At 36.4% G+C, this 144,179-nt stretch overlaps 9 protein-coding genes and 4 pseudogenes across 11 annotated transcripts; 9 read left to right on the plus strand and 4 right to left on the minus strand.

The window, feature by feature from the left end:
* Nucleotides 1–8,743: 8,743 nt before the first annotated feature.
* Nucleotides 8,744–10,864, plus strand: LOC116122968 (UDP-glycosyltransferase 74E2-like). 2 transcript variants are annotated; one of them, XM_031408769.1, is made up of 2 exons: nucleotides 8,744–9,600; nucleotides 10,057–10,864. In XM_031408769.1, exons 1-2 carry the CDS (start codon nucleotides 8,923–8,925, stop codon nucleotides 10,801–10,803), a joined length of 1,425 nt encoding a protein of 474 aa, XP_031264629.1. In that variant the 5' UTR covers nucleotides 8,744–8,922; the 3' UTR covers nucleotides 10,804–10,864. The 2 variants fall into 2 exon arrangements, with proteins under 2 accessions (XP_031264629.1, XP_031264630.1); XM_031408770.1 differs by having other exon boundaries at nucleotides 10,081–10,863.
* A 22,565-nt stretch (nucleotides 10,865–33,429) lies between these two features.
* Nucleotides 33,430–35,113, plus strand: LOC116122978 (UDP-glycosyltransferase 74E2-like). The gene is made up of 2 exons (XM_031408779.1): nucleotides 33,430–34,101; nucleotides 34,344–35,113. The coding sequence occupies exons 1-2, from the start codon at nucleotides 33,454–33,456 to the stop codon at nucleotides 35,064–35,066; spliced, it is 1,371 nt and encodes a 456-aa protein (XP_031264639.1). The 5' UTR covers nucleotides 33,430–33,453; the 3' UTR covers nucleotides 35,067–35,113.
* A 2,580-nt stretch (nucleotides 35,114–37,693) lies between these two features.
* Nucleotides 37,694–46,821, plus strand: LOC116122979 (UDP-glycosyltransferase 74E2-like). Its single transcript, XM_031408780.1, has 4 exons — nucleotides 37,694–37,838; nucleotides 37,877–38,161; nucleotides 45,930–46,039; nucleotides 46,219–46,821. Exons 1-4 carry the CDS (start codon nucleotides 37,694–37,696, stop codon nucleotides 46,819–46,821), a joined length of 1,143 nt encoding a protein of 380 aa, XP_031264640.1.
* Nucleotides 46,822–51,855: 5,034 nt separating this feature from the next.
* On the plus strand, nucleotides 51,856–53,970 carry LOC116122964 (UDP-glycosyltransferase 74E2-like). Its single transcript, XM_031408767.1, has 2 exons — nucleotides 51,856–52,518; nucleotides 53,248–53,970. The coding sequence occupies exons 1-2, from the start codon at nucleotides 51,856–51,858 to the stop codon at nucleotides 53,968–53,970; spliced, it is 1,386 nt and encodes a 461-aa protein (XP_031264627.1).
* Nucleotides 53,971–54,446: 476 nt separating this feature from the next.
* On the plus strand, nucleotides 54,447–68,518 carry LOC116122936 (annotated as a pseudogene).
* Nucleotides 68,519–70,671: 2,153 nt separating this feature from the next.
* LOC116122965 lies at nucleotides 70,672–74,225 on the plus strand (annotated as a pseudogene).
* A 3,750-nt stretch (nucleotides 74,226–77,975) lies between these two features.
* LOC116122966 lies at nucleotides 77,976–86,730 on the plus strand (annotated as a pseudogene).
* Nucleotides 86,731–88,782: 2,052 nt separating this feature from the next.
* LOC116122935 (UDP-glycosyltransferase 74E2-like) lies at nucleotides 88,783–90,936 on the plus strand. Its single transcript, XM_031408737.1, has 2 exons — nucleotides 88,783–89,586; nucleotides 90,104–90,936. Exons 1-2 carry the CDS (start codon nucleotides 88,909–88,911, stop codon nucleotides 90,824–90,826), a joined length of 1,401 nt encoding a protein of 466 aa, XP_031264597.1. The 5' UTR covers nucleotides 88,783–88,908; the 3' UTR covers nucleotides 90,827–90,936.
* Nucleotides 90,937–91,536: 600 nt separating this feature from the next.
* Nucleotides 91,537–93,379, plus strand: LOC116122920 (annotated as a pseudogene).
* On the minus strand, nucleotides 92,173–100,345 carry LOC116122919 (mitochondrial proton/calcium exchanger protein). Of its 2 annotated transcripts, XR_004126974.1 has the most exons (15): nucleotides 99,685–100,277; nucleotides 99,264–99,576; nucleotides 98,202–98,348; nucleotides 98,020–98,108; nucleotides 97,792–97,884; nucleotides 97,375–97,501; nucleotides 96,390–96,454; nucleotides 96,121–96,295; nucleotides 95,737–95,931; nucleotides 95,553–95,600; nucleotides 95,250–95,396; nucleotides 94,968–95,050; nucleotides 94,423–94,538; nucleotides 93,848–94,124; nucleotides 92,173–92,310 (listed from the first exon to the last, which is right to left on the minus strand). XR_004126974.1 is itself a non-coding variant. In XM_031408722.1 (14 exons), the coding sequence occupies exons 1-14, from the start codon at nucleotides 100,275–100,277 to the stop codon at nucleotides 94,036–94,038; spliced, it is 2,280 nt and encodes a 759-aa protein (XP_031264582.1). In that variant the 5' UTR covers nucleotides 100,278–100,345; the 3' UTR covers nucleotides 93,430–94,035. The 2 variants fall into 2 exon arrangements, 1 of the variants encoding a protein (XP_031264582.1); XM_031408722.1 differs by lacking the exon at nucleotides 92,173–92,310 and having other exon boundaries at nucleotides 93,430–94,124; nucleotides 99,685–100,345.
* Nucleotides 100,346–105,734: 5,389 nt separating this feature from the next.
* Nucleotides 105,735–112,512, minus strand: LOC116122948 (integrin-linked protein kinase 1-like). The gene is made up of 12 exons (XM_031408751.1): nucleotides 111,897–112,512; nucleotides 111,355–111,429; nucleotides 111,140–111,244; nucleotides 110,205–110,290; nucleotides 109,976–110,096; nucleotides 108,993–109,072; nucleotides 108,755–108,817; nucleotides 108,536–108,639; nucleotides 107,653–107,738; nucleotides 107,031–107,155; nucleotides 106,652–106,783; nucleotides 105,735–106,140 (listed from the first exon to the last, which is right to left on the minus strand). The coding sequence occupies exons 1-12, from the start codon at nucleotides 112,314–112,316 to the stop codon at nucleotides 106,134–106,136; spliced, it is 1,404 nt and encodes a 467-aa protein (XP_031264611.1). The 5' UTR covers nucleotides 112,317–112,512; the 3' UTR covers nucleotides 105,735–106,133.
* Nucleotides 112,513–119,428: 6,916 nt separating this feature from the next.
* Nucleotides 119,429–120,490, minus strand: LOC116122952 (60S ribosomal protein L2, mitochondrial). The gene is made up of 2 exons (XM_031408756.1): nucleotides 120,311–120,490; nucleotides 119,429–120,208 (listed from the first exon to the last, which is right to left on the minus strand). Exons 1-2 carry the CDS (start codon nucleotides 120,393–120,395, stop codon nucleotides 119,706–119,708), a joined length of 588 nt encoding a protein of 195 aa, XP_031264616.1. The 5' UTR covers nucleotides 120,396–120,490; the 3' UTR covers nucleotides 119,429–119,705.
* Nucleotides 120,491–120,849: 359 nt separating this feature from the next.
* Nucleotides 120,850–125,354, minus strand: LOC116122939 (protein misato homolog 1). The gene is made up of 10 exons (XM_031408741.1): nucleotides 125,191–125,354; nucleotides 124,848–124,925; nucleotides 124,614–124,715; nucleotides 124,254–124,299; nucleotides 123,888–123,963; nucleotides 123,110–123,458; nucleotides 122,669–122,918; nucleotides 122,044–122,286; nucleotides 121,843–121,962; nucleotides 120,850–121,604 (listed from the first exon to the last, which is right to left on the minus strand). The coding sequence occupies exons 2-10, from the start codon at nucleotides 124,917–124,919 to the stop codon at nucleotides 121,156–121,158; spliced, it is 1,707 nt and encodes a 568-aa protein (XP_031264601.1). The 5' UTR covers nucleotides 124,920–124,925; nucleotides 125,191–125,354; the 3' UTR covers nucleotides 120,850–121,155.
* Nucleotides 125,355–144,179: the final 18,825 nt, after the last annotated feature.

Genomic DNA, 144,179 nt, shown 5'->3' on the forward strand with positions numbered 1-144,179 from the left:
GGAGCGAGTAGTTTATGCCCTGCTGATCACCTCCAGAAAGCTGCGACCCTACTTCCATGCCCACACAATCCATGTTCTGACCAACTGCCCTGTCAGGCAAGTTCTTCAAAAGCCAGAGGCTTCGGGTAAGTTGCTTAAATGGGCAATAGAACTGAGTCAGTTCGATCTACATTATAAACCAAAAACAACCATCAAATGGCAAGTTGTTGCCGATTTCATTTCAGAATTCTCATACTAGCCCGATCGAAGACCCGAGCAACTGACTAGTGAGGTCATCTAAGAGACCACTCAGAACCTGTCGACTTGGAGCCTTTATGTTGATTGTTCCTCAAACAAGAAAAAGGCTGGGGCAAGTCTCCTTCTCCTCAGTCCTGAAGGGATGCGTATTCATGGAATCCTCCGGTTCGGCTTCCAGGCTACTAACAATGAGGCTGAGTATGAAGCACTGCTTGCTGGTCTGTGACTAGCGAGAGAAATGGGATCTGACATGATTAGCATTCACAGCAACTCCCAGTTGGTCGTAAATCAGATCTTGGGAGAATACCTAGCCAAGGAAGAGAATATGATCAGCTACCTGAAGAAAGCAAAGGCCGCACTTGAACCTTTCAAGCACTTCACGATCACGCAAATCCCGAGAGATAATTACTTTATCGCGGATGCCTTGGCAAAGATAGCCTCGTCACTAGACTCGGATGTGTCGGACAATATTCCAATTCGATACATAGAAATCTCGAGCATTAGCTAACCTGAGCCAACAGTAGCCACAACCGAATCAGTCTCTTGGATGACCTCAATTATTCTGTATCTCCGAGATGGGACTCTGCCCAGTGACAAGATTGAGGCAAAAATCCTGTGCACCAAAACTGCTTGTTACACACTCGTCGGGGATCAGTTGTATAAGTAAGGGTTTAGCGCTTTTCTTCTCTAACGTGTAACCGATGAGGAAACATATTATATTATGAGGGAGATACATGAAGGGATCTGTAGTAATCACACTACCGCTCGATCCCTCGCCAATAAGATTGTCCACCAAGGATACTATTGGCCCTTGCTTCAGGAAGACACTTTCAACTTTGTAAAGAAGTGCGACAAGTGCCAACGGTTTGCGAACATCCCGCAAGCTCCTTCTCACCAACTAACTATAATGACCAGCCCCTAGCCATTCTCTATGTGGGGATTGACCTTATTGGGCCTATGCCCACTACGAAGGGGGGCTTCAAGTATGCCGTGGTCGCGGTAGATTATTTCACAAAATGGGCTGAAGCCGAGCCCTTGGCTGTGATCACTACCAAGAAGCTCAAGGACTTTGTCTCCAAGAGCATAGTATGTTGATATGGAATTCCTCATACTCTCATCTCTAATAACGGTAAGCAATTCGACAATAAGGAATTCAAGCTGTTTTGCTATGAGCTGGGGATCCACAAAAAGTTCACCTTAGTCGCTAGACCGCAAGCCAATGGACATGTTTAAGCTGTCAACAAAACCATCAAGCACACCTTGAAGGCCAAGCTTGGCGTTGCCAATGGTAATTGGGTCGATGACCTTCCTGAAGTTCTATGGGCATATAAAACGATTCCGAGAACCTCCACTTCGGAAACACCCTTCTCACTAGCATATGACTGCGAGGCAATGATCTTGGTAGAAGTGGGGATCGGTTTACTCTGGAGAGACTTGTTCAATGAAACAGACAACGAAGCGCTTCTACACGCAACCTAGACCTAGTCGAAGAGCATCGCGATAAGGCTCGGTTAAGAATAGTATCTTACTAGCAATGTGTAAAAAGGTTCTTCGACTCCAAGGTCAGAAGAAGAGACTTCTAGATCGGCGACCTGGTTCTCAAAGAAGTCATTCTCGGTACAACGGAACCAAGTTAGGGATGGGCACAAAGCTCGGCCTTGCAGGGACCTGCCCCGCCCTAGCCTGGCCCGAACGGGATGGATTTTCCCCAAATCATTTGGGCTTTAGGTCAGGATCGGGTCCAAGATTGGCCCTGGAATTCGGGGACGGGCCAGGGCCGGGATAGGTTTTGCCCTGGCCCGTATATTATATATATATATATATATTAATTTTAAAAATTGAAAATGAATCATATATACCTATAATAATTTTAATATTTGAAAATCAATTATACATTATATAATGACAAATTATAATTGTGTAAGTATTTTATGAAACTATATACAAATAGGTAATAAATAAAACTAGATTAAATATAATAAATCATTATAAATATTTGTTATATATATTAATTTTAAAAATTGAAAATGAATCATATATACCTATAATAATTTTAATATTTGAAAATCAATTATACATTATATAATGACAAATTATAATTGTGTAAGTATTTTATGAAACTATATACAAATAGGTAATAAATAAAACTAGATTATATGTAATATATATTATACATAATATGTTAATGCTATGAAACAAAAGTTATACATTCGACATTATATATTATACATTATATATGGTATACATTTGACATTATACATTATACATTATATATGGTATACATTTGACATTATAATATTATATACCTATAATAATTTTAATATTTGAAAGTCAATTATACATTATACAATGACATATTATAATTGTGTAAGTATTTTATGAAACTATATACAAATATGTAGTAAATAAAACTAGATTAAATATAATAAATCATTATAAATATTTGTAATATATATATATTATACATAATATGTTAATGCTATGAAATAAAAGTTATACATTCGACATTATATATTATACATTATCTATGGTATACATTTGACATGATCTATTATACATTATATGTGGTATACATTTGACATTATACATTATACATTGTCTATTAGTATGACGGTTTTTATATTTAATATGTACATTATAGATTTAATTTCTTTTTTGATGATATGGTCTTTACGTTGAATATGTATATTATATATTTAATTTTATTTTTGGTTGGTATATATAATTTGGAGAAAAGGATAATAAAACTAAGGATATAAAAATACAAAAAACCCCCAAACGGGGAATTCAGGGAATGGGGGCTTTTTTCAGGGATTCCCCGAACGAGCTTCGGGCCGGGATCGGGGAATCCCCTTGGGCTTTTGGGCTGGGGCTGGAGACAGGGGTCCTCGGCCCCGTCTCGGCCCGTACCCATCCCTAAACCAAGTGTGGGAGTATTAGGACCTAACTGGGAAGGTTCATACCACATCACCAAAGTGATACAACTAGGAATGTATCATCTCCAGAGGGCTTAACGGTTCCAAAGTACCGCGAGCTTGAAATGTCGAACATCTTCGTCCCTATTATCAGTAATTCTGGGCTTGCTCTCAGTTTTCCATCTCTTCTACTTGTAAAGTTTTCCTTGTAACCTTTATGAATAAGATCATTCTTCTTCACCTTGAATAAATGCCTTACATTATCTTGTTCGTTGTAATATTTTTACAAGTTTCTTGATGAGATGTAATATTAATTTTGTAAAGCAGTCGAAATTGTAAAAGTCTAAAGAAAACTCTTTTCATTTATGATTGACAAAAGTACAGTAGACAGCCAAAAAGAAAAGAGTCAAAAAAGCAGAAAAAGAAAACGATCACTGGCCTCCACCTCCAGGATCTTCGGGCACGACCTTGTCGTCCCTTGGTTGGTCGCTGGCTGTCAGGTCAATCGTTGGATCCTCAGGAACATATTACTCTGGTTGATCATCATTCGGATGGGGCTCTTGTTCCCCAGCCTCGTCGTCAGCTTGGGTCATGGAAGCAAGGATGTCTTGATAATCAGGTGGGAAGTCGAAGAGATCCATTCCCGGGTTCCTTGGTTGCAAGGTACAAATAGCCTGAATGGCCTAGTCAGCGGCTTTCCTTTCAAGCTCAAGGCTCTGCCGCTTTATCTAGTCAGTCAATGAAGTGACCCACCCTCGGGAAAGCTCGAGGTCCATTTCCAATGCTTGCTTCTGCTTCTCGGAGTTCTTCCAAAATCGAGCTCTTTCTTCCTCTGCCTTCGTGAGACACTCTAAGCTCGCCTTTAGCTCCTTCTCTGTCTTGCCATCCACTTTGGTGAGTTTGGCTACTGTTCTCTGGAACTGTTTGACCTTTTCACCTCTCCTTTCGAGCTCAGCCTTCTGGAAATCCACGGTGCTAAGGGCAGAGTTTTTCTTTGCCAGGTACTGATTCGCTTTGAGATTGAACAACTTTGCTTTTGCAGCCTACTCTTCGAGGTCCTTCTTCAGTTTGACATTCTCCTCTTCCAGGTCGTGGATCCCTCCGGCATAGTCTAGGTTGATCTTCTGTTGGGCCATGTGCAAAGTGAGCAGGGTCTGCAAAAGAAAGGGTATTTTTTCAGAAATTAACTCCCATTTTTTCAAAAATTATTAAGGCTAAGTTTGAAGTCCTCGATGAGGACGAATCACCCTACCTGGCTTTGTAGCTGAAGAGCAGTGGTCATGAAGTTCGTGGGCTGGGAAGCCATGAGCTCCTCAAAGGTCGAAGTCAGTTGGCACTCCAATGGGTGTACACCACCGACTGCAAGTTCTCTAGGAGTTGCCCATGGAATCCAACACTAGCGTACCTACCTCTGCAAGAATTGACAACTCATCGACCCGCTGCTTGCTCGCTCTCCTGCAGTAACCATAGTTTCCCCCTCTCTTCGGCCCGAGCTCTCGGGGATCATTGAGACGCCCGACACGTGCCTCGAGCGAAAAGCCTGATAAGGCTGTGAACTCCTGGGCTGCACCCCAGCGCCCTCTGACTCAGACTTCGATTCCTTGGCCTGTAGCTATTTTCTTTTCTTAGTTTTTTGGCCCGTGGTTTTCTGCTTGGGGGCCCAAGCAGCCGTAGACCAAGGAGCTTCCTCATGTCGCTCTGGCGGTGTTTTCCCTTCAGGGCCAATTTGTATCCCTCCTGTGGGGATATCACCAGGGATCGCTCCTCGATTGGCTTAGTCGGAGCAACCCAGGAAAACACAAACTTTCTCGGCACCTTGGGCGGCATGATCGCTGTGCACCATAGAAATATGTTAGGAAGACAGGTCATTGCAGGCAACAAAAAAGCATTCTAAGTATAAGGATTCTCATGGTCTGACTCTAAGGATGCTTCCGGATTAAAAAAGCTGTACTTCCTCAAGTTGGCAGTGGTCACAAAGAGTCTCGCATTGCGACAATGGTTGGGAAGACGGTCAAACACAACGATTTGATTGTAATCTATTAGATTTCCCAACCTGGTCGTCTTATTTCCTACGAAGAGACAAAAAGTTTCGTTAGACACAAAAACCGAAGGTGGAGCAGTTCGCAAATGGAAAGGAAAAACCTACTTGGCTCTCTAAACTGGTAGACGCCATCGTATTCAAAAAAGAAAAACTTAGTTTCATAAGCCCTGACATTGCTGGGGTAATCAAATATTCCTCCCTCGATCGTAGATCGCTTCGAGAGGTAGAAAAAATCTTTGTCTTTGCTCTTCTTCAGATAGTAAGAGCACGCGAACTCTAGTGCCATTAGCTCGCCAAGGCCGTTCTCGCCACATGCGATATACATAGCAATAGCTATCATATACGCATTGGGCGTTAATTGCATTAGTGCGACCTCGAAGTGGTTAAGGATCGACCTAATGAAAGGATGAAAAGGTATCAGCGCACCACACTTAAAGATCGTCTTCGAGATCGCTACCTTTCCCTCTGGGGGCAGATAAAAATTCACGCTAAGCGCGTATTGGTCACTGTCTTTTGTATCTCCTCTCGGGTGATCACTGACAAGGTCTCTGGCACCGAACCCACTTGGGCGGCTGGTGCATGCGAGCTCGTGCCCTCGGCTGCCCTGGTCGCTGAGGCGTCCATTGTTCCTAAGGTCTGAAAAAGGGGCGACATAAAAAAAATAAAAATAAAAATATAATAAAAGAAAGAAAAAAGGCTTAGTCCTCGTATGATGTTCCAAACGGTGAAGTGGAAGGACAAAGAAAACCCTAATGCATCCTTCCAAAACCCTAGAAAAACCCTCAAAAACCTTTTGGGGGTGAACCCCAACGATCTGTGCCCTGAACTTCTCATCTTTAAAAAAAACTAAACCCCTCCGCTCACCACTATCCTAGGATACGCACTGCAAAATCTCACCGAATGGCCCGTGCCAGCCATTACCAAGAAAGTCGAACATAACATCGAATAATGGAAGAAAGCGAGGGAAAAACTCTTTTTACCTCTTGGCGGTGTGGGAAGAGTTTTCTGTTGTAATGGACGGTGCACATCAACAGAAGAAGGCGGGATGACTTTTACTAGAGTTTCGTTTTTCTTTCTGAGAATGTGAGTTCTGTGGCCAATATGAAGCAAATTCGGGTTTTATAGGGGAAATGTAATGGTTGGTTTCCTGGGCAAGCGACGTTTGGGTGGGACACGTTTCTCGCCATTGATTACGACCACATGTTGATAATCTGTGAAAAGAGTAACCCCCATGCTTTGTAAACACCAATCGATGTTTCCCTCCATTGGAATAACCAAACGATGGCACACTTACCCTCCTCCACATTAAATGCGCCCCTATCCGTATTTAATGCCTTGAAGGAGAATGTTGTTTAAGCATGACTCGCATTAAATGCACATGGTTGGCACTTATCACGTAATGGACAAGCCTGTCAGAATAAAGGATATTTTATTGGTTAGGTGAACTGTTACGAGCAACGGATAACATTTGAAGAGGTTGTTCGAATTTACACTCTTTGTCGCATGTCAATTTCAAAGCAATGCAACTCCTCGCCTTTGATAAGAGATGTGATGAGACTTTTTCAGGTCGTGAGTTAGGGTCGAGACTCAGGGCTGTTGATATGACACTGATTACAATCTGAATCAAGTCGTTGAACTTGTCATAAAAAACCACATTACGTCGCTAATATAGTTCTCAAGGATCCATATAGCTTGATTGGTTCGATCAAGCATCATCCGAGACAAACCAGGTCGCGGTCTAATCATGAAGTTCTCAAGGTTCAATCCTTAAATCTTGAAAACTGGGGGGCTTCTGTTATGCCCAAAAACCAGGGCTGATGTAAGCATGCATCAGTAGAAACCAATCAGAATTTAAGGAGGTTTTCTGCCGTCTAGATGCAGCCACGTTCCGCAAGGACGAGAGGGGTAAGGCCATTGTCAATAAGGCAGGTGAACGCTAGGCCTATGAGTGGCTGGGAATTGTCCACCTGCTGAAGCCATACACGATTTAAGGATATCTCTCGTGTAGACAACCAATGGGAAGCGGGTTAGAAATTGTACCACACCTGCCCGCATGCAGAATCATGATTACTAGCTTGAATCTCCAACTACAAATAGAGGACTCTCCTCTATTTTACAGGATTGACTCATCCACCACTTAAAACATATACGCTCTCTTCCTCTCTCTCTACACTTATTTATCTTCTCTATTGTAATTCAGCTCGCCGAGTGCGACCTGATTGTAATCAATCATTAATATAACCACAGTGGATATAGGATTTGCCTTAGCGCATCCGAACCACTTTAAAAATTTCTACCCGCTCCATATCTCCTTTTTGCACTTTCATATCACTTGTGATTTCTAAGTCCGCTCAGCACTTCACACGTGCGAATAGTTAATGTCAAAATCAAGCATCAACACTCTTTATAGACCAAATCAAGTTTGTTTCATTTAGGAATCGGGAACATCATTATCAATAATAACCATTAATTTGTGAATCTAATCCAACTTAAATCTTGCCACAAATACCATGAGCTAAAACTAGTTCATAAATTTACGAATATAATCCATTATCAATAACCATTAATTGAGTTTAAAGATTAACTGCCAATTGATATAAGATACTATAAAGACTACGATCTTGATCATCTATTTTAATCAAAGAGGTTCAAATCAACATGGATATAATTTTTAAATCAAATAATACATATAACAACTAAGTCACAGACAATTTATGCTGCTCTAATCAGTCAAGAGTGGTTGCACTTAATTAATTAAAAAATTCCACTAGCAAAAATAATTAATTAAGAATAAGCTAAGATTGTAGAATCATTCTGACATAAATTTGTTAATTCACCTAAAAGTTTAAATTAATAACTGAGGGTTTAAAATTTTATATTCAAGTCTAGTAAATCCTTCACATGAAATTTGGATTTTTTACTTTTTTATCATATGAAATATAAACAAAGATTTCAACTTGTAATATGTTTGGAGGCTTTCCTTTGCATAGAAGTTCTTGTTTTTGTTGCACAGTTTTTGTTTTACAGGATTTTTGTTGGCTGCATGTGACCTGCTGCTTTTTGTTTTGCTGCTCTTTTTTTTTTTTTTTTTTTTGGGTGGGGGTAATCGGAGTGTCTAAATAAGCTTACGTACATCTCAACTAATCTCCGAGATTCATTGAATACTCTACAAGCCTAACGGATCAAGTAAGTCACTATGTTGTTGTGATAAATAACCCTATAATTTAAACCTAAGAACTCAAGGAAGAGAGTAAACCTCATTACTGTCAGACCAACCCCTTTGAGTTTTTTGTTAGTCTTTTTGCTTTGTGGATAGCTTGTTGTTTTAGGTAGGATTGTTTTTCCAAGCAGCTTTTTTTGTCTTTTTGGTGTTGAGTTCGCTAGAGTCTCTCCTTCTTAGTGTACATTCTTTATTCTTTATAAAATATATTCTGATATCATATTAAATTATTATCTCAATTAAGAGCTTAATAGGCGGCTACGTTGACCAGATTTTCATTCAACATTCGGTATTCTCTTATCTTCTAGAAGCACGTGAAGCCTCCTTTGGAATTTTGCTTTGATCAATTACCATCATGAAGGGCAAGCAAACCACCTTTCAACACATCATTTTGGCATTACCTCTTCTTTGTTTTTTTAGTTCATAAGAACAAATCTTATCGCTTTTGTGCTGTAGTGGACCAAGCAAGAAGAAAGAGAGATCATCAAAGAGGAAAGAAAACAAAATTAATGGAGATTTCAGAGCAAAACGTGAAGAGTAAAGCTCATATTTTGTGTTATAGTTTTGCTGTTCAAGGTCACTTGAACCCTATTCTTCAATTTTGCAAACGTTTGGCCTCAAAAGGCCTCAAGGTGACTCTAGTCTCCACCATTTCAGCCAGCAGTAAGCTCATCAAAACTCAATCCTGCAGCCCCGTCGATGTTGAACTCCTCGATGTCGACCTCAGGGACATTCCTAAAACTTCCAAAGAGTGTGAAAGAGATGAAACTCAAGATTATTTCGAGCATTACAAGACTGTTGTTGCACCGAGTCTCGCTGCGTTCATCGAGAATCAAATGAGTTCTAACTACCCGCCTAAATTTCTCGTTTATGACTCGATTATACCGTGGGCACTAGACATCACGAAGAGATTCGGTATCGATGGAGCTCCATTTTTCACTCAATCTTGGTCTTGTAATACCATGTATTATCAGTTTTATCGAGAGAAAAGCAAAGTTAATGCTTTTGAAGATCAAGCTATGGTGTTGCTGCCTTCTTTGCCACCGCTCAAGATCAATGAGCTACCATCGTTTCTTAATGGAAGTGGCACTTACCCGTCTTTGATAGACCTGTGCCTCAATCAATTCTCCAATATTGAAGAAGTAAACTGGCTATTCTTTAGTAGTTTTGATAAGCTGGAAGAGGAGGTAAATATGGGATCAGTGTTCGTATATGAATCTTTCATTTTTATTTTCACAAAATAGAGCATTTATAAGAGCTAAGAGAGAATATTTCTCTTATAAAATTCATTTTTTTTCTTTTATCTTCTCCCTCCACTTTCACAAAACAAAAACTTCATTTTCAAATCAAGATTATATCACAAAATTGCATATGTAAATCAACCCTACCATATCAGAGACAAGTTCTTCGAGACGAATAAAATAAGTGTTAATTTGAAAGAATTTTATAAGTTATGCAAATATTATAATTCTATATTTTTCTCTTCTTTTTATATTTTTTATTAGAGGCTGTATTTGTCCCACATCACTAATTCAGTATCTTGTTATGGTGTATATATGTGATTGAGCTCTTTTTGCCCTGGAGCTCGTTTATATATCATAAAGTTTGAATTCTCCCTAACCCCATTTATCATTTTTAAATAGTTTGGATTGGCTAACTTTCTACAGCCAATCACCTGGATGGCAACTCAACTTCCAGTCAAGGCAATCGGACCAACCATACCATCAAAATACTTAGACAATCGGTTGAAGAACGACAAAGATTATGGCCTCAACCTCTTCAAACCAAACACCGAAACCTACCTGAAATGGCTTGACTCAAAGCAACCAGCCTCAGTCATTTACGTTTCATTCGGAAGCCTGGCAGCCCTTGAAAAAAGCCAAATGGAAGAAATCGCATGGGGACTAAAGAACAGCAACATCTTCTTCCTGTGGGTAGTCAGGGAATCCGAATCTGATAAGCTTCCGAAAAATTTCTCGGAGGAAACATCCGAGAAGGGTTTGGTGGTGAGCTGGTGCTCTCAGCTAGAAGTTCTAGCTCACGAGTCAGTGGGGTGTTTCATGACACATTGCGGGTGGAACTCGACGCTTGAGGCGGTAAGCGTGGGGGTGCCGATGGTGGCAATGCCGCAATGGACGGATCAGCCAACGAACGCCAAGTTTATTGAGGATGTGTGGGGGGTTGGGATGAGGGCGAGGGAGAATGGAGAAGGGATTGTGAAAAGAGAGGAGATTGCGGTTTGCATAAGGGAAGTCATGGAAGGAGAAAGAGGGAAGGAGATTAAGAGGAATTCAAAGAAATGGAAGGATTTGGCGAAAGAGGCAGTTGATGAAGGTGGAAGTACTGATAAGAACATACAAGAGTTTGTTGCAAAACTTTTATATATGTAGTGAGATTTTATTTCTCAAGGTGTGTGAAATCTATACTAGCATGGGTACTGACTTACCATTATGAATTGGTACCGCAAACCAATTAAAATTTGACATATGTCTTTTAAATTTTATTATTATTATCATTGTGATTGTTGTTGTTGTTGTTATTATTATTATTTTGATAACTATGTGTCCCCTCCATTAATCCCCATCCTTGGGATTCATTGCACACTCTACAAACCGAATGAGTCAAGTATGTAAGACACAAATGTGAATTGACATATGTCTTTTAAATTTTATTATTATTATTATTTTGATAACTACGGTACTGTCCTCTCAACCAATCTCTGCCGGGGTATATTAAACACTCTACAAACTCAATGGATCAGGTAAGACACAAATGTAGTAAGTAGCGACTTTGTGGGACTCGACACAAGGTCATACAGGAGTAATCCACCGAGATGGCTAAAGTCTTGCCGTCTTACCAGAAGACTAGTGGTTAAATTTATTTAACTAAATTTAGTTAGAAAAAAGGTTGAAGGTATGTAAGTTTTTTTATTATTTTCCATTAAAATTAATAACAAATCACTATTAAATATATGTTAATTGAACAATTTGTAGTTTGGATCCTCCTATTAAAGAGTTAAAAAAATTGTACCCTATGGCTCGTTTGGATCCGGTTTAAATTTTTTAACAAGGGTAATATTTGTTTAATTTAGTTGATTACCGTGGTTGGCATTTTTGTAAAAAAAAATTATGGGAAAAAAAGATGACAAACAGTGCTCAAAGGGGGGTAAATTGCTGGGAATATTTGTACCTCATGGGGGGCTGTTATTAAAACGTTACCGAGTAATCATAATTTCTGTCTAATCTTGCCCCTAAACAGTATATTATGTAGACGAAAATATCCTTGGCTTGGTTAATAATTACAAAACACCCAATTTGTAAAATGACAAAAACACCCCTACCACCACAGTGCCAGATTCCGGCAACCACAGTCGAAATCTGGTCTGAATCTACTGTTACGACTCAGCGTGTCAAATATGGCTGTTTATTCACCGATCTAGCCTTTTTCGGCCGTCATTAATGGTCAATGACGACTAACTTTTTGGCTGTATCTGATGGCCAGATCTAGCCTTTTCCGGCCAGATCCACCATAGATCTGGCCGTTGTGACAGGTTCCAGCCACCACTGACGGTGGTTGCCAGAATCTGACAACTATGGGTGGGTGAGGTTGTTTTGGTTAATTTTTAAACTTTTCTTTTCTAGGGGTGTTTAATTAAGTTAATAAACTTAAGGAGTCTAAAAGTAATTAAAAAAATAGAATAGTATTTCCCAAAATAATTAAACAAAAAAGTAATAATTAAACAAATAAGTATTTTGGGAATAGGATAAAGAATAAGGTTTCAAATAATAAAACAAACAAGCCCTTAATTATTTATATCTAATAATCATCTAAAGGGCATTTTAGTAAAAGGTATTTTAGGACATCTGTTATTACTATCAACCAAACACATTAATTATTAATACATCACAATTGAACCAAGCATAATAATAATTTAAACCCGGTAATCTACAAGGTAATATTTCTTTTCGGTAATCTTATTACTAAGATAAAAAAACATTATATGATCCAAACGCCCCCTATCTGATAATATCTTATAAGAATTTATTATAATAGCATGATAATTAATTATAGCATCGTAATAAGAGTAAATGACATGTTCCCACTCAAGGTTTATTGAAATGGCAAGTTCCCCTGGTTTCATTTATTCCAGATTCCCACCCTTAATTAAACACCGTTAGTGACTACTCAACTAAGGGTGGGAATCTAGAAAACTGACTTGGGCCTTTTATCGAGCAGTAGCGGGCGCAACTTTGAGCTTCAATTTCTGGCAAACGGGAAGTCAGAAACGGCCAAAGAACATATTCACACAAACTAAAACACAAGGAGATTCTATTGGTGTAGTTCAATGATGACGGTTGCTCTCTGATTGAACAGAAAATGATCAAGAAGATACCCAAAAGTGCAACGTGGCAAGTGTGGGAGTGGCCAGAAAAGTGAGTGATGATGGCAAGTGAGGGTATGGGTTTTGTAGAGGAGGTTCTGGGGAGTCCAACAGTGGTCTTAGAAATTATTTTGGAGTTTGGCATAGGTCAAAAAATGCCAAAAAAACTAGCGGCTTGGGCGATGCTAATGTGAGTCGGTTCTTGCTAACATGAGCCCACTTAGCCAAAGGAGCACAGGGCACATTAGTGTGCTAACTTGAGCCTCACTATATTTGAAAGTTAAAATTTAAGGGTGGAAATCTGAAATTTATGAAACCAAGGGTAGGAACTACCATTTCACTAAACCTTGGGTGGGAACATGTAGTTCACTCTCGTAATAACAATTTGAATGGTATTTTTAAAAATTTGAAAATGAGAGCTAACTAATATGTTTGTAATCGTCAATTATAAGGCTTTAGGTCTTATGGATTTGGTGCTGACTAACATTATAAGTACTAGTGTGACTTTTGGACCATGCTATATAATGGGGGCAATGGTCCCTCAATCAATAATTTATTCTTTATCTTATTAATGTATGATTGTCATGTGACATGCTTTTAAGTAATGTCAAGTCCATAACCCAATCTCACAACCTTCTCTCATAACCCCCGACGTGGCAGCTCGTCATTAGTCAGCTCGCAAAATGGGTCCTGTCTACTTGTATGGGTCTTGCCTATCCATTTGTGAGCTAACCAATGACGAGTTGTCACGTCAGAGGTTGTGAGATTAGGTTGCGGACCTAACATTATTACATGCTTTTTTGGGGTATTACATCATTTCTTTCATTAGTTCTTAAGAGAAATTACATTGATAACCTTAGATTACTAATCAACTGTTAAGATTAATTATTTTAGAATTAGGATAATTATGTTATGTCTTTTATTATTATCTTTTATAATTATGTTAAGTCTTTTATAATTATGATATAATATCTTATTAGATTTGAATTAGGCAATTAGAGTCCTTTTGGGAGTCATTTGGAGTCAAGTGTGAGGCTATGTAATAGCCTAAATCTAGATTGTGGTTATCAATGACAAATTTTATCAATTAATCTCTCTATCTCTTGTTCTTGGAGGTCTCTGTTCCTAATATAAACAGATCATATCCCAAACCCTATCATTGGTGCTCTCGTTCCCTAGTTATGGCTAAAGGCACTCGCTTGCGTCTTTTAGATGAGCAGCTTGCTAAAATTACGGCCCTACAATCTACCTAGGCAGAGACTTTCACTTCTTTAATAGAGAAATTGGAAGTTTTGGCAAGTGGTTTTCAAGATGCAGATTTCAGCTCTAAACAACAAGTTCGATCAAACCTGCCAGCAAAACCAACATTTTGGTGAATCATCTTCAGATTTGACTGGGCGACGTGGATCGACTTTCGAGAGTTTTTTTTCCCAAGTCTTTCTGTTTAGAAGTCCCTTGTTTTTTATGGCACAAATCCCCGTGGCTGGAGGTTTAAAGCCAAGCAATTCTTTGATTACCATAATATCCTTATCGAGCAACAATTGAAGATCTCTTCCTTCCACATGAATGGGCCAGCTCTCTCCATGTATCATTGGATGCATTCCAATAGGCAGATTTGTTCCTAACATTCTTTCTTACAAGATTTAGATATTCGTTTTGGGCCTTCAAAATTTGTGGATTACCAAGGGCAGTTGGCGAAAGTTACTCAAGCAGGTTCTGTAGTCGCTTATCAAACAGAATTTGAGGAACTCTCTAATCAAGTTTTTGGCCTTTCAGGTACGTCGCTTCTAAGTTGCTTTGTATTAGGGCTCAAACCAGAAATTCAAACGGAGGTGCAATCCTTCTGGCCTCACACCCTCAACCATGCCATGAGTCTTGCTCGCTTTCAGGAGGACAAGCTGTAAGATCTACAACTATACTTGCAATTTGCCTGCCCCCAATCTTGCGATCCTATAAATCAACTCCTAATGTTCCTTCAGCACATCAAGCCCTTTTGTCGACTCCAAACCAATCAGATTCCTTGCCTGTTAAGTGACTCACGGCAGCACAGATGCAAGAACAGCGCAACAAAGGTTTGTGCTATAATTGCGATGAGCGCTTTCAACCTGAGCATCGCTATAGGGCCAAGTTCTTTCTCTTGCTCATGTAGGAGGAGGATGATGAGCACAAGGATGAACCGGGATAACTGCTATTGATGGTGTTGTACCTTGCAACCTTGAGGACAAGGTTGAGCCGAAGGGGAAGGCAATGTAAGGATTATTTTAGAATTAGGATAATTATGTTAAGTCTTTTATTATTATCTTTTATAATTATGTTAAGCCTTTTATAATTATCTTTTATAATTATGCTATTATCTTATTAAGATAGAATTATGATTATCTTATTATTCTTTTATAATTATGATAAAATATCTTATTAGATCTGAATTAGGCAATTAGAGTCCTTTTGGGAGTCATTTGGAGTCAAGTGTAAGGCTATCTAATAGCCTAAATCTAGATTGTGGTTATCAATGAAGAATTTTGTCAATTAATCTCTCTATCTCTTGTTCTTGGAGGTCTTTGTTCCTCATATAAACAGATTCTATTCCAAACCCTATCATCAACTCTCCAAAGACTTCACAAAAAAGACAATGACACCCCCAAAACTCTAATGCTTTTACATCTTTCAACGGTGTTCAAAGTATATGGGAGTTCCATGATAGTGAAAGTTGGGGGGTGTGATGTGAATGTAATTCCTACAAAAGTAAGCTTATAAAAAGCTAGCTCTATGAGTTTGGGCTCAAGACTAGTGAAGAAAATAGAGGTTGGAGCTATCTTTCAACAGTGTTTATTGAAGATGTATGTGTTGCAGGTTGGAGCTAGGGTCAGAGAGGAAATTAAGCTCTGTGAAGTCATGAAGCTGTTGAATGTATTCAGCAAATTAGGAAAAACAAAAGCTCCATGTGACTTTCTGTATAGGTTGAGGCATTCCGAGAAATAAAGTTGGGATTTCTCGCACCCTAAAGGGGAATCATATCGCTAGGCCAAATGACCTCAATAAAATATGTTATGCTGTCATAATTATTTGATCAAATCTGGCTATATGGACTATATACAAGAAACTACTTCTTTAACTTTCAGAAATAATTATCTTATCTTCCACCTGTGCTTCAGCATAGGGTGCTTTTTATCAATGACCAACATCCGGTGTAACTATTAGTCAATGAATATATTTATATATCAAAATCATGCTCCTTATAATTCACCAAGATATATATTCGATAGGGGTAGGCAGGTCTAGGTGCCCATCCAAATTCAAAGGAGCCGGAAACGGTTGGTTCCATGGATTTGGAATTGGAACCAGAATCGGCTGGTTCTGGTTCTGGTTCTGGTTTTGGTTCCTAGAAGCTAGGAATTGGAACCTAAAACATAAGTTCCGGTGCCTGGTACCCAGGTTAATTTTAATTACCCCCGTATTTTAAAAAAATGACAAATAAACCCTCTAAAAATGACAAATATACCCCAATAATTTACAAAAATGATAATTCAATCACGATCCTACTTGGGTGCTCGGATCTCGATTCTAGTTCTGGTTCTCGGTTCCTGTAAGGGTGGAATTGGAACTGATCGGTTCCTGATTCTAGAACCTACCCTATGAGGGTCGATTCCAGGTAGGAACCGAAACCAAAACCCAAGGTGCCCATTGGTTTCGGTTCTGGCTGGTTCTTTTGCACACCCCTAATATTGGATATCACTTAATGTCCATTATGTCACACATTAAAACGTTGTTATGTCTTGATTAATGTAGAAAAATCAAACACGTCTTCATTCTGGGTCCTTTTCTCTTCTTTCACTTTCCTCTTTGTTCTCTTAAAAAGGTTAACACAACATGAATAAATTAATTGAGCTTTTGAATTAGCTCTAGAGTCTTATTTGCTTGGTTTAAAATTAGGTAGTTGAATTCTTACTTTTCGGAAAATATAAATTAAGATTGCTGATAACTAAGTGTGGAACATCTGTCAAAACTTGAGGTAAACAATATTGGTTTTTCTTCCTTTGTACATAAGCAATGATGTTAGAATTTTATATTTTACCATAGGATCAATTGTTCTACCCCAGATAGGCCTTCAATATTGCGATTAAATTAACTTAATATCACTGCTTGATGAAACATATATGCACATATATTATGAGCTGATGTAACTAAAGATGTGGTGACTGGTAAGATTTTTCCTCTTCTACCTTGTTTTCATCTCAATAGAACTAATTAATATTATCTCTTCATTTGCTTTTCTAATGAAAACTTGAACGAAAATGAAAGATCTTTTTGTCCTTTTTAATCAAAATAAGATTCTTGTATCACATAACAATCGTATATAAAGTAAGCATTATAATCTACTCATTTATCTTCTCTAAATAAAATTTTCAAATAACATGTTTTATTTATTTATGTTTTAAAAAATGAAACGGAATTTTTGAAGTGGGAAATTCACAAAAGAAATAATTTCAAAAAAAAATTTGCACCAAGAGACTAAAAAAAATTACCTTCTAGTGGATTTTTCACATCAAAAGACCTTATTCGGATTCTAAAAGATTCAGTTGATTTTTTTTATCTAAAAATTTAAATATTAATATTAATAGTTTTTTATACATTTGTTTACATAAGCAATGAGGACAAGACGTTTGTTTCTTACCGGAGGGAACTCTAGTGGTTATTACTATTCAGTTGTTGCCAAGACAACCAACCGTCAATTTGTTTTTTGTTTCTTCACTGTAGTCACTTAATATTGCGACTCATGAATATATTATTTGGACTGTGGATAAAACCAATTTGGTTTTTTTTTTTTTTTTTTGGAATTAGAATTTGGGGCAATGTCATTATGATTATATTATATACTATCTCCTTAATTATGTGCTTGTGTGTTGTGGTAACGCTAAGTGGTGCTTTTGCTTAATTATCTTATCTTATTTTCCACTAGTGCTTTTGCACAGTGGTGCTTTTTACCAATGACTAGGGGTGGGCAGATACCGAGATCCGCCCAAATCCTATGGAACTGAATCGGTTGGTTCCGATTCCTAAAAGCTTGAAATTAGAACCTGAAACAGGTTCTAGTTTCGGGTACCCGAGAAAATTATATTATCCCCTACTATTAACAAAAATGATAAATACACCCCCAAAAAATTATAAAAATTATAGTTCACTCTCAGTTCCTACCTAGGTACTCGGGTTTTAGTTCTGGTTCTGGTACCGTTCCTGCAGTGATGGAACCAAAGCCGAAACTAAAGCCGCACAATACCGGTTCTGATTTTCTAGAATCGGAACCGACCCTATGATGGTCGATTCCGAATAGGAACCGGAACTAGAACCTCGAGTACCGGCCAGTTCTGGTTCTACCCTGTATTTTTTTGCCCACCCCTATGAATGACCAACATGCAATGCAATTACCAGTCAATGAATATATTTATATATCAAAATCATGCTCCTTATAATTTACCAAGATATATATTGGATAGGGATGGGCAAGTCCGGGTACCCACCCAAATTCAAAGGAACCAGAAAATGAATCAGAACCGATCGATTCTGGTTTCTAGAAGCCAGGAACTAGCACTTGAAACATAGGTTATGATTCCGGTTTCGAGTACCTAGGTTAATTTTAATTACCCCCAAATTTTAAAAATAATGACAAATAAACCCTCTAAAAATTATAGTACACCCTAATAGTTTACAAAAATTACAATTCAATCCTGATTTCTAGCCGAGTACTTGCATCTCGGTTCTGGTTCCTGGTTTCTACAATTTAAGGGCTATATTATGGTTACATATTAGAATATGAAGGTATACTTGAAGACGATGAAGTAAGTCTAGCTTAAGGGAGAATATTAGTATTATAACTACGTAGGACTTCATTGTGAATTCATAGAAGTTAGTCTGGGATATTTTTGTAAAAGCTCAGCTCATGTTTGGGTTATACAAGATATGTAAAACATAGTGTTTTGGTAATGCTCTAAATATAAAGAGCATCACCTAACTACTTCTAACTACTTTCTGTTAATAAGAAAATTTTTCAAATCAACTTTTCGTTACATTCTCTCTTTCTTTCGTCTTCTTCTAAATTGTTCTATTTGATTCTTCTCAAAGTTCTTCATGGTATCAGAGCTTTAGACACACGTCAAAAAGCTGATCCTAAGGATAACTCTTGAATCTATTACAGCGTGAAAATGGACTCTGAACAAGTCACTACTGGTAATGCGCAAAGTCTGACAGTTCAGCCATCTCTACCAACAATCAGTGTAAAGCTACTTGAGAGAAACTACAATTTCTGGAAATCTCAAATTCTACCGGCACTAACAGCTCATGATCTAGATGGATTTATTGCAGGTACTAATCCTTGTCCTCCTATGTTTCTATTGGAAAGTTTAGACGATGATGAGAAGCTGATGAAAAAACCAAATCCTAAGTATTTTACATGGAAGAAAACAGATCAATTTCTTGTGAGCTGGTTACTTTCATCAATTTCAGAATTGATGTTTAGGCATGTCTCTAAATGCACTAATGCATATGAAATATGGAATACACTAGAGCTTCACTTTAAGTCTTTTTCGAAGGCTAGAATCTTGCATCTTAGGAATATGTTGAATACAACTAAGAAAGAGTCTCAAAGTATCAATGAGTGTATCCTAAGAATGAAAGAATTAGGTGATGAACTCAATGCTAGTGGTGTACATATTGCTGATGAGGAACTGTTGATGTATATTTTGGATGGCTTGGGAGCTGACTATGATACGGTGGTAGCCAATCTTACATCGAATATTAGTCGAACCTCATTCCAAGAAGCTCCGTTTTTGCTACATAAACACGAAATGAGGCTGGAAAAATAGAACAGCGCCTTGATGAACTTTCATGAATCCATGTCTTCTGCATTAATGGCTGCCAAAATCAATAATGCAGAGATAATTACTGCTCAGAATGTGTCTGGAATGCCAGTACAATAATCCACTAATGTAGTGAATCCATTGACGTCTAGTTATCAAAATGCTGGTGGTGTAACTCATCCAACTCAACAGACTCAAAATGTGCTCTTTGGAGCTTCAGGAACTCCTCATTATGGAGGAGGACCTATGTATATGGGACAACCAGGAGCTTTAAGGACTGATCTTAATCGTCCTCCTTATACTAAATACTCACAATCTTATGTTGGTAATTTTGTACCTTTTAATAAAGGAAGAGGAAGAGGTCGAGGCTATCCAAAGCCAAGACTGATGTGTCAAGTTTGCAAAAAAACAGGTCATTCAGCCTTTCACTGTTATCATAGGTTCGACTATGACCAATTATAATGTTCCTGGACAACCTTCAATAAACTTCAATATTTCTGGACAGCCTCCATCATATAATACATCGAAATCAATGCAGAATGCATATTCAGTGACACCTCATACTAATGCATATCCTGTGAATGAGTTTCCTCAAGCTCTGGTCGATGGAATGAATGCATCAACTCAGTACTCTCATGATCACATTGGGAACCTTCATGATTACTCAGCCTATGGAACACCACCAATGCATCAGTTACCTAATCGGTGTCCCTCTGGCTTCTCTTCAGACAATCAAGGACCAGTCCAGTATCAGCAGAACTCTTCCACTGCTCCTCCTCATACTAATATTCATACATCAGCATATCCATCTGGTCACATGTTAGCTACTCCTCAGATTGTCAAAGACCAGGCTTGGTGTATGGATTCAGACGCCTCCAATCACATGATTTCTGATACGAATAATATGGCAGTAAAATCAGGATATCCAGGCAACTGTAAAGTCCAAGTTGGTAGTGGAGAGGCCTTAACAATTACTCATACAGGTATGTTAATGTTACCATCTTGTGATGCTCATAGGTTAATACATCTCAAGAATATATTGTGTGTGCCAAAAATTGCAAAAAATTTGCTAAGTATTTTCAAAATTACCAAAGACAATAATGTTTTAGTTGAATTTTATGCTGATCATTGTTTGGTAAAGGATAGAAGCAGCAAGGCCATTTTACTGCAAGGGAAAGTCAAGGATGGCTTGTATCAATTGGCTCTTCCCACTGGTGCTGTTTCTGCTACTGCTGCTTCAGAGTGTTCAAATTCTCTTTCTCCTCAGCAAGTTTCTACTTCCAGCTCGTCCATAGAAGCATTTCAGAGTTCTTGTTTTCTTGCTTTGGCTCCTAATAATAGCAATAAAGCATCCACCTGTCAGATGCAATCTGCTCCTCAGAATTTACCCTTACTTTGGCATGCTAGGCTAGGACATCCTAGTCCTAAGTCTCTTCATTGTGTACTGCAAAAATTAAATGTAAAACTTTCTATGGATGTCAATAAGAATTCTGTTTGTGAAGCTTGTGCTTATGGAAAATTATCTCAATGTACCTTTCCTTCTTCCAACACAAAAGCAAAGGCACCTCTAGAATTAATACGTTCAGATCTTTAGGGACCAGTCCCTATTCTTTCTAATAAAGGGTACAGATATTACATCATCTTTGTAGATGCCTTCAGCCGATATACCTGGATTTACCCTCTAAAACTCAAGTCTGAAGCTTATGGTATTTTTGCGCAGTTCCATGTGTTTATAGAAAATCAGCTGGGTACCTGAATCAAGTGCCTACAAACTGATTGGGGGGGAGAATTTAGAGCATTCTCTAAATATCTATCACAACATGGGATCATGTTTAGGCACCCTTGTCCCTATTTACACTAACAAAATGGTAGGGTTGAAAGGAAACATAGATCCATCACTGAGTTTGGTTTATCCCTTCTAGCTCATGCTTCAATGCCCTTAAAATTCTGGTGGAAAGCCTTTCAAACAGGAACTTACTTACTGAATCATTTACCATCTATTGTGCTTGATTATAGTTCACCCTTCCAGGAATTATTCAAGAAAGAACCCCAGTATAATGAGCTTAAGGTGTTTGGATGCAGTTGCTTCCCTTATTTAAGACCTTACCAAAAACACAAGCTCTCATTTCATATTGAGAAATGTGTTTTTCTTGGTTATAGCCTGGCTCATAAAGGATACAGGTGTATGTCCTCTGCTGGAAGGATTTATACAGTTAAACAAGTCAAGTTTTGTGAAACTGAATTTCCCTTTAAAACAGGTTTTGTGCAATAGTCCTATAATAGTGATGCAACTGGTTGTAGTTCCTATAGTTCATCTGATGCTCAAGGGTCTTCTCCATGGCTAGTACCCCAACATTCTGTTGTTCTTGAGAAGGATCACTCCTTTACGCCAGAATACTCTAAGTCCACCTCTCACTTTTTGTCCAACTCACAGCAAGATCAGTTAGCTTCAAGTTTTAGTCATCCTTTTTCTAGCATAAACATTACTTCCTCTCATCATACAAATCACGATCAACGTCTTCAGTCAGGTTTTGAAGCTACAAACTCTTCAACCCAGCCTCGCACCTCTAATGTTCAACTAGAATTTGTCCTACCGTTAGCAACACCAACACAATTACAACCTCATCAATCTCCAACTCAAGCTCCTTTACATGTTCAGTCCCCTAAGTCTGCTAAACCCACTACCACTGGTGTTCAACTTGAATTTGTCTTACCCATAGCAGCCCCCACCCTACCTACAAAACCAGTCTCCTCTACTTCTCTTAATACTCATCACATGGTAACACGGTCCAAAGCTTGTTATTCACAGCCTACTTCCTCTGATCAGGTACCAATTCAAGCTTTACTATCTACACAAGTTATCCTTAAGGAACCTCCAACAGTTAAGGAAGCCTTAAATATCCCTGAATGGAAATCTGCTATGGAGGCAAAATATCAGGCTTTGTTAAACAATCATACTTGGGACTTGATATCGTATGAGTCAGGCATGCATCTAGTCGACAGCAAATGGGTATTCAAAACTAAACTCAATTCAGATGGGACCTTACAAAAGTACAAAGCCAGGCTTGTTGCCAAGGGGTTTCAACAAACCCCTGGCCTGGACTATTTTAACACTTTTTCTCCAGTTGTTAAAGCAGCAACTATTAGGATTATTCTCTCTTTGGCTGTGTACAATGCTTGGCAAGTTCAGCAACTTGACGTGAATAATGCCTTCTTAAATGGTGAACTCACAGAGACAGTATATATGCTGCCACCTGAGGGATTTGAACCTGCTTCTAGTACTCAGCAGGTCTACAGATTAAAAAAGGCATTATGTGGCCTTAAGCAGGCTCCACGCGCATGGTTCGATAAGCTTCAAAGTGCTCTCTTAGCTTGGGGTTTCCTTAATTCTACCTCTGATATTAGTCTCTTTCATTATTACAAAGGGTTTGATGTCATATATTTACTTGTTTATGTTGATGATCTCTTAGTAACAGGAACTAATGCTCAACTCATTGATCAAGTGATTTAGGATCTTAATAGTCAGTTTGCTTTGAAGGTTCTTGGTGAAGTGAGTTATTTTCTAGGCTTTGAAGTCTGTCGAAACAAGAATGGTTTGTTGCTCACTCAGTCCAAATATGCGCAGGAGTTACTAGCCAATGCAAACATGAAAGATTGCAATCCGTGTAATACTCCAATGGCAATAGGCACGAAGTTCATGACTGATGATGGTGAATGTTTTGATCAGCCTACCTTGTATCGTAGCATCATTGGAGGGTTTCAATACTTGACTCTCTCTAGACCTGATATAGCCTTTACCATGAACAAACTTAGTCAATTTCTTCAGCAACCTAAAACTTCACATTGGACAGCTTGTAAACGAGTTCTCAGATATATCAAGGGTACTATTCAGTATGGTCTTTTGTTTAAAAAAAAAAAAAAACATTTCCATTTAGAAGCATATGCGGATGCCGATTGGGCAAGTGATGTTAATGTTCAAAAGTCTACTAGCGGGTATGCTGTGTTCCTTGGAGAAAATTTGGTTCAATGGAGCTCTAAGAAGCAAAAGGTTGTCTCTCTCTCTTCCATCGAAGCTGAATATCGTTCCCTAAATCAGGCTGCTACTGAGGTAGTATGGATCCAACATCTTTTTAAAGAATTGGGCATTGCAATTAGACATATCCCTGTTGTTTGGTGTGATAACATGAGTGCAGGGGCTTTATCTTCTAACCCCGTATTTCATGCCCGAACCAAACATATCGAGATTGATGTACACTATGTAAGAGAGTTGGTTGCAACGAAACAATTGACTGTGCAGTATGTTTCCTCAGAATTTCAAAAAACCCACATCCTAACAAAAGCCTTATCAGGGAACAGATTTAGCCTGCTTAGGGAAAAACTGAATGTGATCTCTGCCTTACTAGAGTAAAAAGGACTACATACTGCTGAAGTTGAGTGTACTGGATGCATACTGCAAACTGTTGATGGTCTTCCTATTTTTTTATCGATACTCTGTTTTACAATACTGCACTATTCTGAAATATGCTGCAATCTTGTTCTATGAAGTAATACTCTGTTTTACAATACTGCATTAGTCTAAAATATGCTGTAGTATTGTTCTATGAAGCAATTGATCCTGACATGCTGCTGTTTTATTATGTGAAGTAACTATTTGCTGCAGTATTATTATAGTACACGTGAAGCTGAAAGGGTATTAATATAGAAAGGAGTAATGTTGAATCTGAACAACAAAGGAAGTTTTGTTTAAGGGGGAATATTAGAATATGAAGATATACTTGAAGACGATGAAGTAAGTCTAGCTTAAGGGAGAATATTAGTATTATAACTACGTAAGACTTCATTGTAAATTCATAGAAGTTAGTCTGGGATATTTTTGTAAAAGCTCAACTCATGTTTGGGTTATACAAGATCTGTAAAACGAAGTGTTTTGGTAATGCTCTAAATATAAAGAGCATCACCTAACTGCTTCTAACTACTTTCTGTTAATAAGAAAATTTTTCAGATCAACTTTTCGTTACATTCTCTCTTTCTTTCATCTTCTGCTAAATTGTTCTATTTGATTCTTCTCAAAGTTCTTCATTACATGCCCCAACTATTAGGTATAGCATTTTGGTCTTCGACTAATACAAAATATATAATAGGAACCCTTTAGGTTTTATCCAATAATAATAATAATAATAAATTATCAAAACTTTGGGCACACGTAAGAATCTGCAACCACTATCCAAAGTTCAAACTTGTGCTTTGACAAGCAGCTTATTTAATAATTTTGTTGAAAGAACTTTGACCATCAAGTAGCTTGCCCATCAAGTTTTTAAATAACATGTTTTATTTATTTATGTTTTAAAAAATGAAACGGGATCTTTGAAGTGAGAAATTTGCAAAAAGAAATAATTAAAAAAAACAAAAAATTTGCACCATCAAAATTGAGTCTATTCCCGATGGATTTGCAGTTGATTCAGGAGTTAACGTCAGAAGCTTCGATCAATACATCGAACGTTTCAAGGTTGTGTTTCCACAAAACTTAACGAAACTCATTAAAATCATGTAGTTTCTGGTTATCCTGTTAAGTCCATCGATTATTTTTGATGAAACTGGTGCCTACCCATCTCTACTAAATGTGGTCGTGAATCAATTATCAAATATCCATGAAGCAAGTTGGATCTTGTGTAACACTTTCCTAAAGCTAGAAGATGAGGTATGTTGAAATTATTCAAATGTAAAATCATTTATTTAAGAGCAAACGACATGTTCCCACCCAAAAATTAGCAAAATAGCAAGTTTCCACCCCTGGATTCATTTATTCCAGATTCCTACTCTTAACCGTTAGTGACTATGAAGTTGTGACACTACCTCCTCTGGCACATCACATGTTCAAGTTTATTCCCCAACCAGAAAACCAGAACTCCCCTCACTTGCACCATGCTTTCGTGTGTGCCCAGAGCTAACTAGCGCGCGTGACTAACTTGCAGCAGCAGAGGGAGGTCACGGCTGGCAAACAATGAGTGGAGAGGGGAGAGGGGGGGTGTCAAAGGAGGTTGGGTTTAGAAGGGGAGGATAGAGGTTCGAATGGTGAACGGTCAGCGACGACGCTAGCAGTGTAATGGGTTGGAAATCATGGGGGTTTTGAAATGATTATTCTAACCTTTAAACGTTATGTTTAAAACATTTCTCTTCAAGTAAAGGTGTGAATTTAGAATAAATGAAACCAAGAGTAAACACTTTCCATAATGCTAATCTTTGGGTGGGAACATGTCGTTTGCTCTTTATTTAATAATAAATACCCGACGCAATTTCCGTTGGGGTATGAAAATTTACTACCGATGCAATTATGTGTCGGTGCAATGGCAATGTGTTGAAGCTTTTTTTTTTTTTTTTTTTTTTTTTTTTTGGAGTGGCATTAAGGTGTTGATGTTATCGTTTTCTAATGATATTATTATGTGATATATATATATACACAAAGTTAAGGTCCTAATTTTATAATTAAATGTTATTATTTCAAATACAGAACTGGATGGCAAGTCGATGTCCAATTAAAACAATTGGACCAGCAATTCCATCAATTTACTTAGACAAGAGGTTGCCAAATGACAATGATTATGGTCTCAGCCTCTTCAAACCAAAGAGTGATACTTGCAAGACATGACTATATTCAAAGGAAATCAATTCAGTTGTTTATGTATCATTCGGAAGTTTGTTAGCCTTAGGAGAAGAGCAAATGGAGGAACTCGCATATGGCCTGAAGAGAAGCAACAACTTCTTCTTGTGGGTAGTGAGGGAATCCGAAACCGAAAAGTGTTAGTGTGATGGCTTGAAACATTGACGTTTTATGACTTAAATGAGATGACGTCGTTTTGAGCAGATCTGAAGAAGTAATCCTGAGCGTTGATGAAGAGAAGATCCAAAGGCTGGAAATTAACCCTTCGATCAACCATATAAAAGCTGAACTTTTTTGGCAGATTGTAATACAGTAATTTTCGAGTGAACTCTCTTTTTTTCTTTGATACAAAATCGAGTCTGTTAGGGTTTACGATTTTGGGTGCTTGAATCTTGTAACTTGGTGATTGAGTGACTAGTTCAGGTCATTCTGGGTGTATTTGTATACGCAATCAATAGGGATTCGAAGGGTAGAGTCTCTAGGGTGAGTTAAGGTTGGAGAAGAGATTGAAAGGGTTTTCATTACTGCGTGTAATCTGTACTATAATCTTGACAGTGTTTAGTGCAGCGAGCTTGTGTGTTTCTCAAGCTCAAAGTGGACATAGCTTGCTCAGGTTGAGCAAGTGAACCACGGTAAATTCTTGGTGTTCGTTTGTGTGCGTGGTTTGTGACTCTTGATTGTGTTGTTTGTGGTTGGTTGATTCTGTGCATGTGGTTATAACAGTGGTATCAGAGCATTAGGTTACAAGAAATTAGGGAGATATTGGGTTTCAATTACAATCTGAGATTTCTAGGGTTTTTTAGGGTAGTCGTTAAAATTGGGGCTTTCTCATTTTTATGGTTTAGAAATCAAATTGGGAACTAGAAGAGTGTTATTGTGAACAAATTAGTACATATCTCACTAAGAGTATAAACCTAGGGTATTCTCGTTTCTTGAAGTTCAAGAACAGAGTTTGAGTTCTTGGTCTTGCTATCTCACAAATCAATCAAACACTTCACCATGATAAATACCACCACCCAAATGGAAATCTCCCAATATGATCGGAAGATTGACTTCGGGAGTTGGAAGAAAAAGATGAAAGCGTTGCTTTCTCACAACAAGGTGGCCATCGCATTGGAAGGGGACTCAAAGAAGTGGCCAGAGGAGAAGCTGAAGAAGAAAGAGGAGATCAATGAAGAGGCATACAACCTGATAGTCATGAATCTATCCGACAGCGTCCTCAAGAAGGTAGACAGAATCGAATCACCGATTGAACTATAGGGTAAACTCAACACCTTGTATGCTTTGCAATCTGCCCCCAACTTAGCCTTTTTAAAAAGGGCTTTATTTTCGTATAAGATGGACAGTTCTAGGAGTATAGATGAAAACCTAGACGAATTTCTAAAAATGACCTTAATCCTGAAAGGGACAGACAAAGCATTAAGAGAAACTAGTCTAGCCATGATCCTATTAAACTCCCTGACAGATGAGTACCAAGTAGTCAAGAATGCCTTACAGTACTCTGGTACTGTACCAAACCTTGACCTAATAACAGCAGGACTAAGGGCCAGAGAACTAGAACTAAAGACCCAGAAATGAAATGGCATAAACATGTTTGTTAAGAGTAGAGTAAAGTCTAGTCAGACTGGGAAGGGAAATCAGACTCATCAGGGGGCTAGAAATAAGAAAAAAATGGAAGGGCAGTAATAAGAACAGAGTAGAACCTAGAAAATGCTTCTTTTGCAATAAAACTAAACACATTAAAAAGAATTGTTTTGAATGGATTAAGAAGCAAAAATAGGGGAATACAGAGAATAACTTATCCACTACTAAAAACCTGTTAGAGGAACTTGAAGTCCTTACTGTGTCAATGTTTGACACTGGTGAAGAGTGGGCGTTGGACTCAGGGTGTTCGTTTCACATGAGTCCTAAAAGAGACTGGTTCTAGGAGTTTGAAAACACTGATAATGAAATTGTCTACATGGGAAATAATAATGCATGTAGGGTAAGAGGGATAGGCACAATGACACTAAAGGTTAACACTAGGAAATTGGCAAAATTAACTAGGGTCAGGTATATCCCTGAACTTAAAAGAAACCTGATATCCCTAGGCACCATAGATGAATCAGGATGCTGTTATATAGTAGAAAATAGATGTTTGAACAGTTATAGAAATAACAACATAATACTGAAAGGAGAGAAGAGAAATGAGCTTTATATACTTTATGGGAACCATTCCCAAAACTGTTTTAATTCTGTGTTTGTATCTACTAACCTGTCTAATATAGAGAAATGACACCTTAGATTAGGCCACATGAGTCAAAGAGGAATGGACATCTTAAAGCATAAAGGATAGTTTGGTAAGGACAAGGTTTCATTTCTTGAATTCTGTAAGAATTGCATCTTAGGTAAACAACATAAGAACAGTTTCACTAAGGGAACACATCTAGCCACTAGCCAACTAGAATACATACACTCTGACATATGGGGACCTAGGAAAGTGAAATCTCATGGGGAAATAGCTACTTTATGTCTCTGGTGGATGATTACAGTCGTAAGGTATGGGTGTATCTACTTAAATCCAAAGATCAAGCTCTAGCTAGGTTTAGGGATTGGAAACTCCTAGTAGAGAACCAAATGGGCAAAATGGTGAAGGTTCTTAGAACAGACAATGGGTTGGAATTTTGCAACCAAGAATTTGACAAATTCTGTAGTGATCAAGGGGTTTTGAGACATAGGACAGTAACATACACCCCACAATAGAATAGAGTGGCAGAATGGATGAATAGAACCCTCCTTGATAAAGTCAGATGCCTATTAGTTACCTCCAAACTCCCCACCTCCTTTTGGGGAGAAGCTCTTATCACATCAGCATATTTGGTAAATAGGAGCCCATCTACAGTAATAAACCTACAGTGTCCAGAAGAAATTTGGACTGGTAGAAGACTAGATTTAAGCCACCTAAGAGTCTTTGGTTGTGCAGCCTATACACACACCACAAGAGGAAAACTTGAACCTAGATCAACTAAATGCATTTTTTTAGGGTATCAAGAAGGGACTAAGGTCTACAGACTTTGGGATAAGGAATCTGCAGGAGTTAGAATTATTGTGAGCAGAGATGTGATATTCAATGAGGGAGTCTTTCCCTATAAGGAAACTAACACAAATTCAGGTCCTACTTCAAGCTCAAAAGATGCCTTTAGTCATCCAAAGGTTACATCAATTGAGGTGGAGCCTCTTGCTCAACTCCAACAACCTCAAAGAACTGAAATCATCCAAGAAATTGAAGCTGTTACTGAACCTAGAGGAGAAACTGGACAATCTGATCCAAAATAAGAGGATGAGACAGAAACAACAGAAGACACTGAAACTCAGCCTGAAAACTTGCAAGACTACCAACTTCAAGAGACAAAACTAGAAGATAGGTAAGGGCACTCACAAGGTATTCATATGCTGATCTGATTTATATTGCTCTTCTTGCAGGTGCGGAAGTGCAAAGAACAGAGCCTGAAACTTATAAGGAAGCCATGCTTTCAAGGGAAAGGAACAACTGGAAAGCTGCCATGGAAGCAGAAATGAATAGAGGTGAACAGAACCTGGAAGCTTGTACCAAAGCCAAAGGATCAAAAAATAATACAATGCAAGTGGCTGTTCAAATTAAAGGAAGGTATCATTGCCAAGGAACCCCTCAGGTACAAGGCTACATTAGTAGCCAAGGGTTTTACCCAAAGGAAGGGAATAGATTTCAATGAAGTTTTTTCCCCAGTAGTTAAGTACAAAACCATAAGACTAATGTTGTCCATAGTAGCCCACCAGGATTTAGAGCTTGAACAATTAGATGTCACAATCACTTTCCTACATGGAGATCTTAAGGAAGAGATCTACATGAGCTAACCAGTAGGATTCATAGATCAAAAGGCTCCCAACAAGGTATGTCTACTACTTAAATCCCTATATGGCCTAAAGCAATCTCCTAGGCAATGGTATAAGAGGTTTGACACTTTTATTGTAGGTATAGGGTTCACTAGGAGTAGGTATGACAACTATTTCTACTTTGCTGTCAAGAATAACATGCCTATTTACTTACTGTTGTACGTAGATGACATGCTACTGATAAGTAAATCAAAGCCCCTAATAGGTGAGTTAAAGAATAAACTCAATACTGAATTTGAAATGAAAGACCTAGGGGATGCAAAGAAGATTCTAGGAATGCAAATTGATAGGAATAGCAGCAAATGTAAATTGAGAATCCACCAGTGTTCTTACCTGCATAAGTTAGTGGAAAAGTTTGGAATGGTAGGGACTAAAATTGTTTCAATGCCTCTAGCTAGTCATTTCACATTGAGTAAAGCCCAATGCCCTAGTACAGATGCTGAATTAATTAAAATGGAGCCCATACCATATGCAAATGTAATTGGGTCCTTGATGTATGCTATGATTAGTACTAGGCCAGATTTATCATTTGTGATATCTTTGCTAAGCAGGTACATGTCCAATCCTGGTATGGAACACTGGACAGCCCTGAAATGGGTGCTTAAATATGTTAATGGTTCATTGAATGTTGGATTAGAGTATTGTAAAAGGACTACCTCACTTGAGTTGGCTGGTTTTGTAGATTCAGATTTTGCAGGTAACAGGGACACTAGGAAGTCAACCACAACATATTACTTCACCCTGGGTGGTAATTGCATCAGTTGGAAGTCACAGTTACAGCCCATAGTTGCACTGTCATCAACCAAAGCTAAATATATGGATGTAGCTGATGTATTTAAAGAGGCAATTTGGCTTAAAGGGATCCTGAGTGAAGCAAATCTGACAGAATAGAAGCCAACAATATTTTCAGACAATCAAAGTGCAATCCACCTGAGCAAAAATCTGGTGTACCATGAACGGACCAAACACATAGATGTACGCTACCATTTTGTGAGGGATCTGGTCACCAGAGAAGAACTAGCCCTAAACAAGGTTCCTACTGAGCACAACCTAGCGGACATGGGGACATAGATTGTTACACTTGCTAAGTTCAAGCATTGCTTGAACCTACTGTCCATTAAGTAAGCAATAGTAACAACAGAGCCATGAAAGATTCATATTAGGCAAGCTGCATTGATACAGAGGATTTCAATCCATCCAGGTGGAGATTGTTAGTGTGATGGCTTGAAACGTTGATGTTTTATGACTTAAATGAGATGACATTGTTTTGAATAGATTTGAAGAAGTAATCCTAAGCGTTGACGAAGAGAAGATCCAAAGGCTGGAAATTAACCCTTCGATCAACCATATAAAAGCTTAACTTTTTTGGCAGATTGTAATAAAGTAATTTTCGAGTGAACTCTCTCTTCTTCTCTGATACAAAATCAAGTTTGTTAGGGTTTACGATTTTGGGTGCTTGAATCTTGTAATTTGGTGATTGAGTGACTGGTTCAGGTCATTCTGGGTGTATTTGTATACACAATTAGTAGGGATTCGAAGGGTAGAGTCTCTAGGGTGAGTTACAGGTTGGAGAAGAGATTGAAAGGGGTTTTCATTACTGTGTGTAATCTGTACTGTAATCTTGACAGTGTTTAGTGCAACGAACTTATGTGTTTCCCGAGCTCAACGTGGACGTAGCTTGCTCAGATTGAGCAAGTGAACCATGGTAAATTCTTGATGTTCGTTTGGGTTTGTGGTTTGTGATTCTTGATTGTGTGGTTTGTGGTTGGTTGATTCTGTGCGTGTGGTTATCACAAAAAGCTTCCAAAAATCTCTGAGGAAACATCTGAGAAAGGTTTGGTTGTGAGTTGGAGTCCTCAACTTGAAGTTCTAGCTCATAAATCAGTGGGGTGTTTCATGACACATTGCGGATCTAACTCAACGCTCGAGCCATTGAGCTTGGGGGTGCCAATGGTGGCAATGCCTCAATGGACAAATCAAACAACTAATGCTAAGTATGTTGAAGATGTGTGGCAGCTTAGTAAGAGTTAATGAAAAAAGGATTGTGACGAGAGAGGAGATTGAGATTTGCATAAAGAAAGTCATGGAAAGAGAGAAATCAAAGAACATAAGAAGGAATTCAGAGAAGTGGAAAGAATTCTCTAAAGAGGCAGTAAATGAAGGTGGAAGCTCTGATAAGAACTTAGAGGCGTTTGTCACGCAACTTGTATCCAATTGATTTTTGTTTATCTAAAAATTTAAATAAAATTTGTAATTTGAGCCAGTTTGGCCGAGCTTATAAAAATTAATAGTGTTTATAGGGTAATTTAAGCTTATAAGTATTTGAAGTTTAAGCAGTTACGTGTTTGATTAAAGTATTTATAAGTGATTGATAAGTAATTGACGTGTTTAGTAAAATGTAGTTTATAAGAACATTTTTTTATTAAAATAATTAAAAAGGGTACGACATTATTTTATCAAATAATAAATTATATAAACTCAATTTTTTACTATAATATTATCAAAATATATTTGGATCATATTATAATATATATTAGTTTTAGAATCAAATAAACAAATACTTTATAGATAAATATTTTATTAAAAGATTTTTGTAATGAATAGTGATAGAAGCGTGAGTTGTTTGAAATATAAAAATAAGGTTATATAATGAATTTTTTAAATTAAATACAGATAATGTGGTAACATATTTGGTCGAAACAATTTATAAGCACAGTATTTATAAATTTAAGAAAAAAAAAAAAGGTTTTTCCAATTTATTATTATTATTATTATTATTAGTATAAGTTTAAAAAAAAGTTATATACAAATAGAGCAATTTGATTTTAGAAGAACCTCGCTGTCATACGATACGCCTAAGAAATAGTGATGATTCATGTGAGAAATCTCATTCAAAAGTAGTAGATATTTTATTCTATTCTATGTGAAAAAGAGTCCATATTAATATTATAATAATAATATTTTTTTTATCCATTTGTTTACATAAGCAGTTTGTCACTTACAGAAAGACTCTAGTGGTTATTATTATTCAGTTGTCGCCAAGACATCCAACCGTCTATTTGTTTTTTGTTTCTTCACTGTAGTCACACAATATTGCGGATAAAACCAATTTTTTTTTTTTTTTTTTCTGAATTAGAAGTTGGGGCAATGTCGTTATGATTATATTATATACTATCTCCTTAATTATGTGCTTGTGTGTTGTGGTAACTCTGAAGGTAGAGAAATATTGATTACATTAATGGAGAAAATAGAGCAAAGACCATGCTGTGAAACTCATATCTTATGTTTCACTTATCCTGCACAAGGTCACCTCAACCCTTTCATTCAATTATGCAAACAGTTGGCCGCAAAGGGTCTCAGGGTGACCCTAATCTCCACCATATTATCCTCCACCAAGCTCATCCGAACCCAAGACAGTTCCATCAATGTTGAGCTCATTCCCGATGGGTTCAAAGACAACGAAACGAGGAATATCGATACCTTCTTTGATCGTTACAAGGTCTCCGTTTCTCAAACCCTAGCAGAGTTTATCGAAAAACAACTTAGTTCTGAGTATCCACCTAAACTTCTCATCTATGATTCGCTTGTACCGTGGGCTCTTGACGTTGCAAGAAGATTTGGTATCGATGGAGTTCCATTTTTCACCCAACCTTGGTGTGTTAATGTCGTTTATTATCATTTTTTTAAAGGGACATTCAAGGTTCCTTTAGAGGAGCCTACAGTATCATTGCCCTCTATGCCATCGTTAATGGTCAATGATCTACCATCATTTCTTGATGGAACTGGCTCTTACCCATTTTTGAAAGACTTGGTCATCAATCAATTTACCAATATTGAAGAACCAAAATGGATCTTGTCTAACACTTTCGATAAACTCGAAGATGAGGTAAATTAATTTAATACGTTCATGGTATATATATTTTAATATCTCCATGGTTTCTTATTTTTATAAAGTATTATCACTATTAATATTTATCATGGTTAAGATTGAAAGTACATATTTTGCATGTGGTTTAATGTTGTATGTATATTAATTATAAATTTATGAAATTAGACCTAGTACTATTGTTTATTGCTTATAATTGGAGATTTTCCCAAGTAATCAATTTAAACATTTCTATTATGCAGCAATTGAAATGGGTGGCAAGTAGATACACAAACTTCACAGTTGGACCAACCATTCCATCAATGTACTTAGACAAGCGATTGGAGAATGACAAAGATTATGGCATAAGCTTCTTCAATCCAAACACTGATACTTGCATGAAATGGCTAGACTCCAAGGAGACTGACTCTGTAGTCTATGTATCATTTGGAAGCTTGGCCGCCCTGGACAAAGAGCAGATGGAGGAAGTAGCATGGGGCCTGAAGAGAAGCAACAGCTTCTTCCTGTGGATAGTGAGGGAAACCGAATCTGAAAAGCTTCCGAAAAATTTCTCTGAGGAAACATTTGGGAAGGGTTTGGTTGTGAGTTGGAGTCCTCAACTTGAAGTTCTAGCTCACAGGTCAGTGGGGTGTTTCATGACACATTGTGGGTGGAACTCAACGCTTGAGGCCTTGAGCTTGGGAGTGCCGATGGTGGCGATGCCTCGATGGTCGGATCAAACTACTAATGCTAAGTTTATTGAAGATGTGTGGCAGGTGGGGGTCAGGGTAAGAGTTTATGAGAAAGGAATTGTGACAAGAGAGGAGATTGAGCTGTGTATAAGGGAAGTCACGGAAGGAGAGAGATCAAAGAATATAAGAAGGAATTCGGAGAAGTGGAAAGAATTGGCTAAAGAGGCAGTTGATGAAGGTGGAAGTTCTGATAAGAACATTGAGGAAGTTGTTACAAAACTTGTATGCAGCTGATTCTAAAGCATTATAATTAAGTACTTGACTACTTGTTGGAGCATGTAGATCAAGTCAAGTATTAAATCACGATAAACTAAAATTTACCGAAAATGCTCTTGTTTAAGATATTTTGAAATATAATTTGTCACTAATTCTTTAAAATACCTAGGCTTCAAACAATATATTTTAATTAGACTAAACATAACCGTGAAATAAACTAGGATTCAACTATCAATGGAGCATAATTTAATCAAACATGATTTATGAAAACATCTAATTTCCCATCTATAAACATATAAGTTCGCTAAAACATTCAAATGCATGCATTGTTCACTTCTAACTCCCCAAGGTTACACATAACACCACCAGAAAATTGCTCTAGTCCGATGCAGAGAATGCGCCAGTTCAGAGTAAATTAGCGTGGTTGCAGCTGCAAAACGACACCAGAAATCGCGCCACCCGTTTGTCGCTAGAGGCTTTTCGTATTTCTAATTTTTTGACGCCAACCACCGCATCGTTCTATATTAAAAGACCACGATGCAGGCAGAGTCGTTTCACCTCCGATGGAGGTAGCAGCCCCAAATAAAACTACGACGCCAAGATTGACATTGCATACTGGAGCCTATCAAAACGAAAATCCCAGTCACTTAAGAAATTTTTCTTAGTTGTTTTGTTGTCATTTTACTTTGTTGAAGATCAATTTTCGTTAGCTCTATCCACATCTCCTCCCATCACAATAGTTTTGTATTCAATCAAACTTAGAAGCAGTGTGTATCCCAAAATACTGCGTCAAAAAACAGATAAAAAAAACTTTAATAACCAACAATTATATCAAACGGCTTATAATTAAGTTCAACAAATAATTTAACCCAAAGTGATACCGGGATCCTCGAACACCCTTTCCACCTGTTCTTCTATTTAATCGAAATATTACAAAATATATTTAGAGCCAAAACAATACGAAGAAAAGAAATAAATAAAACCTTAATCTTAATCGTTACCGTAAATCGAAAGCATGGAAAATTACTCTCACATTCTCTTTTTACTCTCGACCCAAATCCTCCATTTTTCGGGTTGTTTACACTTTCATCCTTAAGGTTTGGGGAATATAACTTGCCTCTAGCACTATGAGTATGAGATAAGAATAGTTTAGTTCAATTAGATAAGACTTCTATGTAAAAGTCTATATTACCCTCAGTGTCTTATTCACATGTTATCAAATACTAAGAAAATATTAAAAAAAATGCTAAAAATAGTTCATATTATATTCAGATATAAACTATTAAAAATTGATTTGTTTTTGGTGTACATATATTTTTTACTTTTTTATTATTATTTATTTATTTCTAATAACATATGTATAAGACAACCTAATTATAGACTTTTTATAGAAAGTCTCACTTGGTTTGACTAGTCTGCTCGTATCCTATATTATTGGAGAGAAATAATATGCTTCAAACGTTAAGGATAAAAATGTAAATAACCCTCCTTTTTCTTTCCTTGTTTCTCTGTTATTTCCTATTTCTCCTTTTGTTTCTTTGTTCCTACATCCTCGGTTCATTACAAATTGTCACTCCAATTTTGCAAATTAGGTTTGCAAGTCTATCAAGCATTAAATGCTTGTCTTCATTTTGTTTCTTTTCGTCATGTTTTATTTTGAGCAATCCATTAAGATTGAAAGCTTTCAAATAAACCCTCTTTTCTCATGTCACATTACCTCGTCCTTTATTCTCTCAATAAATACAGATTACATGTGCTACAGCATCGTGACATGCATGTCATATTTTATCTTTGAATAATACTACATATACATCATTCTCATACAACATTTTTCATACAACATTATGTGACAAGATATGATTGGGTGAAAGTTTAATTTTAATTATAAAGTAGCCAATCATATATTGTCACATAATATTGTATGAGAAATATTGTATGGGAATTATGTATGTGTAGTATTACTTGTTAAGTCCTCATTCTTCTTATTTTCTTTCAAATTTAACCTCACCCTCTCATTCTTTTTATCTTAAACCATCCACTTAGATTAAAAACACTATGAAAAGAACCCTACTAACTAAAGGTTTACAAAAGAACTAGCCAGAACCGGAATCAACAGGTACCTAGGGTTCCTGTTCTAATTCCTACCTGGAATTGACCCTTACAAGGTAGGTTCCGATCCTAGAAATCAGAAACTGGCCGGTTTCAATTTTGGTTTCACCCTTGCAAGAACTAGGAACCGGAATTGGAACAGAGATCCAAGTACCCGGGTAGGAATCGGGATTGAATTATAATTTTTGTAAACTATTAGGGGTATATTATAATTTTTAAGGATTTGTTTGTCATTTTAAAAAATAGAGGGGTAATTGAAATTAACGTAGGTACCCGGAACTGGAACTGAAACCGGAACCTATGTTCCAGGTTCTGCTGCTTCAATACCCTTAATTAACTAAAGAATATAATTGATATAAATGTTAATGTTCAACCCATACCTACTAATTTAACAAATATATATAAGAAAGTAGTTCTTGCATATGTTTTCATGGAGATAGAGAAAAAAAATGGAGATCATAGAGCAAAGAGTTATAAGCAGTGATCAAATTCATGTTGTATGTATCACTTTGCCAGCTCAAGGTCACATAAACCCGATGCTTCAATTCTGCAAGCGCTTAGCATCAAAAGGCCTCAAGGCGACTCTAATTTGCACAAACGCAATAACTAGGAAGTGCATCCAAACTCAAGCCACCTCCATCAACGTTGAGCACATTTCTAATGGATCCAATGACGATGAAAGTCCCGGAAATTTCGGTCTCTGTCTTGATCGTTTCCAGACCTTTGTTTCACTGTTTCACAAAACCTCGCTGAATTCATTGAGAAACAAATGAGTTCTGATTACCCGCCTAAATTTCTTGTTTACGATTCGTTTATGCCATGGGTTCTCGACATAGCGAGAAGATTTGGCATCGATGGAGCTCCTTTTTTCACTCAACCTTGGGCTGTTAATGCCATTTACTATCATTTCCATCAAGGGAGATTCAAAGTTCCTTTGGAAGAGCCTATAATTTCCTTGCCTTCAATGCCACCGCTGAGGATCAATGATCTTCCGTCGTTCATTAAGGGAACTGACTCTTTTCCGTTTTTGATTAACTTTGTCAGACAATTTTCCAATTTTGAAGAATGGAACTGGGTCTTCTGTAACACTTTCGATAAGCTGGAAGATGAGGTGAATTTACTTCAACATTAGTTAACATGCAGTCATTGACATTAAAAGTTCATAAAAGTTAAGATATCATGTCTTACAATATTCATTGACACACATGCAGTCATTCTTTCTTACAGATATCAAAATTATGATACCATGTCTTAGATACATTGATAAGCATACCGTAATTGTCTCTTACAGATATAGAAATTAACTACTGTCTATTAACACAAGTAATTCATCAGAATTAGGATTTTATGTCTTGGATTATTCATCGATTTGCGTGCATGTGTTTTTTAGTCTTAAAATATTGTACGTCTACCTTAAAGGGTTGACCTGACGATCAAGTAAGTTTGCTCTATTCATTAATATTATAACTACTCACAGAAAGAATCAACCAAAAATAGCAACAGATCAAGAACAAGAATCACACCAATCACACACAAGAACAACAGATTTACCGTGGTTCACTTGCTCTATAGTTGAGCAAGCTACGTCCACGTTGAACTCGAGAATCACACGAGCTCGCTGCACTAATACTGTCAAGATTACAGATTACACACACAGCAACACAAATCCCTCAAAACCCCCTTCTTCAACCCGTAACTAACCCTAGAGATCCCTTCGAATCCCTAAATACAGCGTATACAATACACCCAAAATGACCTGACCAGTCACTCAACAAACAAGTTACAAGAAACACTCAACCCAAACTGAAAAACCCTAAAGGCTCAACAATGGTGTTTAACGAAGAAGAGAGAGACTTGTAAAACGAAAAATGAATCGAATCTGTAAACTGCCAAAATAATTCTGCTTTTATATGGTTGACATTAGGGTTGAATTTCATCCATTGGATCTTCTTTTCATCAACGCTCAGGATTGTTTCTGTCATTTAGATCAAAGCGACGTCGTTCCACTTAAGTGCAAATACGACAGCGTTTCAAGCCACATCCACAATCTCCCCTTGATGGGTTGAAAAACAGCCCCTGTGCTAGTGCAGCTTGCCTTTAGTGAGTCCTTCATTGTTCTCTTGTTACTGTTGTCTGAATGACGTAGGTAAGCAATGCTTGAACTTCGTAATTGTAACAATCTTCGTACCCATGTCTACTGGATTATGCTCAGTGGGAACCTTATTGAGTATATCTCCCCCCTAGTATCATACTCTCACAAGTAATAGCGAACTCTATGTGTTTGGTTCCTCATGGTACACTGGATTCTTACTCAAGTGTATTGCACTTTGACTGTCTGAAAAATGTTGGTCTCAGTTCAGTCAGTTTTGCTTCACTTAGGATCCCTTTGAGCCATATTACCTCTTTAAATACATCAGCTACAGCCACATATTCAGCTCAGTTGTTGATAGTGCAACTATAGCTGTAATTGGGACTTCCAGCTGATGCAGTTGCCCCCCAGGTAAAGTAATATGCAGTGGTTGACTCCTAGTGTCCCTGTCACCTGCAAAATCAGAGTCTACAAAACCATCCAGCTCAAGTGAGGTAGATCTTTTATAATATTCCAGTCCCCCATTCAAAGACTCACTAACATATTTGAGTACCCACTTCAGGGCTGTCCAATGTTCATACCAGATTGGACATGAATCTACTCACAAAGATATCACAATGATAGGTCAGGCCTAGTGCTAATCATAGCATACATCAAAGATCCAATCACATTAGCATAGGGAATGGTCTCCATTCTATTGACTCAGTATCTGTATTAGGGCATTGGGACTTGATTAAGGTGAAGTCGTTTGCTAAAGGCATTGAGACAGTTTTGGACCCTGACATCCCAAACGTTTCTACTAACTTATGCAGATATGACCACGTTGAATTTCAGTTTGCATTTACTCCTGTTTCTATCAATTTGCATTCCTAAAATCTTTCTACATCCCCTAGTCTTTCATTTCAAATTCGCATTCAGTTTCTTCTTTACCTCACGACAGAGGCTTTGATTTACTATAAGTAACATGTCTCTCTACAACAGTAAGTAAATAGGTATTTCATCTAAAACGCAAAGTAGAAACAACTGTCATATTTACTCCTAGTGAATCATATACTTACTATAAAGGTGTCAAACCTCTTATACCATTGTCTAGGGGATTGCTTTAGACCATATAAGATTTCAACAGTAGGCAGACATGTAGGGGCCCTTTTATCTAGGAAACCTAAGGGTTGGCTCATGTGATCTCTTCCTCAAGATCTCCATGAAGGAATGCAGTTGTGACATCTAATTGTTCAAGCTCTAGATCCTGGTGAGCTACTATGGACAGCATAAGCCTTATGGTTTTGTACTTAACTACTGGGGAAAAGACTTCATTGAAGTCAATTCCCCCTTTTGGGTGAACCCTTTGCTACAAGTCTAGCCTTATACCTGAGGGATCCTTATCAGTGATACATTCCTTTAGTTTGAACAGCCACTTGCATTGTACCAAGTTTCTGATCCTTGGGCTTTGGTACAAGCTTCCAGGTTCTGTTCACCTCCAAGGATTTCATTTCAGCTTCTATGCACCTTCCATTGGTCACTTTCTTTTGTCTGCATGGCTTCTTCATAGTTTCTGGTTCTCTTCTTTGTACTTCAGTACCTGCAAGGAGGGCAGTGTATATTAGGTCACATAGATATCTCATGTTTGCCCTTACCTGTCTTCTGGTTCTGTCTCTTGCAAGCTGGTAGTCTTGCAAGTGTTCAGGTTAGATCTCAGTATCATCTACTATTTCTATCTCTTCCTCATGTTCTGGATCAGTTTGTCCAGTTTCTTCTCCATGTTCAGTAACAACTCCAGTTTCTTCTGTGGTTTGAGTTTGGACGGAAGCTCCACCTCATTAGTGTAACTTCAGGTTGGGTGAAGGGATCATCTGTTCTTGACATGGGGTCAGTTTCTGCTAGTTTCCTTACAAGGAAAAACTCCCTCATTGAATATGACATCTCTGCTCATAATGATTTTAACCCCTGAAGTATCTCTTTCCCAAAGTCTATACCTTTGGTCCCTTCTTGAACCCCAGGAATATGCACTTGGTTGACCTAGGTTCCAATTTGCCTCCTGTGGTGTGTGCATAGGCAGCACACCCAAAAACTCTCAAGTGGTTTAAGGCTGGGACTCTACCTGTCCATATTTCCTCAGGGCTCTTTAAGTTTATAGCAGTAATGGCTTCTATTACCATGTAGCACTGTTATAAGGGCTTCTCCCCAAATGAGGTAGGGAGTTTGGAGGTTATTAACGGCACCTAACCTTATCAAGGAGGGTTCTATTCATTCGTTCTGCCACTCCATTCTGTTGTGGGGTATATGTCACTGTCCTATGTCTTAAAACCCCTTGGTCACTACAAAACTTATCAATTCTTGATTACAGAATTCTAGCCCATTGTCTGTTCTGAGAACCTTCACCTTTTTTCCCATTTGGTTTCTACTAGGGTTTTCCAATCCTTAAACCTAGCTAGGGCCTGATTTTGGTTTTCAACAAGTATACCCACACTTGCGGCTATAGTCATCCACCAGACTGAGTAATTATTCCCTCCATAAGACTTCACTTTTCCAGGTCCTCAAAGGTCAGAGTGAATGTATTCTAGTGGACTAGTGGTAGGTGTGTCCCTTTGGTGAAGCTATTTCTATGCTGTTTCCCTATAAACAAAATTCTCACAGAATTCGAGGAGTGGTCTTGTCCTTTCCAAAATGCCCTTTTATCTTCAGAATGTCCATGCCCCTTTGACTCATGTGGCCTAATCTAATGCCACTTTTCTGTATTGGACAAGTTAGTAGAAGTAATCACAGAGTTAAACAGTTTTGGGAATAATTTCCACAAAGGATATAAACCATTTCTCTTCTCTCCTTCAGTATCAAGTTTGTTATCCCTATCTATGTTCAGCATCCATGTTCTGCTTGTAACAACATCCTGATTCACTAAAGTGCCAAGGGATATCAAGTTTCTTTTAAGTTCTGGTATGTATCTGACCCTAGTTAGTCTTACCACTTTTCCAGTGTTAACCCTTAGAGTCACAATGCCTACCCCTTTTACTCTGCAAGCATTATTGTTTCCCATGTACACAGTTTCATTTTCAACATTTTCAAAATCCTGGAACCAGTCTCTCCTAGGGCTCATGTGAAATGAACAGCCTGAGTCCAGTACCCACTCTTCACCAGTCATTCATGCACAGTAGGACTTCAGGCTCCTCTACCGGTTTCTAATAGTAGCTAGGTTATTCTCAGTATTCCCTTGTTTTTGCTTTTTATCCACTCAAAATAGTTCTTTTTAATATGCCCAATTTTATTACAAAGAAACATTTTCTGGACTCTCCTCTATGCTTGTTACTGCCCTTCCATTTTTTCTTATTTCTAGCCTCCTGATTATTCTGATTTCCCTTGCCAGTGTGACTAGGTTCTGGTCTACTCTTACAAATAGATTTGTCCATTCCGTTTCTAAGTTTTCAATTCTAATTCTCTAGCCCTAAGTCCTGCTGTTATTAGGTCAAGATTTGGTACAGTACCAGAGTACTGTAGGGCATTCTTGACTACTTGGTAGTCTTCAGTCGGGAATTCAATAGAATCATAGCTAGGCTGGTTTCTCTCTAAGGCTTGATCTGTCCCTTTTAGAACCAAAGTCATTTTCAGAAACTCATCTAAGTTTTCATCTATACCTTAGCACTATCCATTTCATAGAGAATAAAGCCCCCTTTAAAAGGAGGTTGGGGTAGATTGCAATGCATACAAGGTAGTGAGTTTACCCCAGAGTTCAATAGGTGATTCATTCCATCTACCTTCCGAGATGCTGTCAGATAGTTCATGATTATCAGATTGTATGCCTCCTCATTGATCTCCTCTTCTTTTTCAACTCTCCCTGGCCATTTTTCGGAGTCCTCTTCTAGTGCGATGGCAACCTTGTTGTGGGAAAGCAATTCTTCATTTTTTTCTTCCAACTCCCAAATCGATCTTCCCATCATATTGGAGACTCTATACGAGTGGTACTCATTACAATATAATGAAAATAAAGAAAACAACAAAGAATCTAAGAAGGTACGTGGCTTTGTTACACCAGACTTTGCCAATTACTGCCAGACAGTTTTTAAGGCTGTTACTGGTTTCCAACCTATATACCTCTTAGAACTTAGCACTTACGAAGGTACGTGGCTTTGTTACACTAGAATTGTCAATTACTGCCAGGCAGTTTTTAAGGCTGTTACTGGTTTCCAGCTTATATACCTTTTGAACTTAACCAAGATTTGACCCCCTAGATCATATTGGAGACGAAGGAATCACAGTTTCGAAAAACCCACATTTCCAAGAAACCTTAATTTTGAAACCCTAATTTCACGAACCCTAATTTCGCGAAACCCTAATTTCTCAACAAGAAACCATATCTTCCAAAGATGGCTCTAATACCACTGTTTATAACTACTCACAGAAAAATCAACCAAAATAGCAATAGATCAAGAACAAGAATCACACCAACATCCACACAAGAACACAGATTTACCATGGTTCACTTGCTCTATGGTTGAGCAAGCTATGTCCACTTTGAACTCGAGAAATCACACAAGCTCGCTGCACTAATACTTTCAGGATACAGATTACACACATAGCAACACAAATCCCTCAAAACCCCCTTCTTCAACCCGTAACTAACCCTAGAGATTACACCCTTCGAATCCCTAAATACAGCGTATACAATCACCCAGAATGACCTGACCAGTCACTCAACAAACAAGTTACAGAAACACTCAACCCAAACTGAAAAACCCTAAAGGCTCAACAATGGTGTTTAAAACGAGAGAGAGAGACTTGTAAAACGAAAAATGAATCGAATCTGTAAACTGCCAAAATATTCTGCTTTTTATGGTTGACATTAGGGTTGAATTTCAGCCGTTGGATCTTCTTTTCATCAACGCTCAGGATTGTTTCTGTCTTTTAGATCAAAGCGACGTCGTTCCACTTAAGTGCAAATACGACAGCGTTTCAAGCCATCATCCAACAATTAAGTTTTTAGGTTTAAACCTTGGAACTATCTTCACATTATGACTTATCTGGTCCTTGTACTTGTAGGTGTTCAATGGATCTCAGGGATTAGTTGAGATGCATATAAGCTGGTCTGAACACCCCGTAAAAAAAAAAAAAATGTTTGATTCTTCCTTTTGTTTATATATAGAAAATGAAATGATGTCAGAAGTTAATTTGTTTCTTACAATAGGACTCTTTCTCTTGGCCGCTATGCCCTAAAAAATGATGGTTTTATTTTCTTTATTAATTAGTCACTGCCTGTTGGCATCTCGTTCCTGCCTGTACAAATTTATGTGCATGTCTTGTTGATGGTAAAAAAATATGATAAAACAGAGGAAAGTTGAGTCTCGTGATGAAATACGTTTTGGTTTTTTTTTTTTTTTTTTTTTTTTTTTTTCTTTTTTTTTTTTTGGTTTTTCCTCAGACTGCCAGCCTTTTCCGGTCTTTTGTGCTTTGTTCTTTCTTCCTTAAAGGAACATAACGACGATCACTATAATAAAGTTTGTTTTTTTCTGATGAATCAATTTAGTATAAGTTCTATTACATATTAAACTTGGCAACATCAATTATGTTAGGAACAAATTGGTTGTTAACCGCTAAGCCAACCTCTTAAGGTTGTTAGGTAATTATTAATTATGAAAGGTAGTAACAATATTCATTAGATACTGGTATTGAGAGTTGAATGTAAAAGGCTCCATTGATATTAAAGAGGGAATGACCTTTAGCCATTTTGTTCAAGCTAAATTTGAAAGCAATAGTAATTCTTTTTTCAATCACTCCCCTACTCTCAATCATCTTAGTTAGCTTGAGACCTTAGCTAAAAGCTCTTTTCCAATAGATTATATATTAAACATTTTTTAACAAAGCTATTTATATAAATTACATAAATTTTATGCGTTACAAAATTCTTCAAAATACGATAAACTTTCCTGAAGCAAAAAAGAGGAGCCTAAGGAACACAGGATGAATTCAAAGTGATGAAGCTTACATCTTATGTTGTAGCTTTCCTGCACAAGGTCGCTTGAACCCATCTTTGTGAGATTCTTAGGATTGAGTGAAGAAATTCTTGAAAGCGAAACTTTCTAGAGAACAAACAGAAAGTTGATAAAAAAAAAAAAAAAACTTTTGAAAAGTAGATTGTTTTTTATAATTGAAAAGAAAGCATGACAGAAGCTTTAACTTCTTCATGAGCATTAAAACAAACAATAGAGCTGCATTTCTTCTTCTTGAATATCGAATTCATGAAACGCAGCGTTTTATTTGTTGATTTGTCCAAAAGGCAGCACTTCATTTATTATCTAATGGATACCGTTAACTTCTGTTAATCCAACGTAACTAACTTAACAGATTTTTAACAGAGTACTGCTTCAAAGCAGCCTTTTTATCAAAAAAGTACGTATCAATAGCAGCTACTAAATCAATCTTCTGAGCTCCTTTCTTCCACTGAATTTTCAATCTCACCTTTAATATCACCTTTATTACTTCCTACACAGAGATTCTTCAATTCTGCAAAGCATTGACCTCTAAAGGCCTCAAGCTGACCCTACTCCCCACCACTTCATCCACAACCACTAGCAATTTCATCCAAACAAAAGCCACTTCCATTGACATCGAGATCATTTCCGATGGAATCGAGGGCAAAAGTAGACCAATGCCTTGGATGCCGCAGCTAAAGATCAATGATCTACCATCATTCCTTGATGGAACTGACTCTTACCCTTCTTTGTTAAAGTTGGTTGTCAGCCAATTTTCTAATATTGAAGAATCCAAGTGGCTCTTCTGTAACACTTTTGATAAGCTTGAAGATGAGGTGAATTTAATTTTACACAGATTTATATAATCATTGTCAGCTGTATTATCAAATTCATATGAATTTAGCATTAATTTTTGTTTATTGCTCATATTTGTAGAGTTTCCAAAGTAATTTATGCTATAAAATTCCTTTATGCCTGCTGTTTTAAAGATGTTTTGCTAATTTAATTCTATCAGGTAGTGAAATGGATGGCAAGTAAATTCCCAGTGAAGAATGTTCGGCCAACCATTCCATCAATGTACTTGGACAAGAAGTTGGAGAATGACAAAGATTATGGCCTCAGCCTCTTCAAACCAAGCACTGATACTTGCATGACATGGCTAGACTCCAAGGAAACTGGCTCTGTAGTCTGTGTATCATTTGGAAGCTTGGGTGCCCTGGAAATAGAGCAAATGGAGGAAGTCGCATGGGGGCTTAAGAGGAGTAATTGCAACTTCTTGTGGGTAGTGAAGAAATCCGAATTCGAAAAGCTTCCGAAAAAATTCTGTGAGGAAACAATTGAGAAAGGTTTGGTTGTGGGTTGGAGTCCTCAAACTGAAGTTCTGGGTCACAAGTCAGTGTGGTGTTTCATGAAACATTGCGGGTGGAACTCGCTCGAGGCTCTGAGCTTGGGAGTGCCGATGGTGGCGATGCCAATTTGGACAGATCAAACAACTAATGCTAAGTTTGTTGAAGATGTGTGGCAGGTTGGGGTTCAAGTAGGAGTTAATGAACAAGGAATTGTGACAAGAAAGGAGATCGAGGTTTGTATAAAGGAAGTCATGGAAGGAGAGAAATAAAAGGAGTTGAGAAGGAATTCAAGGAAGTGGAAGGAATCAGGCAGTAGATGAAGGTGGAAGCTCTGATAGGAATATTGAAGAATTTGTTGCAAAACTTGTATGTGCAGCTGCTGGTGATCATTCTACTTCATAATTCATGATCTTAAAAGAATTTGTAATTAATTCTTTTGCTGAATTATCTTCCCTCAGCATAAGACAAAAGTCGAACAGCAAGTCTTGATCACTTTGAACGTTACAGGATATTCGTTTCGAAAAGCCTATCTGACTTCATTGAGAAACAACTTAGTTCTGAGCACCCGCCTAAATTTATCGTTTATGACTTGATTATACTGTTGATTTAGACATAACCAGGAGATTCTGCATCGATGGGGCTTTATTTTTCACTCAACCTTGGGTTGTTAATTCGATTTACTATCATTTTCTTCAAGGGAAATTCGGAGTTCCTTTAGAAGAGCCTATTGTGTCATTGCCTTACACGCCGCCACTGAGGATCAGTGATTTACCATCATTTTTTGATGGAACTTGTTATGAAATGATTTGTGTATTCTGGTGTGGAAGCTGCAGCAGCAAATTCCTGATGTTACGGAATCAGCAGATAAAACAGAGAGGAGACGCAGAGCTCCGTTCTTTCCCATTCATACTCAAAACTTCCAGATTCATATTCAAAAATTCACTACTCAACGGTTCTATTAACGGCAGCTGCAACAGTTTCTGTTAAAGAGGCGTTAGTTGGCTTTAGTTGATATTCTCAGTTTTGTTTTTAAAAATTTAGTGCTCAACGGTTTGATTAACAAATTTCTGTTAAGTGGCGTTAAATCCTCTTTAGTGAAAGGGTGCAGTTTAGTAATTAGTATTAAGATGAAGCTCACAATCTCAACAGTTTCAGATTAAAGCTATAGTTTTTTTTTTTTTTTTTTTTTTTTAACAGGCCGTCTGACCAGCTTATGCGTCTCAACTAATCTCTCTGTGGCCCTGAAATTGATAGTCAGATAAATCTTCTCAAAAGTCACCTTATTAACAAATCAGATGGATCAAACTTGAAACTTCTTGAATAATACATCAAAGAGTTTTAATTAACCACTGGGTTAGTGGTGGTTAGGTTTTATGAGCTTATTTCAACTGTAACTCAGCAAGATTGGAGATGTGATCAGCGGTTAAAAGGCAGTCAGTTTGAGCTTCTTTTAAATCAATGGTGTTTATTTGCTGAGTCTGCAAGTGTGACGCGGATAGACAAAGTGGACTTATTTTTAGGATAAAAGCAGTTAAGAATTCTTTGTAAAATAAGCTAAATAAAACAAAGTTCAGTTCTGGAAAATTCGTTCTTCTCTCAAGATTTTCTATTTGTTTCTCTGGAAAGTGTAGGCTGCGTTTGTTTCAGTTTTGGGAATACTACTTTTAGTATTCCCAAAAAAGTTAAACAGTAAAATACCCAAAAACTCAGATTTTTGGGAATACTACTCCCAATATTATTCAACTTTTTTTAAACCCCTTACATTTGATAATTTAATTAAATACCCTTAAATATTTTTTTTTAAATTATAAAAACACCCCAATAATCCACATTTACCAGATTCTGGCCACCACCACCGGAAAATGGTCGGAATCTAGTAGGATGGCGCACTACCGGCTGAATCTGGCCGGTAGTGCGCCGATCTAACCTTTTCCGGCCAGATCCACGGTGGATCTGGCCAAAAAAGGCCAGATCTAAGGCCAAAGATCTGGCCGTTGACGGCTAGATCTTTGGCCGTAACAGTCGGTCACGACGGCCAAACAAACGGTCGTCGTTGACCATCAACGATGACCGTTTGTTGGCCATCGTTGAGAGCATCTACGGCCAGATCTGGCGGTTGACGGCCAGATCTGGCCGTAGATCTGGACTTTGCCGGCCAGATCCACCGTGGATCTGGCTGGAAAAGGCCATATCGGTGCATGACCGGCAAGATCCAGCCGGTCATGCGCCCATAATACGATTTCGGCCACCTCCGGTGGTGGTGGTCAACTGGGGGTGTTTGAGGGTGGGTTAGGGGTATTTTTGTTAACTTTTAATGTTTTATTATAGGGGGTATTTTGTAAAAAAAAAATATATGGGATATTTTATTAATTTATAAATTCTACATCGTAATACCCGCCAATTCAACTTTTTTTTAACTTTTTTCAAAAAACTTTTCCCAAAACCCCCAAATTTTGAACCAAACGGAGCCGTATAGATTTCTGGTTTTTCTTCTCATTCGATCCTAAGATTCTCACAGAACTGGCTCTTACCCATCTTTGCTATACTTGCTCGTTAGTCAATTTTCAAACGTAGAACAACCAAAATGGCTCTTTTGTAACACTTTTGATAAGCTGGAAGATGAGGTAAATTCCATTTTGCACATATATTTATATAATCATTCCCAGCTAATTAAAGTGTTGGATGTGATTCATAGTTTGCATGGGGTTTCTGAATTATTAGCGTACGTACGTTGACACATCCAACACAGGTGGGGGTGAGGAGGTAGCGTCCCTTCACTGTAAGCCCAATCAGTAATTGGGTTTGGAGGTGTTTTGTAAATATTTGGGTTTTATAAGTTTAGCTCAAATGTGATTATGTTTACTATTATATATAAATATTATAATAGTGGAAAAACCTAATGTGAGAAAAATATACAAAGAGAGGAGAGGAAGAGTGAACTATCGTCGTTACTATTGTATTCCTACATACTTTCGAAACTTAATAAAAATTCCTCTGTCTCGACTACTAGATGTAGTTTCTATATTGGGAATGAACCAAGATAAATGGATTATCTTCTTTACTTTTTTGCTTCAATTATTTTGTGTGTTTTGGCAATATTTTTCAACATGGAGATCTAAAGTTCAGATTTTCGTTTATGGCTAATATTTGCAAATTTTCAGAAATGATTTATATATTTATTGTTATGCCTAAATTAAGGGTTGACCTATGTTGACGTCACCAAGCACCAATTAGAATTTAAGAAAGCATTCCACCATCTAGAACATGTCACATCTCCAAAGGCAAAAGGAGTATAGATGTCAACAACCCAACTGACTCAAAAATTTGTCCCTGAATGAATTTGGTTCATGCTCTTATCCAAGCCCCATTTAATTTAAGGATATTCTTTGAGTTCCCAACGAATGGGAAGGTAGGAGAAATCTTTACGGCATCAAGCCACTTGCAAAAGTGTAATTATTACCTTGACCAAAACGGGTATAAATAGGCAGCTCCCTCTTACAGAAATGGGATCAGACGCTCATAAAAAACGGGATCAGACACTCATACATTCAACAAAGAAAATAGCAAAGACACACTACTAGAAAGAGATTGACTTAGCATTCTCTAAGAACGCTTAGAACATCAAACATTTGTAATACTAAATTGCAGTTTGCTATTAACGATAAAGACCAAGTTAGGGGTAAATGTCTCAGATCCTACATCAGAAGCACACTATGGAGGTCTTAGGCTTATAAGCGAGAGAGTTCGTCCACCTACTAGGTTAGCCTTTTGGGTGTGAAACTCACAACCGTGACACTTAGCACACTTATTTACAAAGTATTATCCTATCTTGTTATAATTATATATTGAAGCATAGAGTATGGGCTTATAATTATATAGATCAAATTCATCTCAAAAGAATTTGTTGCTAACTTTCTGAGTATTTGCTCAACTTTGTTTGTGTTGATGGAGATCATAGAGCAAAGAGTTTATATTCTAGATTCTATCTGAGGAGATAAATTATTTAAGATTTAAATTAATTAAATACATGTTTTACGTATGGTTAAATCTTGTTTGCTATATTGTTCATTTGTTGATATAAACAATGAAGTCCAAGAAGTTTGTTTCTTACAAAAGGACACTTGCTCTTTGCTGGGGTATGCCCTCGAAACATAACGGTTTGTTGCTATTACTACGTCATCAATATCATTATATTTATATTTTATTTTCTCTATGTACTCCTAAAGACAGCTAACTTTTTCTTGTGTTTTGCTTAATTAATTTGTCATTTCTTCTTTAAATAAAGAGTTATTAGCGAGAAATTAGTTGGTACAATGGCTTTGTTTGACTTGCCTTGTAGTTTCTAAAAACTGTCAATCAACATCACTCAAACGTGGAACATCTTCCAACTAATTAAGTTCTCCAAATTTTGCAATAGAGTAAACGACTTTTTCCTACCTAAGGTTTGTCTTAATTACACTTTCCCACCCAAAAAGTTTCACAATACCACTTTCCCACCCAACATTTATATTTCGCTAATACTCAAAATACAATTCACTTTCTCAACTGGCGTTCAGTGAGTAACTAGGAGCCAAGGTAAGAGGGTTTTTATAGAGTGAGGGCCGATGGATCTAATAGTGGTGGCGATTAAATATTAACTGTCGGAAATAAGCTAAGAACAAAAAACTCTAATTTTGCGATGGTCGGTAATCAATAATAAACCAAGTGTCGAAGTGAGAGGGGTTTTGTAAAGAGGAGTCTGGAGGTTCAGATAGTGGTGACAAAAAAAAAATTCGCAGTTGGAATTAGCTTTAGGTAGTAATGGAATATTAAATTTGGATAAGAAAGTAGTATTTTGAAATTTTTTGGGTGGGAAAGGGTCATTAAGGCAAACCTTGGGTGGGAAAAAGTCGTTCACTCTTTTGCAATATATTAAACATAATTAATTGAACTGAATTATAAATCCTGTCGGTCCATGTATAGTCGTGTACAAAACAGATAAATTCTCTCTACTTTTGGAATTTGATTCATCCTCTGAACTTTCAAAGATCTTATATCGTTTATTATTTGTTTTTATTCATACGTGTTCAACATCTCTACTGTTCTTTTATTTGCATGCATCAGCAATCCATCAAATCATTGTATTTAATATAACTCAAATTATTAATATAAGATTTTGGTTCTTTCTTCTCGTCTTTTCTCCCCCATTCCTCCCTCATATATATCTTAAATCTTCATTAATCTTCTCCATGTGCTTGCCTGCAAAAGGATGTGATCATGTGAGAGTTGTTAATTGAGAGAGAGAGAGAGAGAAAATGGAGTCCATGGCCAAGACCATAGAGAAAAGAATACAAAGAGAAGCTCACATCTTGTGTTTTGGTTTCCCTGCACAAGGTCACTTAAGCCCAATACTTCAATTCTGCAAGCGGTTGGCCTCTAAAGGCGTCAAGGTAACACTAATTTCCACCTGCACAACTTCAACTACTAGCAAGTTCATCCAAACTCAAGCCAGTTCCATTAAAGTTGAGTTCATTTCTGATGGCACCGAAGAAGAGAAAAGTAAGGCAACGAGTCCTGAAGATTACTTTGAACGTTACAAGGTTTGTGTTTCACAAAGCCTGTCTGAGTTCATCGAGAAACAACTTAATTCTGAGTGTCCACCGAAGTTTCTCGTTTATGACTCAATTATACCGTGGATTTTCGATGTAGCCAAGAGTTTTGGGATGGATGGCGCTCCATTTTTCACTCAACCTTGGGCTGCTAATTCAATTAATTATCATTTTCTTCAAGGGAGATTCAAAGTTCCTTTAGAAGAGCCTATTGTGACATTGCCTTCTATGCCACCGCTAAGGGTCAATGATCTACCATCATATTTTGATGTAAATGGCACTTACCCATTATCGCTAGACTTGCTGGTTAATCAATTTTCAAATATAGAGCAACCGAATTGGCTCTTCTGTAATAGTTTTGATAAGCTGGAAGATGAGGTAAGTTAAATTTTACATATATATAAATAGAAAGTCTATAGTACCATAGCGGTATTCTAATTTTTTTTTTTTATATAATGAATCATGGCTACAAGCAAGAAGTGTGGATTTAAAATTCAAACTATATATTTTTTAATTGTAAATATAATATCTCTTGAAAAATGATATCCTTATAAAAACTTATACAAAGAGGGTTACAAAGGGAAGAAAAAACGGAAAAAGAGGGGGAGATAGAGAGAGAGAAATCATGAAGATCAAGGGTAGTAATTGTCTTTGTATGTCCCCTTTGTATTTGTCTTTGTAAGACTAGCACTTTTCATATCTCTTACCCACCTCTTTTAACAGGGTTTTGGAAGTTACAATCATCATATATTGTTTTATCCATTTCAATTAGTGGGACTCGGATTTATCTCTTACCTGTCTCTAATAGTGGGATTCCAAGCCTATCTCTCGGACTCAAATCTGGATATCATCTTTCCAAATGACTTAAGACTAGCTTAATATTGTTACTCCTAATTAGTAGGGAGGACGCGCACCTCACTATTTAATGTGGGTAAAACCATCCAAGTCCCACTAAATGAGGTAGGTAGGACAAATTACATAATGATCATAATTCTCAAAACTCTGCTAAAGGAGGTGAGTAGGGGATATTACAGTGAATTTATATAAACTTTGTACATTTCTATAAGGTGCTAGCTGTTTTAAGGATGTTTTGCTAACTTCTATCAGATAGTGAAGTGGATGGCGAGTAAATACCCAGTCAAGAATATTGGACCAAGCATTCCATCAATGTACTTCGACAAACGGTTGGAAAGTGACAAAGCTTATGGCCTCAGCCTCTTCAAGCCAAACACCGATACTTGCATGACATGGCTAGACTCTAAAGAAATTGACTCTGTAGTCTATGTATCATTTGGAAGCATTGCTGCCCTTGAAAAAGAGCAGATGGAGGAAGTAGCATGGGGCCTGAAGAGAAGCAATAGCTTCTTCTTTTGGGTAGTGAGGGAATCCGAATCTGAAAAGCTTCCAAGTAATTTCCTTGAGGAAACATCTGAGAAGGGTTTGGTAGTGAGCTGGTGTTCTCAACCTGAAGTTTTGGCTCACAAGTCAGTTGGGTGTTTCATGACACATTGTGGGTGGAACTCGACGCTCGAGGCTCTGAGCTTCGGAGTACCAATGGTGGCAATGCCCCAATTGTTTGATCAAACAACTAATGCTAAGTATGTTGAAGATGTGTGGCATGTTGGGGTTAGGGTAAGAATGAATGAAGAAAAATTGGTGACAAGAGAGGAGATTGAGCTTTGTATAAAGGAAGTCATGGAAGGAGAGAGATCAAAAGATTTCAGAAGGAATTCGGAGAAGTGGAAGGAATTGGCTAAAGAGGCAGTAGATGAAGGTGGAAGTTCTGACAAGAACATTGAGGAATTTGTTGCAAAACTTTTATCCAGCTGATGGTAATGCATATTTTTCATTGATGTAGAATGTTAATAAATTATGTGCATTTTTGTTTTGGATTGCCTAGGAAATAAAGAACGAGAGGTTATGATATAATGGGGTATTATTAAGTTTAGTTTAGTCAAATACTAATTTTAGTACTCAGTTGATGAGACAATCCCCATCTTAATTATCGAAAAACACAGTCAAATCGATAGAATATAGATAAACAAACCTTTTCTAGTCTTTTATGCTTGCCGTTTTGGTTCTTCTGAAATTGCTAATGACGATCACGAAAATAAATTTTGTTTTTCTTTTGAATCAACTTATGAAAGTTGGCAAATTTGGAATTATATATTGTGGGTCGGCAATAGACGTATATGACCTGATCAAGCCTTTGTTTGTATGTTATTGTTAAGTATATGTGCTTCACAAATATATATGTATTGCTGAATATTAAGAATTAATATTAGAGGAAAATGGAGCCCAAGAGCATGGAGCAAGGAACACAAAGAGAAACGTACATCTTATGTTTTTGTTTCCCTGCACAAGGTCACATAAACCCAATACTTCAATTCTCCAAGCGTTTGGCCTCTAAAGGCCTCAAGGTAACCCTAGTTTCCACCAGCTCATCTACAGTTAGTTCCAAGTTTATTCAAACACAAGCCACTTCCATTAACATTGAGATCATTTCTGATAATGAAACCCGATGAAGGCCAAAGTCGAACAGCAAATCTTGATTTCTTTGAAGCCCACAAGATTTGCGTTTCGCAAAGCTTATCCGAGTTCATCAAGAAACAGTTAAGTTCTGAGTATCCACCTAAATTTATCGTTTATGAATCGATTATACCATGGATTTTAGACATAGCCAGGGGATTCGGCATGGACGGAGCTCCATTTTTCACTCAACCTTGGGCTGTTAATTCCATTTACTATAATGCTCTTCAAGGGAAATTCAAAATTCCTTTAGAGGAGCCTATTGTGTCATTGCCTTCTATGCCACCACTAAAGCTCAATGATCTACCATCATTTTTTGATACAACTGACGCTTACCCAACTTCGCTAAACATGCTCGTTAATCAATGTTCATATGTAAAAAAACTGAACTGGCTCTTCTGTAACACCTTTGATGAATTGGAAGATGAGGTAATTTAATTTAATTTTAACATAGCATTTTCTTTAATATATGTTATTATTAGAGTAGGTGCCCTACAGCCAATCAATTATTGCAAAATTGATTCTGTAATGAATGTTTATTTATCAATAAAAGACATATTCTTCTATGTCTTGTATGTAATGATATATGTCTTTAGGATAGTAGAACCGTGACGAGAGTATCAAATGTTTCAAATCTTGATAGTGAGAACTCTATGATCACATATGGTGGCCATTCTAAAAACCTCTGTAGCCTCAGTATTATTCTGACCAAGGACACAGATAATACGGTAAGGCTATTATAGTGTTGAACGACCCTCTCGAAAGGCAATGACTGATCTCATTTGTCAAGGTTGTTTGCCAACAACCTGGTGCAACACATGGGTGCTTGCTAGAGGTAAGTTCAATGGACAGACCCACCAGAGGATTCCGTATGGGTGGTAACCCTAATGTCGATGGAATAAATCCTCTAACGGATTGTGGTGCATGTGATCCTTAGACTTGAGATCATCAGAGCGCCTTTTGCACCAATTAGTATAGTTTAACACTAGCCCAACGTAGTTCTATTCAGAGCTATCAATATCATAGTGATTGGCTACATTGAGAAGTGTATCGAAACTATGGTGGATCGACAAATGATTCATCACTCCTGGGTATGGGAAAAGTTATCTTACTGGGTAATTCAGTAAATGGCAATGACACTAAATCTGTGGCCACAGTGGGATTGAGTTGATGCTCAATCCAATTTAATATTCCTGTCATTAGTCCAGTAACTAAATATAAACATGTTGAGAATATCTGAGGTTGACACTATTTCTGTACCTTAGTCTCGATGAGATAACAGTTTATGAAAGGATTTGATTACACGGTAACCAAACCATTGTCAGGCTATAGTTTCGTTGAATCCGAATCTATCAAGTGGCCATGATGCCTTGCTATGGGCCAATTTTGATCTGTGTGCAGTGAGATGATTAATTGGTGTTAATCACGATATTACTCATTGCCAATATGATAAAGAGCCTACGGGTCACACACTTAGAAGATAATTTAAAAATCAATTTGTGAGAAGGGTATTTTCGTCTTTCAGGACGAAATGATATTTTGGTAATCTCACAGTGCAATTAAATTTGTTGAGGTTGTTGCTTGTATTTAATTTTAAATTAAAATTAAATAAGTGAGATTATATTTAAATATATCTATGTATATATTTAAATGAATTATTATTATTAATGGAATGTTAATATATTATTATATATTAACTGATTTTAATTATAATAATAATTAATTAATTAAAATACCATAAAGGGTGTGTTTGGTTGCAAGGGTGAACTAGGGAGCCCATGACTAATCCTAAGTGGAATAAGGTTTTAATTATTGCACTATATAAGTGCAACTTAAAATTAAAACATTAGGGAATTATTCATTCAATTAAAACCCTAGCCACCCTATCTCACTCTCTCAAGAAGAAAACTTTTCTTGTTCTTCTTTCTTGATTCTTGAAGCCCTTGATTGTTCTAACAAAATAATCAAGGGTTCTACAGATTATCTTCGTGTGGACTTTCGTGAGTGCGATCCTACTTTGGATCGATTGGCGACTGTGAACAGTAGACGGTGATAGTAATCGTGAACAGTGTTCCTGTCAAAAATCAGAGATATTCGAAGGAGCCTCCAAACGTACGTAAGTATTCTAATCCTTGAATGAATTTACTTTATAGAGATTTTTGTTTATAAATATGTAAACGGTATAATCTATACTCAGATCTAGGCAAAGAAAGGTAATTGATTTACCGATTGAATTTTTGTTTTTCCACTGCGTATGGTAGATCAATTACTTACAATGGTATTAGACACTCAGGTATTAGATTATATTATTTAATTGATTTTTGATAACATGTATATTTGTTTGATAACATGTTATTGCATAATTTAAAGTGTTTTTAAATCTGGAAAAATTATGTATGTTGAATGTCTTAATTAATCAGTTGATTAAATAATGTGTTGATTGAATATGTATTGGTTGGTTGGTATCCTAGTCGAATGTTTAAGCATTCGATTTGATTTGGATCTGTATCATTATGCGAAAAATTGCAAAAGACATTACTGTGACTGATTCACTATTTTGCGGTGTTAGCCGCATTGAAATAACACTTCGCCATGGCCAGATGCAAAAAGTGAATCTGGCCGCACAAAATAAACCTTCGCCACGGCGAAATTTTGAAAAAGTAGATGTAGCCATGGCAAAATAAAACTTTGCCTTGGCATAAGACTCTCTGGAACGATTTGTGTTTTTTGAAAGTTCACGGTCGCTACGGCAAAATAAAAGTTCACCACAGCAACCATGTGTGCATGAACTTCGTTGGGGTGAAGAATTTCTTCGTCGCGACAAGAAACCTACTGTTCTGTTTTTGCTTTCCATTTTCGCACAGGGGCTAAATTGTAGTTTTTTGAACCTTTAAAGCCAATATTCATTCTACACATTTAAGGTGGTAACTTGATAATTCAACCCACCCAATTCAAAAATTGATTGTTTATTAATGTATGCAATGTTCTTGTTTGATAATTGCACGGTGCTCGGTTCATGAGCCTCAGACCTATTGTTTATTGTTTATTGTTTATTGGGTTTGTTTGTAATTTTTATAAACAAATAGGACTTGGGTTTCTATTTTATTGATGTAAATTAGAATAGGTTTTTTATTATAAGATTATTTGTAATAATCGTGAAGAAGAAACAAAACAGCTATGAAGAGGAATAACTTGAAAATCCAACATTTATTTTTAAACCCTAAGTTGACCCACCGATTCCTCTAAGCTCGAGGAAATCGGTTTTAGTGGGTCATGTACTGGCACGTTTTATTTTGTTTAGAATGCATACTAAGGTTGAAAGTTCAATAACATGCCAAACAATGACATTCTAACAAAGATAATAATCTGGTGAGATATTAAATCCCTCAAATAAGATATATTAAGTCACATATGCCTTGCATCACCATGGTTTTAATCAAACCACTATTCATCAAAACCTTGTTAGCCACAGTGAAGGGTAGACTTCTACTAGTGCGAGGTTAAAATTCATTGGAGTTTTCCTTAATGATGATGGGTCAACTTAAAATGACAGTTTTGTTTGTTTGCCACAGCGAAGGTTGATAAACATATCATAGGCATAGTAGAGAACTACACGTTGAGTGTACGTGGTGACATGTAGTGTCCACTCTACTGATATTGAGAATCACACTTGAGGACGATGGCTAGGTAGTTAGATTATGTGATTGACTTGTTGGCTTACTTCACATTTGAGGTTGGTAGTAAGTGCTATTAACTGGTGTGGATTAAGTTTGTTGGCCTACCTAATCAACCCATTTTGGCTTTTTCGCCACAATGAAGGTTTGAAATGGGCCAGATGGGATCTCAATCCACTAGGAAAGCCAACAGGCTTTCCCGAGTTAATAGTGACGGCTATTGGCTTGAGAAAAATAGTGGGAGTGTTTTTTTAATAAAAGACCATATTAAGAAATAATAAACATTATATTGACTTTACTTTTCTGAATTGTAAATTCACTTAAAAATGAGCTTTATGAACTTGCGACCGATAATCAAGAAAGAAAACAGGTTGGATGGATCCAATTTCTCATACCGATATCGTAATCTTCAGATTATACTTAAGTCAGAAAAGAAATTGTATATCCTTGATAAGCCATACATGGCTGAGCCTGATCTTGATGCCACTTAAGAAGTAAAAGATACTTATCAAAAGTTCATTGATGATGCTGATGGCGTTCAATGCTTGATGTTAGCATCGATGAAACCAATGCTGCAAAAGCAGCATGAGAATATGGACGCTGCTACCATTATTCTACACCTCAAGGAGTTTTACGAAAGGAATGCTCGATATGAGAGGTACAAGGTGTCAAAAGCATTATTTGGAAGTCGCCTAACCGAGAGAGCCCAAGTTGGCCCTCATGTGCTCAAAATGATCGAGCACATGGAGAGGCTTGAGACTTTGGGTTTGAGTTGGATGCAAAATTACAAGTGGATTTAATTCTGCAATCCATTGCCTGACTCTTATGCATCGTTCATAATGAACTTCAATATGAACGCTATGGTGAAAACCTTGTTAGAGCTTTTGAACATGCTAAGGACTAGAGAGCAAGACTTGAAGAAGTCCAAGCTTGTTTTACTGGTAACTAATAGTAAAAGAAAGGGCAAGGGAAAGGGAAATGCCAAGGCCAATCCCAAGCCCAAGCCTAAAGGACAGGATGCTCTTAAGCCTGCGGGTGACATTGGGAAAGGTGGGAAGGTAGTCTGCTTCTATTGTGGCAAGCTTGGCCACTAAAGGAAGCACTGCAAGGCTTTCCTCGCAAACAAGAAGAAGTCAAATGTTTCGACTTCAGGTATGATTGAGATTAACTTCTCTCCTTCAACATCTTGAGTTATTGACACAGGATGTAATACTCACATTTGTACTGATATGCAGGGACTAAGGCAGAGCAAATTGCTCGTCAAAGGAGAAGTGGACCTACGTGTTGGAAATGGAGCACATGTGGCTTCATTAGCTGTAGGGACTTATTGTTTGTCTTTGTCTTCAGGCTTATCATTAGAACTCAAAGATTGTTATTTTGTACCTGCGATTTCTAGAAACATTATTTCAGTATCCGCTTTGGATAATATAGGATACCGTTTTGAGATTTCTAATGAATTGTTGTCCTTTAGTTTGAGTGGCATTCTATTTGGAATTGCTAGGTTATATAGCAGATTATATGTTCTTGATTTGAACAATAAGGATATTCTCAATGTTGAAACTAAGAAAGCTAAACATAGCGAACAAAACCATACATACCTCTGGCATTGTAGATTGGGTCATGTTAATCAGACCTGCATTGCAAAACTTCAAAAGGGTGGAGTTTTGGACCCTTTTGACTTCTAGTCATTTGAGGTATGTGAATCATGCCTTTTAGGCAAGATGACCAAGTTACCTTTCACAAGACAAAGTGAAAGGACTACTAAACTGTTAGGCATCATCCATAGTGATGTATGTGGTCCACTAATGTAAAACCCCATTCTAATTATATATATATATATTCTCTTTGCTTTTGTTTATAAGAAGGGACTTTTCTATCAAATTTTAAAGTTTAGCTGGGGATGAAAATGAAGAAATGGAAACTATTGGGTTTACATGTAGCAAGGGCACAAAATCTGGAGGTTTTTGCAAGGAAACGATGATTGGCAGGTTATATTAGAATTAGAGAATTGGGGGCTGTTGTAAAAAAAAAATTGTTTTATATAATTTGGGCTGCTCCCCCAAATGAAGAAGAGAGAAAAAGTGGAGAGAAAAAATAAAGAGAGAAAAAGAAGAGAGAAGGAGAAAGAACAGAGAAAAGAAGGAAGAGAGAACGTTCGGCCGAGAGGAGGAAGGGAAGAGGAGAGAAAAAGGGAAGAAAAGATAAATGAGGAGAGAAAGTAGGTAAGAGAAGGATGACGCTTGGGGCAGCTGGTATTTCGGGTTGAGCTGAATTTTTTTTGTGTGAGTGGATCTAAACTGATTTCCTTAAAAACTTAAGCTTATGCCCTTGCATTTTTGATTTGCTTTTACTACCGTCCATTTGTTTTTGCAAAAATCCTTATAAGCATGATGTTTGGGAGTGGTTTCTTTAAAACTTTTTCAAAAATCAACCCCTTTCGATTGCTTGTTAAGTGAATGTATTATCTCTGCTGTTTGATAACACTTACTGTTGACTGTGGCTCCCTTGCTTGCATGTGTTCGACTGAACATAGAAAGAGTGAAACTGCATCAGATCTGGTCCTAATAAATATACTTGTGTTGCATTTCATTAGATCTTTCTTAAAAGCTTAAGACTTATGTCTCATGTTATGTTTTGATGAGTTTTGGATATATGTGAAGTTTGTGGGAGTTGCTTTTTCTCCCATGCTTCGGCTAGATTTGGGATATTTTATGTAGAAGAATGCTTTAAATTGGTTCTTAATGATGTGTATTAGGTTGGGCAGTGTGTTGGCAAGTTGCTAGGTTTTGTTAAATAAGATAAAATATGTTATGAACAACTACGTTTGCATGCTATTTGTTGTAATGAGTAATAGTTTATAGAAAGTATAATAGTAAGTCTTAAAGTCAAAAAAAAAAAAAAAAAAAAAGGTACTTCTCATTTATGATTGTATACATTCCTTGGATTAATGGTTTCTTAATATTATATTAATATCTATAATATATATATTAATAATATATATATTAAAAACTATATCTATATATTTGCTATACAGTAATACTACACTTACCGATTAAGCTACCGATTTTCACATACCGACCCACCTGTCTAATTACCCAAATCTCAAAATTTAACTCAATCAGTATGTTAAATCGGTAGTTTAATCGGTAACTCAAGAATTATTGTTTGCTATAACCCCTTTGTTTTGTAAGGATTAAATTATTATTTTTTTGGTGATCATAAAATCTGGGTTTCATAATTATATTGATAAACTTCCTAATTTGGTAAAGGTTTCATGGTTGTGACGTCTTTTTTTTATTTGGGAAGGTAGAAGTTGAGTGAGTAATTAGAAAGGGCTAAACTGTCAGTTTTGAAACATTTTTTACAGTTTATATTTTCACCCATGTATTGATATATTCATGTTAAAGGAAATGTTACAATTGAGAGCTTGGAAATTGGTTGAACTGCAAATGAGTTGAGATTTGTGATGTTGATATGATTTCTTGGTAATATTATAAATGTGGTGAATTTTTTAGTTTTGAGAATATGTTTTAAAAACTTGCATTTTACCCCCCTATTTTCCATGAAATCTCATATGTTGGCATGATTTATCCTTATATGAAATATTATTATTATTATTATTATTTTATTTGCTCTTGGGTTTAGTTATAATTATAATGTGTTATATGAGTTTTGACTTTTAAAAGTGATATTTGCTTATGATTTGTATCGGTTATATTCTAAGATCATGTGATGTTGAAGTAATTTTTAATTTGGGTTATACCGTCAGTTTTTGAAACATGTTTAGAAAATTACAGTTTCACCCCTATATGCGATTTCTGAATATTATGTCATATATGTATGATTTATAAGCACATACGTAATATACTCTTGACTTACATGTTACATGAGATTATGCATGAGTATGTTGTGGTGCTAAAACCACCCTATGAAGTACCCATTCCCCCAGTTTCAGGCTTTACCCATGCGATGCAAGATTCGCTGGGTATTGAGATATTCGGTCTTCAGGCTCTACGCATGCGTATTGAGATATTTAGTGCTCTGCCTAGGCGTTGAGCTTGTCTGCCAGGTATTGAGATGGTTTTCTTCAGGCTCTGCCTGCGCGATGATAGATCTTGTCGGGTATTGAGATGTTTTTCCTAACTCTGCCTGTGTGTGGGATGCCCACCAGGTATCGAGATTTTTCCCCAGTGTACTAGTTGTGGTGAGAACCTTTAGTATGAGTTTACTGTTTCAGAACAGGGTATCGGTTTAAAGTTTTCAGATACTAGCCTATAGTTATTAGTATCAGTTAATAGTTTCAGTTTTCAGTATCTGATGGATAGTTTGCATTAGTTATATGAAACATTTGATGTTTGTAGCATGATTTATAGAAAACATTGTCTTTAGAAGCATAAGCATTTACAGCTATGTTTTAAGTTTCCAGAAAAAAGAAGTTTAAGCATTCAATGATGAGCTATCATTCAGAATTTGTTTTCAGCTTAAATGATGAGGTTACATTACTTAGAACAATTAGAAACGAGTTATACATGCATACAAGAATGATTTAGTTACTTCCATAACACGTTCATAGGATCATGTTGTTTTCAGGATTTCATAAGAACCATTGTATGCCATAACGTTTGTTTAACGAATGTTTTGCAAACTTCCCGCTTCCCTCACTCACTAAGTATTTCAACTCACCCCCTTTTCAAAAAATGTTTTCCTCCCCCCAGGTTTATAGGGAGATTGTGCCGAGCAGTGAGTCACCGCTCAGGGTTGTGCCATGCGTCGACATCTTTTTATGTGGGTTTTATATTTATGTCGTATTGTATTTTGGACTTCCACTTCAAAAACTCATGTTTCCCATCATGTATTTTCCTTTGTTTATGTTTTGAAATGTGTAGTATAAGTGGAAAAACCTGATACCACAAATTTCCTTAAATCTTTTCTTTTGTTAAACTATAGATGGTGTATATATTTTTTTTTTTTTTTTGAGATGTTGGAAATGGAAATACTATGATGTTATTAAGGAAAAGTAAGTCTTCCAACAGGTTTCATAGTTTTTCTACATGGCTCGTCTCAGGTATCCGAGTCTTGTGGGAGCGCTTGGATCCTACGGGATGAGAAAATTCGGGACAGGTCATGTCAACTAACAGTTGAAGCCAGAGGTGGATATTCCTATTTCATCACATTTACTGATGATTTCAATAGATATGGTTATGTCTACCTCATGAGACATAAATCTGAAGTCTTTGATAAGTTCAAAGAATTCAGGAATGAAGTACATAATATGTTGGGCAAAAGTATTAAAGCTCTTCATTCGGATCGAGGAGGTGAATACTTAAGCTCAAGGTTTTCTAAATACCTGAAGGAATGTGGGATAGTATCACAACTCATCCCTTCGTATACACCCCAACACAATGGAGTGTCTGAAAGGAGGAATATGACCTTACTTGACATGGCTAGGTCCATGATGAGTTTTAGTGATTTACCTACATCATTCTAGGGTTATGCCCTAGAGACTGCAACTCACATTTTGAACCGTGTGCCGACAAAGTCTATAGACAAGACTCCATTTGAACTATGGAATGTGCGAAAGCCCAATTTGTCTTATCTAAGGATTTGGGGTTGCGAAGCTTATGTCAAGAAATTGACTTTGAACAAACTGGGCCCTAAATCCTATAAATGTATATTTGTGATGTATCCTAAAGAGACCAAAGGATACTATTTCTACCATCCAGAAGAGCACAAAATTTTTGTTGCTAGTATTGGTGTCTTCTTAGAAAATGAATTTTTTCTAAGAAGTACTAGTGGGAGAAAAGTAGAACTCGACGAAGTTCTAGAGCTACAAGATATACTAGACGAAGAACGGGAAGATGTGCCACAAGCAGTGGTTGAACATTAGGAGGAGGTTACTCCGTAACTTGTGGATCAAATTGAACCACCTCAAGTAGCACAGGAGCTACATAGATCTATGAAAGTACGCCATGAACCTGAGAGATACAGTTATCTCATAACTCAACATGGTGACGTACTTGTCTACCAAGACAATGAACCCAAAACCTACGAAGATGCTATACGGATCTAGATTTCGTTAAATAGCTTGAAGCCATGAAATCTGAGATGGACTCCACGTACCAGAACCAAGTATGGTCTCTGGTAGAACCACCTAAAAGGGTAAAACCTATAGGGTGTAAATGGGTCTTCAAGAAGAAGACTGACATGAATGGCAAGGTGCATACTTATAAAACACGACTGGTTGCCAAAGGTTTCAAACAAATTAATGGTATTGACTATGAAGAAACCTTTTCACTTGTTGCCATAATTAAATCCATACAGATTACACTTATGATTGTTGCATATCATGATTATGAGATTTGGCAAATAAATGTGAAAACGACTTTCCTGAACGGAAACCTTGAAGAGGATGTGTATATGACACAACCTGATGGTTTCGTTCTTGATGGGCAAGCTGAGAAGTTATGCAAGTTACAGAGATCCATTTATGGACTCAAGCAAGCTTTAATGAGCTGGAACATTCGTTTTGATGAAGCCTTAAAAGAATTTGGTTTTATCAAGAACGAAGATAAGCCTTATGTTTACAAGAAAGTGAGTGGGAGCGTAGTGGCATTCCTAGTGTTGTATGTCGATGACATACTTATAATCGAGAATGATATACCGAACTTGCAGTCAATAAAGACTTGGTTATCCAAGTGCTTCTCCATGAAAGACTTAGGAGAAGCAGCCTAATCCTCGGAATAAAGATCTACCGAGATAGATTACTTAGGTTGCTTGGCCTAAGTCAGAGTACATACATTGACAAGGTACTGAAAAGATTCAGTATGAAAGAATCCAAGAAGGGATTTCTTCCGATGTCACATGATGTCTATCTCTCTAAAGATATGTGTCCTAAAACACACAATGAGAGAGATAAAATGAAGTGGATCCCATATGCATTAGCAATTGGATCCATCATGTATGCCATGTTATGTACTTGAATTGATGTCTCATGTGCATTAAGCACTTGTAGTAGATATCAATCGGATCTAGGTGAGCATCACTGGATAGCTGTCAAGAACATCCTTAAGTACCTAAAGAGGACTAAGGACATGTTCTTGGTTTATGGAGGGAAAGATGAGCTCACTGTAAGAGGATACAATGATGCTAGTTTCCAAACAGGTAAAGATGATTATCGATCACAATCAAAGTTTGTATTTTGTCTCAATGGGGGTGCAGTGAGCTGGAAGAGCTCTAAGCAAAGCACTGTAGCGGGCTCTACAATAGAGGCTAAGTGCTGAGGAGTCAATCTAGATTAAGAAGTTCGTCACCGAACTTGGTGTGGTTTCTTGATTGTTGATCTGATAAATGTCTATTGTGATAACAATGGAGCAATTGCTCAAGCAAAGGAACCATGATCTCACCAGAAGTCTAGACACATACTCAGACATTTTCATCTCATCAGAAAAATGGTTGAAAGGAAAGATGTACAGATCAGTAAAGTGCATACTGATGACAATCTCGCCGATCCACTAACGAAGCCTTTGTCATAGTAAAAGAATGAAAAACACTTAAGGTCATTCGGTATTAAATACATGAATGATTGGCTATAGTGCAAGTGGGAGATTGTTAGAATAGGTACCCTAAAGTCAATCAATTATTGTAAAATTGATTCTATAATAAATGTTTATTTATCAATAAAAGGCATATTCTTCTATATTGTGTATGTAATAATATATGTCCTTAGGATAGTAGAACTGTGACGAGGATATCAAATGTTTCAAATCTTGATAGTGAGAACCCTATGCTCACATATGGTGCCCATCCTAGAAACGTTCGTAGCCCTAGTATTATTCTGACCAAGGACACAGATAATACAATAAGGCTATCATAGTGTTGAACGACCCTGTCGAAAGGCAGTGACTGATCTCACTTGTCAAGGTTGTTTGCCGACAACATGGTGCAACACATGGGTGCTTGTTAGAGGCAAGTTCACTGGACAGACCCACCAAAGGATTCCATATGGATGGTAACCCTAGTGTCTATGGAATAAATCTTCTAACGGATGGTGGTGTATGTAATCCTTAGACTTGAGATCACCGGAGCACCTTGTGCACCAATTGATGTAGTTTGACACTAGCCCAAAGTAGTTCTATTTAGAGCTATCAATACAGTAGTGATTCATTGAGAAGTGTATCGAGACTATGGTGGATCAACAAAGGATTCATCACTCATGGGTACAGGAGAAGTTATCTCACTAGGTAATTCAGTAAATGGCAATAACACTAAATCTGTGGCCATTATGGGATTAAGTTGATGCTCAATCCAAATTAATATTCTTGTCATTGTTCCAGTAATTGAATACAAACATGTCGAGAATATCTAAGGTTGACACTATTTCTGTACCTTAGTCTCGATGAGATAATAGTTGATCAAAGGATTTGATTGCACGGTAACCAAACCTTTGACAGGCTGTGGTTTCGCTGAATCCGAATCTATCGGGTGGCCATGATGCCTTGCTAGGGGCCAATCTTGGTCTATTTGTAGTGAGACAATTAATTGGTGTTAATCGCGATACTACTCACTGCCGATATGATAAGGAGCCTACGGGTCACACACTTAGAAGATAATTTAAGAATCAATTTGTGAGAATGGTATTTTCATCTTTCAGAACGAAAGGTTATTTTGGTAATCTCATAGTATAATTAAATTGGCTGAGGTTGTTGGTTGTGGTTAATTTTAATATTAAAATTAAATTAGTGAGATTATATTTAAATATATCTATGTATATATTTAAATGAATTATTATTATTAATTGAATGTTAATATATTATTATATATTAATTGATTTTAATTATAATAATAATTAATTAATGAAAATACCATAAAGGGTGTGTTTGGTTGCAAGGGTGAACTAGGGTTGGAGCCCATGGCTATTCCTAAGTGGAATAGGGTTTTAATTGTTGCACTATATAAGTGCAACTTAAAATTAAAACATTAGGGAATTATTCATTCAATTAAAACCCTAGCCACCCTATCTCTCTCTCTCTCAAGAAGAAAACTTTTCTTATTTTTCTTTCTTCATTCTTGAAGCCCTTGATTGTTCTAGCAAAATAATCAAAGGTTCTACGGATTATCTTCGTGTGGACTTCCATGAATGCGATCCTATTTTGGATCAATTGGCGAAAAATCACGTGAACAGTAGATGATGAATAGTAATCGTGAACAGTGTTCCTGTCCGAAATCAGAGATATTCAAAGGAGCCTCCAAACATACATAAGTATTCTAATACTTGAATGGATTTATTTTATACAAATTTTTGTTTATGAAGATGTAAACGGTATAATCAATACTTGGATGTAGGCAAAGAAAGGTAATTGATTTACCGATTGAATTTTTGTCTTTCCGCTGTGTATGGTAGATCAATTACTTATAGTTATATCATAGCTATTTTGAAGATGTTAATTTGCTAACTTGTATTAGATAGTGAAGTGGATGGAAAATAAATACCCAGTGAAGAATATTGGACCAAGCATTCCATCAATGTATATAGACAAGAGGTTGGAGAATGACAAAAATTATGGCCTCAGCCTCTTCAAACCAACCATTGATTCTTGCCTGAAATGGTTAGACTCTAATTAAATTGGCTCTGTAGTCTATGTATCATTTGGGAGCTTTTCTGCAATAGAAAAAGAGTAATTGGAGGAAATGGCCAGGGGGCTCAAGATGAGTAATTGTTATTTCTTGTGGGCGTTGCGGGAATCATAATATAAAAAGCTTCTAAGAAATTTCTCTAAGGAAACATCTGAGAAGGGTTTGGTTGTGAGCTGGTGTCCTTAACTTGAAGTTCTAGCTCACAAGTCAGTAGGGTGATTCGTGACACATTGTGGGTGGAACTCGACGCTCGAGGCACTGAGCTTGGGGGTGGCGATGCCCAATGGGCAGATCAAACAACTAATGCTAAGTTTGTTGAAGATGTGTGGCGGGTTGGGGTTAGAGTGAGGGTTAATGAGAAAGGAATTGTGACAAAAGAGGAGATTGAGGTTTGTATAAGGGAAGTCATGGAAGGAGAACGGGGGAAAGAGATTAGCAGGAATTCGAAGAAGTGGAAGGAATTGGCAAAAGAGGCAGTAGATGAAGGCGGATGTTCTGATAAGAATATTGAGGAATTTGTTGCCAAACTTTTATGCAACTGATAATGTGAATGAATCCTCAATATAAAAAACAAAAACAATAATAATAATAATATTTCTTATCCTCCAATTCCATTTTTCTTTTTTATTTCAACACTATAGATTCCAAGATTTTCCTGTGACTTGAAGACAAGACCTCCTGGACATACCTAATCCCAGTGGCTAAAAAACTTGCCATCCAGTCACAAAGGGAGATAGATTCCAGGATTTATTGATGAGGGCTTTGAGTTTGGGTTGGAATTTTGATTCCATTGAAGAGCAAGTCTATTTTTTCTAGTTCTAGGAGTAGTAGTTCTAGTAGTCGACTCACTTCTTGTAAATTGTTTCTTATTACTAAGGAAAAATAATGAAGATAAAATATGAGCTTGTTTTATAGCAATAGTGAGTGACTAACCCTTGCTCTTTTAAGGTTACTCCCAATTTCTAAGTATTTTTTAATATGAATGATTCTATAGCATCTTAACTATTTGGATTTGCATAATCTCTTCATCTATCTTAACATTTCAAGTATTTTATAACAAATAATATAATTAAATCTATATTTTTCTTAATATATTCTTTTTTATTAACTATCATTCACATTCTTTGTATTACTCAAGAAATAAATAATTATGACTGAATCATACCAAATTGATGGAACAGAGGATTAGCTATCATTCACATTCTTGACCTAATTCTAAGTTGCAGCCTATATGCATACAAAATTATCCAACATATTAAGTATCAACTAAATGACTAAGCGAAATAATCATGAGTTGTAGTTCAACTGGTAACTGGACTCCTAATAGGTGAACTTTACCTACAATGTTAAGGGTTTAAATATCGTTGGAAGCAGCTTGTGCCCATAGGTATTCACCAAAGCCACGATCACAAATTAGTCTCATACCTTCAAGTGTGAAGACATCTCATTAGACACTATAACTTTTCATGTGGCCCATGTCATGACTTTCATTAATTGTTGTCTTTAATATTGGTTAATTTTCTCCCTTTTTTGCTAAGCAATGATGTCAAGAAGGTGTAATTGTTGATCATAGAAAGAAAAGATGGACAAAACAAGCCAATAAATCAAAGTTATAATAATTAAATTTTGTTTTTGATCTTTATTGTGTTTTTCCCTTAAGCCAATCAATTACCAACCTTTTTTTCTCATTAACTTTTGGTTTCTTTTCTTCTCCAAAGAAAAAAAATGACTCTCAAGATGTATTAAATTGGATTCTCTTTATAGACCAAATCAAGTTTGTTTTATTTAGGAATCGGGAACATCATTATCAATAACAACCATTAATTTATGAATCTAATCCAACTTAAATCTTGCCACAAGTACATGAGCTAAAACTAGTTCATAAATTTATGAGTATAATCCATTATCAATAACCATTAATTTAGTTTAAAGATAAATTACCAATTTGTTGATATTTTTGTCAAACTTATGTTGTCTGTGTACACAGCTGCTCTGTGTGTGCACACTGAAGTCAGACATATGCATGTTACATTTCATCTCTCATTTTACTGTATGTGTGCACACACTCTTCTTCTATGCTAACATCGCAAGTCTGACTCACTTTGCACAAGTTGCATTTTTTATTCAATAGCTAAGATATTTTCTTTGCATCATTTGTACTGTCAATTGGACCACTTACAAGTGTCCCAATATCCTTTAGTGGTTCAGGGAAAATTAGACTTTTTCCCTTTTTGATTGTGGCCCCAAAAGTTTGGTTATGGTCCCAAAAGATAGATGAAATCTTTTCCATTTTTAGACCAACATATGCCAACCCTTGTTTGCTGACTTGGCAAGACTTGGGGAGCACGAAATTGGGGTATATCTTCTTCATTCTTGCTCATTTGTGAACTAACCTTTATGTTTGTTTTTGCCTTGTACTCTGAAACTTTCAGAGAGTTTTTTCCTTAAAGGTTCCCCATATGTTTTTGTGCTAAACACTTATCATCCTTCATCTTTGTTGAGCTAAAAGGAAGTTCATCCTCTTCCTTGTTTGTTTTTCCATTTGAACTTGAATAAATATTTTGTTGGTGCTCTGAACTTTTCAGAGAGTTGTTCTTGGTTAGGTTCTTTTATATGGGTTTGTGCTAGAAACTTTCTTGTTTATCTTCATTGTTGGATGGCAGCTAGAACGTGGTTCCTTTGCTGATGCTGGAACATGTCTTCAGCAACTGAAGCTTGGGTGGAGCTTAAGCGTTTTCTAGGAGTGAACCTGGTGTGAAGATATCCTTGGTGCAACAAGACATTAGAGATTCAGAGTGTGATACTAAGTGTAAAGTTGAACAATGGGTTTTTTTATTGTATCTTAGATCAGCTTTAAACTATATCTTGTAATGTTTGTTGATTAGTGGATTTGCTTCGATCTGGACGAGGTCCCATGGATGTAAGCTAAAAGTGGATTTAGTCAAATCATGTATATGCTGGTGTGCTTTACATTTACTACTTGATTATTATTGATTTGTTGTAAACCTGATTGTATTAACACAACTTGGTAAATCATTCCATTGCGTCTTTAAAATGGGTACTTAAACATCGAAGTGTGTTAACCAATCCCCTACACAATTGATATAAGATACTGTAAAGACTAGGATCTTGATCATCTATTTTAATCAAAGAGGTTCAAATCAACAAGTAAATCAAATAATATATATAACAACTAAGTCACAGACAATTTATGCTGCTCTAATCAGTCAAGAGTGGGTGCACCTAATTAATTAGACAATTCCACTAGCAAAAATAATTAATTAAGAATAAGCTAAGAATATTGTAGAATCATTCTGACATAAATTTGTTAATTCACCTAAAAGCTTAAATTAATGACGGTTTAACATTTTATATTTAAGTTTTTTTTTTTTAACAGGATTTTTGTTGGCTGCATATGACCTGCTGCTTTTTGTTTTGCTGGTCTTTTTTTTGGGGGGAGGGGGTGTCCGAACCAGTTTGCACGCACCTTAACTAATCTCCGAGGCTTATTAAACACTCTACAAACCTAACAGATCAAGTAAGTCACAATGTTATTGTGATAGGTGACCCTAAGGTTTGAACCCAAGAACTCAAAGAAGAGAGCAAACCTCTTTAACTGTCAGGCCAACCCTTTGGGGTTTTTTCCTGATCTTCAAAGGGTTTTTTGCTGGTCTTTTTGCTTTGTGGGTAGCTTGTTGTTTCAGGTAGGATTGTTTTTCCGAGCAGCTTTTTTTGTCTTTTTGGTGTTGAGTTCACTAGGGTCTCTCCTACTTTATTCTTTTATAAAATTGCCCTTATTCAAAAAATACCCTTTATCCAAAAAAAATAGTATATTCTGATATCATATTAAGTTGTTATCTCAGTTAAGAGCTCAACTTAGTAGTTAGAAGCTCGACATTTTATATTAATAATATAGGCGGCTACTCTGACCAGATTTTCATTCAACATTCAGTATTCTCTTATCTTCTACAAGCACGTGAAGCCTCTTTGGAATTTTGCTTTGATCAATTACCATCATGAAGGGCAAGAAAACCACCTTTCAACACATCATTTTGGCATTACCTCTTCTTTGTTTTTTTAGTTCATAAGAACAAATCTTATTGCTTTTGTGCTGTTGTGGACCAAGCAAGAAGAAAGAGAGATCATCAAAGAGGAAAGAAATTCAGAGGAAAATGTGAAGAGTGAAGCTCATATTTTGTGTTATAGTTTTGCTGTTCAAGGTCACTTGAACCCTATTCTTCAATTTTGCAAACGTTTGGCCTCAAAAGGCTTCAAGGTGACTCTAGTCTCCACCATTTCAGCCAGCAGTAAGCTCATCAAAACTCAATCCTGCAGCCCCGTCGATGTTGAGGTCCTCGATGTCGACCTCAGGGACATTCCTAATACTTCCAAAGAGTGTGAAAGAGATGAAACTCAAGATTATTTAGAGCATTACAAGACTGTTGTTGCACCGAGTCTCGCTGCGTTCATCGAGAATCAAATGAGTTCTAACTACCCGCCTAAATTTCTCGTTTATGACTCGATTATACCGTGGGCACTAGACATCACGAAGAGATTCGGTATCGATGGAGCTCCAGTTTTCACTCAATCTTGCTCTTGTAATACCATGTATTATCAGTTTTATCGAGAGAAAAGCAAAGTTAATGCTTTTGACGATCAAGCTATGGTGTTGCTGCCTTCTTTGCCACCGCTCAAGATCAATGAGCTACCATCGTTTCTTAATGGAAGTGGCACTTACCCGTCTTTGATAGACCTGTTCCTCAATCAATTCTCCATTATTGAAGAAGTAAACTGGCTATTCTTTAACAGTTTTGATAAGCTGGAAGAGGAGGTAAGTATGGGATCAGTGTTCGTATATGAATCTTTCATTTTTATTTTCACAAAATAGAGAATTTATAAGAGCTAAGAGAGAAGATTTCTCATATAAAATTCAATTTTTTTTTTTTTTCTTTTATCTTCTCCCTCCACTTTCACAAAACAAAAACTTCATTTTCAAATCAAGGTTATATCACAAAATTGCATATGGAAATCAACCCTACCATATCAAAGACAAGTTCTTCAAGACGAATAAAATAAGTGTTAATTTGAAAGAATCATATAAGACATGCAAATATTATAATTCTATATTTTTTTCTTCTTTTTATATTTTTTATTAGAGATTGTATTCGTCCTATATCATTAATTTGATACTATTATAGTGTATATATATGATTGAGCTCCTTTTGCCCTGGAGCTCGTATATATATCATAGAGTTTGAATTCTACCTAAACCCATTTATCATTTTTAAATAGTTATGTTTTCATTTTTCATATTTTTCAATCATTTTTAATACTTTAATTCACATTTTTCAATCAATTTCAATTCTTTTAGAAAACATAAAACGGATTCATAAATGAATTCATCTTTTTTTTTTTTTTTAATTGATTTTTGCACTCCCTTCATGTTGCTTTGAAGATGAGTTCGGATTGGCTAACTTTCTAACAGGCAATCACCTGGATGGCAACTCAACTTCCAGTCAAGGCAATCGGACCAACCATACCATCAAAGTACTTAGACAACCAGTTGAAGAACAACAAAGATTATGGCCTCAACCTCTTCAAACAAAAAACCGAAACCTACCTGAAATGGCTTCACTCAAAGCAACCAGCCTCAGTCATTTGCGTTTCATTCGGAAGCTTGGCAGCCCTTGGAAAAAAACAAATGGAAGAAATCGCATGGGGACTAAAGAACAGCAACATCTTCTTCTTATGGGTAGTAAGGGAATCCGAATCTGAAAAGCTTCCAAAAAATTTCTCGGAGGAAACATCCGAGAAGGGTTTGGTGGTGAGCTAGTGCTCTCAGCTAGAAGTTCTAGCTCACGAGTCAGTGGGGTGTTTCATGACACATTGCGAGTGGAACTCGACGTTTGAGGCGTTAAGCGCGGGGCTGTCGATGGTGGCAATGCCGCAATGGACGGATCAGCCAACGAACGCCAAGTTTATTAAGCATGTGTGGGGGGTTGGGATGAGGGCGAGAGGGAATGGAGAAGGGATTGTGAAAAGAGAGGAGATTAAGGTTTGCATAAGGGAAGTCATGGAAGGAGAAAGAGGGAAGAAGATTAAGAGGAATTCAACGAAATGGAAGGACTTGGCGAAAGAGGCAGTTGATGAAGGTGGAAGTACTGATAAGAACATACAAGAGTTTGTTGCAAAAGTTTTATATATGTAGTGAGATTTTATTTCCCAAGGTGTGAGAAAATCTATACTAGCATGGGTAAGTGAAACAGATGAAAAAAGAGAATGAAACTGACGAAAACAGAAACTGGAAACAGATCTGAAAATCATGAACTGATCTCTTTGTTACTGAATAGTAGAACATACAGTGAGTGTTTTATACAAAGGGAAACAGCCAAGTAAAACGGATGTAATCATCAATAAAGTGGACATAGTATTTGAACCCTTCTAGCGGGGTTAGTAGGGTTGGTCCCTATACATCACTATGCACTAACTCAAGTGGGTGTGTAGCTCTAGATTGAGACAAAGGAAAGTGATTTTTATGCAACTTACCTAATCTACAAGCATCACAAAAAGGCAAGGCAGAAACTGAGCCTGAAGGTTGTTTATCCATAGATGACAGAATATTGTGTAACACATCTGAGTGAGGATGTCCTAGCCTATTATGCCAAAGAGAAAACATATGTGTTTTGGTATTATTCACATGAAAAGCAGTAGGTGTACTATGTGATAGGTTAGTGTTGTCTTTAGAGATTGCTTTGATGTCTAACTGTGATGAGATAGGAAAAGTATCAATACTATAAGTATGCAATGCAGTAGCAGAGAAGTCATCACCAAGATTATGCAAAACAGTGGAAGCAATTAAAGAAGCAGAATCATTCAAGTTTTGTGTTTTATTAACAGGAAAAGAATTACAAGCATGCAAGTTAGTATTATAATCATCAGAATGAACTTCAGAACCTGCTATCTTATTTCTAATATAACAAGAGTAATCCATATCTTTTTCAGTACATTTATTATCACTAGACTGATTAACAGATGTAACAAATGACTGAGGAAAACAAGGACCAGAATTGTCAGACATAGCGGGTGAATGAGAGGAAAGAAATCTAGATGGAATATGCAACTGATATAAGCCAGCCTTAAGTCCTCCCTATAGTAGTGTTGCCCTGGTAACCTTGTCCTTAACAACACAACAATTAAATTCAAATTCAACAGTAACATGGTTATCTTGAGTGAACTTAGATATGCTAAGAAGATTTTTAGTGATCCTAGGAGCACACAATATATTTTTTAGATGTAAACGTTTAGAATGTAAGGTATTTGGCAGGAAAGTAGAACCAATATGGGTAATATGTAAGGACTCACCGTTGCCAACTTGTAGTTGCTCAACTCCATCATAATTTCTACTGACAGTTAACTGATTGAGATTAGAGGTTACATGGTCAGTGGCTCCAGAATCCATGTACCAGGCTGGATCAACAGGAGCATTGAAATTAGGTGTGACTTGTGCATTACAAGACTGAATGGGAGATGGAACATGATTAGACACAAAGTAAGCTTGGTTTGGTGTATGAGGTAGATTTTGGGACTGTTGGCTGGGAACATAGAACCCTTGCTGAGTATGAGTAAAAGGAGGCCTTTTTTGGGAGTCATTATAATGCTGTTGAACCTGAAAATCAGTAGCATTGGCTGGTTGAGTCTGTGATTCATAAGGAATATATCTAGGCTATAGCTGTGTACCATAGGAATTATTAGTAGTAATAGGAAGTTGCTACTGTTGAATAAAATGGGACTGCTGTGAAGTTGGATGACTGTTGTATCCAGAATTAACAGGATTAGATACGCCAAACTGAGGAGAAATTCCAAATTGTGGTGGAGTCCCATTGTAAGAAGAGTTGTAGCGATGATAGCATTGTATGGCCGTATGACCAATCTTATTACAAACTTGACAGATTGGCCTCCCTCGACCATTAGATCTTCCTCTGCCTCTACCACCAGAGTTGTATCCTGAAGGCCTGAACTGATAAGAAATAGGATGCCCATATATAGAACCAGTGTCTAATGAATGAATCTGATGGCCTTGATAAACTAAACCAGCATGCATAGGGTAAAACTAAGCAGAAAACTGAGTTCCCAGTAGTGACACATTAGTTACAACATCAGATGTTGTAGACATATTAGACAACCCAACTAGTGTTGTAGGCATCTTGTTTGTAATGGTCAGAGAAGACTGACTTTGTGCATTGTCGAGGGAAGCTATGTTAACTGAGCCCCCATGAATATCTATAGAGTTAAAATTTTTCAAGCCTTATTTCATATTTCTGAAGTAGAAACTGAGCTTCCTGTAAAGTGATAGAATCAATTTTGGATTCGATTCTGGAAATTAGGTTAACAACCACAGCATCAAACAAAAAGCCAAGTGACAAGAAGTTTATCAGTTCTTTTCCAAGCTACATAAGTTGGATTTATTGTTTCTTTAGCTAGGTTTTCAGCTGATGTTCTATCATTTAGCTCAATTGAACATTTAGGATCAGTAAGAATAAACGGTGGAGGACATGGAATTGAACCTGTCAAATGTTCTTCAAGCTCATGTGCTCCTGCCACGAACAGAACCTGAGAATGCTAGAACCTATAATTGTTTGTATAGCTATCTCTTGTCAATTTGGGGCTGTCGATCTGCGGATTTGACAGAAAAATTGAGACCTGAGGATAAGCTGAGCAATGAAGACTTTTCTCCATGTTTTTAGTTTGATTATCAGGAGGAATCGTAGCCATTGACGCTTGTCGTCGGCTCTGATACCTAGTGAAACAGATGAAAAAAGAAAATGAAACTGACGAAAACAGAAACTGGAAACAGATCTGAAAATCGTGAACTGGTCTCTTTGTTACTGAACAATAGAAAATACAATGAGTGTTTTATACAAAGGGGAAACTAAGCAAAACCAAAAACGAAACAGTTTAAGAGCTGTGAGTTTATACAATATCAGGAAATTACAATAAGGACCTTCATAGTTTGTCCTTTCTTCATATTTTGGTTAACGGGGTATTGACTTACCATTATGAATTTTAGTATTATTATTATTGTTGTTATTATTATTATTATTTCGATAACTAGGTGTCCCCTCCATTAATTCCCATCCCTAGGATTCATTGCACACTCTACAAATCGAATGAGTCAAGTACGTAAGACACAAATGTGAATTGACATATGTCTTTTAAATTTTATTATTATTATTTTTATAACTAGGGTGTCCTCTCAACTAATCTCTGTCGGGGTACATTAAATACCCCACAAACTCAATGGGTCAGGTAAGACACAAATGTAGTAGGTGACGACTTTGTGGGACTCGACACAAGGTCATACAGGAGTAACCCACCGAGATGGCTAAAGTTTTTACATCCTACCATAAGACTAGTGGTTAAATTTTTATAAACTAAATTTAGTAAGAAAACAGGTTGAAGGTATGTAAGTTTTTTTATTATTTTCCATTAAAATTAATAACAAATCATTGTTATTTGAACAATTTGTAGTTTGGATCCTCCTATTAAAGAGTTAAAAAAACTATGCCCTATCTAATAATATATCTTATAAGAATTTATTATAATAGCACTTTAATTAATTATAGCATCGTAATAAGAGTAAACGACATGTTCCCACCCAAGGTTTATCGAAATGGCAAGTTCCCACCCCTGGTTTCATTTATTCCAGATTCTTACCCTTAATTAAACACCGTCAGTGATTGTTCAACTAAGGGTGGGAATCTGGAAAACTAACTTGGGCCTTTTATCGAGCAATAGTGGGCGAGACTTCAGGCTTCGATTTCTAGCAAACGGGAAGTTAGAAACGGCCAAAAAACATAATCACACAAACTTCAACACAAGGAGAGTCTATTGGTGTAGTTCAATGATGGTGGTTGCTCTCTGATTGAATAGAAAATGATAGAGAAGATACCCAAAATTGCAACATGGCAAGTGTGGAAGTGGCCAGAAAAGTGAGTGATGATGGCAAGTGGGGTTATGGGTTTTGTAAAGGAGGTTATGGGGAGTCCAACGGTGGTCTTAGAAATTATTTTGGAGTTTGGGATAGGTCGAAAAATGCCAAAAACTGGCGGTTGGGGGGATGCTAATGTGAGTCGATTCTTGCTAACATGAGCCCACTTTCAGCCAAAGGAGCACAGGGCACATTAGTGTACTAACGTGACCCTCGCTATAGTTGAAAGTTAAAATTTAAAGGTGGGAATCTGAAATTTATGAAACCAAGGGTGGGAACTTCCATTTCACTAAACCTTGAGTGGGAACATGTAGTTTACTCTCGTAATAACAATTTGAATGGTATTTTTAAAAATTTGAACATGAGAGCTAACTAATATGGTTAGTAATCATCAATTATAAGGCTTTAGGTCTTATGGATTTGGTGACCGACATTAAAGTACCAGTGTGACTTTTAGACCATGCTATATAATGGGGGCAATGGTCCCTCAATCAATTATTTATTCTTTATCTTATTAACGTATGATTGTCATGTGACATGCTTTTAAGTAATGCTAGGTCCATAACCCAATCTCACAAACTCCGGCGTGGTAGCTCGTCAATGGTCAGCTCGCAAAATAGGTCCTGCCGACTTGTATGGGTCTTGCCTGCCTATTTGTGTGCTAACCAATGACAAGTTGTCATGTTGAGGGTTGTAACGCCCCACTTGAGGTACGTAGCTAATGTTTCTTCCTTTGCTCTTATTTGAGTTGGCTTATTAGTATTATTGTTTGGTTGACCTTTGATTGAGTGTTATGTTGAACATTTGCCTTGAAATTGGTTAAAATAAAGGTAGTTTTGTGTTCCAAGCTTCGCCGAGGCGAAGAAGAATCTTCGTCGCGGCAAAGTGGTGTTGAAGCCACGGGGAAGCTGCTAGACAGTTTCGCCGTGGCGACAGAAGCTTCCTCGCTACGGCGACGTGCCGACCAAATTGTTTGCTAAGTTTTAGATATTTTCTTCTCTAGGGGCAATTTGACCATTCTACCCCTAATTAGTAGGAAAAGTGGGGAGTAAATTGAAAGGATTTTTCATGGAGAATATGTTAGTATGGGGGTGTGTTTGTAATGAATCAAAGGATATAGATAGAGTTCCTAAGGAAGAGTAAGGGCAAAATGGGAAGGCTTGTGCATAAAGTGTGTTAAAAGGAATTAAGTCATTGCAAACCCTTCATTCTTCTTCTCTATCGCCACTCTCCCTTCTTACTTCCTCTCAATTTCTCTTTCATTTGTTCAAGGTTTTTAAGAGGACTTTTGGAGTGATTTGGGGTAGGAAAGCAATCTAAGGCATCCTAAGGTAAGGATTCTTGCTTTGGATGTGAAGTTTTGTGAAATTTGAGTGTATTTGTATATTGAGGGCCTTTGGTTGAATTGTTTAAGGGTAGAGAAAAATCAAGCAAACCAAGAGAAAGGAAGTGCTAATGAGATCTCTCCATACCAAGATAAGTAAATCTCAACCCAAGTGGAGATATGAGAATTTTCTTGATTAGGGTTTTAATAGCAATTATGTATGTATGTTGTATACATGTTATATGCTATGTTATTGAGTCTCAAATGGAGATTATTATTGCTTTGTGATTGTTCATACTTTTCAATTATGAGAAATGAGATGTGGGTTGGAAAGGTAGTTTGAGATGGAATTGAAGGATATTGAGAAATCCTTTTTTGAAGTGTTATTCTTTGACAGGAATTATGGCTATGTGAGAGAGTTTTCTCCCATTTTGGATGGTTAGAGAAAGACATAGAATCATTGTTATAGTAGAGTTTTATCATGCACTTGAGTTGTTTGATGAAATGCCTAATGGAGGTTTGAGTATGAGTAGTAAACCTTAATTCTTGCAACATTGCATGTTGGCATTTCATAAGTGTATTAGTGGAGATTAACCATCCATATGCATTAATTGTGCATTGAGAAATGACTTAAGAAAGAGTAGAAAACTTTGTGTAGGCACTTGCTCTATGAGTAGAGAACTTTGTGAATGCAACTACTCTATGGGTAGAGAGAATGAGAAGTGCTATGAGAAGAGTATTAGAAACGGGTTGATGCTTTGTGATCGTCACCCTATAGTTATTAGAAACGGGTTGATGCTTTGTGATCGTCACCCGATAGTTATTAGAAACGGGTTGATGCTTTGTGATCATCACCCGAAAGTCATGAGAAACGGATAGGTGCTTTGTGATCTCCACCCGATAGTTATGGAAACCGGATAGGTGCTTTGTGATCCCCACTCGGTAGTCATTAAGAGCAGGTTGGTGATGTGTGAACTCCACTCGACAGTCATGAAGAGTGTGATGGCGCTGTGTGAACATCATCCGGCCGTACCTCCGGTAAGATGAGGCCATGACGTCTAGTAGAAAACAATAGAAAGAAAGTGTGAGGAAAGAATTAAGAGAAATACTTACGGGGATAGATAGATAGAGGGTTTACTTACTGAGCATTATTTTGTGCTCACCCCGTTATTTTCCTTTGTGGATGCAGGATCTAGGTGATAATGCAGTCGGAGGGGCGTCGGCAAGCGAGGAGCAATAGCTACACTGTTTCCCTTGTTTTGTCTTTTTAAATGGCATTTTGTAAATAATGCTCTTTGTGTATAAAAGACTTAGTACTTATAATAAAAAGAAAGTTTTGGGCCCATTTTCTATTATTATTATGTATGCATTGTACTAGTTTACAGCAGTTGTTACAAGGGTTGTGAGATTGGGTTGCGGACCTAGCATTATTACATGCTTTTTTGGGGTATTACATCATTTCTTTCATTATTTCTTAAGAGAAATTACATTAATAACCTTAGATTAGTAATCAACTGTTAGGATTATTTTAGAATTAGGATTATTATGTTAAGTCTTTTATAATTATGCTATTATCTTATTAGGATAGAATTATGATTATTTTATTATTCTTTTATAATTATGATAGAATATCTTATTAGATTTGAATTAGACAATTAGAGTCCTTTTGGGAGTCACTTGGAGTCAAGTGTAAGGCTATATAATAGCCTAAATCTAGATTGTAGTTATCAATGAATAATTTTGTCAATTAATCTCTCTATCTCTTGTTCTTAGAGGTTTTTATTCCTAATATAAACAGATCCTATCCCAAACCCTATCATTGGTGCTCTTGTTCCCTAATTATGGCTGAAGGCACTCGCTTGTGTCTTTTGGATGAGTAGCTTGCTAAAATTAAGGCCCTACAATTTGCCCAAGCAAAGGCTCTCACTTCTTTAACAGAGAAATTGGAAGTTTTGACAAGTGGTTTTCAAGATGTTACTTTGCAGATTTCAGCTCTAAACAACATGTTCAATCAAACCTGCCAGCAAAACCAACATTTCGGTGAATCATCTTCATATTTGACTGGGTGACGTGGATCGACTTCCGGGAGTTCTTTTCCCAAATATTTCCATTTAGAAGTCCCTTGTTTTGATGGCACAGATCCCCATGGCTGGAGGTTTAAAGTCAAGCAATTCTTTGATTACCATAATATCCCTACCGAGCAACGATTAACGATCTCTTCCTTCCACATGGATAGGCCATCTCTCTCTTGGTTTCGTTGGATGCATTCCAATAGGTAGATTCGTTTCTGACATTCTTTCCTACAAGATTTAGATATTTGTTTTAGGCCTTCAGAATTTGTGGATTACCAAGGGCAGTTGGCAAAACTTACTCAAGTAGGTTCTGTATTCGTTTATCAAACAAAATTTGAGGAACTCTCTAATCAAGTTTCTGGCCTTTCAGGTATGTCCCATCTAAGTTGCTTTGTATCAGGGCTTAAACTAGAAATCCAAAGGGAGGTGCAGTCCTTCTGCCCTCGCACCCTCAACCATGCCATGAGTCTTGCTCACTTGCAGGAAGACAAGCTATAGGATCTACACCTATACTTGCAATCTACCGGCCCCCAATCTTGCGATCCTAGTAAATCAACTCCTAATGTTCCTTCAGCACATCAAGCCCTTTTGCCAACTCCAAACCAATCAGATTCCTTGCTTGTTAACTGACTCACGACGGCACAGATGCAAGAACGGCGCAACAAAGGTTTGTGCTATAATTGTGATGAGCCCTTTCAACCTAGGCATCACTACAAGGCCAAGTTCCTTCTCTTGCTGATGGAGGAGGAGGATGATGAACACGAGGATGAATCGGGATAACTGATATTGATGGTGTTGTACCTTGCAACCTTGAGGACAAGGTTAAGCCGAAGGGGAAAGCAATGTTAGGATTATTTTAGAATTAGGATAATTATGTTAAGTCTTTTATTATTGTCTTTTATAATTATGTTAAGTCTTTTATAATTATGCTATTATCTTATTAGGATTATCTTATTATTCTTTTATAATTATGATAGAATATCTTATTAGATTTGAATTAGGCAATTAAAGTCTTTTTGAGAGTAATTTGGAGTCAAGTGTAAGGCTATATAATAGCCTAAATCTAGATTGTGTTTATCAATGAAGAATATTTTCAATTAATCTCTCTATCTCTTGTTCTTGGAGATCTCTATTCCTCATATAAATAGATCCTATCCCAAACCCAATCATCAACTCTGCAAAGACTTCACAAAAAAGACAATGACACCCCCAAAACTAGAATGCTTTTATATCTTTCAACGGTGTTTGGAGTATATGGGAGTTCAACGATAGTGAAAGTTGGGGGATGTGATGTGAATGTAATTCCTGCAAAAGTAAGCTTATAAAAAGTTAGCTCCATTAGTTTGGGCTTTAGAGCGAAGAAAATGGAAAGCCAAGAGCCAAGAGCCAAGAGCAAGAAATGGAACTCATAATTTATGCTTTAGTTTCCCTTCACAAAGTCACTTGAACCCACTTCTTCAATTCTACAAAACTTTGCTTCAAAGGGTCTTAAGGTGACGCTAATTTAAACCAATTCATCAACCACAAACTTCATTCAAATCCAAGAAAGCTTGATCACCGTTGAGCTCATTTCTGACGCGTTGGAAGAAGGTAAAAAGCCAACAAGTTTTCTTTGAGAGTTACAAGATCTTTGTTTTGGAAACCTTAGCTAAGCTCATTGAGAAACAGCTTCATTCTAAATACCCACCTAAGTTTCTCGTTTATGGTCATCTCACACCATGGGCTCTAGACGCAGCTTGAAGATTTGGCATCGATGGATGATAGACTTATAATTTTATATTTTTATTATCCTTGCATTTAGTTTATTTGGCATGTTTAATATCTTATGGTGCTTATTTGTGATGATTTTTATGTATAAAGCATTTGTAGGTAAGAGTTAGTAAAATATACTTAAAATCATAAGTTTCCAACATTTTTACTTTTGGATGTTTTGGGCTGTTTGCAGATTCTTGATGGACTTGGAGTTACAGTTCGGTTTTTGGACCTTCTATGAAGTTAAAGTAGATATCTTAACCTTTCCAAGTTGGGATGGCACGTCTAGAGACGACTTTGTTTGGGCCTCCAATTGTTGGTGTAAATTCAGAGCTGAAAACTGAATTCGAATCCAAATTGGGAGTAGGATTTCTGTCCCACCACTCGAGCTTCCAAAATCCAAATGAGGCCATTAAAATGCCCAAATTAAATTACAAATCCTGTACTACAATTCTTATGAAGGGGTCGAAGTCTAGAATGTTCGTTGTCCTATCCAAAACTGGCCTGGAAGTTACGGCTTTTGCCTAGAAGCTTTAATCCTTAGCTGATTTGGATTATTTTTGTATGGCTTGTATAAAGACTTGGTCCAATTTCAAGAGAGAGCTCAATACAAGTCTGGAGGCTGGAAATTCGTGTGTCTTAGCTGGAACTTCACTAGCACGAAATAAGGCAGCCTTGAAGAGAGAGAGAATCATGTTTTCCTAAAGGGTTTAGTTGATTGCCTTAATTTTAGGAGTTGGCTTTTAAAGGGCAGTTTATATACTTTTCTTTGGGATATAAATAGAACTTTTAGGCTGCTAGGGTTTTAGAGGCTGGAGACAGAACGCAATTTTATTTTTATTTTTTTATTCGTGCTTTGCATCTCATCCTGTCTAGCTAAATTCTTTAGTTCGATTCAAGAAAACTCCAATCCGGTTAGCATAATTGCGAGACTTTGTTCTTAATTTGAATTATTCTTCTATTCATATATTTGTGTTTCTTTGTTTTATTTATTAATGGTTGCATGATTTAATTGATTAAAGAGGTTTGTTAATTGATTGATTGCTAAACTAAATTTGTAATCCGTAATTGTTATACTATTCAGTTAGAGTAGTAATTAAACAAAACAATTGTGAGTCAAGCTTTTGTTGATTGCTTAAAAGAAATATGGAATGAATTAAATAATCTGACGCTTGTTCAATTGTTATTCATCTTTAACTACTTCCTAATTCCTAATTCTATCAGTAAATTCATAAGGATTGCTTAATACCAAGTGGTATATTGATAAGAATGAATTTGTGTGCTAGGCTCAGATTAACAAACTTAGGGAAGGTAAAGATTGCCTGGCTTCTTGATAATCTTTGGTTAAATATCCAATAAAAGAATAATATATTTATTAGAAGTTAGTGATCAATTTGCAACCGTGGGTAATTTTCCTTGAATCGAAATCGTTTTTGATTAAATTCTCTTTAGTTAATTCCTGTTATTAGTAATTACTCTTGCGTCAATTAATTTTCGAAGTAAAATTTCCCCCTTTTTTTCTTTAATTAATTGTGATATTAAGTTGGGTAATTTGATTAACTAGTCTCCGTGGATCCACCTATACAAACTGCGATTATAAGTTGTGAGTAGAGTAATTTAATTTTTGGTTGCGCTCGGCACGCATCGATGGAGCTATGTTTTTTCCTCAAACTTTGGCAGTTAATGCCATTTGCTATCATTTTTACCAGGGGAGGTTCAAAGTTCCTATGGAAGAGTTGACGATATCACTACCTTCTCTGCCACAACTAACAGTCAACAATCTACCATCGATTTTCATTGATGAAAATGACAAGAACCCATTTTTTTAAGCTTAACCATTGTGGAAAACTCATATTTGTCAAACTTTTGAGTTGTGTGTGCACAACAGTTTTGTGTGCACATTGGCTGTCAGACTTGTGTCTTGGCTTGTTTCATTTAGAGTGTATGTGCACAACAGTCTGTGCTTATACTCTCGTTTCAGATATTTGCAACCCAGCATGAGTTGCATATCTGATAAAGTGAAAAAGATATTGTTTATCTTTGTCCCTCACTTTTTAGGACCTTTTTACATGTGTCATAATATTCTCAAGTGGTCCTAGGGGATAACGTTTTTTTCTCGATTTGTTTTGTGGTCCAAACCAAAACAAGAAATACTTTCCTTAGTTGGACAAACATGCGTCAGTCCCTTGTTGGCTGACATGGCACTATAGTGTTGAGCAGGAAACCCTACATTATATAATACCCTTTCTTGCGTGTATGAATCTAACATTTTGATATTTTGTTTCATTGTACTCTGAAATTTCTTTGAGTATTTCTTCTCTTAAGGTTTAAGATTCATTTCCATTTTTGTGCCAAAACCTCACCATATCAAACACAGTCTTGATGGCTCTTGGAACGTGGTTCCTTTGCTGATGCTACTGTGTGGCATCAGTGCTTGAAGCTTGGTGGTTCACAAGTTCCTCTCGGGTGTGTTCGTGAAGAAGGTCCAAGGAGTTGCTACACATTAAGAATTCAAAGTGTGGTGTAAGAGTTGAACATGAAGTTCTTTTTACTGTATCTTAAATCAACTTTGAACTATATTTTGTAATGTGTTTTTAACTTAATGGATTGCTTCGATCTAGACAAGGTCCAATGGACATAGGCTAAAAGTGGATTTAGTCGAACCATGTATATGGCTATGTTCTTTATTTTCCGCACTTGTGTTTGATGTGTTCAAATTGGAAATGTTTTAATTTACTTGGTAATTATTCCGCTGCACTTAAAATGGGTAACCACACTCTAAAATGAGTTAAATCTACAACTCTCTCCCCACCAACCATCAACCAATTCTCGAATCTTGGAGAAGCGAAATGGTTTTTTTGTAACACTTTAGATAAGCTAGAAGATGAGGTAAATTCAGAGATTCGATGCATTCATATGTATATATACATGCATCCAACTTGTTGAGTTGGTGAAATTTGTAAATTTCTATTACGTAAATTCAGAGGTTGGAGAATGACAAAAATTATGGCCTCAGCCTCTTCAAACCAACCACTGATTCTTGCTTGAAATGGTTAGACTCTAATGAAATTGGCTATGTGTCTATGTATCATTTGGGAGCTTTTCTGCAATAGAAAAAGAGAAACTAAAGGAAGTGGCCTAGGGGCTCAAGATGAGTAATTGTTACTTCTTGTGGGCAGTGAGGTAATCCGAATCTGAAAAACTTCCGAGAAATTTCTCTGAGGAAACATCTAAGAAGGGTTTGGTTGTGAGCTAGTGTCCTCAACATGAAGTTCTAGCTCACAAACCAGTACAGTGTTTTGTGACACATTGCAGGTGAAACTTGCCAATGCCAAGCACTAAGCTTGGGGGTGGCGATGATGGCGGTGCCACAATGGATGAATCAAACAACTAATGCTAAGTTTGTTGAAGATGTGTGGCATTTTGGGGTTAGGGTGAGAATTAATGAGAAAGGAATTGTGACAAGAGAGGAGATTGAGGTTTGTATAAGGGAAGTCATGGAAGAAGATTAGAAGGAATTTGATGAAATGGAAGGAACTGGCAAAAGAGGCAATGGATGAAGTTGGATGTTCTGATAAGAATATTGAGGAACTTGTTGCAAAACTTGTATGCAGCTGATCATGTGAATGAATCCTCAATTCTTACTTTCCAATTCCTTTTTTGTTTTTTATTTCAACACTATAGATTCCAAGATATGTTGATCAGGTCTTTGAGTTCGGATTGGAATTTTGATTCAATTGAGAAGTAAGTCTTTTTCTTTTTTTTTCTTGTTCTAAGACCAGTAGTTCTAGCAGTCGACTCACTTCTTTTAAATTATTTATTGTTATTAAGAAAGGGTAATGAAGATAAAATATGAGTTTGTTTAGTAGCAATAGTGAGTGTGGCATCACTACTTAACTATTTGAATTTGCATAATCTCTTCATCTGATCTTTTAACATTTTAGTATTTTATAACAAACAAGATAATTAAATCGGTCATTTTCTTAATATATTCTTTTTTATTAAACATTGTTCACATTCTTTAAATTACTCAAGAAATAAATAATTATGACTGAATTATACCAAGTGAATGGAATAGAGGATTAGACACCAAATAATGCTTGACCTAATTCTAAGTTGTGGCCTGTATGTATACAAAATTATGCAATATATTAACTAAATTGACTAAGCAAAATAAATATGAACTATGGTTCTGCTAGTAACTAGACTATAAACTTTACCTACAGTGTTAGGGGTTTGTATCTCACTGGAAGTCGCTCGTGCCTAAAAGTATTTACCGGAGCCACGATCAAGAATTAGCTAGTCTCATACCTTCGGGCGTGGAGATATCTCATTTTACACTATAACTTTTCGTGAGGCCCGTGTCATGACTTTCATTAATTGTTGTCTTTAATCTTGGTTAATTTTCTGCAATCTTTGCTAAGCAATGATGTCAAGAAGGTGTACTTGTTGACCATTATGCATGTCTTGACCATAGAAAGAAAAGATGGACAAACCAAGCCAATAAATCAATTGTTATGGTGGTCAAATTTTGCTTTTGATCTTTATTTTGTTTTTCCCTTGAGCCAATCAATTACCAACTTTTTCTCCAAAGAAAGAAAGTGATTCTCAAGATATATTAAATTGGATTCTCTTTATAGACCAAATCATGTTTGTTTCATTTAGAAATTGGGAACATCATTATCAATAATATATGAATCTAATCCAACTTAAATCAAATCTTGCCACAAGTACCATGAGCTAAAACTAGTTCATAAATTTATGAATCTAATCCATTATCAATAGTCATTAATTTAGTTTAAAGATAAATTGCCAATTAATAAAACTAGTTCAACATATAATTAATATATAAGTGACCATATATTTTAATCAAAGAGGTTAAAATCAACATGGATATAATTTTTAAATCAATTAATAACTACTAAATGACCCTACAATATAAAAGAAAATTTATGCTGCTCTAATCAGTCAAGAGTGGTTTCACCTAACTTCCTTTATCACTTTTCACCTACATTCTTCCTAATTAATTAAACAATTCCACTTGCAAACATAATTAACTAAGAATAGGCTAAGATTGTAGAATCATTCTGACATAAATTACCTAAAAGCTTAAATTAATAACTGAGGGTTTAACATTTATATTTAAGTCTAATAAATCCTTCACATGAAATTTGGATTTTTTATTTTTTTATCATATGAAATATAAACAATGATTTCAACTTGTAATATGTTTGGAGGCTTTCCTTTCCATAAAAGTTCTTGTTTTTGTTGCACAGTTTTTTCTACGTTTTGTTGGCTGCGTCTGACCTGCTACTTTTTGTCTTGTTGGTCTTTTTTTTCTTGTCTTTTTGGTGATGAGTTCGCTAGGCCTGTCTAGCGCTCGGGCCTCTTTTGGGGTCTTGCTCTCTTAGCTTACACTCTTTATTCTTTATAAAATTATTCTTTATCTCAAAAAAATATATATGTTTTGGTATCATATTAAATTATTATCTCACTTAAGAGTTTAGTAAGTAGAAGCTCGCCATTATGTATTAATAATAGAGGCGGCCACTTTGACCAGAGTTTCATTCAACATTCAGTATTATCTTATCTTCTACAAGCATGTGAAGCCTCCTTTGGAATTTTTGCTTTGATCAATCACCATCATGAAGTGTAAGCAGCCACCTTTCAACATAATTTTGGAATTACCTTTCCTTTGTTTTGTTTGTTCATAAGTACAAATCTTATTGCTTTTGTGCTGTTGTGGACCAAGAAAGAAGAAAGAGAGATCATCAAAGAGGAAAGAAAACAAAATTAATGGAGATTTCAGAGCAAAATGTGAAGGGTGAAGCTCATATTTTGTGTTATAGTTTTGCGATTCAAGGTCACTTGAACCCTATTCTTCAGTTTTGCAAACGTTTGGCCTCAAAAGGCCTCAAGGTGACTCTAGTCTCCACCATTTCAGCCAGCAGCAAGCTCATCAAAACTCAATCCTGCAGCTCCATCGATGTTGAGCTCCTCGATGTCGAGCTCAGGGATACTCCTAATAACTCTAAAGAGGGCGAAAGAGATGAATCTCAACATTATTTCGAGCATTACAAGACTATTGTTGCACCGAGTCTCGCTGCGTTCATCGAGAATCAAATGAGTTCTAACTACCCGCCTAAATTTCTCGTTTATGACTCGATTATACCATGGGCACTAGACATCACGAAGAGATTCGGTATCGATGGAGCTCCATTTTTCACTCAATCTTGGTCTTGTAATACCATTTATTATCAGTTTTATCGAGAGAAAAGCAAAGTTAATGCTTTTGAAGATCAAGCTATGGTGTTGGTGCCTTCTTTGCCACCGCTCAAGATCAATGAGCTACCATCGTTTCTTAATGGAAGTGGCACTTACCCGTCTATCATAGACCTGTGCCTCAATCAATTCTCCAATATTGAAGAAGTAAACTGGCTATTCTTTAGCAGTTTTGATAAGCTGGAAGAGGGGGTAAATTTAGTTTATTGACTGTTCGTATATGAATCTTTTGTTTTTATTTTCACAAAATAGAGAATTTGGGAGCTAAGAGAGAAGATTTTTCGTTTAAAATTCAATTTTTTCTTCTTCTTTTTTCGTTTATCTTCTCCCTCCACTTTCATAAAACAAAAACTTCAGTTTCAAATCAAGATTATAGCACAAAATTGCATACGGAAATCAATTCATAACATATCAGAGACAAGTTATTCGAGACCAATAAAATAAATGTTAATTTGAAAGGATTTTATCGGTTATACAAATATTAAAATTCCATATATATATATGGTGTGAGTATGTGTTTTTAGATAGCTATATGTTTTTCATTTTTATGTTTAAAATACTATTTTCAGAAAACAACTTAATGTCTTTTTCCTTTTTCGTATTTTTCAATCATTTTTACTTCTTTAATTCCCATTTTTCAAGTGATTTTTGCACTCCCATCATGTTGCTTTGAAGATGAGTTTCAATAGGCTAATTTAATTTCTCACAGGCAATCACCTGGATGGCAACTCAACTTCCAGTCAAGGCAATCGGACCAACCATTCCATCAAAATACTTAGACAATCGGTTAAAGAACGACAAAGATTATGGCCTCAACCTCTTCAAACCAAACACCGAAACCTGCCTGAAATGGCTTGACTCAAAGCAACCAGCCTCGGTCATTTACGTTTCATTCGGAAGCCTGGCAGCCCTTGAAAAAAACCAAATGGAAGAAATCGCATGGGGGCTAAAGAACAGCAACATCTTCTTCTTGTGGGTAGTCAGGGAATCCGAATGCGAAAAGCTTCCGGAAAATTTCTCAGAGGAAACATCCGAGAAGGGTTTGGTGGTGAGCTGGTGCTGTCAGCTAGAAGTTCTAGCTCACGAGTCAGTGGGGTGTTTCATGACACATTGCGGGTGGAATTCGACGCTCGAGGCGATAAGCGTGGGGGTGCCGATAGTGGCAATGCCGCAATGGGCGGATCAGCCGACGAATGCCAAGTTTATTGAGGATGTGTGGGGGGTTGGGATGAGGGCGAGGGGGAATGGAGAAGGGATTGTGAAAAGAGAGGAGATTGAGGTTTGCGTAAGGGAAGTCATGGAAGGAGAAAGAGGGAAGGAGATTAAGAGGAATTCAAAGAAATGGAAGGATTTAGCGAAAGAGGCAGTTGATGAAGGTGGAAGTACTGATAAGAACATACAAGAGTTCGTTGCAAAAGTTTTATATATGTAGTGAGATTTTATTTCTCAAGTGTGAGAAAATCCATGCTAGCATGGGTACTCACATACCATTATGAATTGGTACTGCAAACCAATTAAAATTTGACATATGTCTCTTAAATTTTATTATTATTATTTTGATAACTAGGGTGTCCTCTCAACTAATCCCTGTCGGATACATTAAACACCCTACAAACTCAATGGATTAGGTAAGACATAAATATAATAAATGATCAGTTTGTAGGACTCAACACAAGATTATACAAGAGTAACCCACTCAGATGGCTAAAGTCTTGTCATCCAGCCCCGAGACCAATGGTTAAATTTTTATAAACTAAATTTAGTTAGAAAAAAGGTTGAAGGTATGTAAGTTTTTTTATTATTTTTCATTAAAATTAATAACAAATCACTATTAAATATCTGTTAATTGAACAATTTGTAGCTTGGATCCTCCTAGTAAAGAGTTAAAAAATTTGTACCCTATCTGATAATATCTTATAAAAATTTATCATAATAGCACTATAATTAATGATATCATTGTAATAACGATTGAATGGTATTTTAAAAATGTGAAAATGAGAGTTAGCCAATATGGTTCGTAATTGTCAATTATATGGCTTTAGGTCTTATGGATTTAGTGACCGACATTAAAGTACCAGTGTGACTTTTGGAAAATGCCCTCAATCAATAATTTATTCTTTATCTTATTAATGTATGGTTGTTATGTGACATGCTTTTTTGGGTATTACATCATTTCTTTTGTTAGTTCTTAAGAGAAATTGCATTGATACCCTTAGATTAGTAAATCAACTCTCTAAAGACTTCACAAAAAAGACAATGAAACCCCCAAAAAGGCAAAAACTACAATGCTTTTATATCTTTCAAGGGTGCCGTCGTTAGTTTTCAAAGTATACGGGAGTTCGACAATAGTGAAAGTTCGGGCCTTCGGGGGTGTGATGTGAATGTAATTCCTGCAGAAGTAAGCTTATAAAAAGCTAGCTCCATGAGCTTGGGCTCAGGAGTGAAGAAAATGGAGAGCCAAGAGCCAAGAGCAAGAAATGAAACTCATATCTTATGCTTCAGTTTCCCTTCACAAAGTCACTTGAACCCACTTCTTCAATTCTGCAAACGCTTAGCTTCAAAGGGTCTTAAGGTGACTAATTTCGACCAATTCATCAACCACAAACTTCATTCAAACCCAAGAAAGCTCGATCACCGTCGAGCTCGTTTCTGACGGGTTCAAGGAAGGAGAAAAGCCAACAAGTTTTGAAGATTACTTTGAGAGTTACAAGATCTTTGTTTCGAAAACCCTAGCTGAGCTCATTGAGAAACAGCTTCGTTCTAAATACCCACCAAAGTTTCTCATTTATGATCATTTCACACCATGGGCTCTAGATGTAGCTCGAAGATTTGGCATTGATGGAGCTCCGTTTTTTCCTCAATCTTTGGCTGTTAATGCCCTTTGCTATCATTTTTACCAGGGGAGGTTCAAAGTTCCTGTAAAAGAGTTGACAGTATCACTACCTGCTCTGCCACAACTAACAGTCAACGATCTACCATCGATATTCATTGATGAAAATGACAAGAACCCATTTTTTTTAAACTTAATCATCAACCAATTCTCGAATCTGGGAGAAGCGAAATGGCTGTTTTGTAACACTTTTGATAAGCTGGAAGATGAGGTAAATTCAGAGATTCGATGCAGTCATATGTATATATTCATGCATGCAGCATTCAAATTTGATGAAATTTGTAAATTTCCATCAGGTATTGAGCTGGATGGGGAGTCCTTATCCGATTAAGGCAATTGGACCAACTATTCCATCAATATACTTAGACAAGAGGCTGGAGGATGACAAAGATTATGGCCTCAGCATTTTCAAACCAAAGACTGAGACTTGCATGAAGTGGCTAGACTCTAAGGAACCCGGATCGGTCATTTATGTGTCATTTGGAAGCTATGGTGCCCTTGGAGAAGAGCAGATGGAAGAGTTAGCATGGGGGCTGAAGAGGAGCAACAGACTCTTCTTGTGGGTGGTGAGGGAATCCGAAACCGGAAAGCTTCCGAGGAACTTCTTGGAGGAGACATCTGGGAAGGGTTTGGTTGTGAGCTGGTGTTCTCAAGTAGAAGTTCTATCTCATAAGTCGGTGGGGTGTTTCATGACACATTGTGGGTGGAACTCAACGATTGAGGCTGTGAGCTTGGGGGTGCCAATGGTGGCGATGCCACAATGGGTTGATCAAATGACTAATGCTAAGTTTATTGAAGATGTGTGGCAGGTTGGGGTGCGGGTAAGAACTAATGAACGAGGAATTGTGACAAGAGAAGAGATTGAGTCTTGTATAAGGGAAGCCATGGAAGGTGAGAGATCAGAGGATTTCAGAAGGAATTCAGAGAAGTGGAGAGAATTTGCTAAAGAGGCAGTAGATGAAGAGGGAAGCTCTGATAAGAACATAGAGGAATTTGTTGTAAAACTTCCATGCAGCTGATGTCTGTGTATGCTTTTGAACAAATGTAATGCAAAAAGCTTAAAGTTCAATAAACTTGAACTAAAGATTCAAGAGATTTTTCGGGTGCACAAAAAAAAATTCTGTCCCCAATTCCGAACTTGAATTCATCTAACAAAATCACATCAAATATGAAGAAAATCCATCATTTCTGTCTTCCAATATTCAATAGAAATGAAAATATAACTGAAGTAAGACTAAGTACAAAGTTAACATAGGACTAGTAGTTCATCCTACGAACACAAAAGCATAGTAAAGAAACAATACGACATATACATGAACATTTAATTAAGCAAGATACAACATCTGTCATTCAATAGCTTAAAGTGGATCTAATATCAGGAACAACTTTTCGAACTAAACTATAATAGAACAACAACATTATTTTTCTGTGTGCATAAAAGCTGTTTTTATCTATCAGAGCTTTTTATATTTTTTACATTGCTAGCAAGTCCGTCCCTTTTATCAAAGGGCTCAAAGGAATAAGGAAACTACTTCTATATGTATGACCATAAAAGGACATTACCTAGATGTAGAGAGCCAACATGTATAAAAAGGTACGTTGGAACCTGAAAAGTTGAGAAATTTCTCAGCCGCAACTCCAGAGACAACACTTGACCATATTAGAGTACAAGCCATGTAATCTGTGAACAAGGAGCTAACTGGGGAACTACTATCAAGATGTCAAGAGCAAAAGAAAGTCAAACCAGCCACTTATCCTCTATGTTCTGCCCTTTCTGTTGAATTGGTATTTTCTGTCCAACTGCCCAATTTGACAATGTCTTCCACAAGAATCTTACCATCTGTTCCAATTAGCAACACAGGAAATAATTTTCATCAATCATCACAGTAGAAGCTTAATAATTTGAAGTGAAAAAAAAAGAACACTGAGATAATGGTAATTGTTAAAAAAAATAATAATAATAAAGTTTCTTGCAACTATTAAACTTTCCAAAAGAGTTTCCTTGTCTTCATTGAAAGTTGAAGTATATTTATTCGAAAAACATCGCCAAAAAGCATTATACATACTAAAAGGAACATAAATTTATACCTGTATCAGTAACCCTGCCAAAAATAAAAAATATTCACAGCCTTGCTCACCTCTATCTTTGGAAAGACTGCTAATGAGTTCTTGAACACCCTGCTTCCCTAATGTATCCTTCAAGTACAAAGCAGCACCAGCCACCTCTTCAGGAGTAACTTTCCCATCAAGATCCCTGTACATACGCAGCAGAGTTGATATTTTACTACATGAAACGAAGATTGAAATGGAAGGTTGCACTTAAACTAATCAAACTGAAACAATACTGTGAGGAATAGATAATAACCACAGGGAATAGAAGTAATATGAAGACAGAATGTACACAGAAAGACCGCTAAATCAGAACAACCTGGATCTTAATGGACAGTAGCATCAAGGAATAAACAAGATTAACAATAGCTTAAGTGAAGTTGATTTTCAGCCAACATTCCACAAAATATAGTTCTCATTCCATCTAATGGCTGTCTCAAACATTATAGAAGACATGAACCTGGCAAATTTACCACTTTGGTAGCCAATTTATGAGCCATATCAGTTACTACTACCAAGATCAGTTTTTATTACAACAGAAAAATGCAATCACTACCGGAAAACAATGATAAACCTGTCAAGTAGTTGCCAACGATCGCCAATTTTAGCATCGACATCATCAATTTCCTTCTCAAGATTTTGAAGCATAGCATCAACCTGAAGCATGAACAAGGAATCAAATCAGTTAACAATAGGGTAATATTTATGGACTCTTCTAGGGTTTACTTAAAAAACCAGCGGCCCTCAATTCTTTCTGAAGGCACTAATAGGTTCCCTAGAGGAGTCCCTGAAAATTACCCTTCATGATATCCAAAATGCACGTAATATGAAAAGAGGAGCATCTAATGAGTTTTACCCTTTCTCTAAGTGCTGAAGAAACCTCATCCTGTTCAGCCACTTCATCAGAATGGTCTGTTTCTTCTCGAGCTGCTTTGTAAGCCTTTATGGCATCTTTCTCACCGTCAGTACCCTCTCTGTCCACCATACTGTTGTAAAGTCCTATCTGCATACATCAAGGATCAGAAGTTTTTTTTTTTTTTTTTGGGGGGGGGGGGGTTGGCGGCGCGGGGGAAGAAGAGGTACTACATATGCCAAGAGATTTAAAAAAATTCTTAATAATTGTTTGCCATATTTCTGTATATCTAAGGTTTACATATACCTCTTTATTGACAAGCCCCAGGAACTCTTCACGCTCGCTACTCACTGACTGCAAGATTAGAGAAGCCAAATCAAAATAAATTGAAGAGGATAACAACTGCGAAGGTCGGAAGGCATTTAAAGAAAAAATAGCAAACAAGCAGCCAATTATTTATAACTTAGAAGCTTCAATATCCAGTCCTTACAGATGCTGAAGCTAAAATAGCCAACGCTTGACTAAGTTTACACAGCTGCTCCTGCTTTTCCAATGTTCTTGCTCTAGCTTGTTTGTGTGCTTTACTTGCTGTTGCTATAGTCATTTCTTTCAATGCAACATCCTCTTCACTAGCTCTATTTTCCTTCATCCTCACTAACTCTTTTTCCTCTTTTTCTTGCTCCTCCTACAACATGATTAATTGAACATATTCAAAAGAAGATCTTAAGGCTTATTAAGATATTCCAATGCTAAGTTGGAGACTAAAGGCACCCTTTAATTCAGGGCTCCAATCACATTTTCGACTTTCTAACCATATCTGTTAACTGAACTTTATTGAAATTTGTACATAAACCAAAACATTTTCTAATTTCACCTTGATCAATTCTTCCTGCATCGCAAGGTACTCCAGTTTCCTTCTCCTTTCTGAAACAGAATCTTCAGATGGCAAAGCTGTAACACCAACAGTACCCACAACCTCGTCAGGGAGAGAAGAAAGTGTAGCTCCAACAGCTTCCTCTGGTCTCAGCTTTCCAGACACAGTAAAAGACCTGCTTAGGTAACAGAGTAATTATTTATTAGAAGATGGCCCAATGCAAGCATAAGAGGATAAAAAAAGAATGATGTACGGAGCTTTGAAATTACCTCGAAAGGATCAAAAGCGAAGATGGGACTGAATGGTTAAGAGACAAATCCAACCAATCACGGAGCTGCAGAGAAGTTAACAATCTTTACAAATTAAAAGGCCAATCTTCTATTTGATAATTTGCCAAATCAATAAACTTTCACCAGCTAAATGTGCACACTTATTCCAACATTTGACACTAATTTTGGCGTTCTTATGCTTAATAGCACATATATTCACGTCACGGTTATAAGCATACAACTATAGAATGCACTACTGTTTTTGTTCTTTTTATTTTTTGGTTTAACATTGTCCAGTTCATTACCACTAACAAGTAAAATAAAGAATAAAAATATAAGAAATTTACAAGAAATAAATTTCTTTTAAAAAAAGAACAAGTTAGACTGGGAACTAAGATAAACCAAAACAAAACATGAAGTGATGCATACAAAATAAAAACAGATTACATTGCAGCCCACAAAAGTCACTTTCCTACATATTAGTAAATTTAAGTTACATCATAAATATATGTTCAATATACATAAATTAATCAACAATCAAATATTCTTTCTTTTCTTTGGCTTCCAAGGTTCCTGCATCCACCTGACACTTTCAAAATTCATATAAGAATTATGTTTCCTCTAATCAGCATATTCAGAATTGTACAATACATATCATGTTCCTACAATAATGAGTGAAACATGAGGTTGTTACAAAGCAAATAAATATCTAATCTAGAAATTAACTCAACATGAAACCATTGTGCCTTAAATTATACTGACGAGCAAAACATGAGGTTTTTCCAAAGCAAATAATACGCAATCTTGAGATAACATCATCAACAGAAACCATTGCAGTTTAAAATTATCATATCCATCATTTATAAATTGTAATTCTTATTGCATATGTTATCCAAACTTAATTTTGCCGAAGCTACAATATAGTAGTATATGCTTAATTGACACATGGAAAAGAGATATGTGCTAGAGGTTTATTGAAGCAAACCTGTTGACGCATTTCTTCAACTGACAGCAATCCAAGCATGCCTCTCTCCCTACAATCGTCACTAAGTTCAGCTTCTGAAAGAGACTCCACGCCCTCAGCTTGAATCAACATATCATCATTCTTAATCCTGCAAAGCACAAGAAATTAACAAAAACAAGAACAAGAACAAATATGATGAAATAATATTTATCAATTAACTATAAATGTCATACAAAGTAAAGAACCTATTTTAACAGAGAGCCCAACAACTTATGGTACAAACTTGTTTAATCTTTCTCCAAGTAGTGGTAAGCCAGATGAGCCAGTCACTAATCAACTCTCTCAAAAGGTCAATCCAACCATTTCATTTGAGCCTTTGTTTCGTAAACTAAAAGATGATAGAAAGCAAATTAATAGAATCGATTTGAAGTATCTTACCATTGTAGTCTTTTCCGAAGCATAAAACGCAAATATGCATCTGTTCCAAAAGGACTTATGCCCATATATTTGCACATATTCACCAATCGAGGCCTAAGAAGAGCGAAATAAAGCAGAAATAAAAATATCCGTCAAGCAATCTCTCCCAGCAAGCACAGAAAAATAAAGTTAACTTGATATTCAGATGCATTGAATCGAAATGGCAAACTAAAGGCAACAGAAGCCGACCTGCTGATATTATCCAAAGTAAGTTCATCATTAAACAACTTAGCAAAGCCCAAAATCTCCTCATTAGAGACACCCGCACCCCTTCTAACCTGCATATCAGGATGGACAGGTAAAAAGTAAATATTAGAGAAGAAAAGAAAAAAAAAAAAAAAGCATACCAATCGCAGGGATTGAACCCATACCCTATTCAAAAATTCATCAAGATCCTTTGCAGTTTTCCTAATTTCCCCACTTCGTGAGTTTTGAACTTCTTTTGCCATTTCTTTGACTGTGTCCTGAAGAAACTTGGCGTACTCTATTCTAGCATTTAGCTTCCTTTTCAGAGCTTCCTACCCAAAAAACCAATTAAAGTGACATTAAGCATTCTGCAGGACCACAAAAAATTCCATTTTCTTGTAAAATCTTTACTGCAATGCATTTTATTAGTTGTGTTGTTTGTCATTACACTGTATTCTAGAGTGCATTTAAATGCAAATGAGCAGAGGATTCAAACACACAAAGCAAAAGAGCTAAATGATGCTTTAAAACAAGGAACCTACTCAATCAGTATCAAAAGAAACCAACTGGACAATAATTCCACGTCCTATGAAAGACTAAGGACTACATATTAGCTGCCTTATGTTCGTGACTGCTTCACCTTATTTCTTGTTATCACAAAGAAATCAACATATCTACAAAGACCAACATCCTACAATATACATTTCAAAACTTAAAAATAAGACTAAAAATTAAGAAAAGCACATGCATTACTGCTCCTGATATGACCATGATTTGGAAAAACATCTGCTAATTTTTAGCCTCTATGGAACATGATTGATCTCAACAAATAATATTTGCTCCAATTTCATTATAATAATAATAATCAGGTGGTACTACTGCTATTAAAAAGTTACTTGAAGAATAGTGCTAATTAGGTGATAATACTTCAACAGTCCACACATGCTTCTGTGCTTATGCAAAAAATCACTACTGGGTCTCCTAGCAAAATCAATGAGTGTGCCTACCTTCACCAGAGTAAGCTCCTTGAGCACAAGGGTTTTTAGGTGAGACGGAAACTTTCTAACAGAGATCAAGAAACTAAGGTCTTATCATAATCTTCATAGATTTTACATGCATGTGAACCATAAAACAATATTCACTTCGCATCACATTCATTGATACCCAAAAAAAACCCTCTTGACAGAAACATTTAATTATAGGGAAACTAATGACAGGGCTTTTCAAAAGGCCATTACAATCTGTACCTGCTCTTTCATCTTGTCTTGGAAGGTTGATGGCAACATATTTGGGAACAATTTAAGGAACACTGGCAACAGAAATTCCATGAAAGGGACAATAATAAAAACTGCAAAAGGAACTAGCCGAAAAATATCCGCTGTGGTTCGAGTTAGCTGTTGCCTCTCCCTCCTAGAAAGACTCTTCCCACCAGCAAGTTTTAACAGCAATCTTGAACTGATCGTCACATCAACCCACAATAACTTAAAACCCAACCAATAGTGTTGTAAAGTTGATACAAATTCCTGTTTCCAGTGAATAAGTTTCTTAGCCCAATCCTCCCTGCAAGAAGACAGAGCAAACTAAATAAGCAACACATTCCACATCCTCTTAGAGTAAGCTGTAAAACTCTTAAGAAAATAAATAGCATATTCAAGGTACTAATTTAACCTGCTCATCGAAGCTACTGCTCTCAAAGCAGGACCAATCCCCAGGAGCATGGCCCATGATCTATGCAAAACAGAATTAGCAACCTTTTGAGTTTCCTGCAACTTTTTTGCCATAGCTTTGGCTTTTGCAGTACTCAAACCTTCAACAGCTTGATCACATTCTTCAGGGGATGCTTGCTTCCTCTTTTTACTAACCAGCTCTTCATTTTCCTCATCATCACTGACCATTTCAGGTTGTTTAGCAGTAGCTGAGGAAGCATTTCGAACCGAATGTGACATCAACCTGAAACCCATTGGAGGGATGAGTTCTGATCTTCCATTCCCAAGACCCGAAACCATGATTCCATGATTTTTATGTACAAAGTGTCTAAACCCAGAAAAACCCTGCAATTCTCCTTTTGTCACTGAAAAAGCATTTGTCTTGTCTGCGCAATTGAAATCTGCACAGGTCTGGTTTGCACTGGAGCTATAATCACATAATTTACGATTCTGAACAACATGCCCAAGACATTGGAAGCCTTGGATCGACCGAGTGGAGACATTCAAATAATCAGAGATCAATCTCTTCCTTCTTAATATAGCTCTAGAAGCCATTATCAAATATTTTTCTCTCTTTACGAAGAGAATCGCATTCACATTTCTCAGAAAGTCACTGAGTTAAGCGGGCTGCAACAACATTCAAGATATACCAATTAAAACAAAAGCAGAAAAATACAAAAGGGCCTAAATAACAGAAAGCTTACACATAATTTTCATAAGACAGCACCCAAACAATTAAACCTTCTATCATACCATGTTAATTCACAAAAGACAGGACCACAAACCAAATCTAGCTGCTCATGATTAACTTGTATAGAGCTCACTCACATATCACATATACTGAACTAAAACCTATTTTGAAACTGTTAATTTTGCAAGTCAAGCTGCAGCAAAATGCCACGTGACTCGATAAGAACAAATACATTCATACATACAAAACACACACAGACACATAAATTACCACTCGGTAAATCATTTAATATATTCATTTAACTGCAAAGAATAAATAAGAAAATTTAATCCTTGAATCAGGGCAGCTAACTATAATTGGCATAAACAATTTTGTGTATTGTTGCAGTCCTTTATCACATCATTCTACATACTATTAAGCATAAAAAATCTCAACTTAAAATGCCTGCTTCAATATTTTTTAAGCATTCAATAATTTTGATATTTGCATGCAGAAATCTACAAGTTAAAAATCTACCCAGAAAAAGAAAAAAGAAACTTCAAGGATGAACTAAGCTTAAAACTTAAGTTTTAGTTTCCAAAATCAAGTCTAGACTCAAGCTTGTCATATTATTACAAATGGGCACACAATGTGACTCCTGAAAATTCTTGAGCTGACCTCTTTAAGCTCTCATCTTCATAAACCATCCTCTTGCTAACCTTAGCTTGACTCACTTGTTGTGTTTACTAATACCACTCAATTAAGCTAATAGAGAACATATTCACCAAAAAACTGATCAAATTTTCTGTGAAAATAAACCTAAAAAAATAAACTACTCTTTTCTAAGTATTCATCTAAAAAGAACTACACAGTGTCTAGAGTATCGATTAAACAACTTAACTTGAAGCATGATATAAAGGAAAAAATTGACTTAAAAAACTTGAATAACTAATAACAATAAGAAAACAAACAAAAAATTATCAAACTTAATTAATTCAAAAAATGGAATGACCTGTTGTAACCAACAAAATTTTCAATCTTCTCGATTCTTCTCCTACAGCTTCTGAGGTACCACACAGAAACAAACAGAACTAAATAGAAAATTAATCTTTTTTATGCAATTTAAATATTATTCTCCTAAATTAAAACATTAAGAAAAAAATTAAAAAAATAAATAAATACAAAGCGTCTGAGTATCCATTACACAACTTAACTTGAACCATAATATGTAGAAACCAAGACTTAACTATTAGTTTGAACAAAAAAGAACGAGCTGTTGCACGAACCAAATTTTTTCTATTGTTTCTTTTCCTACAGTTTCTGAGCTACCAAAACGAAAAAATGGAACTATAGAAAATTAAAATAAAATAAAAAATTTTTATTAAATTATAACATATTTTATTCTCCAAATTACCATTAATAAAAAAAATAAAAATAAAATCCACGCGTCTAGAAATCCATTAAAAACACTTCATTGAAGCATACATGTAGAAAACAAGACTAAAACCTAATTAATTTGGGGGAGAGAGAGAGAGAGAGACGACTGTCGTCACAACAAATTTTCTTTCTATTCGTTCTTTTCCTACAGTTTCTGAGCAACCAACGGAAACAAACGGAACTAAAAAGAAAAATACAATTACAATTCAAATTCAAATAAAACACAAAAAAAAACTAGATAATCAGAATTTCAAATAAAAAAAGGGGGAACTAAATTGGAAGCGGGAAATTGTAGGTGGTGCGTACTTACAGTGATCAGAAATCGCGGAAATTTTCCTCTTCTTTTTTAAATCTTTTTCTGGTTATTATGTTATATGATTTTTTTTTTTTTTTTTTTTTTCAAGAAATGAATTAACGAGAGACAGTGAGGGGTGTAGACTCTTCAGAGCAGAGCATGAAGAGGCAGGGTTTTAGGGAGGTATGAGTAAGAAGTTATGTTAGAGTGCGGCGCGGTGTACAGTTAGAAAGTAACGACACGTCATTTGCGTCGTTGAACGGATTGGATTTGAATTGATTTTAGGTATGGTTACATCCTCAGAAATTCGGATTATACTATATTCTCCTAATGTTTTAGAAAATATACTAAGCCCCTCCTGCTTTTGGTCAACAAAAAAGAAAAAAAGAAAGAGGTTTTACATTTGATTAAGGTCATATTACAGCTAAGATAACGTTGTCCCTATAAGATAAATCATTTAATTAATTAACAATATATACTAAGGGTAGATTTGGTCAAGGTAATATTGGATTACTATGATAATATTATTTTATATTATTTGATTACAAGTAATATAAGATTTTAGTAATTTTCAAAACCAATAATAGTTACTGTTGGTAATAGAAGAGGTAATTTACCTTTTAAGATTGCTTGGTAATCTTATTTTTATTACAATTTTATTCTTTATCAATAAATTTTTTGGATAATAATGCCTTTGTTTTAAAAACAATTTACATTAATCTACCATTACAATTTTACCCTTGTTTTAATTAAGTTTTTTGATAATAATACTCTTATATTTAAAACAAATTACAGACCACACCGCCACATAACCACCACCATCGGCAACTGGCCAACCACCGCCAACAGCCGCCAGAAGTCATCGAAAGTCACCAAGAGTATTTGGGAGTCTTTTGTATGGCCGTTTCCAAACAGCCATATAATCGTAGATCTAGCTAGAGATAACCAGATCTATTTTATCTATTTTAGTCATTTCTCGATCTAGCTGTCAACGATGAGATTGACAATTTGGTCAAAAACGACCAAATTAGATCTGGCTATTTTTCAACCAAATTAGCATATGGAGGCCATTTCTCGCCGACCATGTGCTGTCGTCAGCCGGTAATGGCTGGGTTGGTGGGGGATGCATTTGTTGATTTTTCAAACTTTTATTAGGAGGTTGTTTTTGTTAAGTTTTTCAATGTAGAGTGTTATGTTTAATAATCTAAATAATAATATTTAATAAGAGGCAATTCACTAATTTAAATAACATACTCACTAATTTATCCTCCCAATCAAACATATTAATATAACATACTCACCAATTTATTCTAACCAACCAAACACATTTTCCTAAACATTCCTAGTAACCTTTAAGCTAATCTATATTTCCATTAACATAACATTTCTAGTAATACAACAAGGTGTTTGTCTAAGCTTATAAACTGGTCAAACTAGCTAATAAATTCTAAAATTAAGTTGATCTGTTTATNATTTTTTTTTTTTTTTTCAAGAAATGAATTAACGAGAGACAGAGAGAGAGAGACAGTGAGAGAGTTTAGAGCAGAGCATGAAGAGGCAGGGTTTTAGGGAGGTATGAGTAAGAAGTTACGTTAGAGTGCGGCGCGGTGTATAGTTAGAAAGTAACAACACGTTATTTGCGTCGTTGAAGGGATTGGATTTGAATTGATTTTAGGTATGGTTACATCCTCAGAAATTCGGATTATACTATATTCCCCTAACGTTTTAGAAAATATAGTAAGCCCCTTTTACTTTTGGTCAACCAAAAAGTAAAAAAGAAGGAGGTTTTACATTTGATTAAGGTCATATTACAGCTAAGATAACGTTGTCCCTATAAGATAAATCATTTAATTAATTAACAATATACACTATAGGTATGTTTGGTTGGAGGTAATGTTGGATTATTAAGGTAATATTATCTTATATTACTTAATTATCATATTTGGTTGTCAAGTAATATAAGATTTTGATAATCTTTCAAAACCATTAGTTACTATTGATAATATAAAAGGTAATTTACCTCTATTTTTTTAGGTATTCTAAAATTACTTGGTAATCTTATTTTTGTTATAATTTTACCTCTTATTAATAAAAATTTTGAACAATAATGTCCTTGTTTTAAAAACAATTTATATTAATGTTTCATCACAATTTTACCCCTATTTTAATTAAGTTTTTGGATAATAATGTCTTTATATTTAAAACAAATTACAGACTACCACCGCCACCCAACCACCACCGTCGACAGTTGGCCAACTACTGCCGGAAGTCGTCGAAAGTCGTCGAAAGTCACCAAGAGTATTCGAGAGTCTTCGATATGGCCGTAGATCTAGCCGAAAATGGCCAGATCTATTATAGTCATTTCTAGCCAAATCCAACGGTGAGATCGACAAATCTAGTCGAAAACGGCTAAATTTAGATCTGGCCGTTTTTCAGCTAGATTGGAGTACGGAGGCCATTTTCGACCGACCGTGTGCTGTCGCTGGCAAGCTGTGGTTGGGTTGGTGGGGGTGCATTCGTTGATTTTCTGAACTTTTATTATGGGGTTATTTTTGCTAAGTTTTTAAATGTAGGGGTTATATTAATAATCTAAATAATAATATTTAATAAGAAGACAATTTAGTAATTTAAATAACATACCCACCAATCTATTCCTCCCGACCAAACATATTAATATAACATACCCAACTATTTATTCCAATCAATCAAACATATTTTCCTAAACATTTCCAGTAATCTTCAAGATAATCTATCTTTCTATTAATATAATATTCCTAATAATACAACATTCTCTAAACCAAACACACTCTAATAAAAGTACGTGTAACATCCTGTCCATTGTCAAAAATCCAACGATATATAGACAAGACAACATGTCAAGATGTTACATAAAATATGTAATTACTCGTAAGTTTAAAAACAACTTAACAAGGAGGGGATTTGATATTTTTGAAAAGTTAGAAGGGGGTGTAAGATTTTGTTTCAAGTAAACATTGTAGAGTCTATACAGGTCAACCTATCAACATTTGTTAAATGGACAAATTACACTTACATCTCAATCTCAACATTTTTTTCTCACAATTTTTCTTTGGTAGTTTATAGTTGATCAACTCGCAAATGAGTTCTATCTACTTAATTTGTAAATTACAAACTATCAAATTAAAATTGTGAGAAAAAATTTGTAACATTGATAGGTAAGATCGCCAACTACCATGCCTGTAGCATGTGTTTCACGTGCTTTCATTTGGAAGATTCCAGACTTTATTAGAAGATCCCAGACTCACTGTTATGATCCGAAAATAAGGCTACCTTCCATGTTAACCATTCAATTGTTTTTTACTTTTTTAAGCAAACGACGAGTCGGGATTATGGGGATATAATTTTGATTAATTAGCATTTAAACTTGGGTTAATGATGCATTAACATCAGCATTACAATTCTATCCTTTCCTTTTTTTTTTTTTTTTTAACTCATGAACAGGATCCAAAGGAAAATCAAAAAGTACAGTATTGTTTTGCCTTACCTGTGTGTAACTTACAATTTTTGATCTAAAAAGTAAAAAACCCTCTCACATATTTATGCAATACAATGGAACTGTTGCAGCTNAAGTTGGGTTAATGATGCATTAACATCAGCATTACAATTCTATCCTTTCCTTTTTTTTTTTTTTTTAACTCATGAACAGGATCCAAAGGAAAATCAAAAAGTACAGTATTGTTTTGCCTTACCCATGTGTAACTTACAATTTTTGATCTAAAAAGTAAAAAACCCTCTCACATATTTATGCAATACAATGGAACTGTTGCAGCTCCATTGGAGAACAGACAACGAGGGAGGAAGATCGATCCGTTCGGTTTCTTCTTTTATGCTGTGTTTAAGAAACTCGACGCGAAAATCTTCTCATTATTGTTTCCAGTGTAATCCCAGTAGAAGATAGGATCTTCATAACTCTTGACTGAAATTTTTCCCAACCTTGTTACGATTTCCTCTTCACGAAGAAATCCTCCTCTTATCTCCTGCACATATTCCATATTCGCACGTTAGAGATTAAAAGAAACTCGAGATATATTGCAGCCTAATGGACAATTTTTTGCAAATCCTACTGATGGCAAATCATCAACATAATACTATAAGCATCATTTTTGTATCTCTTTTGTTCCCATTGAAAGAAAATATGTAAATATGCCAAGCTATGCTAGATCAAGTTGTACTGAGTTTTTTTTTTTTTTTTTTTTTTTTTCGTAATCGTGGTGTTCGAACCAATTTATACATACTTCAACTAATCTCTGAGGTTCATTGAATATTTTACAAATCCAAATAATCAATTAAATCACAATATTATTATAGTAAATGACCTAAAGTTTAAACCTAAAAACTCAAAAAATTAAGTAAATATCTTTGACTATCAGGTGAATCACTTGGGATTTAAGTTGCGCGAGTTGTGTTAAGAGTCTTCGACATTGATTTATCTAATGTAACATGTGGTATAATATGCATCTTCAGATAGATCAGGTAACGGAAGCATACCAAGGAAACTTGAAAGTGTCTTTCCACCAACCGTGTTTTGAGCCATTAGAAACTATCTTGTTCAACCGTACTATGATCTCAGAAAAAGTTGGCCTAACTACAGGTTCGGGATGCCAACATTCCTCAATCAACCTGCATATAAATCAACTACTGTTATTATGAGAAGGGGGAAAAGAACATCCACGAAAGAGGACATTTTATCTAAAGAGTCAACCCGAAAATAAATACTCATGCTTATCTAATGATTGACCTTGAGCACTTTAATCAAGGATAAATAGCTCAGTAAACCTGAGACCAAACTATACATTAAGACTGGGACTTCAGCATCTTGAAACGATAAGGAATTTGGGTTTTATCATTTCTCAAATACATTACTTACTCTCTTAAATCCAGAGGATAACTTCGTGCTTTGATTTTGAATGGTGGTCTCTTTCCTTCACAACACATAAGTTTTACAACCTCTTCAGGACTTTTGGGATGGAAAGGCTGTACTCCCTCAATCATCTGAGCTCATACAGAAAAAAGTAGAAAAATATATTGACAACGTGAGTTTGACTAATAAAAAACTCTAATGTAAATGATCTGAATGAAACATAAATAAGAAACCGATAATGAATTGGCTGCTGCAGAGACATGCCAACAATCGTAATTAGAAGTCTTCAAATCAGAAACTAAGATTTATTTATTACACATTACACACAATACCTTTAAAAAGAAAGTCGTTTCTAATTAAAAAGGAATAATTGAACTTATGTTTCCTAGAAATGCAACAAGCAGAGTGTAAAGAATGCTAGCATATCAGGCACCCAGAAAAGTGAAAATGTATTAAACAATTTGAACACAATTATGAGTAAAAAAGACATAAACTCAAATAATAATCATCATGTGTTGCCTGGTCTTGAACACTGAATTAGTTGGAGAAGTAGAACATTTCCATGTTCGATTAAAATAGATTATATAAAAAAAAAAAATTAAAAGAAGTACTAGTAGTAGAAAGATACCTCATATAAAATGATTCCAAAAGAGTAAGCATCCGCACTTCTGTCATACATTTCATCTTCATACACCTCAGGTGCCATATAGAAATCTACAAACAGTAAGTAAAATCATCAATTGAACCCAAATTTGTAAGTATTCTTGGTATCTTCTCACCAAGATATAGTTCATTAATGAATTATCTATTCATGAATAATCCTTTCATGCACCAGTTACTTGCATAGAACATTGCATATATGTTTGCCTCATAACAAATTCATTTATGTGCCATTATGGGTAAGAATTACACAAACTACACTCACTTGTATTTAATAATCCAAACCTGAACATATTAACCATTAGATACATCTGTTGGTTCACAATTATGTAAACTTTATAAATGAAAGAAAAAAGATTAAATATTGGTTAAAAGTAAGATGGGGATAGAGAGCCTGCAACTGAATATTCAGATATCAAGGAAGAACAAGATGGTTGTTCTAATTGATCTTCTACTTTCATCCTCTTAATTAATGAATAGAAGAGACCCACAAAGTGACTCTTCCAAGGGCCCAACTTTTGGTACAAGGTCAAAACCCGAAACTCTTTGGAAACTATATTTCCAAGTCCATATACCTGCAGCTTCCTGTTATTCAAGTAAAGCTACTAGCCATAGTCACTTTCAAATATCAAGATACACACAGAAATGAAATGGGATGAAAGGAAGTTCTGCTTTAAGAAGTGCCGCCAAGAAAACTGGAGCATCATATGTTGGAGTTCACTATTTTATGTATTTCAAGTTTCAATATCAACACAAAAGGCAATGCCATTTCTTAGTATATGATATACTTGAAGTTAACACGAGAAACAAATGCATCAGGGTTAAGAGTTCTGATGTGCTAAAAAACTCACTTGCTGGCTGCTCTGCTAGTGATATATCAGGTGAATTTTTTGATGAATTTACCAATCCAAATCCAGTTATCTTCAAGTGACCTCCACTATCCAGCAAAATATTTCTGGCACCTTACGAAAATTTCAAATATTAAAAACAGTGCATCCCGAGAGAAAATATCAAAATTCAATCTGAAACTTCTACACATATCAGAAAAGCCTCTGCATTTGTTGTCTTACTTTGGCTTCAAATCACCATGAATGATTGGATCTGGTTTACATTCGTGAAGATAATTCATGCCCCTGATGACAAGAAATTGAACAAGATGTCACAACACGCCCCTCCATACATTCTTAGACAAAACAAGCAAATCCATTAGGACAAGAAACACAATGATAAATGCATGCACCACAGATGCGTGAATTTCCTATTAAGATTTATGATGTAGAAAAATTTGTAGATATACACTGGACTTGCCTAGCAATATCAAGAGAAAATCTAAGAGCTTTTGATGGAGATAGTCGTCCTTTCTTTTGAAGGTAGCTTCCTAAGTCACCCTGCAAAATACTATCAAAATAAACAATGTTAAAGTTATAATTTAAACTGATTGACTAAATATATAACACAGTCAATGAATCATGCTAAAAACAGGAAAACATGAGACACAACCCCGCATGGAAGATAGAAGATAAAAACCACATAGTAGCAATTCAAAGAAAATTTCTAGGCAGCAATTCTCTTTTATAACTTTTAATGAAGATAACACTTGTATTCAGAAAAAATGTAAACAGAACATTGAGTTCAATTGATTTCATAAGCATCTTTTTGTGCTATTGACATTGATTTTTTAATCGTCCATAGCTTTTCATGGAGCTGATCAATTCATGCTGTCTAAATCTTTTTATGATTCTTCAGATGGATTTTAACTTTTATAAACAGCTTTTTCACTCCCTTTTAATTATTTTTTCCAATCAATAATCGTAATAGTTCCTTCTAAAGATAAGATTGCATAAGCATCTACCTCCTACAACAAGCATTCCATCACCTAAGTTCTATCAATGTGCACTAGCCATTGCATCCTCTCTCATAAAATCACACAACTTAAAGAGGAGAGACAAGCAAAATTAAGAGAAGATAATGCACTTAACCTCTCCAAATATTCTTTATGTAGAACATGGAGTTGGAAATGGAGTAAAGAAAAGAAGACCATGTACATCCTTTTGCAACATATTGTACATTGGCCTGGAAAGCTTTTCCTTTTAAGCTCTCTACAAATCAGCCCACTTGTCAGGCAGAAATTTCAATTCTCTCTAGACAAATAGCATGTTTATCTTCTACTGAACTAGAGTACAGAAATCTAGAAAATATTATATGGACATACAGAAACTATTATATGATATATGTCTGCCTCTCTTTGTGTTTGTAAGGAAAAATAGAGAAAGAGTGATAAACAAACTTACTTTTGGATGATACTCTAAAACAATCATCATGGGTAAATTTTGAGTGACTGCTCCAACAAATTGAATCACATTAGGATGCCGGACCTTTTCCAGCATAGTAAGCTCATGCTGGAAGGCATTTCTGTTTGAAAAGATAGAAATTAGATAGAGTATCTGTCAGTTAGTTCCCATATAGATGATGGAGAACTGAAATGTTAAATTAGATAGAATATCTTTCAGATCCACATACATGGTGTCAGGATCAGAGTGGCTCTCTTTATCAAGTATCTTTACAGAAACCTTAGTACCATTCCATTTAGCCACTTGATATGATCCCTGCTAAGAGGTATTAGGAAGAAAAGTGTTAACAGTCTATATGTAAAAAGAAAGAAAAAAAAAAAGAAGAAAATTTATGGACCAACAGTTGAACATATATTCACAGGAAACCATATGGGAGCGAAGTACGCATCTTTTGGAAATCATGAAGAAATTAAGCAAGAAGATCCACTCCAAAACAAAAGCAAAACTGATCCATAATCTTTAATGGATGATGATTTCATGTATGTCACTCCACACTAAACTGCGCATAGTTATGAATTTAACATAAGAATTGGCTTCTCCAAGTATTATGTTCCCAATTACTCCTCTAGAATTAAACACATCCTATTACTGATTATAAAATATATCTAACGATAATATGCATGCATATACAAGCTAATGCATCAAAAGCATATTATGTGAAAGCGCCATTACTAATGCCTATCAAGGAAGTAAAGAAAATTAGAAATTGTCTGCAATTACACTTGAATGCTTTGCAAACATGAGTATGTAATTATAATATTTGCATATATGTAGAACCCTGCCTCCTAAAAAGCACTACTTACTAAAATGAGAAGTAGTTCAATATAGGAGGCTAGTGCAAAATGTTTCTCATTACAATCAATTGAAAGGAATACAGAATTAATATTAGCATAACATCAGAAACCTTGGATTTTAAACCATTAAAAATACTCAAGCGATGGCCTAATAAAATCCACTCCTTAACTTAGTGCATTCTTTATGAGTTGCTAGGAGTTCGCAATTTCTTTTCTTTTCTGTTAACTAAATTCTCGAATAAACAAAATTTCACAAACTTCTATTAATTCCACTTTACTTTATAATAGATTAAAAGGAACAGAACCTTGCCTTCGTGATGCCATCTGACTTCCGAACCTGAAGCTCTAGTGGATTAAGCTCATACTCAGGAATTTCTCGAGGATTTGCTACAGCCATCGGCGTCTTCCTGGATTTCTAAATTGAAAGCATATGTGTAAAAAATACAATTCTGAAACACATGATAACTTCCAAACACAAACAGAAAAATAATATTCTATTTGAATTGAATTTAGTTCATGTTTTACCGGAACTTTGGCTCCACGGGCCTTCAAAACATTGTAAACTTCTATATTTCCATAGTACTTGGCATCAGCAGCTGCCTGTCCAAATAAACACCATTTCATTATAAGGCTCCACATTTATTCAAATCTCCACACATTTACTCCATTTCCAACTTTCATGGTTATCATTTTTTTCATTTATTTTCCGGAAAAATAAAAAAAATAAAAAATTCAACTCTAAAACTATTTCTCACATATACAGCTCATATTTTTTAAATCTTTGTTTTTACGATGAAACCGTCCCGGAAACCCCAGCACCGATGCAAATTTTTTTTATTATTATTTAAAAAGAAAAATGTCAGCCCTCCGATCTCAATCAAAGGCTCTCAAATTTTCAAAACATTAAAAATTTGACATATTTTATATAGAATTCAACTGAAATTTGTCGCTTCCGAAACCAAAATGTAATGAATCTCAGTTTTTGAAAAAATATTTTTCAATGCAACTGGCTCCACGGTTCCGGCAACATTACCGGAATTCACGAGGAGAAAGATAATGTACCGTACCGTACTGCCCCAACGATCACGAGCGTCAATATTAGCCTTCCTCTGAAGCAGCAGCTTAACGACCTCCAGGTGTCCTTCACAAGCCGCGATATGCAACGCCGTCCGTCCGTCGAGATCAATACTATTCACATCAATACCTTCGTCGAGCAAATCCTCGACTCCCTTCGTGTCGCCTCTACACGCCAGAAACAACAACTGCATAGTCGAGTCGAGGTTCTCCGGCACCGTCAACTCGTCCTGGACCGGACTCCGCCGTATCGGATCCAGCGACGACTGCCTCCCGAAGCTGAACCTCATGTTGTTCCTCCGCGGTTCGAACGACGACTGCCGCGTCATCTGACGTGTCAGGCTCCGCCGCAGAGATCCCGTCGAGAACTGCCGCGATATCCCTTTCTTCAGTTGCGCCGCAATGTTCTCCATGCAAGTAAGCGTTTGTTAAATAATTAATCAATCAATTAATTTCCTGCTTAATTAATTAATTTAATTTAACGTTTTTGGTTTGATGGATCAAAACGGCGACGAAATGGTGGTGTGGCGCAGTGTTGCATCCACATGGAGAGGTGAGCGGTGAAGAGAGAGATCAGGAGGGGAGAGAGAGATACAGGAGGGAAACAATGGATGGGGGAGAAATGAATAAATATAGAGAAACGGGGGTCTTTCTGATATTTTCTACATTTCTTTTGGCACAGATTTTTAAGCGGAAAAAACCGTTTTTTAGTTATGCAGTACGTTAACTTTAGGCGTGTATTACGCGGCAAAGACTTTGGGTTTTCGGTTATTTTTTATATTTTTTATTTTAATTATTTTATGAGAAAAAAATTAAAACTTTATTTACATGTAATTAATTAATCTTAAAGTGATGAAAATCTATAAAACAAAAACGATTTAAGTAAGGTTATTGCATTCTGATGTTGACTAAAAGCATAAAATCATAAGCGATTTTAGATATATAAGATCCTCGAATCAATTATTTATTAATTTTAAATTGACGAACACTCTACCATAAATAAAGTGAATGACTAACCTCGTTTATTATATAATATGTTCACTCAGATAAATAGTCATCTTACGGCATATGTATACTTTTTACAATTTTTCAAAAATAGAAAAGTTGGTAATAGTGGCTATCCGTCAAGAGCATAAAACTATTTTTGTTATTGACTTTTAAATTCTATAATTATTCTCATATATAAGATATTTACTATCATCGACATCATATTATTTATTAAATTAAAATTGACAAATATTCTCGAAACAAAAGTCCAAACACGAAATAAGTAAAAAATTACTTGTTGCTCTTTTGATGGATGATAGGATGTATATAATCATTTATTATTGACTTTTAAACTCTAAAACTTATCTTAATCGTCAAATCACTATATAAGTTTATTATTAATTTTAAATTGACCGACATTCTCAAAATAGAAATTCAAACACCAATTAAGTAAAGAATTTTATTATTATTGAATAAGAGGATATTTTTACGATCGAGTTTCTAATGACCAACATATCAATCATTATAATATAGGATATTCGTTCGATATTGCTTACTCAACGTGCAATTTATTCCATCCATTTTTTTTTTTTTTAAATAGTTAAAAGGAATTGGCTTTATACGCATGAAATTAAGTCAATTTCATACAAAACTTTAACCTTACTTTAATACTTTATGGTAAGACAAGAAGTTGCTAATATTTGATGACAAATGGGACAGGTGGCAGTTAAAGAGCGGTCAGGTGGAGCCCATTACAGGAAATGGGCTACGCCCACCAATAATTGACTTAAAAAATTTATCTTGATGTGATGGGAAATGGGCCCCCATTTAATTTTGTCACGTTGCTTTTTTTTGCCTTCAAGTATTTGATGTCACAATGTCACTGGCCCATATGATGGCTTCTTATTTTTTAATAGAGTTAGTACTCTAACCTCCTTAAAGTTTAAGAACTGTAAAATAGACCCCAAAATTTTGAAAACCACCTTTAAATTGAAAGAATCATCATTTACCTCCTTTTAATAGTATAATTTTATCGTTAAAATTAACATGATAATGACAAATAAGTAATGACTTTATGTAATGTGAATAAAGTTATTATTTATCTTTTTATACATAATATGTATCGGAAGAAATAAATATTTTATCTTTTAGTATTCTTAATATGTGTTTTAAAAACATACGTTAAGATAACTCGTTTTTGATCGAGTTATATATTATCTCTCACCTCTATGAGATTTAAGCAAATATTAGCAAAACCTCTAAGATACAACCAATCATCTCATCTTTGGAAAAATCATCACTTATTTCCCTTTAACCATGGAATGTAATGATCAAAATTAATTTAATCAAGAGATGCAAGTGATGACTTTATGAAAATCAAGGGGAGGTAATTGATTATTTCTAATAATTATGGGACCTTGGTGATAGTCCGTTAAACTTCAGAGTAGATAAGAAATAATAAGCCTTTTTAATACTATAGGACAATATGAGCTGTCCATTACTTCAACTTGTGAAGGAGGAGAAGAAGATTAGTATGCAGTGTGTGAACTCTAAAAATAATAATTAAATGAATAATTAAAGCTTGATTATTTCATTATCCGCAAGTAATGGCCTTTAAAAAGTTTGATTAAGTGTTCTACATTTGATTATATTTAAGAGACGTCGGCACTCCACTTCTCTTTACCTCCGCAAGATAGAAGTAGGAGTAGATAAAATATAACACTTGTAATCAAATCATTTCATAATTCTAAAATATTCAAAACTAAAATCCTCATCGAACTCACTAATCCATTCAACTAACTCTCTCATATCATATTATTAAATTCTTTAGTGACCATCATATTAGTAATCAAAATAGTTTAAACTTAGGATCTCTTTAATAATACACAGAAATTCTGAGAAATAAAAAATAATGCACTGTTTAAAATTATAAATTTATAAATTGTTATATAAATCCGAGTTTAAAACAAGAGTTTTCGTCGAACCCTATTTGAGAAACGAAAAACAATGAACTTGATCATGAAAGTTTATAAACAAACAAGAAGACTTTGACCTGTAAAGGCAAGAATATCTTATTCTTGATAGATATTTTATAATAAGAACACTGGTATACCGACATGGATGGGGTATCACGAGAAAGCAATAGAGGGAGATGAGTTGGAGTCACGTGAGTTTTTCAAAGCAAGACCAAGTCTTCCTCTCTACTTTTGTCTCTATACGATAAAATCAATAATTTGACTCATTCTTAGTGAAGAAGATGCTAGCCCCACCTACGCCCACCGTATTGAGATAATGTTACACCTGTCTATCCTGGACCATAGGTTAACGATTTAGACGGGTTAATGTTATTTTTGGCGATTATTACATATTCTAAATGATGAATTTATTTCGAGTTGATTAAGTCAAGTCAAGTTGAAAGAAAAAGACTTTAGACATACCTATAGTCTTGAGATAATATTACACGTATAAATTTTGAAAGTTGTATTATCGTTTATGGGTTGTTTGGATCACAAGATAATGATTTGGATGAGGTAATGTTATTTTTGGTGGCATAACATATTTTAGACGACCAATTATTACAATAATAAAGCGACTTGTTCGAGTAACGTTAAAAAGAGGACATTCAGGTCCACTTATAAGACTGGGTAACATTACCCAGTATAGATCTTGAAACTTGGAATATGTTTCAAGCGTTGACCGAATCATAATCTCGTGATTCAAACGAGGTAACATTACCCTAACGACGTAACATATTTTATGCACTATTTTGTAAGAAAAAAAAAAGTCAAGGGTTACTTATACATGTGAAAATCTAACTACTCAGAGAATAGATGTACATTTGACTAATCATAAATCATTTCGCTTAATTTCGATACATGATTGGTTAGGTGTATATTCATGTGGGTAATCTACCAAACATTGTCTCATCAAATGGAAGCATATATTGCTCATGGCTATGCAATTCTAAATTCAATAGAGATCTTGTGGGCTTAAGATTTTTTTAGTGTTTTTGTTTTCCAAAATATGCTTTTGAATGAAAACGTTTTTGCAAAGGCATTTGACAAACTACTCTCTGAGATTATTTTCTAATTCTTAAAAGCACTTTTAAGAAGAGTAGATTTCAAACACTTTTGGCACTTTAAATGTTCTTTTCTTCAACCTTTGGTAAAAAGTATACTTTCAGAAAACACTTTTGAATAAGAAATCCGAAAGCATTTTCAAAAGGTAATATGTAAAGCATTTTATCATCTTACAATAGCGAAAAAGTAAATCAATATTATGCATTATTCAAGATTCCAATCCATTAGTAATCATGTAGCAAAAACGCTATAACATACTACAAAAATACCAAAAGTACCCTTTAACGCGTTGTCATCAACCAAGGCACACAATCAAAATTCTGATTAAATGCCAACAATCTCCAGCAAAGAGTTTAGAGTAAGTCAATCCCATCAAACAAAATGTGTTTTATTTCCATCAAGAAGCTTGTAAACGCTAAAATTTACAAACGAATTAAAGACTGAATCTTGTGAATATAGTCACTGATAACCTTGGTGGACCTGCAAGGTTCCTCCTTGCGTCTCTCAAGGAGTCCAAGCGATGCGAGGGGGTTGAAGTAGATCAGGGGTTTGGTGCTATGAGAAACAGGGTTTTCTGATGGTCTTTTTCCCCCTTCCATGGGTGAGCTGACCTTAACTTATATAGTAAAACACAGGGGCTCAAATCCTAGTATGACTCAAATTCCTATTTGGTAAGGGAACTCTCTTTTTGGGAAGAGATTGGATTTTTTGCCTCTATTTGTCGAGGCTTTGTCAAAAGAAGAATTTGGTTAGGATTCTAATCCTTGTTATGGACTGTTACGGGCGAATGGGCCGAACCCAGTTCAACTTAACTCAAGGGATGTCCCAACTCATAAAGCAGGCAGCTCCCAATAGGGGTGTTCAAAAAAATGCAAAAACCGGTTAACAGAAAAAACGGTTCCATTACAGTTCAAAAAATTCAAAAAATCGAATTTCCGGTTCAGTTATCGGTTCATGAAAAAATAAAAAGCGGTTAACCGAAACCGATTTTTTGAACCGGTTTTACAAATACATATAATATATAGTAAATAAAAATAAAAATAAAAATAATATATTAAATAAAAAATAATAATATAATGTATTATATATTAAATAAAAATAATAATATTTTTAATGTATTGTTAGTAATGGTCAATGGATATGTATGAATGTTTAATTTTTATTTGGATCTATATTATTTATATTTAAAATTTAATTTAGGAAAAAAAAAATAAGTTTTATAAAAGAAAAAAAGGAAAAATCGATTCAAAACCGAAAAACTGGTTTTCCCTCCAAGCCGGTTCGGTTAACCGCTTTTGAACACCCATAGTTTCCAAGATGTTCTAAGCGTGGGTCTAATCGGGATTAGGCCAAGGCTTTGGGCCATCATTTATCACTGTTACAGTTAGACCTCGTCAGGTCCAATACAAATTTTAGCCCATACAAAGATCATCTCATGACACAACCAACATACAAGTGCTTTTGATTCTTTTAAACAATTTTAGCGCACACACACAAAACACTTTTGGTCTATCGTGTTCCAAAGTAGTTTCCTAGTAAATCAATGGAGAATGAGCAAGTAGAAACACAAGATCAAGGCACAAATAGTATAAACTGCACATTGACTGCAGAATTCCACAAGTATATCTAGAATGTAATGATATGAATGAATTAATAATAAGCACAAACACCTCTCCCATCCAATGGTGAAAGAAAAAACAAACAAAAAAGCGAGTCTGGCAAAAGAAGAGCAAAAGAAATAAGGGCTCCGTTTGGTTCATTATTTTACACTTTTTAGAAAAGTTTTTAGAAAAAAGTTAAAAAAAGTTGAATTGGGCAGATATTACGATGTAGGATTTAAAAATAAATAAAAATACCCTTTAATTTGTTTATTTCTAAACACCTCCCATGTTTGTTTATTTACTAAAAACTCCTATAATAAAACATTAAAAGTTAACAAAAACACTCCCAACCCACCCATTAAATATGGATAGCCAGCCACCACCGCCGGACGATGGCCGGATTCGTCGTATCAGCACATGACCGGTTGGATCTTGCCGGTCTTGCTCCGATATGATTTTTTCCGGCCAGATCTACGGCTAGATCTAGCAATTGATGACCAAATTTGGCCATATTTGCTTGTCAAAGACGGCCAAAGATACGACCGTCGTTGATGGTCAACGACGACCTTGTGTTGGCCGTCGTTGACGACTGATTACGGCCAAAGATCTGACCTTTTTCGACCAGATCCATCGTGGATCTGGCCGGAAAAGGTTAGATCGGCACACTACCGGCCAAATTCAGCCGGTAGTACGCCATTATACTAGATTCTGACAATTTTCCGGCGGCGATGGCCAGAATTTGATAAATATGGGTTGTTAGAGTTTTTTTGTAATTTCTAAAAAAATATTTAGAAATATTTAATTAAATTAACAAATTTAGAGAGTTTAAAAAAAGTTAAATAATATTGTGAGTTTTTACAATTTTACTGTTTAACTTTATTGGGGATACTAATAGTAGTATTCCCAAATGTGAGCCAAACGAGACCAAGATTTGTAACAAGGAGCTCATATAAACATATCCATTCTCCGTCGGTCTTAAACATCAGTCAATTAAATGACTAACAACTCTAATAAGAGTCTTAGATTGGGAATTAAGACTTTAAGAAGGTGATCATAAAGATCTATTACAAAATATTACTTGCATAAGATACGCGTAAAGGCCGGTATGACCTATGACGATGGTTTTCAATTTATTTTCTTCTTCTCGTTAGGGATGCATATGAGATAATCAACCTCACCTCTAACATGATTTAATGATAACTGTTAGTATACTTGTTTGCGTGAAATACTACATATATTAATAGAATAACTTTAAAAAGCTGATGATGAACTACCAATAAAAAAGTCAAACCTAGTTCAACACAGGACATGGAAGCAACAGTTAGTTTAAGTTTCACGTATCAAAACTCTAGTGGGCCTTTCATACCAAAAGAAAGGTAGCATCTGTTAAAATTAAATATGAATATCATCATCCTCAGTTCCTTGTCCACACACAAAACCAAACTCTAAGAAACTGAATTTTAAAGAAAAGACTACAGAAAAGCAGAAAACAAGTCAGATTTCAATTCAAAATGTCTGAGATTCAAAAGATTTTGATCTTATTGACAATCAAGAAGAGGTTCTATTTCTGAGAAAAATTAGATCAAACATAAAATTCACTCCACTTTTTTTTCTTTTTTTTCCCAAATAGCAAGTAATTATCTACACTTGTAGCAACAATATTCGCAACAAACACAGCAAAACTCAATTCTCAAATCATTGATGCCCGACACAAGTCAAAACATCATCAATCGCACAATATTCAAATAGCAAAAGTGAAATAATTAAAAAGAAAAAGAAAAGAGTAAAACCAATTAAACTAAAGCTCTAGGCATTTGAAACAACTAAAATCAAGAGGATGTTCTATTCTGAGAAGAATAAGACCAAAAATACAATTCACTCTCCTTTTCCAAATAGCCAGTAATAATGTACAGTTTTTGCTACCATATTTGCAACAAAGCATATGGAAACTCAATTCTCAAATCGTTGATGTCAGTTGCATAATATTCAAACAGTAACAAGGAAATAAAGAGCAAAACTGATCTAACGAAAGCCGGAAGCATTTGAAACAACTAAAATCAATCCAAAATTAGACTTGAATCTTATTAACGATAAACACAAAATCTTTCTGACATCAAACACATAATAATCTCCTTTACTTTCTCTTCTTAGGATGAGCAGTCTTATAACCACACTTACAAGGCTTTCCCCACGGCGTAAGCGAAGTCCTTCCATGATTCCCACTACTTTTGCTTCTTCCCTCACCTCCTCCATGAGGATGATCAACCGGATTCATCGCCACTCCTCTAACCACTGGTCTTCGTCCCAACCACCGGCTCTGCCCTGCCTTCCTCAGCTTCTTCTGCCCATGGCTAGGGTTTGACACAGAACCAATCGTAGCCCGGCACCTAGTATCAATCATCTTCTCATCTCCCGAAGGCAGCCTCACTAAACAGTATCTTGAAGTGGGTTCCTTCAAAATCTTGGCTGAAGTGCCCGCCGAGCGAACTAGCTTCCCGCCTTGACCGGGGTTGACCTCAATGTTGTGAATAATTGTGCCGATTCGCATTGCCGCGAGTGGCATACAACTTCCTATTTGAGAGTTTACGTCGAGATGAGCCATTGGGCCCATCATTTTCTCTTTCAATGATTGGGTTTCTGCGAAAAGATTGAAAATTTAAATTCTTTTAGCCCTAAGGCTTTTGCGGATTCTATAGTTCAAAGATTGAGTTTTTATGAATACAAAATGATTCAGATTACCTGTGGAGAAAGAGCGGAGAGCATTGGACGGCGGGAGAAGCTTGGAGAAGAGAGACGAAGCTGAACGTAATCTGCAGAGCGCCATGGTTGTCTTTGATCTTTGCGTTTCTCTGTGTGAGTTTTAGGGGTTAGGGGTTTGAGGTCTTCTGCAAATCGTGAAATGTTCTTTGGAAGACAAAAACGACGTCGTTACTCATTATACTCATAGATAAGGACTAGGTTTTAAGTTTCAAAAACATGGGGCAGTTTAATAATTTGGAGGATAGATGGGGATGTCCATAATTTTTCTTTCTTTTTAAGAATAAAATTAAATACATAGGCTTATATATAAATGTTGGGTGTCAAATGTAAAATAAAATAGTTATTGGACGGGGACCATCATTCTTTAAGGCCGTAAGTTCAACAAGCCTTTCGTTAAGTCCTTACACTAACTGACTCTAACAAAACCATCCTTAATGTCTCCGGTGCCTTAATGTTGGACACGTTAATATTGATCGCGATTCTGCTGTGACAATAAGGGAAGATTACATTTTCATCCACTTTCGAAAATTATTGGAATTGTAACAAAAGATCAAATAATTAACGAGAAAAATCATCAGCATTACAGTGTTTTGGAAGCCAAACAAGTTATGAAGAAAAAGGAATACGTTTAATATACAGTTTCTATGAAGCAAAAGCGTCTCCGAAGGTAAGAGAGACATGAAAAGGTTTTATCGAACCAGAGAGAGATTCGTGATCTGGTGCAAACGTTCATTCAATCTATATGGAGTTGTTGCAAGGATAATAAGCTGATCATTTCTGAGGACTGACATTGACAAGAAGGTTTGGCATCTTGATGTTGGCTCTTAATCTGAGTCGGAGGACAATTCATCATTGGGAACCAATGCCGTAACCATTTTTGACAGTGTCTCTCCCATGTCGTCAATTTCATCTTTCTCGAATCTCCAACTTCTAAGTAGCTCAGCCCCGAGAGCTCCACGCTCTATTCCAAATTTTCGTAGATTCCCCAGTCTATTTTGAAGAAATGGCAAAATGGCGTTGCTTGAACGCAATCTAGCAGCCATTGGGATAGAATGAACATCGAGTGATCCTCTCAATTTAGAACCTGAAATTGGGCTGTCCAAGAGCTCACCATGTTGACCAACAAGATTCCCGAAAATTGAAGGAAATGGCAAGGGTATGGGAAGCGGACAACGAGCAACTGATAGATGACAAAACATCGGTCTACTTGTTGCATGTTCATAAACAGCATTAACCGAATCCTTCACTGCAAAAACTGAAGCATGATGGCCACCTGTTGAGCAAAGGCTAGAGGTTAAAAATATTAAGCAGCAAATGCATAAAAATTTAGAACCACATTAATATTTGAGATGCCGATAATATAGTTCAGTAAGCGGATGTGTCAAATGTGTAAGAAATTAGATCTGGGTTAAATTATGAACTTAGACATTGACTCGTATGATTGAATATCATGTAACAGAAAGTTTCCACTGACAAAAAATTAATCGAAAAGGAGACAATCTAAATGGTACCTGACCCAAGTGCTCCATGAACAATCATGGATTCCACAGCCTGAAAGTCCTCCACATTGTCTGCTACTTCTGGTGTCAAAGGCTGCAAACTCCCAAGCAAAGATTGCTCACCCTGTTTCCCTGAATTTCATTGTCCTGAATGGTTAACCTAACTCATTGCTTATAAGTAGAGCAAGGAAAGTAAGAACATCGATATAATACCAGTCAATGGTGGTGCTGGCATTGCAACATCCAGAATAGACACCATATTCTGCCTAGCTTGCCCGGCTAACATTTGTACAAAACCATTAACATCCACAGCACCAGAGACAGCAAATGAATCTGCAGTTGGCCCAACTGGCTCCATCCGGAAAGGAAGACTGGCAGAGTGTACAGCCGCAGCATAAACTGCACTACAGTGGTAAGCTTTCTCATCTTCAATGCGGAGGAATGTTGAAGCTTTACCTTCAAAATGACAAGCGGAATATTAGTCCACAAACAAGAAATGTAAAGGTAAAAAACAATAAACAACAGAGACTATCATTAGAAATCAAGGATTTTGAGTATGAACACTGAAATATATGGACACCAGAAGAAAATACGAGTCTATGAAAAAATTGTCATACAAACACAAATGAATACATGCACTCCAAAAGAGTCTATCTAATTCAAATCAATCAAAGAAACCCAATGAACAGTTACTTTTTTTAAGAAAAACAAAAACTCCAGAAAATGCTACTAAATTTCATGACAAGTAACAATGCACAAAAGATACACAGGCTGTATAACATACAGAGGAAAGTTGGAAAATCATGTTGACTAATGTATTTAACAAAATATTGCTCACTTGTACTCAAGGAGGGTAAACCAACTGGCACAATCAATTTACAGTAGGGTGCTAATCTTGAAAATGAAACCGAATCATGAAGGTGCCTGAAGACTGTCTGCTTCCTGCTTCTCAGGTTCATATAAGAAGTGGGACTGCGGGCAGCATAAAGCAACACTGGAGTGTTAGTGTACTCATCAGCAATATTCTCCAAAAAGTCTGCAGCTACTGCTGAAAAACCTCCAGAGTCATCAACAATAAATTGAAAACCCTGTCCCAAAAAAAAAAAAAAAAAGAAAAAAAAAAATGTGAGGGCATTGAGTGTAACTCATATGAGGTGCATACTGGGTCCTCCAAACTTCAAGGGGCATGAGATAAGCAATCATCTCTCTTGAAACCAAAACAGTTTATGTCATTGAAAGTTCCTAATAGGAAGTAAAATGCTTCTTAAGTGCAACATACCTGAATATGGTCACACTCTTCTACAAAAAAGCGAAGCCTCTCACATATGTCCTCTCCTTGAAAACTTCCAGAGAAAGCATCCCTTCCAATTCCATAATTGTCAAATTCCTGAACATCCATCCATAATCCACTTAATTCATAGAGACTCTGAGGATGATAGTGGACTTTTGAGAAGTCAGTCCAAAATTGTACACCATTATCTAAGCATTCAACTATATCCTTATCCTCAATTTCTCTTTGAAAACCATTCCTCTTATGTGTGAGGTTTTCCTGCTCTTCCTCGTACAAACTTTGTAAGAACAAATTCTTCTTATGAGGCTCAGATGCTTGAGTGGAAACACTACCTTTCCTGCACATTGATAAACAGAAATTCAATTTATTTAATTGCCATGTAAAACTACAATAGCATATTTAGCAATGCATAGACAAGTTTAACACACCCAAAATGAGAAAGAAAGGGAAAGCATATGGAACCCAAATTTAGAGGGCTTAAGAATTAACTCTTATCACTGACGTCAAAAACAACAAAGAACTTACGCAGTTTCCCTATTTTTCTTTGCTGAAAAATTTTAAGAACTCTATCAAATATGCAAGACAACAATTAAAGAACAAATTCAGGTACAAACTACACCAATTTTATATTTTAAAAGGTTCTCATATTACATAAATATTATTGCTAATCTTTTTTCTCTTTCTTTCTTACTCAATCAAGAACCACAGGGATTGCAACTGCATATCAGAGATATTAATTAAAAAACGTTAAGAAAAAAATTCTCACCATGTCACAACATCTGATGGCACAGAGGAAGCCTCATTGTACAATGTACCACGTGAACTGATTGATCCAAGGGATCCTGCAACATTTAAACTACAAACATAAATCTACAAAGGAAAAGCACAAGTCTTTGCAGTCTCTTTGGACACTTAGTAAAATAAGAAAAGTAACAAGACTCAGATAAGGTCCTAGCTGATAAAACTCGTAAGCTTCTGTAAACATCCATTATCAGTACCACAACGATCATAGCATCTAAGAAAACATTTAATCATTTCAAGTTCCCAAGATGATACTAACAAGTTGATCCTATTTGCTAGAGCAAAACTCAGTAAATCAAGTATTTATCAGCATTGCTTATAAATGAAGTACCTTGAAAGTCAACTGAAACTAGGCGGGGAGAATACGTAAGAACCCCCTGCAAATTTTTACCAGACAATGTTGTAAAATTTTTATTTCATCCATGAAATGATGCAAACCAAAAATAAAATGAAGAAAAAACTGAAGCAACGGTCAGCAATGAGATCTCATCAGAATTTTCATCTAGATTAAAGATTAGATACTATAAGGGTCTGTTAACCCATCAACTTCACCAAAAAATCTCTCAAACCGCTCAACTCTCCACCCGAATGATTGAAAAATAACCACCCGGCACAAGTCGCAACCGCAAAAAAAACTTACAACCACGGAAGCAATTACCTAATTACAGAAATACAACGCAAAAAGCTCCACCTGATGTGTCTCTCCGGAGCGGTAAAGCACGTCCATATTCAGACACTGATTCTTGAAGACTGAATCCCCTTCAGGATCCGAAGCCAACCCAAGTAATTCATCCTTCAAAATTAGAAATACAAAATCTTATGTTCAAACAAAAGATATCAAGCTAAAATTTCCCACTAGTAAATAAAGATCAATAAGCAACAAAAGTTACTCTTATTTTTGTCGGTGTGAGTGAATAAAGTTTACCTGGAAGTTCCAGAAATGAGAGCCAATAAAATTGGCAAAACCTCCTACTTGAATTGTCACGATTTCTCTCATAATTGCCTGCTAACAAAACAATGTTAATAGCATCTAAAAATGAAAAATGAAAACAAAACAAACCCAAGTTCACTAAAAGTTCCTTAATGAATACTGCTACTGTATCTAAAATTGAAATTAAAAAAAAAAAAGTGAAACCCAGGTTCACCACCACCAGTAAAGACCGACCGCCACGGGAAAAACGAACCCAATTCCAGAACAAAAAAGAAAAAATCACTCTTTAATGTTAAAGCCGACCAATGATGCTGCCGCAAGCTAAATGAACACAAACCTAAGAAGGGTGAAGTGGGGTCCAACGGTGGGGCCCAAACCTGTGAGGAGAGGGGCGTGAGGGTGTGCCGGAGTAACTGGCGGAGCGGAAAGCGACGAACGGTGCGTGTAGGTGTCTATGTGGAGGTGGTGCAGTGGGTTTTACGTTTGTGAAGAAGAGTTCGAGGAGGAAGTGATGGGTTTTAGAACAGCGTGGTTAAACTTTAATTAAGTTAATTTGAAGTGAAATTCCAATAAACCCCACTACTAGTAGGGTAATAACAATATGTCTATTTTTCAAGACGAGTAATACTAGTCCTACAAAGAAACATACAAAAAGGCATATTATATGCCTTTTTATAAGACTAGTATTACTCTTTTCAAAACATGAGCTAAAGACTCTTCAGGGGTAAAAAGCTAATTTCTTTATGTTGTAACAAAAGGGCCGATTAGAATTTGACGATGACCTTAAAAAATCACTTACAAATATTTTACGCTCAATCATTCAATAGAGTTAAGACTTTTTTCCACTCAAGTAATGACTTAATAATAATTTGATCGTGGAAGGTTGGGTTTTGATGATTGAGATTGAGATTGATCAAAATTTGACTTAAGAAGATCGACTACACAAACTCTAATCCCTCGATTGTTTGCGATTGGCGGGGTCGACGAAAATAGAGGTTGAGAGGCTTTGGTGAGTAATGATTAAGAAAAAGAATGGTAGTGGTATTAGATCGCAATGATACCAAAATCAGAAACTGAATTCAAATTTGGATAATAAAATAATATTTTAAAAGTTTATGAATAGAAAAATATCATTAAACTATTATTTGGGTAGAAAAAAGTTGTCAATATAACATGATTGTATCTTTTATATACCACAATTGTTAACACATAATTAGTCGATAGTTATTCTCGAGATGTTGTCTTTGTTCTTCTCTAAAAAGTGAAGTTCACGACCCATCGACCTTTTACATTCGACTTTCGATATTGTTTTAACTTAAGACACAGTTATAGCATCCTTAGGCGTTTCTATTTAATTATATCACGAAGGTTCAATGCATTAAGATTTTTTACGCCCTCAAACACTCCTGAAAAGACTAATTTCACTTTTTTAACATAAATTTATTAATAAAAATTTAGACTGAATGGAGCCCTAGTCCAATTCTGAATTAACAGATGATTAGCACTATCTTGTGAATTTTCTAACCTCAGGGGTGGTTTTGTTACTTTCCTAGGTTAAATAATTCTAAGAACTTACGACATGAAACATATATTCATAAATCATTACATATTATTAAACTTGGCGACAGATAATATTAAACATAAAACTCATAACAAGAAAAAAAAAATTATGGTATTAATTCAATTAAATTAATAAGATATTCATCGAAAAAGATTTGTAAAACAATTAAAAAATAATAAAAACTAGCAATATCTATAGAACACTTGTAATACATAATGTAAAAACTTGAAAAAAAAAATTAGCAAATTTCATACACACATAAATTTCATAATAATTAAGGGTATAAGTTTCTAGCATAGTCTTATTGTTTTAATATGTATTTTTTTGTTATAAAAATTGTTATAATCAACCAGTAAACACAAACTAACCACCAAATCAAACAATCACAAAGATTCACACAAATCACATCAACAAAAAACACAAGATATACCGTGGTTCACTTATCCAAATTGAATAAGCTATTTCCACGTTGAGCTCCGGAAATAGGAGAGCTCGCTGCACTAATTATTTGTAAAGATCCAACCAAACGATTATAAGCCTATCAATCTCTCTTTGTTACAAGAAACCCACACCGTAACTTCTCCTAGAGACACTCACTTGGAATCCCCAAGAACAAGAGCAAATCAGCCCTCTTGATTGATTACTAAACCACCCAATCAACCCAAGTTACAAGAGTTTCTAAAGTGAACCAAACAACTCAAAACAAAGAAGAAAAACGCGTAAAAGAGTAAACTGTAAAACAGAAGAAAACAGCAGCCAATTCCTTCATTGACTGTGCATCTCTCTCCTTTTACATTGTTGACTCATCTATGATTCTCAGCCATCAGATTTGGAAGAAATCAATGATCATGATTTGTTTCAGCCAAATGCCAAACGCTGCGTTTCATTAAAGTGTAGAAAGGCCTTATTTCAGTCTTCATTTCAACAATCCCCACCTTGAAGACTTGAAACTCAGGTAGTGTAGCTCACTCTAAACCATATCCCTCATAGCTCCAGGTCACTTGTGATTACTCCACTGACAGCAACTTCAAGCAATGATTGAACTTTGCTGGTGTAATGACTTTTTTCCCCATATTTGCTGGATTTTCTTCAGTGGCAACCTTCTTCAACTCAACTACTCCTTGGGCAACTAGATCTCTCACAAAATGGAATCTGACATCTATATGTTTGGTTCTTTCGTGATAGACTGGGTTTTTACTGAGATGAATCGCACTCTGGCTGTCAGAGTAGATTATGACCTTCCCATCAGATAGATTTGCTTCTTACAACATTCCCTGCAACCACACAGCCTCCTTAAACACATCTGCTATGGCTATGTACTCTGCCTCAGTTGATGACAATGCTACAATAGGCTGCAACTGAGATTTCCAGCTTATACAGTTTCCTCCAAGTGTAAAGTAATAGGCTGTAGTGGATTTTCTAGTGTCCTTATCACCTGCAAAATCAGAATCTACGAACCCAACAAGATCAAGCATAGTAGTTCTTTTGGAGTACTTTAAACCAACACTTAATGAACTGTTAAGGTACCTAAGAACCCATTTCAAGGCAGTCCAATGTTCACTGCCAGGGTTGGACATAAATCTACTAAGCATTGATATAGCAAAAGAAAGATCAGGTCTAGTGCTTATCATTGCATACATTATAGAGCCTATTACACTTGCATATGGGACATCATTCATCTTTATCATCTCAGCTTCAGTTTTAGGACATTGACTTTTACTTAGCATAAAATGGTTTGCTAAAGGCATGGAGACAGGTTTACAGTCAGTCATTTCAAACCTATTTATCAATTTTTTCAAGTATGATTTCTGTTCAAGTTTTAAGCAATTATTTCTCCTATCTCTAGATATAACCATACCTAACATTTTCTTGGCATTACCCAGGTCTTTCATAGCAAATTCTGAGCTTAGTTTCTTCTTCAATTCTTGTATTTTTGACTTAGATCTACTAATAAGTAACATGTCATCAACATACAACAGTAGATACAAAGGCAGATCCTCATCTAAATCAAAATAGAAGCAACTATCATATCTACTTCTTTTGAAACCCAAGCCCACTATGAAAGTATCAAATCTTTTGTACCACTGCCTAGGGGCCTGTTTGAGGCCATATAGTGACTTGTGTAACAGGTATACATGATTTGGCATTTTATAATCAATAAAACCTACAGGCTGACACATAAAAATCTGCTCATCTAAGCTGCCATGCAGGAAGGCAGTGGTGACATCAAGCTGCTCCAATTCTAAGTTTTGGTGAGCAGCAATGGAGAGCATAACCTTGATGGTTTTGTATTTCACTACTAGGGAAAAGACTTCACTGAAGTCTATTCCCTCTCTTTGCGTATAGCCTTTGGCAACAAGCCTGGCTTTATACCTAGGGGGATCAGAAATAGACATACCATCCTTTAATTTGTACAACCATTTACATTGAATAAGTTTTTGGTCTTTGGGTTTAGGTACCAAAGACCAGGTTTTGTTTACCTCTAATGAGTGCATCTCTTCCCTCATTGCTGCTTTCCATTTGTCTTTCTCTTTGGACATCATGGCCTCCTCATATGTTTCAGGTTCTGTTCTTTGGACTTCTGTACCTGCAAGCAAAGAAGTAAATATTAGGTCAGCATAGGGATATCTAGCAGGTGGCCTTACCTCTCTTCTGGTTCTGTCCCTTGCAAGTTGGTAATGATGTAGATCACTTTGTTGATGTTTAAGAATTTCTTCACCAGTTTCTTCTTCTGGTTGTCCATGTTCTAACTGTTCAGTTTCAGTTTCAGTTTCAATTTGGGGTTCTGTTTCTGGTTGGGTAGGGTTAGGCTGATATGCAAGTTGCTCCACCTCAATTTTTGTACTTCCTATAGGGTTAGGGTAAGAATCAGTATTCCTAACAGTTTCTTGATCAGTGACAGTGTCATTACAAGGGAATTTACTCTCATTGAACACTACATCTCGGCTCACTATGATTTTTACCCCAGGTGTTTCCCTATCCCATAATATGTACCCTTTTGTGCCTTCTTAGTAACCTAGGAATATGCATTTGGTGGACCTAGCCTCAAGTTTTCCCCCCACAGTGTGTGTATAAGCAGCACACCCAAACATTCTTAGGTGGTTCAAATCTGGTTTCCTCCCAGTCCATATCTCTTCAGGGCATTTCCCATTAATGGCGGTGGATGGGCTTCTGTTTACAAGGTAGACTGTAGTAGCTAATGCTTCTCCCCAAAATGAGTTTGGTAGTCCTGAGGTAAATAAGAGGCACCTAACATTTTCTAGTAAGGTTCTATTCATCCTTTCTGCCACCCCATTTTGTTGAGGGGTCCTAGCTATAGTTCTATGCCTTAAAATGCCATGCTCTCAACAAAAACAGTCAAACTCAGTGTTGCAAAACTCTAGCCCATTATCAGTTCTTAAGGCCTTTACACTCTTACCAGTTTGGTTTTCCACTAGTAATTTCCACTCCCTAAACCTGTTCAAAGCTTGGTCTTTGGTTTTCAAAGGGAATGTCCAAACTTTTCTGCTGTAATCATCAACTATCGATAAGAAATAACTATTTCCACCATGAGATTTAGTTCTTTGAGGTCCCCAAAGGTCAGAATGAAGGTATTCTAGGCAGTTTATGGCTAAGTGAGTCCCCTTTGAGAAACTCAGTCTATGTTGCTTTCCTAACACACGGTTTTCACAGAATTCCAGGTTAGAGATAGTGTCCCTACCAAACATCCCCTGATTACTTAGGATACTCATACCCTTCTGACTCATATGCCCTAACCTAAGGTGCCATTTTTCAGTGGTAGACAGTTTACTATGAAGCATAGTAGCATTAAAACATTCAGAGTCAAAAGCACCACACAATATATAGAGACCATTCCTCTTTTCCCCTTTAAGAACTAGGTTCTGATTTTTATACACATACAAGCATCCATTATTAGCCTTATAAGAACATCCAACCTCATCAAGGGTCCCTAAAGATATGAGATTTCTTTTTAAATCAGGGATATACCTCACCTTGGTTAGTTTTACAGTTTTTCCATCAGTTAATCTAAGGGTTATACTGCCTATTCCCTTAACACTACAAGGCTGGTTGTTTCCCATATAAACAATCTCATTTTCATGTAATTCTAGGTCCTGAAACCAGTTCTTGTTTGGGCTCATATGGAAGGAGCAGCCTGAGTCCAGGACCCATTCCTTAGCAGTGTCAGATGTTGACACTTTCAAGACCTCAGGCTCATCCAGTTGGTTCTTACTAGATACTAGGTTGCTTTCAGTGTTACCCTGTTTTTGTTTCTTTAACCAATCAAAACAGTTCTTTTTTATATGACCAGGTTTATTGCAAAAGAAACACTTCCTAGTGTCAGATTTAGTTTTATTGTTACCCTTCCATTTTTTCTTGTTTTTAGACCCCTGTTGATACTGATTTGTCTTTCCTGTTTGACTAGATTTTGACCTACTTTTTACAAACAGATTACTCCCAGATCTTTTATAAACCTTAAGCTCTAGTTCCCTAGCTTTGAGTCCAGCAACTATCAAATCTAAACTAGGTACAGTCCCTGAATACTGCAAAGCATTCTTTACAACAATATAATCTTCGGTTAATGAATTTAGTAAAAGCATTGCTAAGCTGGTGTCCCCTAGTTCTTGATCAGTTCCTTTAAGAATTAAAGTCATTTTCAAGAATTCATCTAGGTTATCCTCAATTGATTTATAACTATTCATTTTGTACGAAAATAAAGCACCCTTTAAAAACGCAAGATTAGGTGCTGACTGTAAAGAATAAAAGGTTTCGAGTTTACCCCATAGGGCTAGAGGAGTTTCTAGCCCATCTACCTTTCGCAAGACATTGTCTGATAGATTCATCACTATGAGGTTGTACGCTTCCTCATTGATCTCATCCTTCTTCTTTAATTTCTCCTCTGGCCACTTGGATTCGTCCTTCTCCAGAGCAATCCCCACTTTGTTGTGAGAGAGTAGAGCCTTCATTTTTTTCTTCCAACTGCCGAAGTCAATCTTCCCGTCGTATTGAGTGATTTCAAGTCGTGTAGTTGACATATTGTAGGTGTTTGTGTTTAGATTCAAGAAACCCCAAATTTAGATCCAAAATAGGGGCAGATTCGAATTCCCCAAATTGATGAGTGAAGAACCCTAATTCTTCCAAGAACCTTTCAAATTGACAATTTAACACTTGAATCTATACTACTAGGACTCTAGATTACTACGGAATGACTCAATTTGAAAAACCCCCAAATTTTGACAAACCCTAGAAATTTCCAAGAACCCTAGATTGTTCCAAGATTCACCAAATTGAACGATCCTCGCGCCTATTGGCTCTAATACCACTGTTATAATCAACCAGTAAACACAAACTAACCACCAAATCAAACAATCACAAAGATTCACACAAATCACATCAACAAAGAACACAAGATATACCGTGGTTCACTTATCCAAATTGGATAAGCTATGTCCACGTTGAGCTTCGAAAATAGGAGAGCTGGCTGCACTAATTATTTGTAAAGATCCAACCAAACGATTGCAAGCCTATCAATCTCTCTTTGTTACAAGAAATCCACACCGTAACTTCTCATAGAGACACTCACCTGGAATCCCCAAGAACAAGAGCAAATCAGCCCTCTTGATTGATTACTAAACCACCCAATCAACCCAAGTTACAAGAGTTTCTAAAGTGAACCAAACAGCTCAAAACAGAGAAGAAAAACGCGTAAAAGAGTAAACTGTAAAACAGAAGAAAACAGTAGCCAATTCCTTCGTTGACTATCATCTCTCTCCTTTTATATTGTTGACTCATCTATGATTCTCAGCCATCAGATTTGGAAGAAATCAATGATCAAGATTTGTTTCAGCCAAATGCCAAACGCTGCGTTTCATTAAGTGTAGAGAGGCCTTATTTCAGTCTTCACTTCAACATAAGGGATCCTGCCAGATAACTTATCATTTTATAAGTTCAAATAACCCAACAAATCTAAAGAAGATATGCCTGCAGGAATTAGACCTAAAAAACCATTATCAGACAGATCAAGGGATGACAAGTGCTGCAACTGCGAGATGCCTGGAGGAATTTGGCCACTGATATGGTTTCTTGACAGGTTTAAAACTACCAAACCCACCAACTTTGAAATTTCTTCAGGAAGTTCTCCAGAGAAGTTGTTTCGGGAAAGGTCTACACTTGTCATAAGAGAAAAAGTCTTTGTGAACTTTTGAGACTGGTTTTTTAAATTTACAACATAGCTTTCTTCATAATAGTGCTCAATGCTGCTCCCATAAAACAGATACATGTTTTTCTTTTGCACTAGCGTCATGGAGAAAAACTCCCCAAATGTAGTAAGAATACTACCATTAAAGTCATTTTCCGCCAGGTCCAAGACCTGAAGTGAACTCAATTTTGAAAGAGAGAAGGTAAGTTCTCCAGAAAAACTGTTTGACCTCAAGCGTAGTATCCTAAGATGTGCAAACCCATCGCCAAACCATGGAGGAAGTTTACCCTTCAAACAGTTGTTTCCAAGATCCAAAGTTTCCAACGACTGCAAAACCTGGAAAGATTATGGAATTTCTCTTGCGATCTTATTATTGCTTAGGTGCAGTGACCGAGGATTATACAAGTAGCCCAAAGAACTTGGAATTTCCCCTGACAGATTATTGTTTTGTAAGTCTAAAACCTGTAGAAAAAAATTGTCCGCTATGCTTGAAGGTATTCTCCCAGTTAAATAGTTCCTTGAAAGATCAATCACATCAATTGATGACATCAGTCCAACTGACTCAGGAATTGAACCAGATGGTTGGTTGCCTAAAAGTGAAAGAAAACTCGAAGACCACAAGGATTCACCAATAGTCTCCGGAATAGGACCAGAAAATTCATTGTTTGAAAGGGCAAGTACATCAAGATCGAAACTCGGCAGAGGAATAGATCCTTTCAAGATGTTGGAGCTCAAATGAATCTGAGCATTAGTGCTTACATTTAGCAGATTTGGTAGTTGACCTTGTAACTGATTGAAAGAGAGGTTGAAATTGTAGATTTTAGCCGGAGAACATTAAGAGAAAGATAAAACAGAGCACCAAAAACTTCAGCAAAAGTTCTCATCTTTTTTCATTGAAGATATTCAATATAAATCACTTAACAACTCTCAGCTAATTACACCAACTACAGCAACCATATTCAGCTTTTAAATTCAAATCTAACCACTAATATTACAGTCATATTACACATAATAACCTTGACTTAAATACCCTTAAGTTACTGAGCAACAAATTATTACAAAAACACTCCATGTACGTTGAACCACTGTTGCATGTAACCTTCAGCAGCTTTCCAAACACAAACTTACAGACTTGAAATATTTGTTGCATTTCCAGCAAGGTATCACTGCACCAACACTCCTCCTTGATGCCTTTGCTAGAAACACCAAGTTTAAGTCTAAGTTCCTCAAACTTGGCTTTAGGCAAACTTTTAGTCATAATGTCTGCAATCTGGTCCACACCCCGACAGTGCATCAAGATCACTTCTCCATCATTTTCAACCTCCCTCACTGCATGAAATTTAATCTTAATATGCTTGGTCCTACCGTGGAGAACTGGATTCTTTGCCATTGCCACTGCTGATTGATTGTCACACAATATTGATGTTGGCCTATCTTGATCCTGCTTCAAATCAGACAAAATTTTTCTGAACCAAACAGCTTGGTTCACAGCTACTGCGACAGAAATGTACTCTGCCTCTACTGTGGACTGAGCCACTGTGTCTTGTTTCTTTGACAACCAACTAATGGCATCTTTATTAATGTAGAACACATACCCTGAGGTACTTTTCATGTCATCTAAAGAACCTCCCCAATCACTGTCTGTGTGTCCCTGCAAAACCAATTTTTCTGCCCTCTTGAACCAAATGCCAAGGTTTGAAGTTCCTTTCACATACCTTAACACCCTCTTTGCTGCCCTATAATGTGATTCATTTGGACAACTTATAAATCTAGAGAGGTAGCTAGCTGCAAACATCAGGTCTGGGTGTGTGGCTGTTAAATATAGCAAGCATCCCACCAGACCTCTAAACATACTCTCATTCTTGCTCAGCTTCAGGTTAAAGGCTAAGGGTGTATCTGCAAGTTTGCAATTCTCCATCCCGAATTTTATGAGAATCTCATTTGCATACTTTTCTTGATACATAAAGATTCCACTTTTGGATTGAAAAATCTGCATACCAAGAAAATATGTCATCTCCCCAAAATCTGTCATCTCAAATTCAGATTGCATGGATTGTTTGAACTTGCTCAACTGGTCTGGATTGCTCCCTATCATCAGCAGATCATCTACATATAATGACACAACAATCAAGTCACCCTAGCTTCCTTAACATAAAGAGTATGTTCATTTGGACTTCATGTATAGCCTAGGCCGTTAAGGTGATCGTTTATACGGCTATACCAGGCCTTAGGTGCCTGTTTTAGGCCATACAATGCCTTCTCCAGCAGGTACACCTTACCTTCTTCACCCTTCACCTGGTAACCCTCGAGTTAGTCTACAAAAATCTCCTCATCCAAGCAGCCATTTAGAAAAGCAGATTTGACATCAAGTTGGAAAATTTTCCAACCAAATTAGGCTACCATGGCAATGATCAACCTTATAGTATCATGTCTAGCTACCGGAGCAAATGTATCAGTGTAATCCACCCCTTGCTGCTGTGCAAATCCTTTTGCCACAAGCCTAGACTTGTGTTTGTGAATTGTACCATCAGGATTAAGCTTTAACTTGTAAATCCACTTTACCTGAATTATCTTTCTATTTTCAGGTCTTTCAACTAGCCTCCAAGTGTTGTTTTTCTCAATCATAGAAATCTCCTCCTGCATTGCATTCCTCCAAGCATCTGATCCATGTTTTAGGTTCCAACACAGCCACATTTCACCTTGCATAAACATCAGCCAAGGTCCTGGTCCCACGAACTGATGGTTCTTCATCCTCTTTAGTTTTAGGTTCATCAAGTGCATCTTCAGTTGGTTGTTGTATTTTACAGTCAACAACAATCTTCTTACTCTCCCAATTCCACAAAGCATTTTCATCTATTCTCACATCTCTAGTTATCACAATCCTCTTTGTTTCAAGAATATACACTCTGAATCCTTTTGATTGGTTTCTGTAACCAATGAAAATACCAACTTCAGTCTTATTATCCAGCTTGGTTCTCTTCACTACTGGAACCATCACATAGCACACACTTCCAAACACTCTCAAATAGCCAACTACTGGTTTAATTCCTGTCCATGCCTCAGCTGGTGTTTGCCCCTTGACTACCTTAGTTGGCAGCCTATTCAGGAGATAAACTCCTGTATTGACAACCTCAACCCAGAATCTCTTAGGAAGTTGTTTCTCTGCCAACATACATCTAGCCATCTCTCTGATGGTCCTGTTTCTTCTCTCACTTACTCCATTTTGCTGTGAGTGTATGGAGTGGTGAATTGATGTCTAATACCTGCTTCTAAACAAAGTGAACTGAATTCCTTTGAAGTGTATTCAGCTCCATTGTCACTTCTAAAGGATTTGATCTTTGTTCCAACCTCATTATCTACCAGCAATTTAAAGTTTCTAAACATTGCAGAGACCTCACTTTTCTGCTGTAAAAAATACACCCATGTCATCTGTGTATAATCATTTATGAAGAGTATGAAATACCTGTTTCTACTCAAGGATTATGTCTGCATAGGACCACAAACGTCTAAATGAATCAGTTGAAGTTCATTGTTGCTCTCCAGGTCTGATTCGAAGGGAATGCAGGTCTGCTCAATTTGCCAATTTGGCATGCACTGCACAATGTACTTTTCTCCTCAATTTCTGGCAGATCATGAACCATGTTTGCATTCTTTAACTCTTTGAGGCCATTATAATGATAATGACCAAGCATTTTGTGCCAAGTTTCTAACTCTTCTAGCCTAGTTGATAGGGCCAAATCATTGGTGTTTTTCCACTCAACCGGGAAGCTTTTCCCCAGCATCTTTACACACATCAATTCAGCCCCTTTAGGATCTAATATAGTACATGCTTGGTTTTCAAAGTGTAAGGAATAACCCCTCTCTAACATTTGTCCCACACTCAATAGATTTTGACTAATTCTAGGCACATACAACACATGAGAGATTATTTTTGTACCTGACCAAGTTTGGACATCAACATCCCCCATGCCTTTGACCTCCATGAATTCACCATTTCCTATCTTGACTCTAGAGCTATACGATCTATCCAGGCTAACAAAATTTCGCAAGTTTGCAGCCATGTGATTGGTGCAACCACTTTCAATTAACCAAGCTTCATTGCTGGTTTGTGCAGTGTAACTTTGAAGCTTGCAACCAATGCACCCTCACTAGTGTCTTCTTGCTTCAAGAGCCTTCTTTGCTCTTAAGCTTGGAGAGTATGGACAAGCTCAGTCAATGTGATCTAAGTCATGTCTTTAGAGTCCTCTAAAGAAGAGATTTTGGACTCAAATCCCTTCGGGAGACTCACCAAAACCTTTTCCACAACCCTTCGATCTGTCAACTCCACTCCCATTAGCCTGATTTTGTTGATAACATTCATCAGTCTATCAATAGAATCCTTCACTTTTTCAGTTTCTTGCATCCTTTGCATCTCAAAATCTCTCCTTAGATTAAGCACCTGCATATTCCTTGTTGTAGAGCTACCCATGTACTCCTCTCTCAATTTATCCCATGCTTCTTTGGGGTTTCGTATGCCATGATCCTTGTAAATACAAGGTCAGTCACAATTTAATGTATGCGAGAGAGAGCTCTCGGTGCTTTTGTTGTTTCTTCCTCAGCCTCATTTAGTTTAACGTAGGATTTTGTCCAAGAAGAGGTGGCTGCCTGTTTTCTTCCACGTACTGCCACAGTCCCTGTCCACGAAGAAAGGCTTTCATTTTTAAAGCTCAAATGTGGTAATGTTCCCTATTGAATACCGGTGGAGCCATCAAGGCAGATTGAGTTGCCATGTCCCTGTTTTTTGTGTCTGTCGCAAGAAGGAAGAAGAACAGATGCAAGTTAACGTTTTGAGGCTGTAGGGTATTTTGGAGGTATGATCAATGGTTTAAAATGATAAGTTTTTGGTTTTTTGTGTGGGCTCTGATACCATTTGTAGGTTTTAGCTGGAGAACATTAAGAGAAAGATAAAACAGAGCACCAAAAACTTCAGCAAAAGTTCTCATCTTTTTTCATTGAAGTTATTCAATATAAATCACTCAATAACTCTCTGCTAATTACACCAACTACAGCAGACATATTCAGCTTTTAAATTCAAATCTAACCACTAATATTACAGTCATATTACACATAATAACCTTGACTTAAATACCCTTAAGTCACTAAGCAACAAATTATTACAAAAACACTCCCATGTACGTTGAACCACTGTTGCATGTAACCTTTAGCAACTTTCCAAACACAAACTTGCAAACTTGAAATATTTGATGCATTTCCAACAAGGTATCACTGCATCAACAGAAATGATGCATGCTGCCAGAAAGGTCCCAAAACTAGTTGGGTATGGGACCCAATATACTAGCTTTTGAGAAATCAAGATACTTGAGCTCTCTTTGAGATTTAAGCCAATATGGAAATGATGGACCCAAACGACAGGAACCCAGGGAAAGAAACTCAACCTGAAATGGAGGCACCCAATTGGGATTGACATTCAAAATGAAAGAGCTGGAAGACAAATCCAAACTTAGAAGTTTACTGAGCTTCGAAAAATGCACTTCAGCAATAATACCCATCAAATTATTGGAAGAAACATCTATATATAACACCTCGGAGAGCTTCCCTAGAGAATCTGGGAGAGAACCATTTAATCTATTCCCTTGAAGCCTCAGCTCAGACAGATGTAACAGTGTACCCAAAGAAGCAGGGATAGGACCGTGAAGCAAGTTATTTCATAGGTCGAGTGTGACAAGACTACCAATCTGACTCAACCAATATGGCAATTCGCCTACTATTTCATTATTTTGCAATTTCAAATACCTGAAACTAGGCAAAGGACTGTTGGCTCCACAGTTATCAGCTACTTCAAGGAATCTAGGTAAACTTTTGGTTAGGCTATTGGCAGCCAACTCTAAATATATTAAGTTGCAAAGCTTACCAGTGGAGCTAGGGAGATCGCCCTCAACACCATTACCAAATAAATCAAGAAAGCAGAGAGATGTCATATTCTCCATAGTGGCAGAAAGTTCTCCATGCAAATGGATGAAATCCAATTTGTTGTAAAATCATGTCTACCTAACCAAGATCAAGATTATAAACAACCAAATAAAGATCAAATGAAAAACAAGAAAAAGAAGAACACACAATTTTTTACCGTGGTTCACTTGTTCAAGATTGAACAAGCTACGTCTACGTTGAGCTCCAGAATATAGAGGCTCATTGCACTATTAATATTACTCTCACCAACAATTACAAATTACACTATCACACTTTCCTTCTAATCCTTACTTACCAGAATCACAATAGCTTCACTCCTATACCCGTAAATCAATAATTCTAAAGAGAATTCTAACCTAATTCTCTCCCCACTAAGAAACGCAACTCAGATGGGTGGTTTAAACCACAAATTTACACAACAACAAAAACACTCTACAAAAAAACCTAACAAAGCTTTTAGAGACTTCGATTGAGCAAGAGAGAGTGCAAAAATGGGGAAAATCTTCTGCTTTTGTATGGTTGACCAGCAGGTGAGTTTCAACTGTTGGATTGCTTGGAGATTAATGGCCAGTATTTCAGGATATATTAAAACTAAAACTGCAGCGTATAAGGCTTTACTAAATAACAATCCCCACCTTGAAGTCTTATTCTTTTCCAGACAGCAAGAAAATTTGTGTAGCAAGCTTCTCACATACTCCTTCTCAACTCTATACATGATAAATTGATGTGCAATAGGTTCAAGCAATGCTTGAACTTTGCAGAAGTTACTACTTTTGTTCCCATATCAGCTGGGTTCTCTTCAGTTGGTATTTTCAGCAGATTCAGGTTCCCTTTTGTGATTTGATCTCAGACAAAATGATACTTCACATCCACGTGCTTCATCATCTCATGATATACAGGGTTTTACTTAGATGAATGGCACTTTGACTGTCAGAATACACAGTCACAAGTCCATCCATCAAACTGCTTCTTTCAAGATCCCTTGCAACCATATTGCCTCCTTGAATGCATCAGTCACTGCCACGCACTCAGCTTCTGTTGTGAACAATGCAACCAGTAGTTGTAGTTGTGATTTCCAACTAATGTAGTTTCCACCTAAGGTGAAGCAGTAGGTAGTAGTGGACTTCCTTGAGTCTCGATCACTAGCAAAATCAGAGTCTACATACCCAACAAGATCAAGTGTAGAGTTTCTTTTGCAAAAGTCTAATCCAACATGCACTATGCTAGTAATGTATCTAAGCAGCCATTTTAATGCAACCTAATATTCTATTCCTGGATTTGACATGAACCTAATCAGTAATGATATTGCAAATGAAAGATTAGGTCTTGTGCTTATCATGGAGTACATGACAGATCCTATGGCACTTGAGTAGGGGATATTTTCCATTTTCAGCCTTTCAGCATCAGTTTTGGGGCACTGTAATTTACTCAATGTAAAGTGACCTGCTAAGGGTATGTTAACAGGTTTAGATTCAGTCATTCCAAACCTAAAAGTTAGTTTTTGCAGGTATGGTAGTTAGTGAAGTCTCAGCCTATTTAATTTTCTGTTTCTATCAATTATCATCCCCAAAATCCTTTTTGCACACCCCAAGTCTTTCATATCAAACTCAGCACTTAGTTTTTATTTTTGTTCATCTATGTGTGACTTAGATTTGCATATTAGTAGCATGTCATCTACGTACAGTAGTAGGTATATAGGCATGTTATTTATGCATACAAAATAGAAACAGTTATCATATTCGCTTCTAGTAAACCAAACTCCTACTGTGAATGAGTTAAATCTCTTGTACCACTATCGAAGGGATTGTTTAAGGCCATAAAGGGACTTATGCAATAGGCAAACATGTTCAAGTAGGTTCTTATCCTTAAACCCAATAGCTTGGCACATATATATCTTTTCTTCTAATTCACCATGCAAAAATGTTGTTTTAACATCCAATTGTTCCAATTCTAAATCATAATGAGCCACAATTGAAAGCATTAGCCTAACAGTCTTAAACTTAACTATTGGTGAGAAGATTTCAGTAAAGTCAATACCTGCCCTCTGTATGAAGCCCTTAGCCACAAGTCTGGCTTTGAATCTTGGAGGGTCTGAGCTTGTTATGCCTTCCTTTAATTTGTAAAGACATTTACAGTCTAACAATTTCTAGTTGGTAGGTTTTGGGACCAAGGACCAGGTTCTATTCAGCTTTAAGGACTTCATTTCCTCTTTCATGGCTTCTAGCCATTTGTCTCTGTCTTTGGAGCTGATGGCTTCTTGATGGGTTTCAGGTTCTGACCTTTGTGTCTCTACACCAGCAACCAAGGCTGTGTATATTAGGTCAGCATAGCTGAACTTGTTTGGGGGCCTTATCTCCCTTCTAACTCTATCTCTTGCTAGCTGGTCTTCTGCCAGGTTTTCATTCGGCTTCATCAAAGTTTTCAGGTTGTTCCCTTCATTGTTAGGCAATGTAGGGTTTTGAGGTTCAGAGGCTTTTGGTTGTTCAGGGTGCTCTGTCAAGTTTGTTGGCTCCACCTCAAACTAAGATCTCTTAGTTAGATCAGGCATTTCAGGATCACTTCTTGACTTATCTGCATTGTCATTTGAAATCTTGCAAGGAAACATGAACTTATTAAAGACTACATCTCGACTAATTATAATCCTAACCCCTGGGGCATCCTTTTCCCACAACCTATAGATTTTGGTCCCTTCTTGATATCCTAGAAAAACACATTTAAGGGACTTAGGCTCTAACTTCCCATCTCTAGTGTGTGCATAAGCTGCACACCCAAACACCCTTAGGTAATTAAAGTTTGGTCTCTTCACTGACCATCTCTCTTCAAGACATTTAAAGCCTATCGAACTTGAGGGACTCCTATTGATTAGGTGAGTTGTAGTGGTTAGGGCTTCTCCCTAGAAAGTTTTGGGCAATCCAGTAGTAAATAAGAGGCATCTAACCCTTTCTAGAAGTGTTCTATTCATCCTTTCTACAATCTCATTCTGTTGTGAGGCTCCCCTGATAGTGTTATGCCTTAATATCCCCTTATTGCTACAGTAAGTATCAAACTCTAGGTTACAGAACTCCAACCTATTATTAGTCCTAAGGGCCTTTCTGTCTAATTGTGTTTCAACCAAGATTTTCCAACCATTGAACTTAGTCAAGGCTTCATCCTTAGTCTTGAGAAGGTATAGCCATACCTTCCTACTGTAATCGTCTACAATGGAGAGGAAGTATGTGTTCCCTCCATTTGACTTGACCTTTTCAACACCCCAAAGGTCAGCATGCACATAGTCCAAACACTTTGCAGCGAGATGAGTTCCTTTGTGGAAACTCATCCTATGATGTTTCCCAAGAACACATGTTTCACAAAAGCTTAAATTAGAAACAGAGTCATTACCAAAATAACCCTGTTGTTTCAATGCATTCATGCTATTTTCGCCTATGTGGCCCAATCTCAAAAGCCATTTCTCTATAGCAGATACATTAGTGGATAGCAGAGCAGTATTAAACACACCAGGATAATATTGACCACATAAGATATGAAGGCCATTCCTTTCAACACCCTTTATCAATACATTTCCATTTTTGTACATTTCCAGGCAACCATTTTGAGCTTTATAAGAACAGCCAAATTCATCTAATGTTCCAAGTGAAATCAGGTTATGCTTAAGCTCAAGTATGTATCTAACCCTAGTAAGCAGGACCACCTTACCATCATTCAACCTAATGGTTAAGTCACATATGCCTTGCACCTCACAGGAATGGTAATTTCCCATGAATACAGTTTCTAGTTCACCAATTTTAAGGCTTTGGAACCAATTTCTGTTTGGACTCATATGAAAAGTATAGCCTGAGTCTAGCACCCACTCATTACCTCTATCCGTGTTGGAAATAGTAAGTGCTTCAGAGATCTCAATGTTACTGCTAGCGCTAGCTAGGTTGGTTTCAATACTAGCCTATTTGTTCTTCCTAATCCATTCATAACAATTTTTGTTGAGACGCCTGTTTTATTACAAAAGAAGCACTTCCTAGCTTCTCCCTTTGGTTTCCCATTCCCTTACCTTTCTTTCTGGTTTTAGTGCCTAAGTTACTCTGAGAGTTCTTACTAGATTCTTTATTAAACTGCTCAAAATCAAATCTACCTTTAACAAATAGATTATTATCATTTTTGTTATGTATTCTCAGTTCTAGTTCCCTAGACTTTAACCCTCACACTATCAAATCCACATTAGGTACTGTGCCACTATACTATAAGGCATTCTTTACAACTAGGTATTCTTCTGGTAGGGAATTTAACAGAATCATGGCAAGACTAGAGTCTCCTAGTTCTTGGTCAGTACCTTTTAGGGTTAGGGTCGTCTTTAGAAATTCGTCCAAGTTTTCATCTAAAGATTTAGCTACGTCCATTTTATATGAAAACAATGCACCTTTTAAGAAAGCCAAATTAGGAGCAGACTTAAGAGCACATAAAGATTCGAGTTTACCCCAGAGATCGATTGGAGATTCCAAGCCATCCAGCTTTCGTAGCATGGTGTCGGGCAGGTTCATGATGATGAAATTATACGCTTCTTCGTCTACCTCTGCCTTCTTTTTTAGCTTTTCTTCAAGCCATTTGGTGTCATCCTTCTCCCAAACAATTCCCACCTTATTGTGGGATAAGAGTGCCTTCATCTTCTTTTTCCAGGTGTTGAAATCAATCTTCCTATCATATTGGGAGATTTCCATGCATGTGATACTCATGATTTGGGTTCAACAGTAAACCCTAAGGAATCAAGATTATGATTATGGACTCGATTCTCTGAGATTTTTGGAGATCTTGTTGTATTTGGCACCCTAGGACTCTTGGAACTACTTAATTGAAAAAGCCCCAAATTTTTCGGAAACCCTAGAAAATTTCCCAAACCAAGAAAACCATAGAATATAAAATTCGAGAAACCCTAAACTTGGCTCTGATACCACTTTTGTAAAATCAAGTCTACCTAACCAAGATCAAGATTATAAATAACCAAATAAAGATCAAACGAAAAACAAGAAAAAGAAGAACATGCAATCTTTTACCGTGGTTCACTTGTTCAAGATTGAACAAGCCACGTCCACGTTGAGCTCCAGAATATGGAGGCTCACTGCACTATTATTACTCTCACCAACGATTATAGATTACACAATAACACTTCCCTTCTAATCCTTACTTACAAGAATCACAATAGCTTCACTCCTATACCCATAAATCAATAATCCTAAAGAGAATTCTATCCTGATTCTCTACCCACTAAGAAACGCAACTCAGATGGGTGGATTAAACCACAGATTTACACAACAGCAAAAACACTCTGCAAAAAAAACCTAACAGAGCTTTTAGAGACTTCTATCGAGCGAGAGAGAGTGCAAAAATGGGGAAAATCTTCTGCTTTTATGTGGTTGATGACAGGCTATTCACAAGTGTATGAAATCGTGCAAGTAATAAAGCTCGAGTAAACGAGTGTCGAATCCCAAGGGAACTACCTACCAAGTACCAAACTAGTATATTCTATTGCTATTTGATAAAACAGAATTTTATGAATGAATTTAATGAAAAAGAAAACAAATTAAAATCTAAATAAATGCAGAATTTTATAAAC

This window comes from Pistacia vera, unplaced genomic scaffold (genome assembly GCF_008641045.1).
Source record: "Pistacia vera cultivar Batoury unplaced genomic scaffold, PisVer_v2 Contig139, whole genome shotgun sequence".
NCBI classification, from domain to species: Eukaryota; Viridiplantae; Streptophyta; class Magnoliopsida; order Sapindales; family Anacardiaceae; genus Pistacia; species Pistacia vera.

Excerpts from the sequence above, each read along its gene's own strand:
- LOC116122968 (XM_031408769.1), top strand. The coding sequence starts at position 8,923 with ATGGAGATTTCAGAGCAAAACGTGAAGAGTAAAGCTCATATTTTGTGT. Across the intron at positions 9,601-10,056 it reads TTGATAAGCTGGAAGAGGAG|TTTGGATTGGCTAACTTTCT; the intron begins GTAAATATGGGA and ends ATTTTTAAATAG.
- LOC116122978 (XM_031408779.1), top strand. The coding sequence starts at position 33,454 with ATGGAGAAAATAGAGCAAAGACCATGCTGTGAAACTCATATCTTATGT. Across the intron at positions 34,102-34,343 it reads TCGATAAACTCGAAGATGAG|CAATTGAAATGGGTGGCAAG; the intron begins GTAAATTAATTT and ends TCTATTATGCAG.
- LOC116122979 (XM_031408780.1), top strand. The coding sequence starts at position 37,694 with ATGCTTCAATTCTGCAAGCGCTTAGCATCAAAAGGCCTCAAGGCGACT. Across the intron at positions 37,839-37,876 it reads TGGATCCAATGACGATGAAA|ACCTTTGTTTCACTGTTTCA; the intron begins GTCCCGGAAATT and ends GATCGTTTCCAG. Across the intron at positions 46,040-46,218 it reads TTGATAAGCTTGAAGATGAG|GTAGTGAAATGGATGGCAAG; the intron begins GTGAATTTAATT and ends TAATTCTATCAG.
- LOC116122964 (XM_031408767.1), top strand. The coding sequence starts at position 51,856 with ATGGCCAAGACCATAGAGAAAAGAATACAAAGAGAAGCTCACATCTTG. Across the intron at positions 52,519-53,247 it reads TTGATAAGCTGGAAGATGAG|ATAGTGAAGTGGATGGCGAG; the intron begins GTAAGTTAAATT and ends AACTTCTATCAG.
- LOC116122935 (XM_031408737.1), top strand. The coding sequence starts at position 88,909 with ATGGAGATTTCAGAGCAAAATGTGAAGGGTGAAGCTCATATTTTGTGT. Across the intron at positions 89,587-90,103 it reads TTGATAAGCTGGAAGAGGGG|GCAATCACCTGGATGGCAAC; the intron begins GTAAATTTAGTT and ends AATTTCTCACAG.
- LOC116122919 (XM_031408722.1), bottom strand. The coding sequence starts at position 100,277 with ATGGCTTCTAGAGCTATATTAAGAAGGAAGAGATTGATCTCTGATTAT. Across the intron at positions 97,502-97,791 it reads CTTCGGAAAAGACTACAATG|GATTAAGAATGATGATATGT; the intron begins GTAAGATACTTC and ends TGTGCTTTGCAG. Across the intron at positions 95,397-95,552 it reads TGGGGCTTGTCAATAAAGAG|ATAGGACTTTACAACAGTAT; the intron begins GTATATGTAAAC and ends TGATGTATGCAG.
- LOC116122948 (XM_031408751.1), bottom strand. The coding sequence starts at position 112,316 with ATGGAGAACATTGCGGCGCAACTGAAGAAAGGGATATCGCGGCAGTTC. Across the intron at positions 111,430-111,896 it reads GTGATCGTTGGGGCAGTACG|GCAGCTGCTGATGCCAAGTA; the intron begins GTACGGTACATT and ends TTATTTGGACAG. Across the intron at positions 108,818-108,992 it reads TTTTCTCTTGATATTGCTAG|GGGCATGAATTATCTTCACG; the intron begins GCAAGTCCAGTG and ends TCTTGTCATCAG.
- LOC116122952 (XM_031408756.1), bottom strand. The coding sequence starts at position 120,395 with ATGGCGCTCTGCAGATTACGTTCAGCTTCGTCTCTCTTCTCCAAGCTT. Across the intron at positions 120,209-120,310 it reads TCTCCGCTCTTTCTCCACAG|AAACCCAATCATTGAAAGAG; the intron begins GTAATCTGAATC and ends ATCTTTTCGCAG.
- LOC116122939 (XM_031408741.1), bottom strand. The coding sequence starts at position 124,919 with ATGAGAGAAATCGTGACAATTCAAGTAGGAGGTTTTGCCAATTTTATT. Across the intron at positions 124,716-124,847 it reads CTCATTTCTGGAACTTCCAG|GATGAATTACTTGGGTTGGC; the intron begins GTAAACTTTATT and ends CTAATTTTGAAG. Across the intron at positions 123,459-123,887 it reads CCATCAGATGTTGTGACATG|GAAAGGTAGTGTTTCCACTC; the intron begins GTGAGAATTTTT and ends ATCAATGTGCAG.